General features: G+C 36.9%; 1 protein-coding gene across 2 annotated transcripts; it reads right to left on the reverse strand.

The window, feature by feature from the left end:
* Nucleotides 1–32,334: 32,334 nt before the first annotated feature.
* LOC131062330 (uncharacterized) lies at nucleotides 32,335–108,490 on the reverse strand. 2 transcript variants are annotated; one of them, XM_057995969.2, is made up of 3 exons: nucleotides 107,862–108,481; nucleotides 32,964–33,089; nucleotides 32,335–32,774 (listed from the first exon to the last, which is right to left on the reverse strand). In XM_057995969.2, exons 1-2 carry the CDS (start codon nucleotides 108,350–108,352, stop codon nucleotides 32,987–32,989), a joined length of 594 nt encoding a protein of 197 aa, XP_057851952.1. In that variant the 5' UTR covers nucleotides 108,353–108,481; the 3' UTR covers nucleotides 32,335–32,774; nucleotides 32,964–32,986. The 2 variants fall into 2 exon arrangements, with proteins under 2 accessions (XP_057851952.1, XP_057851951.1); XM_057995968.2 differs by lacking the exons at nucleotides 32,335–32,774; nucleotides 32,964–33,089 and adding an exon at nucleotides 84,361–85,013 and having other exon boundaries at nucleotides 107,862–108,490.
* Nucleotides 108,491–144,179: the final 35,689 nt, after the last annotated feature.

Below are 144,179 nucleotides of genomic sequence, written 5' to 3' on the forward strand. Positions count from 1 at the left end.
AGACTCCCGAAAAGAAGAAAATATCTAACAATTAGGTAGAGAAGTTATCTGGTGCAACTTTTGACAACCAGTCAATGAGGATAAGCACTATCAAAGACAAAGTTATTCAATTTGCAAGTATGATCATCGGTTACAAGGTAACCCAATCAAATTGATTGAACTATGTTTCAAGTTCATGCATTTACTATGCCCATAAGATGGTCAAAGAAAATAATAGGTATAATCTATGTCAATGGATGTGTGAAGAGCTAATTTTAAACCTAGGGAATATTAAGGGTAAGAAGAAAGGTGTTTTTCGGTATGGCAACCTTGTTGTTTGCTTGATGCTTTTCTTTCTGAATGAGTTATGGGGATCCGATAAAACACAATGGGCATTTGATATGCTGGTAGGGAAACAAATAAAAAATGCTATAAGAGGCTTGGGACAGGACAAAGAGAGGGACTCCATTTTATGGGGTTATTTCAATTCATTTCAGAAGACAATGAAGAAAAGAGAAAGAGTGCCTAAGCATATTGTTGATAAATACTCTATAGAAATCTGCTTTATGGTGAAGAAGGATGAAACATTGATGGAAGTAGTGCAACCATGAAAGGTCTGGATCATTGAGATGGGCTATGAGGTTGATGTTGAGATCTTGGACTTATATGCCAAGACTCTTATTGATGCCCCGATTGATGAAGCTGAGAAAACCTTTGGGATAGCAAAACCCACAAAGAAGATCAAACCGGTTAAAGAGTCTACTGCTACTTCCGACAAGAAGAAGAAATCAGATATAGATATGGCTCTCGAATCCGGTAAGAGTATTGAAGTCATTCCTCCTCTCTCAGTTGCTGAATTGATTGATCAAATAACTAAAGATGGAATTTTGAGTAATATCCAGCATTACTATGTACATATGGATGATAAGGAACAAATGGAGATTGAGGAAGCAGTTTTGTTATACTTAGATATATATAAGAAGGCATTGCTTGATATTGAAAAACAAATACCAGGAGATTTGTACAATAAGCTAGATGCTAGGAGATTGTCTGCAGTTGAAGAGAATAAATATATAAAGATGCAGGAGTTATTGATTGTTTGTGGTGCAATAACTGATGAGGAGTTGCAGTAGTGTTTGGAATATGCAAATAAAATAATTTTCCGGAGCAGACACCGACATGTGAGTCTAATGGTAGGTAGAGTAAATGAAATAGTTAAGGAGACCCACGAGGCATGGGTAAAATTCTTTGTAGATAAACCTGATTTCTTTACTCCACCGATATTCCCTCCTAAGTCTGGTATTCAAGACATCTCAGTTGATGGTAAGGGGAAAGATATATTAGGTTTGGATTCACCGGTTTTGGAACAAAAACTAACAGAGGATGTTCCTCTGGCAGTGTCACCTGTACATAATATAGAGAAACCGATAGATAACATTGAAGTTGTGCATGATAAGAAGAATACACCGGAACAAAACATTCCAGATGTAGAAGTTATTGATGTGGATACAGACAATAAACAGGTTGAGGATATTGAAACTCCGACAACAAATGTGCATACATAAGAGGTTAAGGTTGATCAGGTTACTGCACCAAGTGGCGAAGCCATCAGTGCTAGTCAACATTGCTATCACAACCTCCCTTGAGGTGATTTACATTACAGTCTTTCATTTACATCTACTTACTTGGTTAAGTCCAAAACTGGGGTTTGACCTAAAGGTAAACCCCCAATCCCAACCCATTTTCCTCTCTTTTTTGTGTGTAGGTTGCAAGTGCGCAACTGTACTTTCAAATTCGGGTTCCATTTGCAAAGGCGGAAAAACCCTTTTCGTTTCATGGATTTTTCGGAGGACCATGTACGTTCCCACCACGATCCGGGCAACTTTTCCTCAAATGCACAAGGCAACTTTGTCTCGACATATTACTGCCAAATCCAGGTGCACAACTTCATCTCATACTCCGATCTCAAGTTATAATTAGTTCTTTGTCACTTTTGCACTACATAGTTCAATCAATTCCTTTTCATTTGAAATAGGAAGGGATTAACTTATCATTTCCATTTCACTCAGAATTCTATCTTCTTCTTTGAAGGTTAAATCTAGTGAATTCTCCTCTCCTCTTCCAATGTAATTGGGTGAAAAGTGTTTGAAGGGAAATTCGTAGTGAAACTCTCGTCTCTCCTTGGAGGGAAAGGGTAGTTTCCCTCTTGATCTCTCATTCACACATGTTTCACCCACCAATACACATCGGCCCCATTACATTTTGGTGAACCTGACGTCTTGCATGCTTTGCTTTGAACAAAATTGCATATTTTTCATTTACAAGTTTAAATTTTCTGCAAACTTAGTGGTTAAATCATTAAAAACCCTAGTTTTTAAAATTAAAATTGAACTTGTAATTTGTAAAAATTGCTTGTGGTTATCTTAGATCTTAAAAATTGTTTTGTTTGTCAAATTCAATTTCCTTGTTGTCTTGTTCAATTTGCAAATCACATTTACAAAATTAAGAGGTTACTTTTTAAAACCCTAATTTTCAAAAGTCATCTTGAACTTGTGCAAAAATTGGATTTCCATTTAATTTTCAGATTTCTGATTGTTCTCGGACTTGTTTTCATTCCTGCAATACAAATTTTCAATTTCCCTCATTTTTCCCAAAATTTAAATTTCAAAACGAAGTGGTTAGGTCATAAAACCCTAATTTTCAAATTTAATTGGATTTTGTAAAAATTTCAAATCAATTTCATTCACATTTAGATTTCTAAACATTTTTCAAGGTGTCCCTATCCATTAGGTTTGACCTTTTTCAAATTTGCAATTCAATTCCTCTTTTTTTTCAAAACCCTGAAAGGGTCCTATTTCTACATTTGAACCTTAATTTCTTCCATCTAGAAATCTTAAAATTCATCAATTTTGGGGGGTTAGCTTTGAAATCATCGTAATATTCATCCCTGAAAATTTCGCAAAAAGTTGGTCGGACCATGTGCGTTCCCGCCACAATCCTTGAATTTTTTTTCTGAAATTTCGGGAGACTGTTATGATTGTATTTAATAACCTAAATCCAGAAGATTGGCTGATTTTGTCGATTTTTTATCCCTCTAGAATCAGAAATACCTCCAAAATTCAACATTTCAAATTTCAAGAAATTTTTCAAAATTAAGAGGTTAATTATAGTCTACCCCGATTTTAAAAATTTTGATTTTAAAATTAAGTGCTATCCCCTTGGCCCAAATTTTAAAATTCCAATTTCCTTTCATTTTTGGAAATTATCTCATCCTCTTCCTCCAACAAAGTTCAAATGGTGTAATCATTATTTTCTTAAATTTTGCATTACTCAATTTTGTAAGCTTTGTTCCAAAATTCAAAATTCAAAATTTCCCTCTAGTGCATGAGTTTTACCACTATCAGCCCTACCTACACTATCCCTTGTATATGAAGCATTAGAATTAAGGCCTCCAAAGGTTTAATTATCGAGGAGATGGAGCCTAATTTGGGTGACTTCTTTCATGAGGATCATGTTGATTCTTCCCATCCTAGTCATGTGCCTATTCACCCCATTGATGAATCCCATGATGAAGACGATGCTTTACATAGGGTTTCTATAGATCAAATTTCCACATTCGATAATCAATTTGATAACTTTCAACAATGGATGTCCCAAGAATACCCTAATAGTGAAGCTCTTCCATTAATTGAAGGCCTTAAGCGCATGATTCAAAGTGATAAGAATGGAATTGATATATTGTGTGGCATTGCACATATTATTAATTCCAATGTCATACTTGTCAAGAGTTGTGTTGAAACCCTAGGTTATTCACAACAATCAACACAAGTCAATCCTTCAATTCCTTTGACTACTCTTATGACTAGTATTCCTACTTTTACTTCAAACATCATGGCTACATCAACTCAAAGTGTCCTTCCTACAACCATTGGTCATGGGGGCAATCCCTTTTCTTCATTTAATCCTTCATCTTTACCTATGTCTTCCATAAGTATTCCTATTATTCCTCAACCAATCAATGTGACACAAGGGGACAATTCCTTCAACAACTTTGTTCCTCCTTTAAGTGTCCCTTTTCCTACCCAATCATCACCTATGCCTACTTATCATAATGTCCCACCACCTTATTCTCAGTCTATGTCTTCTTTTAATAACATCACACCACCTTCTCAATCAACTATGTATAACATCCATTCTTATACCGAAGCAACAATTAACAATCTTGCTCAAACTGTGTCTTCCTTACAACAACAAATTGCTTCTATGAGTCAATCCAAGTTTAGTTTGCCCACCTTTAATGTTGCAAGCCCATTTTCTCTTGATATTGTCAAAGTTGTGCCACCAAAACATATTGAAGTCCCGTAATTAGAACTCTATAATGGAAAAGGTGATCCTCTTATGCATGTCAAAATATTTCAAACCTTGTGTACTGATTTTGCTTATGATCAAAGATTGCTTGCAAAATTGTTTACAAGAACACTAAGAGATAAGGCTTTACAATGATATTGATCTTTGCCTTCTTATTCTATCACTTCCTTTCAACAATTGGCAAATGCTTTCATCCAACAATTTCAAAACAACATTGGTCCTAAAATCACTTTGACTGATTTGATGCATTGTAAACAAGGTGTTAAAGAAAAAGTGTCTGATTTCATTGGTAGATATAAGCATTTGTGTGCTCAAATTTATTTTCATGTACCTGATAATGATATTCAAAGAATTTTCATTTCTAATTTACAAAAAGATATTAGGGAAAAACTTCTTTTGTCTGAGTTTACTTCCTTTCCGCAGTTGTGCGTAGCACTCTACAATTATCAACTGGTTGTGAGTCAAATGGAGCAATCCACTCCTATGGCTCCGAGTGATAAGGGGGAGAGTGTTCAACAACCATTTGTGAAGTTCAAACCAACAAAAAACTTCATCAAGTTCAATGATACAATCAACAACAACAATGTGAATGCTACAACAGGTGTGCCTTCTATTTCTAAATTTTTCCAAAGAGAAAGACAGTTTACTCCTTTGAATGAATCTTTACATAGTATTATGTCCCAATTGTTGCACAAAAATGTTATCAAAATTCCTCCTATAAAACAAATTGATCCTTCTAAACTTGCATCCCCTTATTTTGATAACAATTCCTTTTGTCAATTTCATCGTTAGCTTGGTCATGATACTGAGAAATGTTTTGCATTGAAGAATAAGATTCAAGATTTGATTGATAATAATACAATATCTATGGTGGGTGTGAATGATAAAGGGAAAAAATCAGTAGCTCCTCCTAATCAAAATCTTAATATTTTCATTGATCTCTTGCCTTCTCATACCTCTAACATTATTGAGATTGTGCCTAATTCTCTCTTTTGAGGAATTCACCTCTATGGCTCCAAACTTGGTTAATATGGTAGAGACACAAGATACGCCTAAGGATCCTTGTATTACATTTAACCCTAGCAAGACCATTAGAGCACCCGATGGCCCTTTATACACAGTTGCAAAGGTTAAGGATATCCCTTGTCGTGGTGCCCTTATTGATCCCTCTTGCATGGTTAATATCATAATTGAAGAGTATCTTTTCACTTTATGATTGCATAAAAAAATATATGATGCTTCTAATGTGATTGTGAAGTTATTTGATGGATTCTCTTGTCCTACCATTTTCTCTATCACCCTTTCTGTTGAAGTTCATACTAAATCCATGGATGTTGACTTTGTTATCATACCCTCTTTTGAGCAATTCCGTGTGAAGTTGGGCTATCCTTGGCTATCTTCCATGAAGGATACTGCTTCTCCAATCCACAAGTGTCTGAAATTTCCTCACAATAGAGAAATAATAATCGTGAACCATAGCTTGTTTCGTCCATCCGAAAGAAGCCCCAGTGTTCCTATTGATTTTTTTTAACCTAAAAAATTCAATCTCTTCCATCAAGGAGCGATGCTCTTTTTCAATCTTATCAAAAATGGAAGAAAAATATGATCTTATCCTTAAGTCAACCTAGATCCCCAACACTTGACATTCCTATTATTCTTCAAGATGAGATTCTTCCCCTCACGGATAGAACTAATCTCCCTCATAAGGAAGATCATCAACCTATTCCTATGGATGTGAGTATACCTTCTCTTAAGGAGAACAACACTATTCCTCCTAAGGTTAGACCTATACCTCCTCCTCATGATGGACCTGGTCTTCTTCCTACACCTATCATTCCTCCTTTCTATGGAGCAATTCCACCTCCTTCCTCTTATCAAGAGAAGAGGCCTGCTTCTCCTCTTGTTCAACCTAAAAGACCTCAACCTAAATCTTCACTATCAAGGAGAGAAACATTCCTACTTTTTCAAGTGTTCCTTCTCCCTCTTAGCCTTCCACTGAGACTTGATGATATTGTTGTGCGAGAGAACGCCAATGAAGACGTTGTGTTCGAGCTCGTGAAGCTATCCCTCAAAATATTCAATCTCCTTAGACTCCAACTATTGACATGATTCCCTTTTCTCCCAAGCAAGATGTTCACCCCACATCTCCAAATCATAAGTTGCACAAAACATGTGATGGTTTTACTCCTATTCGTGTTCTTTCTCCTCTTTATCTAAACTTTGATGAAGAAATGGGTGAAAAGGTTATTCATGATGGCAATACAACTCCTAATGCTTCCGATGGTGAGTATGAATATGTTGATGTAGACAAGTATTTATCAAGTGAATTTTCACAAACCCTAATCCTAGAATCGAACAAAGTGACTTACAACATGAGCATAGTCCTTGTTTGGGTCTTGTGATAGATCCATCTGTTGTGCTCGATGTTGCTCCTCTGGCGTGTTTCTCGCCTTCCCGAAATAGTGATCAGCAATATTGGGAAGCGGATGTCATGCTAGATTAGCAATATTAGCATTGTAGATCTTCTATCTCTCTCCTTTCTTGCTCTTTTGTGACCATTCTTCTATGTGTCTCCCTTTTCTTCTATTGTTCCCTTAATGTCTACTTGGGGATGATGCAAAGCATTGAGACCTTTTCTTGGTCTCTTTCATGTTGACTCAAAAGATATCCTCTCTTCCCTTTCTTCTAAGGTAGTGTCCTTTGAGGAATGAAGATTATTATATGCACATATACATACATGATATACATGAGTTATCATAAAGCATACTGACCTCGAGGAAAGTGAAACTACCTCGTACCTTGTGTTTTGTGTTCATTATCCTTGGGTTTATTCCTTGATTGGGGGCTAAATCCTTGTGATAACATGCTTCCTCTCTTCTCTCTGTCTTGGGTGTATCCTACCTTTAAGAAATCGCTCTTGATAAGGCACGCGCGATCACTTTAACATGGGGGCATACACTCCGCTCATATTTTCCTTCTTGATACTTATAATTACTTAGTGAACTTTGTTTTGCTTTGTAATCTTTAGTATCCTTGCTTTCATGACTCGTAGTGAGGTGAACTTTGCTACTTGCAGTCATGGTTCTCCCCTTCTCGATCTTCCCTTTTACTTTGTCAATCGAAGTCGTAAGATCCTAAGTCCACTAGGGGCTTAGCGCATCTTGCCTCCTTGACGTGGTAAAAGTCTTTCAATCTTGTTTCCTTGTACTTTACCGACAGTATTGGTGTACGCTTCTACTCCCGCCAAAGTGGGGGCTAAATGTAGTGTCATAAAATTGCAACCCTAGCAATTTTCGACTGCATTAGGGTCCTCACGCACATGAGATTGAATCCTCTAGCCTGATTGGAGACCTGAGACTGCTCAACCCTCGGAATTTGCTTCTTCCTTGGCCTTCGCATCACCCTGTCTGCATTTTGTCCTAGAGAAAGGGGTAGGACAGGGGCATGGCGCCCCTGTCCCCCATAGGATAGGGCATGGCGCCCCTGTCCCTGCCCTATTTTAGGGAAAGACCCTTCCTAGGGTTGCATAGAAGGTTGTGCAGTGAACGGGAAAAATCCTTAGATGTCAGCCTGTGATGAAAATCAAATTCCTTGACATGTATTTAAGGGGCATTTTTCCTCTCATTTGCATAAGGTGAAGTTGGATAAGGTTCAATAAGGTGAAATTTGCCATCAAGCGTCCAAGAGCATTCAAGCATTCAAGCATTCCTTTCCAGCATTGAGCATTCTCAAGTGTCCCTTCAAGGCTAGGTGTTTCATTCAAGTCAAGGATTCAACCATTGAAGAGGAGATTGATTCCAACATTCAATTCCACACAAGCATTGCTATCACAACCTCCCATGAGGTGATTTACATTACAGTCTTTCATTTACATCTACTTGCAAGTACTTTCTTTCATTACTTGGTTAATTCCAAAACCGGGTTTTGACCTAAAGGCAAACCTTCAATCCCAACCCATTTTCCTCTCTTTTCTGTGTGTAGGTTGCAGGTACGCAACTGTACTTTCGGATTCGAGCTCCATTTGCAAAGACAGAAAAACCCTTTTCATTTCATGGATTTTTCGGAGGATCGTGTACATTCCCACCACGGTTTGGGCAACTTTTCCTCAAATCCGCAGGGCGACTTCGTCTCGATATATTACTGCCAGATCCAAGTGCACAGCTTCATCTCATACTCCGATCTCAAGTCATAATCAGTTCTTTGTCACTTTTTCACTACATAGTTCAATCAATTCCTTTTCATTTGAAATAGGAAGAAGGGATTAGCTTATCATTTCCATTTCACTCAGAATTCTATCTTCTTCTTTGAAGGTTGAATCTAGTGAATTATTCTCTCCTCTTCCAATGTAATTGGGTGAAAAGTGTTTGAAGGAAAATACATAGTGAAACTCTCATCTTTCCTTGGAGGGAAAGGGTAGTTTTCCTCTTGATCTCTCATTCACACATGTTTCACCCACCAATACACATTGGCCCCATTACAGTATGTTGCAGCTCAGAAGTTAAGGAAGGAAGGAACAAAAGACAAGTAAGTCATTGAGCAGCCCATTCCAGTTCTACAACAGCTAGTTCCAGGATACACTAGTCCAGTAGATAGCCCCTCTGGTAAGCTTAATAGTTTGATTGAACACATTGCAAAAGAGTTTCAAACTCTTCAATAGATATCAAACCAACAGTTAATAGATAGGTACAATGCAGCTAGAAAGGTCACTTGTGACAATATGATCACATCAGACAAGGTCAAGATGACAAAGCAACTAACAAACATTGATGAGGCTCTTAATCAGTGCAGTTGTATATATAGGTCTTGTACTAACACTGCCAAACTTACAGCTGACCTGGAGGTAAAAATAAAAGCAGCAAAGGCCCGGTTGGAACATCTAGCTAACAATTTTGATGGTACTCAATCATTGACCAATGCTATTGATGGTCAAATTTTGGTTACAGAATCTGAGATATCAGCCTTGGAGAAAGATATGGATAGATTAATCCAGTGTGCAAGGGAATTGAGAGGATTGGTTAGTCCCCAGTTGAACACTTTATTACTTCATAAGCGGGAAAGTATAGAATTGATGAATAAACCCACACCGAAAGACCTAATTGAAGAAGAACTTCATGCATACATTCTTAATGGGTTTGTATCTATTTTGGGAACATTGAAAACCGATTGGGATACTTAGGATTTTTGAAGGGTGTTTACCCGGATATATTCAAATACATCTAGATCTAGTACACACATTTTGATTTCATTCTTTGATTCATTTGCCCTAGCCTTTGTCATTGATATCAAAGGGGGAGTGGTTTCTGTGAAAAATGTTAAGGAACATAAGAAGTAATCTATAGCTTAGGGGGAGCAGGGTCAGTTTTGGGAGGAATCGGGACAACACTTCAGCGATCCATTTTTTTTCACATGAGTGTTGCCATCAATGCCAAAGGGGGATATTGTTGGCAATTGACACTCATCTGGTTTAGTTGTGTTGTCATTGATGGCAACACACATCATTTGGGTTGGGCACTTAACCGATACTCACCGGTATTCATAATTCAACAACCAACATTCAAGTCATCTGGCAAACAAGGGAAACCGACAAATTAGGAACCGGTATATGAGGCCGACATAGGAGATTGATCTGGAAGGTTTACACGACAACAATCAGTGGCATCGGTCATGAAGTTTAATGTATTTATTTTGTCTAGGCCGACATCTAAATAAATTGTAATATCTTTGTAAGACGACATTCATATTTATGATTGGGAAGGGTATTTAAGTCAGTCCATTTAGGTTATTTTGGATATACATACAGAGAGAAGGAATATATAGTGGTGTGATATTGTGTGAGGAATGTTGATCGACTAAATGCAAATATAATATTTTGTAGTTGGTCTTGGTTATTGGTTTAGAGGTTTGGGATGCAAAGTAAGTTACCAGTAAAGGAGGACACAGTGAAAACCGGTACAAACAATGCTTGAACCAAAACTCATCCAGCATGGTAGATGCATTCTTTGAGTTCAAAATTTTGTTTGTAAACTAGTATTTGGTGTTTGTAGTCAGTGAGGCTCCTTTTGTGTTGAGTAGTGTGGTCTAGGTTGTTGGTCTTCCTGCATGTGCATGACCCTATTGTAATATTTATTCATTTGGCCAGTGGATAGATATTGTGGGTCACCAATCCCACTGTGGTTTTTCCTCTTTGAGGTTTTCCATGTATTATATCTATGTGTTATGATCTCACCAGTAGAACACTAATTCACCTCCCCCCCCCCCGCTCTCAGTGTTCTTGGATTCCAACACCTTTTAATGCTTAAACCTCATCTTGAACTGAGTATGAACCTGATTTCAAATTGATGCAAGAATTAAAACTTGTCCTTTGCCTTTGTGACTAAGCCTTCAACTGATCATTATCATTTATGATATTCTTTTAATATTTCACTGTGCTCACAATGGCTTAGGGTTGCTTTCATGTGTCTTCCTTTCAAAGAACCTTGCTACTGTCATCAAAATCTGACTCCGTGGACTGTTATTTTTTTGATACCTCTGATGGCTTTATATAAAGTCAAATATCAATAATCCTTACTTCTTTTTTAGGAACTCTGTGATTGTATCTGTTGCTCACCCATCAAGGCTTCTCTAAAAACTTAGGGATTGCACTTTGATAGACTCTTTGATCCTTTTGACACCTATCTCTGTGTACTCATGACTATCCTAAGGCAACGAGAGCCCCTTTTGAATGTAAAGAATATGACTAAATGATTCCATATGGCTGCTCAAGGATGTTGATCTAGGCTCTGTTTAGTGGTTACATGTCACTCATTATGTGTCACAATCTCCAAATGTTTTCATTAATTGTATCTCTGATCTAAATCTAACTACCATGGAACAATCTCCTTATGTCATGATACTCTTCATTTATTATTCTTGTCAACATATATTTGTATCAGTTTTAGGCCTTTTGGTTGATGCTCTGTCTTTTTTATACCCTGATCATAACTGTGTTTTCCATATTGATACCATGGTGATTGTTTTGAGACTGTTTGGACAATGGTAACTTCTATGTGTTGCCCTTGAGGCCTTGGAGCTGTATTTGCACCTACTAGTACACCCACTGTCATCCGATGATTTGATCCCATTATATGTCAGTGTGTGTGCTAATGGATGTAGGTACTTGTTCTTTGATGGCTCATATAATAATTGATATTCTATATTTGACTATTCTGGTATTATTGGTCAGTATGTTGAGCTCTACCCTTGTGGGAGCCCATTTTTTCCCACATACTTGATATTCATGAAATGGAAAACCTATATCTACACATGAAACAAACATGTTAAATAAAACGTGATATTTACTGATATCTCATGACATTTTTCTTTGCATTGCCTCCTTGTTCTGATTCTACCATTCTGATAGCTGTAGACATATATTTTAATATTCTTGTGCAGATAGGCTATGTATTCTGATGAGTTTGAGTGTGACAGTATAGTTATGCTCATTGCTCTAACATGTTTTTTTTTTCTCTTGCAGGTACTGATGGAATGAGAGCGGAAGCAGTTGAAGATGGACGAGTAGATGAAGACTCAGCCACTTCTTCAAGCTCAGGCTCGTCATTCTAGACAATGATGGGTCACCCTACTACTACATTCATTCTTTCATTTGCTTATATAGTTTTTCTTCATGATTGTATTAGAATGTATGTTTATAGCTATGTGAGTTATTCCCACGACTTGCATGGGACACCTTACACTTTTTTTGTAATACAAAATTTGTTTCTACACAATCTTTTACTATTATTTGTCTGAAACACTTGCATATATGAAATGAACTTAAGCTTTTAAACCATAATGTGCAAAATTGAAGAACTTGTAAAAAAAAAATTGTGTAGCTTTCTTCAATTGCAATGTGTAAGGCCTATTTAGGCCACCAAAATTTAGCTAGTGCAAAATTTTAGTAACATTATCAAAGTAGTCTATTAATTCACCAAGTTTCTTTGAAGGAAAAAGGGGGTATTAAATTACCCGCTGTAATATCAAAAATATTATCCCTTGTAATTAATGTGTCAAACGACACTTTTCCTCCATGTCATTAGAGGTCAAGATCTGCCATCATGTCCTTTTGTCCACTTAGACCATCCATATCAGCTCTGGCCGAAGCATTACCAACTCTGCCAACCTGTAACCTTTGGGGACGAATGCACGACACAGAGATGTCTGTGCGGCGCGCTAGCATCCCACGCATTTGACATTCTGCAGGTGGTCATTTGAGCATTACGCCTGCGACCGAAAGGAATAATAATGCCTCTATGTGCACCAACCGACGTCTGGTTTCCTTCCAGAGCCTTTATCTATCAATTTCAAAGGCATTTGGGGGGATTCTTTGGCAAGTTTGGCAATTTTATTGCAGGTTAAGCTCTTGGAGACCACTTTAGATAGTATCCATCAACACCAACATTGTTGCAGCATCTCAAGCACACTACACCAACATTTCCAAAAATTGTTCGTAAAAGGGGAGTTTCCTTAATCTCTTTCTTCCATTTTCTAATACTTTTTTATCAATCTTTTGTTGCATCCTTTCAATTATATTTATCATATTATTATTCTCATGGCTTCTTGGGTTGTCCATGGAGGTGGAAACACCAAAACAGGGGTCTGACTTAGGTAGGCTCCAAAACACAACCCCAGCATTTTCCCTTCTTGCTTGTATGTAGGTTCATGAAAGTGAGAGAATCATCATTCAGCGAGAGGCTTCAATCATGGACCGATTGTGAGTGTTTTCATCATTCTCCCTTCCTTCTGTTTTATTTAAGTCATTTCGCATCTCACAACTTTTAGCTTAGTTCATTTGTTTTATGTGTTTCATTATATTATCCACGTATTCAAAACTTTCCATACACGCTTTGTACTTCATCCGTACAGGACGACAGCACGTCGTGCTGGTGTCCTGGCTCTGCGCGCTCGTCCTCAAGATAGAGGCTCAACAAAGTTGTTTGTGAGTCCCGGATCGTGGGCAATTGCCCTGGTTTGTTATTTTATCCCCTGGGTCATCTCAACGCCAGTTCACAGAGGTAATCAGAAGGACAATTTCTCCTTAAGGATGCATCATCTTTTAGGTGTCAAATTCCCTCCATTACATTTTGGTGAACCTAACGTGGAACAGGATTATCTTTGCATTACTTGCTTTCTGCTTCATTTAGGTGCATTTATTTTTATTTTTTTTCGAAAGTTTAAAAATCTGAAAACAAAATAAAATAATAAAAACTTTCATTGTCATTTAGTTTAAATTTATGCATTTTTTGTTTATCATTTAAAACCAACTTTATCATTCGGTGTCCTTGTAGTGTGGTCATGAACGTCGAGTAGCTTGTCTATGACTTTACGACTCAAACTACAACATGATTCGTAGTCAGGAGGTCGTCCAGGTGAAGTTTTCCCCCTGATCGCTACAGTCGTCCTCTACCCGACACCATGTAGGGTGAGCAGTCGTTCGATCCCAATGAGTTCTTGACTTCATAGCTTGAAATCTATTCTGACTAGGGAGCCTTCTCCTTTAATTCACAACCTAAATCTCTTGGGAGTTCTACTCTGTTTTCCCCTCCTGTGTTCAATCATGATTCTGCGGTCACTGTGCACTTTGAGAAGATTAATATGTTGGAGCAAAATCTGAGAGACTTTGAGGGTTTCTTGAATGGAGAGGATTCCTAAGGAGGTAGTGGAAAAATATGAGCAAACCATTTGCTTCATGGTAGACAAGGATCAGTGTCTGATGGAAGCAGTGGAGCCCTGGATAGTATGGATCATGCCCATGGGGTATGAAGTTAACTTTGTTCCACTTGAGGCGTATGCCCAACACCTTTTGAGTCAACCAGTGGATCCCAAAGAAGGGAGATTTGGTACATTCAAGGAGAAAAACCTCAGTCTGCATATGCAATTTACTGCTCCTACTCGGAAGAGAAAAGTCACTAAGATGGTAGAGGAAGTAGCTACTCAGATGGGTTTCACCAAGGACGAAGTGAATAAAGCAAGGGAGAAATATGTGCAAAAGGAGACTAAGTCTGCTCCTGTTCCGGTGGCACAACCTGCAAAACCTAGCCCATCCACAAAAAGTGTGTTGAAGCAAAAAGAAAAGCCAAAAACAACCTATGTTGCAGTATCTCTGATGGCCTCAGAAACTGAGTTTGAGGAGGAGGCAGGAAGAGAAAAGAAGAAGGGAGAGTTTGTTAGAGTGGTAAGGAAGCCGCAATCCAATAGAGCCCAACAAAGAAAAAAGGCAAAATCAGATCCTGCTCCTATCGCAAGGCCCAAAAGAGGAAGGCAAGTCAAGACTCAACCTGAGTCTGGTGCACAAAAAGGTAAATCTAAATTTGTTCTCTCATTGACATCAGATCAGTTGATAGACAAAATAATAGTTGATGGCAATTTGAAGAATATTGGAGTTTGTTATGAAAATTTAGATGAAGGAGATAAGAGGAAAGTTGAGGAAGCAGTTGTATTATATTTACATAATTTTAGTAAAACAATGATTGAATTAAAAAACACCATTCCAAAGGATTTGTATAGCTTGATAGCTTGATAGATGCTAGAAGGATGACTGCAAGCAAGATTGATAGGGAGATGAAGGAGAGAGAATTGATAAAGTTTGCACCTGTGTTTCACAAAGTGAAGCTAAAAGATTGATTGAAGAGGCAAATAAAAGGGAATTTAGAAAAAAAAACAGAATCAACAGATTAATGATTGGAAATGTGAAGGAGGTGAGGAAAGAGACAGAGGAGATATGGAGGAAGATAATTGCAAATGACCCTCTATACAGAGATGCATTTAAACCATCTCCGTCAAAAGATAAGCAAGGTGTTTCCGAAAGTCAGAAGATTGAGACTCAGTCTGAAGATCAACTGAAAGACCAAGGTAATACCACACTTAATGCTGAGACTAGTGACGCCCCTTCGATAGTAGATAGCTTTGCAGCCCTTGCGATTCAACAGGTTGATATTGCACCAAGTGGCGACACCAGTGCAATAGATAAAGGGGATAAGGGAGAGAAGAAGGATGCTGAGACAACAGAGGCTAAGGTTGTTGAGGTTGATAAAGGAAAAGGCATAGTTGATTCGACAATTGCCACTCCTCCAATATAGGGACCCCACCTTAGATTTCGATTAATCTTGATGGTTATGTTGATCTTGGGAAGATGTCTCCTGCTGAGAAGCTTATGCTCGTAGATGTTGTGCAAGCCCAAGCCAGTCAAGATCTGGTGAAATCAAAGACTAGAGATAAATAGCTAATTTTGATGTCTATGGATGTTTTGCAGAAGGTGGCCCCTAGTGTACAGTTAGATTCAATTAGCAGCCCTCCGGTAAATTGTTGCAATTAATCAACAGTGTAAATACCAGTTTTGATTCCTTGGAGAAGAGGACTACATAGAAAATTTTGGATAAGTTTAAGGAGGTTAGAAAACAAACATTCTTGAAGATGATTGAAGATGATAGGGTGACACTGAATAAGAGATTGCAGATTATTTCTGACACATTATCAGAAGCCATTAAATTATATAAATCTCATCTCATTTTGCCTGAGTTCATTGTTGATATTGATAAGCAGATAGGTGTTTGCCAGGACAAGCTTGCTGGCATCTTTCAGTCCTTTGATCTCGATGCAACACTAACCAGAAGTATTGAAGGATAAATTATAGCCTTAAATGATGAGATCTCAAGCCTTCAAGCGGACAAGGAGAAAATTTTGAGGAAAGTAGGTGAATTCCAGAACCTTATTGCCACCTGATTAGACACTATGCTAAGTAATAAGGTGGATTGTATGAAGGAGATGGCTTGACCCGTATCATCAAATTTAAGAGAGCTAGAAATTCATGCTACTGTATTTAATGCATTTATCATAGTTTTGGACAACTTGAAGAGTGGGTGGGATACTCACCTATGATTTTTGAAGACTGTTTATGCTAACCTCTTCAAGTATTTGTAAAGTGTTTGTCATCTGTATATAAATTTTGGACAGCACCCCATCTTTGGCATTTTTGTCAAAGGGGGAGAGGAACGGTGAAAATGTACAGTATTGGAGAATGGAATTCTTTGTCTAAGGGGGAGCCTTAGAGATTCTTATGATTCTTTTGAACCGGTATTCAATGCTCAACTGTCATTTTTCACGAGTGTTGTCATCAATGCCAAAGGGGGAGATTGTTGGCAATTGACACTCATCCGATGATTTCTGGTGGTTTTCGGTGACTGGTTTTTGGTTTAGGGTTTTCATTGATGGCAACTCTTCATGAAGATTCATTCTGGTGGTGGTGATTCTTCCTATCCGGAAGTAGGTGTTAAATGGTAGCGTGCTAACCAGTATTCCAAGAAGAACAAAGCATTTTTGGGTCTCGATGCTTTCCTGTAATTACAGTGCATTGAATCGTGTTCCTATTGATTGGGTTAACTTAGATATATCATTTTATCATCATTTTGGTGATCCACATTTATATTTTTGGATCCGGTCAAGCCGACATGTATCTACACATTACACCTTCAGGCCGACATGATGTATGATCTATTTTTGGTGTTGATATATAAGTTTGATGTGGGTGATCCTTATTGGGTAATGATGTGAATTAATGCGAGCGAGAGGTAATCGAGAATCGGTTTTGGCGCAATTTCACGTGTGCATTCTTGATTCGGTAGCTAACTGAGACAGTGTACAGGGCAAAATAGAGCAGAACATAGAAGGTGATCCAAACAGTGTTTTTGCACTTAACCGAAACTCATCCAAGCATAATAGTTGCTATTTCTAAGTTCATACATTGTAATTCATCACTGTAACAGTTGTGTAAGTCAGTGAGACTTCCCTGAGGGTTGTAGCCTTCCGAGTTATTGTAATTGAGCAGTGAGCTCTAGGCAGTGTCCCTGAATGCTTATGCATTCCCCATTTGTTATATTGTTTTGCTACTAGCCATAGTGGAATAATATTGTGGGTTCAAATCCCGCGGTGGTTTTTCCCATTTGGGTTTCCATGTAAAAATACCGGTGTTATGATCTTGTGGTTGTTTGTTATTTGCTTCTGCATTTCAGTTTTAAGTGTATGCTTCTGGTGGTTGAAAGTTAAGTTTGAAAATCTTATAACTGGTAGATCATTGATTCACCCCCCCCTCTTAGTGATCCTTGATTCCAACAATCAGCTCTGTGCGCTCGTCCTCGGGACAAAGGCTTGACAGAGTTGTCTGTGAGTCCCGAATCGTGGGCAATTGCCCTACTTTGTTATTTTATCCCCTGGCTCATCTCAGCGCAAATTCACAGAGGTAATCGGAAGGACAATTTGTCCTCAAGGGTGCATCATCGTTGAGGTGGCAAATTCCCTCCATTACACCTGCCACCATCCAAAAAAGTCCCATATTGGCCAAAATATGGGGAGCCACCATCTCACACCTCTCTTCTTGCATTCCTCACATTAGGTGCATAGATATTAATAAGGTTCCAAGTTCTAGTAGGGGAACAAAATCTCATTTCTAGGCTGCTTTTAGAATGTGAGATATAAGCTTGAAAAAACTTACTTGGGTTCGACATTGTGACAATACCTGTAGATGCCCCAAGGGCCTCACTAATGTAAAACTCAACAATGGGTCATATATATTTAGCAACAATTATTAGATGTCATTTTAACTTCCCGAAAGAGAAGAATGTATATTTTAATCTCAAGAATGCACTTCTTAAGAGAAAAATATTTTTGAGGAGCGTTGAATCCTCTAATGTTCAAGGAAAGGATCTTCATTTACGAAGCTTTCAGGACCAATCCTCCACAAAATTTTGTCTTCCATTAGTTGTTTCTCTGTTTTGTTTGTCACTACAAAGGTCAACTAGTCTTAGTGTCAATCCCATCATCAACAGTTTTTTTTCCCTTTCTTTTTAGTGATAGCCCATCCATCCTAGTTAGGGGAGTTTTGATTACTTGTTTCTTCCATAGGTGAAAGGATAAGTGGTCTTGCAATGGGGAGGGAAACTCCACTACCTTAGGGGGTTCACTAGCTCTCCTCACTACCTTGTTGGGTTGCAAAGGACTAGTATTTGAGGCAGATGAGGTTGGGGGCTCAGTTTTGATCTCCTCCACTTTTCTTCCACATTTATGGGAGGTGAGGGCACCCCCTTTATAGTGCATTGTCTATTTGTTTGACTGCTTTTCAACCATAAAAGTTTAGTTTTGTCATTCATGTCAAGAGTCCTTGTAAGAACTATAGGAGTCACCATTTTTGGGTTACAATTCATATCCTCAATGGAGTTATCAAATCTAAGGGTTGAACTTATGATGTTGAGAATATATTCTTAGAAGGGATAACCCTCCAACTCATTAGCCTTTAGTTTAACGGGTACCATAATTTTTTGGGTTTTCTTCTTGGGAGCTTTACATTGGGTGATCAAATTACCCGCTTTTAAGCAACTTTGACAAAAGATAGTAGCATTTTCATACATGATTAGTAGAGTCCATTTTAGAAATTTTGAATAAAGAATGATGGAATTTAGAAGGATTTTGTGAATGTCAATATTAACACAAAAACGAGCAAAGACTAACTTGGATTTGGCCTTAGTGATATTGCCCACAGAGATAAAGTATCCAAAAGAACTGGCAATCCATGTGAAGACTTCTTCATCCCAAAACTCGAGTGGGAGGCTTGGTAGCCTAACACAAATAGGCACTATTTTATATAGGTCCACTATAGGGTCAAAACTTAGCTTCGTTAGTGTAATGGTTGGTGGTTTTTTCCTTTTCAAATTTACTTTCAAGGAAGTTCTTCTTTTAGTTCTTACTACCGATCCATGGATCTATGGTAGGCACATTCTTTCTATAGGGTCAAAACTTAGCTTCCATCTACAAAGAGAAAGAATGTGCCTACCATAGATCCATGGATCGGTAGTAAGAACCAAAAGAAGAACTTCCTTCAAAGTAAATTTGAAAAGGAAAAAACCACGAACCATTACACTAACAGTCACACTCACTTTCAATCGCCATTTGGCCTCTGTCTAATGCCTAACCATATCAATAGTGTTGGGATTAAGATATCTCAACCTTTGCAAATCCTAACATTGATTTTGCATTTATTTATTTATTTATTTATTATTTGCCTATGAATGTCTAGTCATCTAGTGTGGCCCATGGGCTTGGTGGCATCCTACTTGGCAATGACTGTATGACACATATGTTGCAATGTGGAGGTAAGCATCCCACTTTGAGGATTTTGACAAGTGTTAGCCTATGACATATATGACATATTGAACAAGTGCCAAGAGATACCTTTTGCATTGAAAAGGTGGGTGCCCAAGTTGGGTTATGACAAGTTGTAAGAGATTCAACTAATATTAGTCATTTATGATGGATTCTCTTATAGATGTAAATGTTGTAAGTTATGATGATTGTAAGATGCGTAAGTGCATCTGTCATACCTCGAAATAGTAAATTTTGGGTGCCCAACTTAGGAGGTTTGAATGGGGAGTCATTTGGAGGTGTATATGTGTCATTAGCAAGCTTTTTGGTCACCGAAAAATAGGGCCAAATGCTTTGCATGACCCTATCTTCTTGCTTCATCTAGAAGCTTCCTTTGTTGTTGTATTTCTCTATAAAAGGTAGCCTTGGAGAGTAGTACTCATGTTAAGTTTGCAGGTGAAGCGTTATGCGGCCAGAATTAATCCAAATTGTGGGTTGTGGGTTGTTAGTTGTAGAATCTTGTTGAAGAAGCTAAGTGGTGATATTGTATTGTAAGAGTTCATTTACTAGAATACAAAATACCATGCTTTTCGAGTGTGGGGATTTTCACCCGAAAAGGTTTTCCCCATGATATATCTTGTATATTGTGTTATCTTTATGCATGTTTATTATCCACTTGTGAATGGGTTTTTTATTTTGTAATAGAAAACTTGTAAATAAAATTTGCACTATCTCCCCCACTAGATTAGTGTTAGAAAGCGTATTTTGCACCTTTTCTTCCTTTCAAATAGTGGGATGGAAAGAGATTTTTATTCCAAGGAATATGTCATTGAAGAGACTCTCCTTTTCATAGTCAACTCGGGTAGGTTAACAACAGTTCCTTCATCAGACTCGAGAAGATCTGGGATAACAATTTTGCTCACATGTTTACCTCAAGCCTCATGCAAAAGAATATTTTTCCAAGCATTGAGATTTGGAACTACAACATGATTTATGGTATCATGAGGCTATGCAAGGTGGAATTAGCAACAACTCATATCAGGGAATCATGAGGGGAGGGGGGGTGCCCTAAATTGTATGATTCCATGCATGATTACGATTCAAACCATAGATTGAGCAAGGAGCAAAGCATGTAAATATTCCTTTAGAAGCCAATACATTTACATTGAATGCATAATATTAGATGTTGTTTTGATATTGACGTTGCTTAAGATATTAAATTTGCATTAGTAGAATAATATTCTTTGTTCCAAGTTGAAGTAAAAAAAAGTTTTTGCTTAAAAAAAAAGAATTTCAATTGAAAATAATTGCTTTGGATTAGATTATTAATTAAATATTACTTTATTTTCAATAAATATTTTGTATTCTAATTAAAAAAATTATTGTATTTTAAATTAATCACTTAGAATAATATAACTAAAAAATTCTAAAGAAAATTCTTGAGAAACAAAATTACATTTACATGAAAAAACTCTAAAGTGTTTTAGGAAGATTGAATAAGGAATTTAAAAGATTCATGAAAAATTCAACTACTTTTTAGATGAATGTTCAAAGCACCTTTGAGGCATATTAATCACAAGATTTATTGTGTATTAAAGAGATAAAGATTATTGGAATGGAATGTGTTAGATCAAACTTCATTTTGGATTGAAAATATATTTAAAATGGTATTTTTTATTTTATTTAGAATTGTTTTTGATTAAAAAAGTAGCGTTAACTATGGCGTTGACCCTTAACAAAAAGAAACATCAAGAGAGATGATGTTGGAAGAGAACCACAGCCCAAAGGCAAAAAGGAACAAACACAGGAACCTAACCAACCAGGGAGCAAACCCCACTCAAGGGGGGGATGGGCCACCCAAACCCCCACGAGGGGGGGTATGGGGCAAGGGGACGATTTCCCCTTACGCCTGCGAGCAACCATAGACCAGGCAATGCTAAGATCCACCGGAAGGGCCCTCGCAAGGTCAACAACACCGGTGATAGCAAAAGGTTGGAAGATATAGATTAAGCATAATATTATTGATTGAAAATTTAGAAAACAAAAGAATTCTATCTACTTGTATATATGGATTTATGTCTATTAAATTAGATGAAATTAAAGCTTATGATAATTTTATTTTAATTGACTAAATTTAGTTTGGAATTTAAAAAAGGGTTGAAATCTCAAGATTCTTGGTTTAAGTCTAAGAAATTAGCAAGAGCAATTAGATTTAATATGGAAAGTATATGGTTATGTTTTTTAATGTATTTGAATGTTAAATATTCTAAATTCTAGATATGAAAATAAATATCAACTCTTAAGAGAATTTATGAGGAGAGAAAAAAAAAAAAAGGAAAACATGGGAATTGATATAAATCTAAGAATTTATAGAAAAAAAACTTTATTTAAATCAAAATTTATCTTCTGAGAATTTGGAATTTATATTAGTCTAATTTTTATGTGTAAATTTAAAACTGAAAAATTAGAAATCAATTCCTAAGATTAAACTAGTTAAAATAAAATAATTTTGAAATTGTAAACACAAAAATAATTATTGGAAACCTAAGAGAAAGGGTTTTGGGTAAATATAAATGAGAATGATTGTTGAATTAGTGAATATATTTTTGTATTGATTGATGACCAGCTGCAATATGCTTGATTGAATTGTGAAAGATATCTCAAGATTTGGGAGTTAATAGAAACTACAAACCACTTGTTCTTAAAACCAATGATCTACATTATTTTGGCTCTCTTAAATGATGATCTAGACGTTGTTGACTTTTGGGTATGTGGTTTAGGATTAGGGTAGAAAATTTTCCTCTAGTTTTGAAGCCTCCATCTTTCATAAATTGTCCAAAATAATTCAAACAAGTTGACTATTTTTCTGAAAAGTAGTAAAAACTTTTTATAGGATAGCATATGCTTCCCTTAGTGGAATTTGATATATGAATACATAGTTTGTAAGTATAGATAAAATCTAATTGAATATAAAATTAAATTTTAGTATTATCTTTCATCTCTTATTCATTAATAGTTTTGTATATAGTAGGTGGTTAGTGATTAAACTTAATGTCAACTTCACTTGAGGTTCTTGCGAGTTCAAGGTTGGATATTCTACATATATTAAGTGTTACTAAACATGATCCTAGTTGGGAACTCAATCCTCATGCTATTAACTTCACTTGAGTATGAGTTGATAGTTTTGTATGTACTAGTTACAAGTGTATGTGTATGAGTTAGAACTTATTCCCTATGCTACACTTATACCTAAGTATGTTGGTTGTATGTTGGTTGTCTAGTAACTTGATAACACAGGTTATTGCCCACTTAAATTTTATGGAGCCTTGTCACTTGGCACACCCATCTCATAGTGCTCCACTTGGTGTAAAGAGTTGCGGGCAATATATTAAAAATGCATGTTTACATGTCTTCTAACATTTTAAGTCCTAACATATGTTTAGGAATGGATTTTTATACTACTAAGAGTGGTAGAATATTCACATATAGGTAAACACTCCAAACATACAAATACAAAAATTTGTTGTGCACCAAATGGTACAATACCACTAGAAATGTCTTGTTTTTGCGAACATTGTTACACAAACAACTAAGCATTACACCAATTTTGCATGTAATTTACATATCAATCATGTGTAAAAAGGTGGCAGGAATAATATTAATGTAGGTGGCAAGTAATTTCAAATGACACACCCTATGTGATGAAAGTCTCCTAAAAGGGGTAGATGTGTTAATGAAACCATTGCCAAAGGGAGCAACCTCTACATCTCATCCCTCCTTTAAGAGCTCTATATGAAGAAACAATAAAATACCTCATAGATAATATTCCTATTCTAATCACATCCAATTATATGGGTAGCCTCGTTAATTTTCTATTTTATCATACATCATTAATCACTTAATTAATTTGCATGCATCCCTAAATTTCCATTAGTCATATCTTATAAAATCAAGAATTAAGAAGAAATGTCAATTAATTATGTGTGAAAAGAAAAATAATACATTTTCAACATTTAAATTGGTCAATTGCTCATTTGACTTGATTTCAAATTGCATTAGAGAGCCACAAAATCAATTTGAAAGGAAAAAGAGTATGTGTTCATTAGACTTATTTCATATTGTAAGCAGTGTTTGTTAACAACATCAATTATGGGCCATTAAAACTAATCTTCAAGAAAATATAATTATAATTTAATTTTTTCATGACCTCATTTTCCATTACAAAATTAAAAAAACAATATTTTGTAATAAACAAATTTTAATTTTATCGTTTTCCAAGATACGCAACACCTAACCACTAATGAACAAGTCCACTAATTGAGTAGACAAGGGTAGACCCTTTCCTGTATAGACAACCATGAGGCCCACTCCATGTGAAATTAGGAAGCAAATAACATTGATTTTAGTTTGATTTGTATAATACTTGATGTTTCTTACACATTAATAGCTCTCTATTTGACCAGGTATTTGAGGTGAAAGAAAGTTCACTATTGAACACATTATTGTTTCTTAGAAGAAGTAAGCTATACAAGATTCAAGACAAAATGATGAAAGCAAGAATTAGTAAAAAGTATTAAGGAAACATCTTATGGATGAAAAAGTACCATAGGAGAATGGGATCAACAAATATAACTCTATAAATGGCTCTCGTTGCTCCCACCTGCTCGAATTTGAATTTTTCTCCTGCTTCGCAAGCCCTATCTATCGTTTCTCTTATGGCAATGCTCATGTGCACTGGGTGGATCGGGTCCCCCTCACCCTCACACAGGTGCCACTGTGGTCGTTGATGATGATTATGCTCCACTTGTGGGTGGTTTGTGCCCTCCCCCCCTCGTGGATGCCCTTCTTGGGGATGTTGTTGTTGTGGAAGCTCTGACTAATGGTGTTGCTCATATGTCTAGTGATGCTGCTATTGATGGCGACCTTGTTGTGTGTGCTAAGGTCTCACCTCAACCTTCTTTCACTGGTAAGCGCAGCTTTGCTTGTGTAGCTAGATTTGTTGCCCAGCCCTCCAAGGGGGTTCGTCCTCTTCCTTGTGCCAAGTCCTCCCTTGTGGTGGTTTGTGGACAAGATGTTGTAGATAACATTGTATTCTACCAACGTTGTGCTCTAGTGTGCAAATTCTCTGGGCTTTGGCTTTCATTACCGGACCTTCATTGTTGGGTGAGTGACTCCTAAAAGCCTTTGGTTGCTCATAGTATTGAGCTTTTCCCTTGTGCTAAAGGTTTTTTCATTGCTTCCTTTGCTTCTTCATCAAAACATGACTTGATATTGGGCAAGTTGTGGGCTTGGAGAGTTCACTCTCTCTGTTAAACCTTGGACAACCTCTGTTAACCCTCTTACTGAACCACTTAATGTGCGTCCAATTTGGGTTCGCCTTTCAAATCTTCCCTTTCATTTCTAGGAGCATTCTCGCTACAAGGCCATCGGTAACTCTGTAGGCCATTTCTTGAAGGTTGATGATGCTATGTCTTATATGGGCCACTCCACCTTTGCCCACATCTTAATCGATATCGACATCTCTTCGCCTCTCACTAGGGATGTGGTTCTTATGGTTGGGGATAGGCCTTGGACTCAACCATTGGATTTTGAGGGCCTCCCCTTTCATTGTCGGAAATGCTTCTCTACGAGTCATTTAGCCTCGGATTGCTCTCTTCCACGTCACTAAGGTGCTGCCACTTGGTGGAAGGATGCTATAGCTAATCACTTGATTGTCAATGCTTCTGATGTTGATTATGTTGACTCCTCTCAGGAGGATGAGACCACCTCTTGGGATGAAGTTGTGCCTCTTTCTATTGCTGAAACTTTTGTCGATGTTGTTGTTGTGGCTTCTTCCGTCCCTGAGGATTCAACTCCAATTGCTCCTGTTTTGCAGCTTCGTCCTACTCCTACCGAATCTGCTCCTGATGTTGTTCCTCTACAGCAATCTATTGTTGTTCTACAACAACACTTTGTTGGTGTTACTGATTGTAACCTTGAGGGTCTTCTGCACTTGGTCTCTCTTTTGATGGTCCTAATGATAGTATCGCTTGGACTATAGTTTGTTGTAGGTGGAAGGGGAAATCTTCTCCCCTCCCCCAAACCCCTCCTTGTCAAGCCCCAGGTGTCTCTCCCCTTCCTTGAGTTGGGTTATGGGTTGTTGCTGGTTTGACAGGTTTTTTCTTTTGGCCTGCCCGACCTTGTTTTTGTGGGGCTTGCTCCCCTGTTTTGTTGTCTCTCTTACTGCCTACGAGCTATTGTATTAAGGGCCAACACCCTTGTTTTTTGCTGCTTTCTTAATAAAAAACAAATATAACTCTACCTTCCTTATTTACATACAAAAATTATGCCAACACTATGCCCTTATTCCAAAATGTAACATTCTATATGATAAATATTTTTTTATTAATATAAGCAAATTTTTGAAAAGGCCAGAAACCTTGAAGGTAGAGAAAGTTACAGCATGACGTGTAGCAAAACACCAAGAAAACAGTAGCGACACAGCAAAAGACAGAGCAGTAAATAAAAACTACAAACAAACAAACAACCCATATCAGAGCGGTTTAAAAAAGTGTTCCAAAACAGTTTGCTTTTCAAAATACACGGATCCTTTTCTTAGACAGTTTTTTTAGACAAGGAGAGAACGTGGTAACACTGGCATTAAATGTTGTACTAGAGCCTAGAAAATAATCGCATAAGATACCTCTATTCCATGATCAAAAGAGATTATTAAGTGTTGAATATGGACATTTGTCAAATAGATGCTATTGATAATTCCAGATTTAATCAATAAACAACCATTTTACCAAATGCAATATCACATCTACAATAATTTTCTAATTTCCCTTAAACAACCAAGCACGGTATGAAACTAAGCGAACGAGACCACATCAAAATAATACTAATCCCTCACCAACCATCATGCACTTGAAGTAGATATAAAACGAATAACAACATGATTTCAATGTTATTTGCTGTTGCATTTTATATGTTGTTAAGAAAACAAAAAATTCTATGAATTTTGGATGATTGATGAATGATATTCAACTTGAGCAAAGATGAAGAGAAGTTGGGAGGAAGCGGAGAAGAAGATTTCAGATCGAAGAAGAAAAAGGGAAAGAAACAATAAAATAGTGCTTAAACACCATGAAATTAACATTTTTATAGTGAGACATTTCTTAACAAAGAAAAGCAAAACTGAAAACGAGTTATTAAATAATTATGAACTTCACTAACAATATGTTTATTATTGCTTTAATTTCGTCTCGATGATCTTCATAGACTTTTGTGAGTCATATGACTTAGCTATTTTGTAAGTCATATGACTTAGCTGTAGTATAATGGTGAATCTTTCTTTCAAAATTTGTCACAGGTCACTTTATTTAGTTCAAAACTGTACCTCTTGTAACTATTTTGATACTATAATGGTGTATGAAATTTACTGACAAACCATGTGTGCATCTTATGCTGTAAAAACTATAGTTTTCGCTTCATTTATTAATGGGATACAAGATCAATTTAGCATATGATTTAGTTTGATTAATTTAATTGAATTAATTATAATTAAATTTAAAATTGAAATCTATTGTAATGCATTTATTCACCTCTCGTCCATTTTTGTGTGGATATTGATCCTCTTGCAGTTCTATATTGTCATCTCTTTCTATTAAAGAAATGTATTTTGTCATCTTGATGTCTTTTCTATATATCGAAATACCTGTAAAAGTTAATTACTTAAAAATAAAATTAGTTTTGGCTTATTAGTATGTATATCATTTTTTAATGATTACCGACTGTCAAAATCTCAAGTTTCTAAATACAGGTCAATATCAAAACAAAAAGATATTTGTACAAAAAAATTGAACGTGACTTACAAACTGGTTTCAATTTTGTGGCATGTGGGTATGGCAATTTCAATATTAGTATCCCATCATAGAAATTTCTAAGTCAATGCTACATATCCCACCCTAAAAATTTCAATATTCTGAATAAATTTTGAACAATCAAAATGCATTTGAGTGGAAACCTCCACTGAGATTTTCAACTTCTCCCACATTTTTCCACACCAACTTGGCCATTTAGGATGTCCAAGTCGAAAAACATGTTGAAAAACTGCTTCAATGTTGCTGCAGTCATAAGTAATTAATGAATCCTTCATAATGTGAGCTTAGGTTCCTATGTGTTGTGACGTTTTCACACATCGCCCCATTGCAAATAGGGACCCCTGCTTTTTGCTTTTAGGGTTTGTTTTCTAGGTTTTTTAGGGTTTTGTCCGTTAGCCTTTGCATTTTGAGTGTCGCCAAGGGGATCACATGGATAGCAAGTCCGGCTTAGGTGATGTCCTGATCCTGAAATTTTGGCTAAGTCTGGAATGCCCTGATCCTGAAATTTGACTAAGTCTGGAAACTGAAAAACCTCCAAAAACTAGATTTTGCAATATAACTCCTGGAGGTCTGAAACCACTCTCAAACATCCTGAAAGTATATATGGAATATAACTTAATCTTTCTTCTTTCTTATACTTAAATGTTATATTCCATAAAAATTATCCTGATAGAGAGTTCAAAAAGTCAAATTTCGCTCCTGTCCTTCACTGAGGATCCAGAGCGAATTTCGCTCCTGTCCCTCTCCAAGGGTCCAAGGCAAAGCGCTCCTGTCCTTCACCAAGGGACCAGGGCGAAAAGGCTTATTGGAGTCATTCTTGACCTTGTTTGGTCAAGTTGAGACATCAAAGGCATGGTGGAGGACGAAATGAACGTGATAGAGCATCCGGACTTGATTAAAGACAATGAAATGATGGAGTTTTTGTCTAGAAGGTTAAAAGCGCTCCTGTCCCTCACTGAAGGACCAGAGCGATTTTCTTTAGATACACATTTTTAGACCTTTCTTGGACTTGAACTCTTATTCATGGCATGTAACAAGATGATATCTTCCTTAGCCAAGGCATTTCATGATGAAAGATGAAGCATTTTGGCCTAGAGGGCAAAAAGCGCCCCTGTCCCTCACTGAAGGACCGGAGCTTGAATTTCAAATTTGCACTATTTTTGCAAGATTAAAGTAATTTTACGATTTGAAGAGGTCAAGGAAAACATGATTTATCCATTGAATATAATTTAAGTGGTCCACAAAGGAGGAAATCAACCCAAATGACAAAAGCGCTCCTGTCCCTCTCTAAGGGACCAGGGCGAAATTTCCAAATATGCCCATTTACCTTGCATTTTGAAATGATATTTTTGTTCCCAAGACTCAAGAGGTAGTGAAATGTGATACTCTACGCCTGGAGAGTAATTTGAAGATTAATGTGATTATGAAATTGTGCAATGGACTCAAAGCGCTCCTATCCCTCACTGGAGGACCAGGGCGATTTTTATGAAATCAACAATTTCCCTCCGAGATTATGCTAAGGCAAGGTTGTGCGAGATAGGAAAGGATCTTCTAAAGCATTGTGAACAAAGATTTGACGTCAAAATTTGAGAATCCTAGCCTAAAATAGAAAAAGCGCTCCTGTCCCTCTCCAAGGGACCAGGGCGAAGATCTTGGGAGAATCAATTTTGCCTTACAGTAACAAGTTAAGTATGCATGGAACAAGTGAAAGAGATCATTGCTTACTCCACAACGAGAATTGACAAATGAAAGATGAAGGATTGAGGACAAAAGTGAAAAAGTGCTCCTATCCCTCACCCAGGGTCCAGGGTGAAAAGGTCTTAAAGTCACGTTCCTTCTAAAGATCAAGTGAATTAAACTCAAGACTCCAATTAAAAATGCCATTTTAGATGCCTAGATGAAGTTTTGGCGATTAAAAATGAAGAATGCAAGGTTTAAAGTGAAAAATCGCTCCTGTCCCTCTCCAAGGGACCAAGGCGAGGTTATTGGCATTCTTTATTTTTACCTTATTTCAACGTTGATATCCTCTAAAATCGCATTAAATGTCAAATTTGCCAACTTTGAAATATTTGAAAAACTTAAATCACATTGGCATTTAATAAATTAATTTTGAGCCTAAAAAAAATCGAATTTTAATTATAAAGGCATTTAAAATTAATTTTTGTGAAATTAAAATTAAAAGTTGAGCGCACAAGGCATTATTTTGCCTTTATTTGACAAGTCGGCCTACTCCTTTTGAGGTTTTATTTATTATTTCACCTTTTATTTGCTAGGTCGGCCTCATGGGTAAGTGGAAGGTGAGCACTCTATATATTGGAGGTGTTTTCTCACAATTCAAATCATTCAATCATCCTTTCAAGTGCGAATTTGGAGAGCTAATTGAAGGTGCGAAATCTAGCTGGAGTGGAGCGAATTTCTACCAAGTGTGGAGACTAAGGAGGGCGAAATTCATATTGAAGGCTATTGGAGAGGTGAATTTCTTGCTAGATTGGAGGATAATTTCCAAATTTTTGAAGACATTTGAAGGCGAATTTCCAGATTTTGAAGAAGCTAGTGGAAGGTGGAGCTCTTTTGAGGGCTAAAGGAGGCGTAATTCATCCAAGGGAGGACTATAAACTAAGCTTGTCCATCAAAATCCGGTTTTCTTTCATCTTTTGCCAAGGTTTTGTAGTTAAGCGCTCAAAGGAGGAGGTATGAAGAATCATTTTTGAAGATCTCATTCAAGACTTATTGTGATCCCATTGCAATTCTGTAAAATCTAAGTCTTGAGAATCCAATTCCCATTCATGATTAATTTGAAAATGTATAGTTCTTGATTTATCATGACTTTTTTCAAATTAGTATCTTAAGTTTTACCTTTGAAAGGTCTTAAATTTCATGCTTTGAGGTTTGATGCTCAAAAGACTAACTTTAATATTTTGTGTAGGCATCAAATGGAGATCCCGGAGTTGGAAGATCAAGCAAGGATAAGGGCGACCTCCTCCAGCCTAGCATCGACAAGGACGACCTTCTTTCGACTAACATCATCAGGATAAGGGCGACCTCTTCCAATCCAGCATTACAAGGCGAGGTACATCATCATCCTGCAAATCAAGGACACAAGAAGTCAGAGCAAGGGGTTCGTTGAAGAAGCAGATAGTTCCAGATGAATTAATTAAAGCTAGCTTCTCAACAACATCAAATCGAATATCTACCAAGTTGCAAGTGTCAGACGAGGTGGCATCCTAGTCATCACTCCTCCAGTCGGATTGGTCCACCTCAGCATGTCCAGATTCAATGTACCTAACTCATGGAAGATGGCACAAACTTCAATGTACCTACCCCGGCTATCCATTGGTTGAATTTTTCAGAGAAGACATGTGTCCAATTAATACAATTATTTCATTGGTCGAGCATTAAATGTTATGTAATGGTTGTAACAAACCCTAATTAGGATTTTCATTATTGAATCTTGGCCATCGATTTGAATTGATCTAAGCCATCGAATTGTATTGAGGGCACTATATAAGCCCTGGCATTTCATTTGTAAAGGCATTAGATAATTAGTTAGAAGCAGTTAGAGGAGAGTAGTTAGAAAGTGAATAATTAGTGGATAGAATAGCAATTAGAGTAGAGTAGAGAGAGAAGGCAAAGATTGTTGCCAAGATGTTGTAAAAGACTTGTAAAACTTCATTGAAGAAATGGTGAAATATATGGGTCGATTCGACAATTTGCATGGTCTTTATACTTCTCATATTTGATTTCATGTTATTAGATGAGTGGAAGAAATGTGTTTGATTGATGGTGGAATTCGTATATCCATACTGCTAGCAGTTTGTTGATTGCAGACTTGCCTTGTGTAGTCAACTGGAATCATTCAGCTTAAGCTTAACTTCAATTGTCACTTCTTCATTGATATGCATCAACCAAATGGTGTCTATGCCTGCAGTGATGATTTGAACATCATAAAGTTTCCTTCGAAGATCGCACTAACCTTGTGGAGATGTTCCTGTGATGTCAAAACAAGACTTAGTTAGAATTTCATCAAAGATCATTCATTGCTCTTACATTCTTAGTGTTAGGATTAGATTCTTTCCTCGCCCTCATCTTTTTTCCTTTTTTAAAATCAAAGCTAGTAAAATCCTGTGTTCCAGCAATATTCAAAGCAAATCAGACGTTCAATCATCAAGTGTAAGTCCCCTTGTGATTCCAGCAAAATCACATCATACCACAGAGAGCTTATCCACACGTAGAGATCCTACATTGAAGAACCTTGAAGTCATCCCGATTGATCCTTTTCGCGATATCTTCAGCATTTGGAGACTTTTACTCAAGTGAGGATAAGGTACCCTTGGGTATTTTATTTTGTGTTTGATAGTGTACAAAATACACGTCAACACTATGTTATTTCCTAAATTTTGAGAACTCGTATTCTTACCAACTAGGTTATCTTCCCTCTAGTTAGCGTTGTGTTTGTTAATGATTTTCTTGAACTATACAGCTCCATGATTTATCTATATCAGCACAGTTTTTAGTGTTGTTTGAATATTCTACTAAATCTTTCCTTTTCATGCGAATTTCTGGCAAAATTTGTGTCTTCTGCTTCAGCCATGAAGTCCAAAATAAAATAAAAAATTACTAACCTAAAAAAGTGTTGTCTGAATCCACTTTTCAGCATTTGGGTCTAAGATTTTAGAACTGGATTAGTTCACAACAAGAACCATAAAATTAGCAAGCCTGCTGCAAAACTATGTGCATTTTGGAGTTGGTTCTCTTCTTTAAGCCTCATTGCTGAATGAACAGAAATCATCAATAATATGTCTTCTAGCAGATCTTAACAAGAAATGTAATAATCAAAACTTCTAGTGGATTGTACTTCTTGTTGGCTTATTGTATCAGCTGGGGCATTATATGTGAAGCAAAATCGAATGGAAATTATCAGAATTCAATGATAAATCTGGAGAGGAGGTTACTACCAATCTGCTCTGGAAAAGATCATCCTAGGTTGCATGTAAAACTTTATTTGTTTGATGTCTTTTTTAAAAGAGCTCTATTTCATTTCTTCAGTTTTGAGTTCATTTATTATTCTCTGTTTGCACGACAATAGTCTAAAATTATGTGCTTAAAAATCAGAACAATCTATCTAATCAAGTGGGATACTGAAGGATCCACCTATTCAAAAGAATTTACAGGTAGGATACTAAAGGATCCACGTGTAAATTGCATTTAATAAAGAATAAGAAAAGAGAATACTCCATTCATGTTTGATTAATTGAAGAAAAACCGTGCAAGGGAACAGCTCATTTATCTCCTCAATTGTATCCTGAAAAGGTTTTCAATTGCTGGATGGTAGAGCTAGATACCATATTGCTAAGCTCTACAGCACCATAGACATTACCAACGAGATACTCTTCTCATTCACTGGACAAGACAGTTAAACGTCAGTAGCACATTTGTCATGTCCTGCTTTGAATAAAAGACACCTTAATTCATTTCTCTCACATCAGTCATGGAATTATCAAAGTTATTTCACTTTAGTTAAAAAAAAGACAAAATGTCAACCATATAAAGTTAAATAATAAAATTTTCAGTTTACATGGGAAAACTCACCAGTATTCTAATATAATCCATACTTATGGTCCGCCTAGGATAGCATTTTCAAGATCTTCTCTGCTCAGTGCATAGCTGAATTTTCTCTCAACCCTATCAATGTTTCCAGGCCCATTATTTTGGTACCTGTAACATGTGACAACAAATGTGACAATATGTATTACCATCCTGGTGAGGCATCATGAATCTAACCCTCTTTCTTGACCCCTCCAGAAAAGCAGAACTACTGGAAACGCTGCTTTAGCGAAATCATTTGAATTCAATAGATCCAATTCCAATTTGACAAATTTTGACCATCCCAAGACACATTGTAAACTGAAGATGACGAAATTTTAAGGAGAAAAAAAAATCTGTTTCAACTTTAACTGATCAATACTACTCTTTCGGTTATTTAGCTATCAAATTTCATGAAAAAAATTAAATACATGAAAATATGATATAAACAAAAAATATCCCACAAAAATCAATACAAGATAAGTGTCGGAATTACTATTACATCAATAGTTACAGTTAAATAAATAAATTATGCTAGTTGGTGGGAAGTTACTTCCTATAAATGAATTTAGGAAGTTTTGTACGGGAAACAAAGGCTTTATAAGCCATTGCAATTCGTGATTGGGAGGCCTGGTCTGAACTCGGGCGGACCCAAGTCAAACCGGGACATCCAGTGGCCCAAAAAATCATGTTTATTTTGCAAATTTTTTTTATTTTTTCAAATCCGCCACTACAAAAATTAAAATGAAACCCTAAAGGTGATTTTTAAGACATAAACTTGGCTCATTTCTCCTCATTTGTGTTGCAAACAATAGTTTTTTGCTAGCAGGTTGAAGAAAGGGTGAAGAAAGTTTGGCTTCCAAAATCAAATAGGAGTTGAAGACTGATTTTTGAAGCTTCAACAAGTGTTGCAGCATCATTTCCACACATTTGCAAGCTCCCATTGGCTGAAAGAGGTAGGTTTTTGAACCTTTTTTTCAACTATTTTTGTTTCACAAATTGTCAAACATGAAATATTATTTGTTTTTCATTATTTTGTTTTTGTTTTTGAATGTGTTCATATTATTTCTTGCAATAGGAACTATAATGGCATCTACCTCTTCCTCCATAGGCACAAATGAACAATCAAAACAAATAAATGATCCAAATTATCCCCTATGGAAGTATGTTGACATTATAAGACCGCTTCCACGAGGTGGAGGATTCCGTTGGAGATGCCAAGGATGTGGTAAAGAACATAATAGCTCATATTATCAGGTGGTAGGCCATTTGTGTGGAATACTAGGAAGAGGCATCAAAAAATGCCCTGGAAAAGATGGTGCACCTATACCAGATCATATATATGCCCTAGAAAAGATGGTGCACCTATACCAAGATGTAGCAAGGTGCATATATGCAAATGGGTTGGCTTTCAATGTTGTTCACTCCCCCTATTGGAAGCAAATGTTGTAAAGTGTTAATGAAGCTCCAAGAGGGTATAAGGGTCCAGGTTCTGAGAAGGTATGTGGAACCTTATTGGAAAGAGAGGTGAAGGGGGTTGAAGATGCATTGAAACTCATAAGGGATTCATGGGCTGAGACAGGTGCATCAATTCTTTCAGATGGGTGGAAAGATTCTAAAAATCATCCCTTGATCAATGTCATAGCGGTGTCCCCTAAAGGGGCAATGTTTTTGAAAGTTGCGGATTGTGAGGGCCAAGTAAAAGATGGCCAATTTATTGCAGATATTCTAATCTCCGCCAATGAGACAATGGGACCCCGCAATGTTGTCCAAGTCATAACAGACAACGCCAAAAATTGTAGCGCTGTTGGTTTGTTGGTTGACGAGCGCTATCATCACACATCTTTTAGACACCTTGTGCGGTCCATTCATTCAATCTTATGCTACAAAAGATTGGAAATAAAATTGATTAGATCAAAAAAGTGTACGCAGAGGTTGAGGACATCTAGATGTTCATCACCAACCACCACATGTCTCAAAAGATTTTTAGATCATTTTCGAATTTGGAGCTATTGAAGGTAAGTGAAATAGTAATTTAATTTTATAATTTCTGATTTTTTAAATTTTCAATGTTCATAATTTCATTGTGTAAGCTATATTGTGTATTCTTCTTTAAAGTTTGGCTTTATTTTTTAATCATTTTGGCATTTATTTGTGTTATAGGTTGCTGAGACCCGTTTTGCATCAAACACAATCGCCTTGAGACGACTTGTGAAAGTTAAAGTGGCACTTTGCAATATGGTGATCAACCCAAATTGGACTATATGGAAGCAGAGCAACAATGAGAGGGCAGCAAGAATTAGGGAACGGATATTGAGTGGGTCATGGCGAGATCTTGTGACATATCTCCTTAGTTTCACTGAGCCCATTATGAGCATGATTCGCTATACCGACATGGATAGGCCTTGCATTGGTGAGACTTATGATGGCATTGACTCAATGCTTGAAAAAATGAAGTGCATTATAAATGCAAGAGAGAAAGACCCCAAGGAGAAATTCTTCAAACAAGTGGAAGCAATTGTTGTAGAAAGGTGGAATAAGATGACCACTCCTTTGCATCTTCTTGCCTGTGCCTTGACACCAAAGTACTATAGCAATCAATTTCTTGATCAACCAGGAAGGCTTCCACCATGGAGAGATCTAAAAGTGTCTGATGGGTACAAGGTAGCATTCCTTAGACTCTATCTTGATGATGATTTGCGAGATATTATCACAAATGAGTTCATAGAATTTGCAAATGGAAATGGTCTAAGTGCTGATGCTCTTAGTCATAGATTCAAGAAGGATGCTCATAGTTGGTGGTACTTCCATGGCACATGCTTCCAAAACCTACAACCCCTCGCTATCGAAGTTTTACCACAAGTTTAACTTTAATTAATTATAATTTATCACAAGTTCTATTTATATTTTACTTTGTCTTCATAGGTTGCTAGTAATTTTTAATTTTATAAATTTATAACTTTAATTGTTTATTTTGTCTTCATAGGTTGCTAGTTCATCTGCATCAAAAAGAAATTGGAGCACATACTCTTTCATCTACTCAGTAAAGTGCAATAGATTGCAATCAAAAAGAGCAGAGAATTTAGTATATGTGCATTCCAACCTATGTCTTCTTTCACAAAAGCAACATGACTACAATCAAGGGGAAACGAAGATGTGGGATAGAGAGCCAGAGCTTACTGATTTGGATGCTTCCGCTTCTCAACTTGTTGCATTTGATGGCTTGGATAGTGAGCAAACTTATAGTGCAAGTGGCATTGACATTGGCATTGGTTTATCTAATGTCAATGTCAATGATGAGGAGGATGAGGATGATGATGATGAATTAGAAAACCCATTTGATGATTAAACTTTAAATTGTTGAAAGTTGAAACAATGATACTTGAATATTTTGTCATTTTGATATTAAACTTGATGTATATGATGCTACGATGGTATGATCATGATGCTATGATTACATGTTTATGTTGGTTTTGTTGTTTATATGATGCTATGTGACATGCTAATTTTAATTCATGCTTATAGGCTACATATATATATATATATATATATAAATTACATGTTTTTGTACTAACGAACCCAAACAAACCCAAACTCCTTTTCAAAATTTTGCTGTACCGGCGTACCGGTTCTTTGAACCCAAACCGGTGCCCAAACCCGAACCAGCAACTTAAAATTTAAGCAATCAATATATCTATTTTTTTTTTGTGCAATCATGGTTTAATTTTTCCAGAATATTATTTGCTCTACCATTTTTACTATGGTATTAGAGCGTTCCTGATGTTAGGCTTGTGAGGAAGCAATGAAGAGACTGCTAGAAAAGAAATGTGGTTTGTTGGTGTATCATTTTATTCTTGAATAATGTTTCTTTGCAGTCATTTCATTACTCAACAAAATTTCAAAATTCAAAATGTTTGGAAAGAAGATGAATAGAAGAATGAAACCCAAAAAAGTTTTGAAGAAATTGTTAGTATTTTGTGAGCAGTTTAAATCAGAAAATGGCATGATTATTCTTGCTGGGTATGAATTTTGACGTTGGGTGATGAATTTTTTCTTTGCTAGCCGCTACCATTTGAAGCATGGTGCTTTGAACATTTGATTAGCATTGATTTATTTGCTGACCGCTATTATATGCTCTTTGAATTTGTTGTTAATGTCCAAGGCATTGGAAAAAATAAGAGGTTATACCATGGCAGTGGCATTTCTTTTGTAGATTTTGGGAGAAATAAATCATGTGGTGAAATAGATTACTACAAGTAATTGATCTGTTATGTTTTATATAGTTCTCTTATTGATGGCTGAGTGATACAATAATAAACATTGTTTTGGATTTTTTTAATTAATTCTGGTTATGAGTATATTCTATTATTTGTCATGCCCCGCCTAAGGTTAGGACTTAAAAAATAACAAATCCAAGCATTAAATAATGAAAGGAGAGCCGACTTAGAAACAAGAAAATTATATATATATATATATTAAAGAAGCCTCTGAAGGGTTAGAGCCAACTCAGCAATAGGAAAAAATAAGCAGCAACGGAATTAATGAAAGTAGGGTCAACCCCAAGTTGAAACAATTAAATGTTTCCTACAAGCAGGGACACCACCAGAAACGTGGGGGAACGTCAATTCGTCCTAGGGATGGTTGGGGACGTCTCAAATGTCCCTCAACCGTCTCGGGGACGGACGTGTTGCGACCTTTTCACACATCGCCCCATTGCAAACAGGGACCCCCTCTTCCAGCTCTCCGCTTTTGTCAGTTTAGGGTTTTTGGCAATCCGGTGGCAATTTTGAGTTTCAATGCCTGAGTCTCATTTTTTATTTGATCATGCCAAAGGTCTTCAATGTGCAAGCAATGTTAAATTTTGAATTTTGAAGTCAATAGGATCCAAGTGTTAGAAAATATTTTAAAATGTCAAAGTGATCCTAAGTTTTTCCAAGTTTTGAGGTTGCAACTTGCTTTAAAATGTGAGCGAAATGTGTTTAAAGTGTTGCAAATTGGTGTGATTTTTGTGCTAGAGCGTCAAAAGTCCCTATTGAAGTCATTTTTCCACTCCTAGGAGGTAGAATAAGTTGAAAATGCACAAAGTCCCGATGGAGTCTTGTTTTCCACCCCTCAAATCTTGATGAGATGTTAAAAGTCCCAATGGGAATAGAATTTCAACTGTGAGAAATGATAAAATTTGACAAGTCTGGGCTTTTGTAGTGTGAAAATAATCATAGTCCCGATGGAAAAATGTTTTTCCCCCATGAAATTAAGGCATAACAGTGAAAAGTCCCGATGGGCGTTTTTCCACTCAGTTTTGGAAGTGAAAATGGACTTTGTCCCAATGGAGCATGAATTTCCACTCCATCTTGAGCGAAAAGAGTTGTTTTAATGATGAAAATGGACTCAGTCCCAATGAGGTGCGTCTTTACCCTCTTGGACTGAATTTACAAATGATTTTGTGGAATGTCCCGATGAATTAGGAATCTCCACTCAAGGCAATGGAAGTGTCCCGATGGAGGTCGTTTTTCCACCAAGCCTACAAGAGCGATATGCATGAAGAGCGTGTCTCGATGACACGTTTTTTCACTCAAGGGTAAATGACTAAGTTTAAGTACAAATTTGAGTGTCTTGATGAGGTTTGATTTTCCACCAGAGGAAAAATGATTGAAATAAAGTGAAATGAAGATGAATTTGTGTGTCCCGATGAAGGTCGATTCTCCACTAGGGACAAAATGTGAAGAAATGACAAGGTTTATGTGTCCTGCTGGGGTTCGATTTTCCCCTGGAGAGCATTGTGATGGAATTTGATAGGATTTTGATGAGAAATTGAGTCCCGATGAATGAAGGGCGAATCTCCACCTAGAGGTATTTTACATGGAATTGATCAAATTTTAATGTCCAGATGGAAGTCGACTTTCCCCTGGAGAGGATTTTTGAAGAAAGTGAGTTAAGTGATGGAATTTCAATATCCAGATGGGGGTTGATTTTCCCCTCGAGCAGCAATTTTCAAGATGGGACCAAATTTAATCGGAAATCATGTGTCCCTATGACCCACGATTTTCCAAAGGGGCTGGAGATTGAATTTAAGTGAAACTTTTTGAGATAAATGTGTCCCAATGGAAATCAATTTTCCACCATATGCTTTTGGTGATTAAACAAGGTGAAATTAATGCTAAGTGTTCACATCCTAGTGCATGTTGATTTCCCTGTGTGCTGGTAAGAGCAAATTTTTAAAACACATTGGCTGTGTGGTGACTTTTCAAGATAAAAATGTGAATAAAAGACACAGTCCGACACCTAATATATTATTCTTTTGGGACTGATGTGATGCTTGAAGAGCTGGTTTGGAGTCGCCATTATTAGAGGGGTGCGTTTTTGTGTCCAAGGCATCAAGGGTGCTATCATTGGAGCAGCTTGCAACATCAAGGAAGTCGCCATTGTTGGCTAAGGGCACCATTATCAGATCTGAAACTACTTATTTCCAGCCACCTCCTAGAGACAAAACGTTGTTTCCAGCCATTGTATATGCCCAAGGTGTGATGATCTTTCAGCTGATTGGGTGAAATCGCTTTATGTATTGGTGTAGCGCCATGAATATGAGAGTTTCCAGCCATTAATGTTCAGTTTGCAGAGGTGTTTCAGACCTTATACTCAGAAAATCAGACCTGAGATAACATTTTTGACATCAAATTGCTTCATTTTCTGAGTTTGCAAAGGTGTCTTCAGACTTATACATTGCAATCAGACTTGTTCTAAGTTTGAAATTCAGGTTTTTGGAAGGCGATATGCCTTATTTTGATTGGAATTCAGTCATTTTTTCAGAATGTGTATTACATGTTGTTTAAATTCTGATTTTAATGGGCTTACGAGTTTGAAAATTGTAAAAAATCAGAACTTAAGGTAATTCTGAAAACGAATTATTAGAATTATTTGATCATGTTATTGACTTCTAGCTTCATACAAGTGCTATGTCTAAGGCAGGGATAGCTGTGAGGAAGACTCAATTGATGAATGTACAAGAAGGTTACTACCCGGAGTCGCAGGTATCTTCCCGATGGAAGAGAATTGGAGACACCAACATAGAGTACCTGGACCGAAAGAGGATGAAGCAGAGAATGTTTAGAACGAAACATCATCTACCATCTCCTTTGGTGGTCAATATCATGAAGAGTGGAATTTACCATGCAGCTGGTTTTCCACCATCTATACAATGTAATGAGCTCATGGTTGAGTGTGCAAGGCACTATGATCCACAAACCTGAACGATCAAAAGACCTAAGGGGTTGGTGCTTGCATACCTAGCCGAAGAGTCAATTGGGGAGGCATTTGGAATCCCAAGATATACAAACATGCAAGAGAGAACCAAACAAGACGCCCAGGCAAAATTTGAAAAGAGATCGGAGTCATATTTGACAGTTATCAATAATGAGTGGGTCCTTGAGACAAGGCATCACCACTCTAAGTTACTGTTGTGACGTTTTCACACATCGCCCCATTGCAAATGGGGACCCTTGCTTTTTTGCTTTTTAGGGTTTGTTTTTTGGTCTTTCAGGGTTTTGTTAGTTAGCCTTTGCATTTTGAGTGTTGTCGGGGAGATCAATAGGATAGCAGGTCCTGCTGGAGTAAAGTCCTGATCCTGAAATTTGGCTAAGTTTGGAATGTCCTGATCTTGAAATTTGGCTAAGTCTGGAAACTGAAAAACCTCCAAAAACTAGATTTTGCTATATAACTCCTGGAGGTCTGAAACCACTCTCAAACATCCTGAAAGTATATATGGAATATAACTTAAAGTATAAGTGAGACTTAAATGTTATATTCCATTAAAATTATCATGATAGAGAGTTCAAAAAGTCAAATTTCGCTCCTGTCCTTCACTGAGGATCCAGAGCGAATTTCGCTCCTGTCCCTCTCCAAGGGACCAAGGCAAAGCGCTCCTGTCCCTCACCAAGGGTCCAGGGCGAAAAGGCTTATTTGAGTCATTCCTGACCTTGTTTGGTCAAATTGAAACATCAAAGACACAATGAAGGACGAAATGAGCATGATAGAGCATCCAGACTTGACAATGAAATGATGAAGTTTTTTGCCTAGAAGGTCAAATTCGCTCTCATCCCTCACTGAAGGACCAGAGTGATTTTCTTTATATGCACAATTTTAAACCTTTTTTTGGACATTAACTTTTATTCATAGCATGAAGTAAGGTGAAATCTTCCCTAGCAAAGGAAATTTGAGATGAAAATCGTAGTGATTTGGCCTTGAGGACAAAAATCGCTCTTGTCCCTCACTGAAGGACCGGAGCTTGATTTTCAAATTTGCACTGTTCTTGCAGGATCAGGACAATTTTATGATTGGAAGAGATCAAGGAGGGCATGTTTTGTCCATTGAATATAATTTAAGCAGTCTACAAAGGAGTAAATCAACCCAAATGACAAAAAGTGCTCCCGTCCCTCACTGAAGGACCGTGCCACTTTTTCAAGTTTCTCCTATTTGTTTGATATTTTATGGCAAAACTTGACTTGGATGGGAAGGACGAAGGATGTTTTATGCCTTGGACGCAATTGAGAGATTTAAAGAACAAAAGGGTACGCCAAGATGTCAAAAGTGCTCCCGTCCCTCACTGAAGGACCGTCCCACTTTTCCAAAAGTGCTCCCGTCCCTCACTGAAGGATCGTCCCTCTTTTCTAAAAATACAAATTTCTTGCAAAGGCAAGGCAAGTTGCGTGATTGAAATGAATGAAAGAGGGCAAGATTCATCCATTGAAGATAATTTGGAAGACTAGCAAAGGACGAATTGGCTTAAAAATGAAAAAGTGCTCCCGTCCCTCACTGAAGGACCGGAGCTTGAATTCCAAATTTGCATTATCCTTGCAAGATTTAAGTGATTTCGCGATTTGAAGAGGTCAAGGGAAGTGTGTTTTATTCGTTGAATATAACTTGAGTGGCCTACAAAGGAGAGAATCAACCCAAGTTGCAATAGGCGCTCCTGTCCCTCTCCAAGGGACCAGAGCGATTTTCTCACAGGACAAATTTCTGGCAAAGGTAAAGCAAATTTCAAGTTTGAGGTGAATGAAGAAAGGCATAATCAGTCCATTGGAGATAATTTCGAAGGCTAGCAAAGCACAAGTGAGCTTATAATTGCAAAATCGCTCCTGTCCCTCACCAAGGGACCGGGGCGAAAAACACATTAACAAGCCTTCCTCCTCAAATTGGGACGAATCCAGGTCAAGGCACAAGATTGGAATGATATTCAAAAATGCTTCAAAGAGGAATGAAGTTACAAAGACCACAAAATTCGATGAAAATTGGCCAAGGCGCTCCTGTCCCTCACCAAAGGACCAGGGCGAAAATGTTCTAAGGCACGCTCCTTCTAAAGATCAAGTGAATTAAACTCAAAGTTCCCAATAAAATGCCATTTTGAACGTCAAGGATGAGGTTTTGAACGTAAAAAATGAAGGATGGAGGACAAAAATGCAGGAGCGCTCCTGTCCCTCTCCAAGGGACCAGAGCGAAGTTATCAAAATTCATTATTTTTTGCCTTATTTTAGCAAATCGCACTAGATGCCAAGTTCGCCAAAAAACTTCGAAATATTTTTAAAAAATTCTAATTAAATTGGCATTTAATGAAAGGCGCATAACATTTAATAATTAATTTTTGAGCCTTGGAAAATCGTTTTTTTTTATCAATTGAGGCATTTCGAAATTAATTATTATTAAATTAAAGTTAAAAGAAGAGCGCTTGAGTTATCTTTTTTATTGCTTAATTAAGTCGGCCTTATTCTTTTATTAATTTTTGTTTATTTTGGCCTAATTTCACCAAGTCGGCCTATGGGAGATGTAGAAGGTGAGCGCTCTATATATTGGAGGTGTTGTTTCACAATTCAAATCATTCAATCATCCTTTCAAGTGCGAAATTGGAGAAGCAAGGAAGGAGGTGCGAAATCTAGCTTGTGTGGAGCGAATTTCTACCAAGTGTGGAGACTAAGGAGGGCGAAATTCATCTTGAAGGCTATTGGAGAGGTGTATTTCTTGCTAGTTTGGAGGATAATTTCCAGATTTTTGAAGAGGAAGGTGGAGTTCTTTTCCAAGCTAAAGGAGGTGCATTTTATCCAAGGGAGAGCTTTGATCTACACTTTGCCTAGCAAAATTCATCTATTTTTACATCATTTCTTAGAGTTAATTCTCAAGAGGAGGTATGGCAAAATCATCTTGACACCCTTATTCAAGGTTTGATTTTTTAGACATTTTTTGGAAAAATCTAAGTATTTCATGGTTAATTAGGAAATGATAACTCAAGATTTATCATGAAGTTTCCTAATTAAAATCTTGAATCTTCCTTTTAAAGTTTAATTTTTAGATTTCAAGATATATTATTAATTGTGAAATGTTGTGTAGGTATCAAGATGGCGACTCCAAGCTCGAAAGATCTACAAGTCGGAAGACTCTCCTCAAGGAAAATCAAGCCAGATCAAGGACGATCAAGCATCGACAAGGACGGCATTCTTTGGACTAACGTCATCAAGGGCAACCTTCTTCGATCCAGCCTAGCATCGACAAGGACGACCTTCTTTGGACTAACGTCATCAAGGGCGACTTCTCCAATCCAGTATTCCAAGGCGAGGTACATCAATCATCCTGCACATCAAGGACACAAGAAGTTAGAGCAAAGGGTTCGTTGAAGAAGCAGATAGTTCCAAATGAATTAATTAAAGCTAGCTTCTCAACAACATCAAGTTGAATATTTACCAAGTTACAAGTGTCAGACGAGGTGGCATCCTAGTCATCACTTCTCCAGTCAGTGTGGTCCACCTTAGCATTTCCAGATTCAATGTACCTAACTCATGGAAGGTGGCACAAACTCCGATGTACCTACCCCAGCTATCCATTGGTGGAATTTTCTAGAGAGGACATGTGTCCAAGCAATACAATTTTATCATTTGTCAAGCATTAAATGTTATGTAATGGTTGTAACAAACCCTAATTAGGGTTTTTATTGTTGAATCTTGGCCATTGATCTCAAATCAATCTAAGCCATCGAATTGTATTGAGGGCACTATATAAGCCCTGGCATTTCATTTTGTAAAGGGAATAATGAGATATAGTTAGAATATAGTTGGAAGCAGTTAGAAGATAGATAGAGAGTAGTTAGAAGGTGATTAGCTAGTTGATAGAATAGCAATTAGAGTAGAGTAGAGAGAGAAGGCAAAGATTTTTGCCAAGATGTTGTTGTAAAAGACTTGTAACTTCATTGAAGAAATGGTGAAATTTATGGGTCGATTCGACAATTTGCATGGTCTTTATACTTCTCGTATTTGATTTCATGTTATTAGATGAGTGGAAGAAATGTGCTTGATTGATGGTGAAATTCGTATATCCATACTACTAGCAGTTTGTTGATTGCAGACTTGCCTTGTGTAGTCAACTGGAATCATTCAGCTTAAGCTTAACTTCAATTGTCGCTTCTTCATTGATATGCATCAACCTGATGGTGTCTATGCCTGCAGTGATGATTTGAACATCATAAAGCTTTCCTTCAAAGATCGCACTAGCCTTGTAGAGATGGTCCTGTGATGTCAAAACAAGACTTAGTTAGAATTTCATCAAAGATCAATCATTGCTCTTACATTCTTAGTGTTAGGATTAGATTCTTTCCTCGCCCTCATTCTTAGTTAGAATTTCAAATCTAAGCTAGTAAGAGCCTGTGTTCCAGCAATATTCAAAGTAGATCAGATATTCAATCATCAAATGTAAGTCCCCTTGTGATTCCAGCAAATCACATCATACCACAGAGAGCTTATCCACACGTAGAGACCCTACATACAAGAACCTTGAAGTCATCCCGATTGATCCTTTTCGCGACATCTTCAGCATTCGGAGGCTTTATTCAAAAGAGGATAAGGTACCCTTGGGTATTTTATTCTGTGTTAGGCAGTGTACAAAATACACGTCAACAGTTACCCAAGAGACTCCTATGTTTAGACTTCGAGGAGTACAACGATTTGATATTTCTACTCAACCGAGTCATGGGAGCACCTCAAGGAGCACTATTTGAGACATGGATGTATTATTTTATTGAAGAGATAGCGGAAGGAACAGTGATCAACTGAGCAAAGATTATAAGTGACAATTTAGACATCCAGTTGAGGAGTTTGTAGAGGATGAGGATGTTCTACATGACTTCCTACCTAGTCTACATGCTTGCAAGGCAGATAGTTTACAAAGGATTGATATGCAAGGGCGAAGTTGGAAACAGGCTAGGACAATACAATGTGTATGAATGCTATCCACAACTCCACCTGCATGAGATTGATCAGTATCGAAGGGTGAATGATGCTTTCACCATGTCCATCACACGGTTGTTGGAAGGCGGAATACATAAATGATTGTCCAAGGAGGCAATGACACTCATTGAGAAGTACGGATCATGGTATATTTAGTTTCCTACCTTCACATACCTAAGGATTCGGGGATTCACTTCAGAACCATACAAGCTTCCTAGGTATCCGACAGACAATATGGTGTTACTTGAGGTAGTGAGGCAGCTCTCAGAGTTTGATTGCATCCAGAAGGCAAAGCATACGCAAAGTGTTACTTTTCCTATCACACTTGGGAAGATGATGGAGGTATGCCCCACCGTAGCAGCAACAGAGACAGTTAATGAAGAATTGGAGTTCTTTCATCTTGGAATTTATAGAACCAAGGATCGATTTGATCCATTTCAAAGAACTGTAACAATGAAGGGAGCGAAGTTTATACACAGGATTGACATCGAGGATTTCGAGCTAATCTTATGGATGATTTCGAGCTAATCTTATGGATGAGCTCGCAATTAGAAGGAAGATGTGATCTCGGATGTCAATGGACTTCATGAGGAAGTGTAACTTCTTCTCTATTGCAGACTAGGTGAAAGATGATGGGGATCATATTCATCCGCAATATGCAAAGGAGAAAGACAAGCCTATCACGTTGCCTAGTTGGTCGCAACCCAAGTTGGTAGATTTGAATATTTTGATGAGAGATGTATGTGATTGCTCCATGGAATGGGTGGACAAGCAAATTAATGAGTTGAGAAAACAAAAGGTCACCCTAACCTATGAGAAGATGAGAAATGAGGATTCCTCTCTCAATGATGATGAAAGGACAATAAGCAATGTCAGGACGCACAATGATGAGGAGAGCTGGGCTCCTAAAAGAAAGAAAGGTATGCCTGGAGGATCGCAAACGAAAGACAAGGAGATTGTTAGCCAGGAGTCAAGGCACAAGAAACATAAGTCTAACACTCCTCAATCTACCATGAGTTCCTCATCCGTGAAGGAGAATGATATGACACAGAAGGACAATGTGTCCGAACAGGGTTCTAACACGGAAATCCTACCAGAGAATGATCAAGCTGTACATGCATCAGCACAATCGGCACTACATGAAGATGATGAAGAGCAGCCAAGATCTCCCACAATTCAGCTTGAGGTCCATTTAGGCAATGATGTAGTGGATTTGACTAAGGAGAAAACGAATGATGAAGTTATTTCAGCCTTGAGAGGACTTATTGAAGATCATCAACTCGAAGATGGGATGGAATTCTCTACTATTCCCAATTGGTTGTTGAGCAGCATGGAGAAGAATAAAGTGATAGAGGCGCAGCCCGCTAAAGATATTGATGACTTCCTAGCCCGGATTGGCAAGGAAAAAGAGAAGGCGAAGATGTACTCTAAGATTACTAGAGATGATATAGGAGCACGCATTACACAAGTGGTTGTCCCAACAGGTGATAAGACTAGAGATGTAGTCACTCCTATGGATTATTAGGTTATCACAATTGACCTTGGACCGACTACAAAGAAGCAAGAGTTTCAGGAGTTAGATGATACCGTCAAGGCAATTGAGGCACGGTTAGACAAGGCTATAGAAAAGAAAGAGATGCTTGAGATTGAGAACAAGAGACTCAAAGGAGTATATTGAAGGGATGAATTCCGTAAGGCGTGAGGATCCTACCTCTGCCTCACCCATTGCTATTGCTCATGGATCACCCTTTGATCATGAGGCAATGAGGAATACATATCAAGAGGTTGGTAAATGGATATAAGATGTTTCAAGGCTAGCAAATGATTTCCTAACTCAGTTCATCCAAGCATATGATAAGACTACGATGCTCATATTCAAGATGCAATACTTGGAGGGAGTATGGGAAGATTTCCAACCGGTGCAAGAAAAGACTATTCCTCGCCTCAAGGTGTTGAAGCGGATGGTATTGTTCTTTGGCCATGAAGAAATCAGTGTTTGATCATGCAAAGCAAGAGTGCATGGAGATGGAGGGATCAATTCAAGAGATACAATCTAAGATCCTCGCATCTATTGAAGAGTTATTGAGAGAAGAAGTCCACGCTTTCAATAGTTTGAATTTGGAAGAGTTGAAGGAGAAGATGAAGTTTATTTACTTCAAACAATTGGAAACTATAAGGAAGAATCGACTAGATGACTTGGTTTCTCTCATGATTTGCATCAACAACTTGCAAAAGCTTATGCCAGATTGGGAAACCATTTTCGATGCTTGCTCAGATGCCTTGGATGTGATCGATTTGGAGCAGGAAGGTCTACCAAATGTTCCGTTGGAGGAACTCAACTCAGTCTTGGCTAGATTCATTGAGTATGCAGCTAGAGAGAGGGATGCAGGTCAGAATCTTCTGGAAGATTCCCTACTTGATGACTAGGCGTCATCCCATTAGACCTTTTTTATTCCACTTTTTGATGTAAACCCTAATTAGGGAAATGTGGCATGATATCAGCCCTTGATTCTAAATGAATCTTGGCCATTCATTTCAATTGGAGACTCTATATAAACCCCATTCCTCTCATTTGTAAGAGAGAGATTTTTGAGAATTGTCGCCTATATGTTGTTAGATTGAATTTAATCATTGAAGTTGGGTGATTTTATTGAGATTTCGAAACATTGTGTGGTTCTCATACCTCCAAATTTAGATTAGAATTTGTTTCAAGTATTTTTAGTTGAATGAAAGAAATTGTTAAGTGCATTCATATGAAATTCGTTTTATCCATACCACTAGCTTCTTGCTAATTGTGAGTTTGCCTTGTGTGGTCAACTGGAATCAAATTTGAACTTAACTTCAATTTGTGCTTGCTCATTAATATGCATCCAATTGATGGTGTTGGTGTTGTTAGTATGAATTTGAACATCTATTAATCACCTTAGATGATTGCACTGAGCTTGTATAGAGTTGTTCTTTGATGACAATACCTAGCCTAGTTGAATTTCATTGAATCATTCACTATCTCTTGCATTCTAGGTTTAAGATAGGATTAGAATAGAACTTCTAAACCCTTCCTCTTTTGCATTTTATTTAAAAATCTTTGTTAGAATAGATCAAGAGCTCATATTGCAAAATCCTAAGTCATTTGAAATCATTGGCAAACCTACTCTTCATGATAAGTTTGAATCTTCAAGAACAATTGTGTAAGTCCCTTTGTGTAAACAGCAAATTCACATCATACATACACTGAGTCTATTCACATTATAAAGTCATGACCTGGCTAAAGGAACCTTGGAGTCATCTCATTTGATTACGTAGTTTAGCATCTGAGAGGTCTTTGTTCAAGAGAGAATAGAATACTCAGTATTTTATTCTGTGTTAGAGGTGCCTAAAAAACACATTAACAGGACGAACGTCCCCCACGATTAAACACGATACAATAATAAACATTGTTTTGTTTTAAAAGAAATTTCTGGTTACGAGTATTCTATTATTTGTCATGCCCCACCTGAAATTAGAACTTAATAAATAACAAATCCAAGCATTAAATAATGAAAGAAGGGCCGACTTAGAAACAAGAAAATTAAATATATATATATAATAATAATAATAATAATGAAAGAAGCCTCTGAAGGGTTAGGGCTGACTCAGAAATAGGAAAGAATAAGCAACCACTGAATTAATGAAAGTAGGGTCAATCCCAGGTTGAAACAATTAGATGTATCTTGCAAGCAGGGACACCTCCAGAAACGTGGAGGGGCATTGGTTCGTCCCAAGGATGGCCGAGGATGTCTCAGACGTCCCTCGACCATCCCAAGGATAGACGGACGACCCCCACGATTAAACACGAAATTAAAAAAAAAAACCCTGTCCTGAAAAACAAAAAAGATTATTATATGTTTTTATTGGCCCCCACACCTTCCAGCTCGCCCTACACGAGTAAAAAAACCTCACTTGGTCTTTGCAATATCATTTTGTCATTGACTTGAGTTTGTGATGTTCTCATTGCCGCTATTGTAAAAGAACCTCATTGCTACCATTTTGTTGGACGTATGTGCGCCGACCGAGTGGCTCTTTTGCAAGATTTGAAGCTTCAAAATTTGAAGCTATTTTTGTAAGCAACTGAGTTGGAATGCTGGGACGTGGGTGCATGTCAAAACTAAGATCTTCATCTAATTTTTCTGCTGTAAGCTGAAGATAGTGTCTGTTACAACTCAGAAAACATTTACTTTTACCTCTATCATTTCAAAAAAGAGAAACAAACAGCAGCAGCTGGTAGGAACAGCAAGGTTTGAAACAACAGGTGAGTTCCTTGTTTCTTTTTTAATTTTTATTTTCAATTTTTTCTAAGTTTTCAAAAAGAAATGGCTATAAATGTCTGATTTTCAGACTTGCATTACACACAAAAATGAGCCGCACTGAGTATGATAGTAGTGACCAAGAAGGGGAAGAAATTGGAAATGAAATAAATGTAACTCAAGGTGAGAGTGAGGATGTTGGGGGTGAAGCAGAGCATTCACAAAACCGATTTGAGTGCCCTTCGAGTACCTTAAAACCCTATGCATAAGGCCCTTTTAACCCCAAAAAACCTCTTCTTTGCCTTGTTCATCACATAGATGTCAAAAAGAAAAACTCAGGAGGGAGTAGGGTGTGGTTATGTCACACATGCAATATTGATTTTAGAGGGAGCTACACAAGGGTGTGATCTCATTTCTTGGGTGTTTCGAGCAACAGAGTTAAATTTTGTAAAGACATTAAGGAGCATGAGAAGATAGAGTGTTATGGATTACATATGGAGGCAGAAAACAAGTGTAAAACTAAGTGCCCATGCCAATGCAATTTCCTTCGCAGCCATCTACGTTTGAGCCTATGTCATCCAGTTGTAGTGCTATTCATAGTGTGGATGCCAAAAAAGGAAAGAGGAAGGCTAGTGATAGTGGCAGCCAGGGTCAGTTTCAAATATGTTCAAAGTGCAAGCACAAGAAATGACGGAGACTTCTGTTGGTGAAATTTTTTTATGCCCATGCCATCCCATTTCATGTGAGCCGTTCTGTTTTCAAAAAAAAGGTCAAAGATATAGCTCATGCTGGTCTCTCTTTTGTACCCCCTGGAGATCATTTTGTACCATCCTTGATAAAGCATATTCTAAGGTGAGTTTAATGATGGAGGACATGAGGCATACTTGGATGAGGACAAGTTTTTCTATTGTGATGGATGGGAGAACCGATATTAGACATTGGCCACTCATAAACATCATAGTTACATGCACAACTGGCTCTTATTTATTACAGCCATTGATTGTTCAAGGAAATGCAAGGATGTGGACTTTCAATTTGGCATTTTGAGAAAGGCTATAAAGGAGGTTGGGGCCTCAAATGTTGTCCAGGTGATCACTAATTCAGAATGTGTACAAGTTGGTTGGCTTGATGGTGCAAAGTGCTTGCAAGCACATCTTTTGGACTCCTTGTTGTGTTCATGCATTGAAGGACATAGGGAAATTAGATTGGGTAAAGGAAGTAGTGGCACAAGCTAGAAATATTCAAATGTTCATTTGCAACCATCACACCTCACTTTACTCTCTTTAGGACTTTTTCAAAGAAGGAATTTCTCAAACCTGTGGAGACAAGATATGTCGGTTACTTCATTATGTTAGAGAGGATGATTGAGGTGCATGATGCTCTACAGTCAATGGTGGTGAATACAAAGTGGAATAGATGGCCTAATGCAAGCACTATTGAAGGAAAAGCCATCAAACAAAGGATCCTTGATGATGATTGGTGGTCCGCTATGAGGTAAGATATTGCTGATTTTCAGATTTTATTAAAAAAAATCTGATTTTAACATTTTAATTTTAATTTTATTGTTGAATCTTTGAAAGTTTCTAAGTTTCCTAGTTGTCAATTAACTTACTCTTATTCTTTAATCTTATTCTTATTTGAAATCATTTTTTACACTTTGCAGTTTTGCTCCATCATCTCGCCTATTGTAGATGTCATTAGATATGCTGATATATGAGACTTTTGACAACATGATTCAAAAGATGAAGCAAGTGATTTTGGCTAAGGATCAGAATTTGGACTCACATGAGTATATTAAGCCCATTGTCATGCGGAGGTGGAAAACTATGAACACAAGATTTCACATGGCAGCCTTTGCACTAAATCCAAAATGGTATGAGCCCAAGCTTGGAAAGTGAGCTCCTTTTGATGATACTGATATGAGGTGGGTTCATGCAGGCACTTCAAAAGATGTATTCACCTAAGCAGGCCGATATTCTTCATGAACAATGGGTCGCCTTCTCAAATCTTGATGGTCCAAACTTCAACACACCAAAGGTGAGGATGGATAGAGCAATAAAGGCACAAAAAATCCCTATGGGATGGTGGCAATGGCATGGAGCAAATGCACCAGAGTTGAAATGTTTACCATTTGTCTACTTTCATAGTGTTGTGACGTTTTCACACATCGCCCCATTGCAAATGGGGACCCTTGCTTTTTTTTTGCTTTTTAGGGTTAGTTTTTTTAGGGTTTTGTTAGTTAGCCTTTGCATTTTGAATGTCGCTCGGGGATCACATGGATAAGTAAGTTCGGCTTGAGTGAGGTCTTGATCCTGAAAATTTGGCTAAGTCTGGAATGTCCTGACCCTGAAATTTGACTAAGTCTGGAAACTAAAAAAACCTCCAAAAACTAGATTTTGCAATATAACTCCTGGAGGTCTGAAACCACTCTCAAACATCCTGAAAGTATATATGGAATATAACTTAAAGTATAAGAACTTATACTTAAATGTTATATTCCATTAAAATTGTCCTGATTGAGAGTGCGAAAAGTCAAATTTCGCTCGTGTCCTTCTCCAAGGGTCCAGAGCGAAAAGCGCTCCTGTCCCTCTCCAAGGGACCAAGGCGAATCGCTCGTGTCCCTCACCAAGGGACCAGAGCGAAAATGCTTAGTTGAGCCATTCTTGACCTTGTTTGGACGAATCGAGACATCAAAGGCATGGTGAAGGACGAAATGAGCATGATAGAGCATCCAGACTTGATCAAAAACAATAAAATGCTTAAGTTCGCTCCTGTCCCTCAGGAAGGGACCAGAGCGATTTTTGTTATAGATGATTTTCTCGCCAAGTTACGACCGATTCCAAGGCATGGATGAATGGAAGGACGCATTATGAACCCGTTGAATATAAATTTGGAAGCTAGCAAAGTGAAGTGAAGCATACAAAGCCAAGATCGCTCCTGTCCCTCTCCAAGGGACCAGGGCGATATGATGATTATATTGTCGTCCCTCCAAATTCAAGACACTCCAAGGCGAAGAACAAGGTGGCAAGGACGTCTTAAGGCATCTTCGTCAAGCACAAAGCATCAAAGGTCATCAACATTGAAAGATTTGCACTAAAATATCTCAGTTCGCTCCTGTCCCTCAGGAAGGGACCAGAGCGAAATTTGCATAAAGGCATAAAATTTGAAAGTTTATCAAGCATCAAGTGATCACGAAGGATCAAGGAACTTTATTTTGCACGATGATAGCGATGACAAGTTGAACGAGGCAATGACAAGCTCAAAATCATGAAGTTCGCTCCTGTCCCTCAGGAAGGGACCAGAGCGATGTTGAATCTATTGGCCAACTCATGCAAGGTTTACGTAAGGTCAAAGTTTTGCAAGGTCTTAGAGGGTCTATGGTGTCTTTTGAAGACGATACACAAAGATTTTGAACGTAAAATGATCATCAAATTGAACATGGAGACCATATCGCTCCTGTCCCTCTCCAAGGGACCAGGGCGATTTGTATGGGATCCTTCATTTTCCTTCAAGTGCATGTCAAGGCAAGTTCACGCGAGATCAAGGACGTCCTTTAAAAAGCAATGAACGAGGAACCAAGGTTGAAAGATAACGCATTTTGGCTAGAGCTTCAAGATCGCTCCTGTCCCTCTCCAAGGGACAAGGGCGATGATCCTTACAAATTCCTAAATGCCATATAGAATTCAAGAAAAACAAGCGTGGGGTAAAGAAACAATATTGTTTTTCGCCTTACAATGAAGATTTGAGATCAAAGATGCAAGGCCAAGGAGAAAATACAAGGATCGCTCCTGTCCCTCTCCAAGGGACCAGGGCGATAATGGTTATAAGAGACATTCATTCACACATGCAAGTCAATCTAACTCAAAGGACCCAGCTAAAATGGCGATTTGGACGTAAGGATGAAGACCTTGGACGTAAAAATTGCAAGAATCATGACCAAATTGATGGATCGCTCCTGTCCCTCAGTCAGGGACCAGGGCGATGAGGTACGTATCTTTCATCTTCAAAATTTGGCGCTCAAACACATTTTTTGAATTTATTTAAATGCTAGAAAAAAATCGATATTTAATTAAAAGCATTTAAATAGCGCATGGTATGTATTTATTAATTATTTTTGCCTTTGTAAAAAATCGAAATTTATTAATTAAAAATAAAGGTATTTAATAATTAATTATTAATTTAATAAAAATCAAAAGGGAGCGCTTGGTATTTTAGAGGTCGGCCTTTGTTATTTGTTTTAAAAATCATTTAAATTGCCTTATTTTTACACAAGTCGGCCTATATGGTGGTAAGAGGTATGAGCGCTATAAAGGGAGGGTGAAAATCTTCATTTTCACATCATCATTTTCATCTCTTACATGCGATTTGAGGAAGACAAAGGAGAAATGCGATTTGGAGTATACAAAGGAAGTGCGAAAGTATCATTCAAGAGGAGGAGCGAATTTCAAAGGGAAGGTACAAGCATTATCAAAGGAGTTTGAGTTTCAAGTTAGGCGAACTTGCCAAGGACATTGAAGAACACATCAAAGATTCCAAGGGTGGCGAATTAATAAAGAGGACGTTCCTTATCCTTGAAGATCACGTCAAAAACTTGAAAGGTGGCGAAATTGCTATTTTGAAGGGAGATCACGTTGAAGACCATCTAATTTTGATTTTGCCTAGGCAAATTCCTTGTTTTGCATTTTAGAGTTAGCTCTCAAGTGAGGTATGACGATATGGATTTATTGTTTTGATTTTGAATTTTGATCGTCATAGCCTTAAATTTTGAAATTTTGAAATTTTGAATCCTTAGCTCAATCTTTTTTAGGAAATGATTAATAAAGGGCTTATCATGAAGTTTCCTAAAATTAATTTAATCTATGCTATGTATTGCAAAATCATGTTACTAATTTTGAAATGTTGTGTAGGCATCAAATGGAGATCTCATCAAAGAAAAAATCAAGCCGGATCAAGGACGATCAAGTAAGGACATGGGCAACCTCTTTCAATCTAGCGTTCCAAGGCGAGGTACATCATCGTCTTGCACATCACGAACAAAAGGAGTTAGAACAAGAGTTAATTAAAGATAGCCTCTCAACGACATCAAATTGAATATCTAGCAAGCTACAAGTGTCAGATGAGGTGGCATCCTAGTCATCGCTCCTCCAGTCAGTGTGGTCCACCTCAGCATGACCAGATTCAATGTACTTAACTCATGGAAGGTGGCACAAACTCCGATGTACCTACCCCGGCTATCCATTGGTCGATTTTTCTAGAGAGGACATGTGTCCAAGCAATACAATTTTATCATTGGTCAAGCATTAAATGTTATGTAATGGTTGTAACAAACCCTAATTAGGGTTTTCATTGTAAAATCTTGGCCATTGATCTTGAATTGATCTAAGCCATCAAATTGTATTGTGGGCACTATATAAGCCCAGGCATTTCATTTGTAAAGGCTAATTAGCAATAAGTTAGAGATAGTATGTAAATAGTTGGAAGAGTTAGAATATAGTTGATAGAATAGCAATTAGAGTAGAATAGGAGGACAAGGCAAGAAATTGTTGCCATTGATTGTAAACAAATTCCATTTTCATTGAAGTAATGGTGAAATATGTCGTTTTCTTGCAATTTGCATGGTTTCTTGTGGAGTCTTCAATCTTAGATGGTAGATGATTAGATGAATGGAGGAAATGTGATTGATTGATGGTGGAATTCGTACATCCATACTACTAGCAGTTTATTGCAGACTTGCCTTGTGTAGTCAACTGGATCATTCAGCCTAAGCTCAATTTCAATTTGTTGCCTCTTCATTGATATGCATCAACTTGGATGGTATCTATGTCTGCGGTGATGATTTGAACATCATAAAGCTTCCCTAGAAGATCGCACTAGCCTTGTGTAGATGTTCCATTGATGTCAAAACAAGACCTAGTTGGAGTTTCATCAAAAATCAAATCATTGCTCCTACATTCTTAGTGTTAGGATTAGATCCTCTCTTCACCCCCTTCCTTTTTTCCCTTTTTTAATCTAAGTTAGTGAGAGCTTGTGTTCTAGCAAAGTAGATCGGAAATTCAATCACCAAATGTAAGTCCCCTTGTGATCCCAGCAAATCACATCATACCACTGGAGCTTGTCCACACGTAGAGACCCTACATCAAAGAACCTTGGAGTCTTCCTAACTGATCCTTTATGCGAATCTTCAGCAGTTAGAGACTATTTTCTCAAGAGAGGATAAGATGCCTATTGGTATTTTATTCTGTGTATGATGGTGTACAAAATACACGTCAACACATAGGTTGTTAGTTCCTTTGTTGTAGAGAGGAATTGGTCTACATATAGCTTTATCCACTCCATCAAGAGGAATAAATAGGCTTACCTCTAGACAAGCGTTTAAGTTAGTGGTTGTGCATAGTGCTTTGCAACTTAGGGATCGTCAAACTCTAGAATATCGACAGAGTCTTACTTTATGGTGGGATATTAATCCCCAAGATGCCACCCAAGTTGATTAAGACAAGGCACAGGTAGGATTGGTTGGGGTTCTGTTAGATGATGCAACCTTTGAGGTTGAGGCTAATAGTGGCAGTGACATTGATTTTGATGAAGATTAGAGGCAGCAGCATACTTTCTTTGTTTTACTTTTGAGTCTTGAGTCTCTTGACTCTTTTGAGACTTTTTAGTATTTTGATATATGATATTGTGATACATTGGTATATGATATTTTTCATTTTGTTGAAATTTGCAGCCTATGGGCATTTTGATATTCATATATGATATAATTACATGCATATTGATTCCAGATTCAATGAATTATATCTATGAATATATAAAATTGAAAATTTGAAAGCAATTTGAATTTAGTTACATAGTATTAAGTTACATCATGTATATGAATTTATGAATTTCAACTTTCATTTATCAAAGTTATTGTTATCATAAATATATTTGAAATTTGAAATTTCCCTATATATTTCAAATTTTCCCTATTTTTTATATAGCCATCCCCTCTGACGTCCCCTCCATCCCCTAAAATGGCTAAAAAAAAAATTGTCTCGTTTCCCCATCCCCTCATCCTGAAAACTCAAGGTAACATAGGTTATTTCATTTGATTAATTCAAAACTTACTCCTAAAACAAACTATCACCCTCAAACAAATGGACAAACAAAAATAACAGATAAATGGGTTGAGGGGTATTTAAGAAACTATACTTTAGAGCAGCAATCAGTTTGTGTCGAGTGATTGCACTTGGGAGAATACAGCTACAACATTTCTTACCATATGTTCGTTGGTATTTCTCCATTCATGGCATTATATGCTTATGATGCATGAACTTTTCTTGATTTATGTTCACAAATAGCAAAGCACCAGCAGCTACTGACTTGGTTAAGCATAACCAAGATATGTTAAGATCACCCTATTGTGACTTAACCACACATCACCACATTCCAAATGGGGTCCCCCTACATTCTTGGTCCTCTTGGTCTTTTTTTTGTGGTCTTTTGGGTCTTTTTGCAGCAATCCCTTCGGTCTCCCCAGGTCTGCAAGTGTTTAGGTAAATTCTGATCAAATCTGCAAGTGTTTTGAATGAATTTGGCTAAGTCTGGAGCTTGTTTTGTCTATTTTAAGGTCTATCTCAGGCAATTGACAGAGCACTAACGTAGAGCATTCCTAAAAATCCAAGTTCCTAATCCGGAAAGTTAAAAAAGCAGGCAGTTGATCAAGTCTGGAATTCTTTCCTAAAGTGGAAAAGGCATGAAAAATTACTCTACATGGAAAGTTTTCCCTCCCATGAGAAATCCACCTCAGTCCAAAAATGACATCCAAGTCCACATGATGAACTCAAAGCATAAGGCAAGGAGGAATTTTTTCCTTCATCAAAAAATTCCTTCACCCTAGTAAAAATGCGCTCTAGAAGGTATATGGGCGCCAAAATGCTATCAAGGAGGAATTTCCTCATAAATCAAAATTTCCTTCACACCCCTCAAGGACCGCTCTTGGAGAAGGATGGGCGCTAAAATGGATACAAGGAGGAATTTCCTCCCAAACAAGAAATTCCTCCTCCATTTTGAAATGGCACTCAAGGAAGGGATAGGGTGCTAAAATGAGGTTGGGGAGGAATTTCCTCCCAACACTAAAATTCCTTCCTTCTTGATGAAATGCACTCTGGATAAGGCATGGGCGCCAAAGTGAGGTGGAGGAGGATTTTCTTCCTCCAGACAAATTCTTGTTCCCTAGTCAAAATGCACTCTAGGTTGGAGATGGGTGCCAAATGCATGTAGAGGAGGAATTTCCTCCTAGCAACAAAATTCATTCCTTCTTGATGAAATGCGCTCAAGGTAGTGGTTGGGTGCCAAAACGTGGTTGGGGAGGAATTTCTCCCCCAAGCAAAAATCCTCCACCTAATGTTGAATGCACTCCTAATAAGAGGTGGAGTGCTAGAACATGGTCAAGGAGGAATTTCTATCTCAAGCCAAAATTCCTCCATCACAATAGAAATGTGCCTAAGGCGTGAAGAGGTAAGGAGGAATTTTCCTCCACATCAACAATTCCCTCTCTAGTAGAAACTAGGCCCAAGGATAGAGGAAAACGTGAAAATCAAGGTTCAAGAGGAAAATTCAAAATTCAAGAAAATTCCTTCCTCAAGATGAAAATGTGCCCAAGATGAAGAATTTCAAGACGAGGAAAATTAGCTGAGTGAGGATTTTCTCTCTCCAAAATTCCGGAAAAGAAAAATTCCTCTGATATGAAAAAATGATTGATTGATTGAAAAATCACCCTTCAGAACGAGATGTGAGCAAGAACACGAAAAAAATTCCTTCAAGACAAAAATCTCTCTACAAAGGATTTTCTCTCTTAGAATTCTAGGCGTACAGGATTCCTTCAAAGGTGGACAAAATCGTTAAAGTTCTTCCAAGGAAGGAAAAAATTTCAAAGTATCTTTGTGCGACCAAAATAGAAAGATTTTCGTAATTAATGAGTTGGCGACATGCAAGAAGAATATTCCGTATTTATGACACAACTCGAGATTTTATAGAAGTTTCCATTTTTTGAACTCAAGATGACGGCGGGGTCCACTTGCCTACCAAGTTGTCGAAGGAAACATGACACATTTTAATGCAACTGCCAATTTTAACATCTCGCCAACTTAGCAGCTTAGTGGGAGACTTCTATTTAAACGGTGAATTGGAATTCATTTCTCACAACGGTTTTTGGAGAAGTTTGAAGTTAGAGAGAAGTGGAGAAAAATCAAAAGCAGAGTTTATTATTTTCTAGAAATTCTCGTTCTTGGAGGTTTTATTTTATTCCAAGTCCAGAATTTATAGCCCGGAATTCCTTCCTCAACGGATTTATGAAATTTCTATATGACGAATTTAATGTTATTTATTTTATTTTGCAGGAATGATGGAATCCAGCAAGGCAACAAACACCTCCCAACAAGAGAAAATAAAAAATGAGCAAAGAGGATTCCTTCCGGAGTCGTAGATCATTTCAAAGTGGAAGGAGGTTAACAATACTGACTTGGGAACATTCAAGCTGGGAGAATTCAAGAAGAGAGTTTATGGAACAGCTGGACGTGCTCTGTCAGCCATTGCCACAAGGATTGTCAAGAGTGGGATCGTTGCAGCTGTCAGCTTCCCTCCAGCCATCCAATGCCTAGAGCTGATTATGGAGTGCGTGAAACATTACAATGCTAAAAGAAAGGCAATTTTGGCATCGGATGGCAAACTCTTGGCCAACCTTTCAGCTGAAGCAGTTGGACAAACATTCGGAATTCCAGCATACCAGTCCATGACCTACGGGAGCAAGGAAAGAGCAACAATGATATAAGATGTTGGCCTCGAGAGATGTGCTGGAATACTTAACAAAGTCTGGATGCAGAGGCCAAAGCCACATATTTCCAAGATGCCCAAGCAAATCACCAGCACAAGAATATGTCAACCTTGTGTTGATGTTGAGCAAAATCATGGGATGTCCACAAGCCTTCATGTTTGAATCTTGGATGTTTTTCTTCATTAGTGAAGCAATGGAAGGCGAAGGAATGATGGATTGGACAAAGATGATTAGCCACAACTTGGACCAGTAGCTGAAGAATTTAAAGCAATCCCAATCTTTCTATATGAGTTCATATGTCATCTATTTGCTAGACAGAATGGGCAAATTCAATGGTTTGCCAGGAAAGGGACCCATGGGATGTGGACCGAGACAACTAAAGGTTCATGTATGCTATCCGCAATTGCACTTGTATGAAACTACTTCTTTCAAGATGGTAAGCGACACCTTCACAATGTACATCACCAGATTATTGCAAGGTGGGGGCTTCATACGAGGTTGTCGCAAGAGGCTAGAAAGATGATAAAGAAGTACAGAGCCTGGTATATCCAATTTCCTAAATTCACTTACATCCAGGTCCAAGGGTTCGCTGATCAGCCGTATAAGTTGCCAAGATATCCAACAAACAACATGGTGTTGTTGGAGGTTACCAAGTAGTTGACCGCCTATGACAAAATCCAAAAGAAGAAGAATTTGTCAATTGAATTTCCAATTGTCGTAGGAGATTACATGGAAATGTGTCCAACATTGGCAGCTGCAAAAAAGTCAATAGATGAATTGTTATTCTATCACTTGACATTTCATACTGCAAGGACATTCTTTGATCCATACAACAAATCAAGATGGTTGCTAGAGTGAAGCACAAGCACAAGATTCGGCTGGAAGATTACTGGGCCAATGCGAGAGACGACATTGATGTCAGGAAGTGGATGTTTTCCAGATTGTCTCTCAATTTGATAAGACTTTGCGAAGTTATATAGGTGCCAGATCAGGTTGAAGAAGATGCAAATTTGGTTCAAACAAAATATGAAAATCTGAAGGGTAGGCCTATTCAGGCTCCAGATTGGTCAAAGTCGGAGATTGATGATTTAAATGTGCTAAGTAGGCCAGTCCTAAAATTCACCAAGCATTGGATTGATCGGCACATCGCAAAGTTAAAGGCAAAAAATGCTCGCCAGACTTGCCAGTTGATGGGAGACCTAGATTCCCATAGCGAAGCAACGAAAGGGTCATCAGGAGCCCAAGCCAAGGAAGAAGAAATTCAATAGGAAGGATCAGAGCGTAGGAAAGAGAAAAGCATTCCTGGGAATTCACAAGCAAGGAAGAGAAAGGAAATTCAATTGGAAGAGCCGCAACAGAAAAGGCCAAGGATAGAGGAAGCACAGTCACTAGCTCTTTTAGTGTGCATGAAATTGAGATGTTCCCGGAAGGAGTTGCAAGAAACCAGCCATAGGAAGATGATCTTAACATGGCACAGACACAGGATATTCTTAGCATTAGTGCTTCCCATAGACCTGTCCCACAGGAGAGTCAAAGACAGGAAATTCCTCCTAATCCAAAACAGCAAAATCAAGTTGTTTCCTGGAAACAAATCTTAGAAACTTAGGAACTTTTGAGGAGGTTTCATTGGAATAGGCACAACTAGAAGTTCAGGATCAACCAGCAGCCGCTCCAGATTGGCTTAAGGAAAGAATGCGGAAGGAGACAGAAGAAGAAATAGATCCTACGCAAGAATTGGAAGAACTTCTAAGTAGGATAGATAAGCCAACGAAGAAGAAAGCAGCTAGGAAGTTTTCAAAGATCACAAGGGATGAGTCAGGATCTAGAACATTGCACCTCGCTGTGCCTAGAATTGACCAAGATAGGAACAAGATCACACCCGATGAATATGAGATCAGAAAGGTCAACTTAGGGCATGCTTCCAAGGCACAGGTGGTGGAAGACTCTGATGAATCTTCCTTAGCACTAAAGGAACAGATGAAAAGAATGTAAGAAAAGAATAAGAAGTTAAAGAGCCTATACAAAGCTTTGTGCGAGTATATGTGGTGCTTAAAGTGTCCACTCAGAGAAGAAGATCCATTCTTTGTTCTTCCCTCTTCTCTTCCCAAGGAATCTATTGATGGCATTGAAGAAATAAGGAGAAGAGCGCAGTGCTCTAAGGAGTGGGTAGAAGATGTCTTTTCTTGAGTTGGTAAATTCATAGAAGATTTGGTTCACTTCCACTGGAGAATGTTGGCTATCCTAAACAGGCTTGACACTACGGACAGCTCATGGGAGGATGTGCATATCTATCAAGACTTAACAATACCACACTTGAGAGCATTAATGGGAATTCCCAGGCAAATTTTGATTGATGGAAAAGTCGTCTAGGAAAATGAAGTATATGACTTCCCTCGGTGGTTTTATGCAGTTTGCACTGTGAAGGAATTGTTTGAAAGGTTCGGCAAAGAGTCAGTGTCATTGAAAGAATCAGTCAGGAATGTTTAGGAAGAAATCCATAATGCAGTTGGAGCAATGTTTGCAAGGATGATTGATGAAGAGTTGACAGTTGACTATCTGAAGGATAGTTTGCACGAATTATTCTTTGTAGAATCCTTCTGCAAGGAACATCTGGAAAATGTTTCCTTGTTCTCCAGCACGATGCGAAGGACTCAAGAAGCGGCATCGGGATGGGAGAAGTTTTTCTCCTAATGTGAAGAGGAAATTTCATTGCTGGAATTCAAACTGGAGACTATCCCAAGTGTCTCTGTAGGAGAATTGGAAGCCGTAATGGCTAGATTTGTCATTTACCATAGATGAACGGGATAATGGGCATCCAATTTTGGACGAAAATCTATTGATTGCTTAAGGGCATGATGGCACATTTATTACTGGCAGACATTTGACCAAGTAGTGGCCGATTAATTGCATGGCGGCTGGCGTATTCAAGGAGGGAGATTTGTATGAGATTGTTGCAATAAGTTTATGAGATAATAATAGTGAAACAATGGCCTTTGGTGTTCACTTGTGTTGTTTCAACACTTGCATGGTTTCATCTTCCTCACTTAGTTTAGATGTATTTCAAGCATTTTTAGATGAATGAAGTTGATTGCAGTGTTTTATGGTGAGATCACTTGCTCATACCTTTTGTTGATAGATAATTTCAATCCACAGTGCAAGGTTGGACTAAGCTCTTATATGTGTGTTCTTAATTTATAATGTTGGATGAACATTGTTCTTTGATGGTGTTGATGGATGGTTTAAAATCTTACAGATACAACCTCTGAAGATTGCACCCTCTTTATGTAGTTGTCTGCTAGTGGCGAAATAAAGTGTGGTTGATCTCGCCTAGATCATTGTTATCTGTTGAGTTCTTAGATTAGAATAGCTTTCCTAAACCCTTTCCCATTTTATTTTCTGTATTATCTTCTTGAAAATCCTAAAAAAGAGAGCTATATACTGCTAAATCATTCACGAGAATCTCCTTGAAGTCACAAAATTGTCTAAGATCATAAGAAAATTGTTGAAGTTGCTTATGATTTGGAATTGTTAGAGAATAGCATGATCCATAATATTTTCATGCATCTTGTCTCATAAGGACAATTGAATAGCATGTCACACCTTCATTCTATTTGTCATCATGTATGATAAGGGGAAACTCATTTTAGTACCTAATGTTGTTATTGATACCAGAGTTAAGAAACTGAAAATATTAGCATTACAGAGTATAAAATTCACTAGAAAAATTTACATATAGAAGATGCTATATGGGAATAACTAGTGATCTCAGAGCATCCAAATTTGCATTGCTTGAGGGCAAGCGATTTTGAAAAGGATGGACTTGTAATCTCCCATTTTCTAATAATTGAATTCGGGGACCCAAAAGTCAATTCCATATTTCTTGTGGGCTCAAGCAAAGTGATAGGACAATAATTTCAATTTAATTATTAGTTTTTTAATATTAACAACATTTTCATAGATTTTTTTCCTACAAATCTTCGGAGCATTCTTGGTGTCTAGACTATAAGAAAAATCTTGTATTTTTTGTTTTTCAATATAGGTTTTAAGGAGATCTTTCCTATTACATCCCTCTTTTAGACAATGGTTTTAATTTAAATGATGCAAATGTGCGAAAGGCCGAACATTGATATTTTATTGCTTTCTTATGTGAATGTGTAATCTTAAGTCTAAATTTATAGATAGACAAGAATGATTATGATAGGCTATGTTCATCTTCTCTTTTATGTATATATATTCATGTAATAGATGAGAAGATGAGATTGGTCTAACTAATTTTCATATGACCAAGTGGATGTAGGATAAGCTACACCCTCACGAGGGAGGGAGAGTATCATCAAGCAGAGGATTGTAGACTTCGAAAGAGACCAACTTGCCATCGAGCCCTGAGCCATAACTTAAGTTGTTTATAAGTTGGTCGTCACCTTGGCCATCTAGGTGGTTGTCTTGCCTTGTTAGTCAATAGACCATCGGTCTTATCCCATTTTCGTACGTGTTAGTTGCCAGTGTGTTGTTTTCCATGTGTTTAAAAATTTTAACAATCATTATCGAATTGAATGGTTGATAATCATCTTTTGGTTAGACTTATTAACTAATGTTATTTATATGCATATATAAATGTATATCCATATAACATATATAAGAGTATAAAACATACACACATACTTATACGTATATGCATAAATGTATACGTACATTCAATCATTATTAAGTAATATACGTATAAATACACGTATATAAATATGGATGTAGGTATGCATATAACTTGCACATGAATATATATTTCTTTATGATTTCTTAAGCATTATTTGAATTATGATATCAGCTTTGTGTCAAAGCTTGTTTATTGTTTGGGGAGGTGGGATGGAGACTTCATAGTAAGCCACCATCAATCAAGATGGGGGGAGGCATTATTAATTTGCATGAGGGGTCCTTGGTGGTGGGGCTTTCTTATTTGAAGGCTTTATGTTCAAGCAGGGACTCCTCCTTGATCTTCATCTCTTTTTTGATCATGATTGCTGACTAAAGTTGTGACTTTCTCTTTCAAAAAGATATTTGTTTCTCTTCTGCATTGTTATTTTCCTGCATCGAGATTCTTTTGGCCATTACTTCCTCAGCACAACTGGAGGAGGTCCATCAGAGCTTGTGGATATCTTACTAGAGTGGCGAACATTGGTTACTAGAGGAATCATTCTTGTCGAACTTGTCGTAACTCAGGCATGTCATATTCTTTAGTCTGATTTAGAAAGGAAGCATTGTTTGCTGTTGTAATTTGCTAAAAGATATAAAGTCTGAATGTCTTTGATTGCCAATTGGTGCATTGCTGAGAATTATATTTTTACTGTTAAATAAGAACAATTACTAAGGGGAGTATAGTTTGCTTGCCCTATTAATGGCATGACAGAGAGGCGATTCATGAAATCCACTCTGGATAGCTTATTATGTTTTCTTTGTCCTACCCTGCGGATCATGCATGTATCTAGTTCATAACTGTTTGAAATGCAGAGATGAATCGTGTATTACTATTTGATAGTGAAAATATTACTCATTAAAAGGAAAAGAAAAAAGAAATCGAAAGAATCTTGCTCTGTTTTAGCCGTGTACATTCTATCTTGAGTAGCCAATGTATAGCTGATGCATAATGCCTAAGAATAAGGGTTGCTTGTGTACCTGTGCCATGGTATGTCGAGCAGCATTCTATGAATCTAATCAGCAGATTAAGTTCGTTCATTAATTTATTAAATTTAACAAATAGATACTCATGCAATAAGAAACCAATATTCAGTACAATTGAATCAGTCCTGAACTTATAATTCAGCAAATGAAAAATAGAATCACAATGAAACACATGTATGATCATCTGAATCTAACAAGATTGTTACTTTAAGTCGTGTTAATTTGATCAATTGATCTTGAGGTTAATGATGAATTGTTAGGACCCACATTGGGTCAAATTTAAATGGGTTATAGTTAATGTGTGGTTGGTTAATGTCATAATATCAAAAAGGGTCGTTATGGCCATTAATGTCAGTAGACATAGGACTGTTGTATAAGAGTCCATTGGGTTAGTTGAGCTTGTATGATTTGTAAGTTAGTTGTACTCTAGTATGAACAAGTCGAGTTAGGGTGGTGAAATCTAACAACACCCGTGTGCACTTATTTTGAAACCTTGGCCAAGGTGGCGCTACATGTAGCATGCGACCATCAGTTCACATGAACCGGATACACCACCTAGTCAAATGGTCATACTAGTTAGGAGGTACCTATAGTGTGTGATTGACTAATTACGTGTAGGTTATAAACACTAGGCTCATATGACAAAGTGGCATTTAGGTCTAATCCTTAGTCTGCTACCCTCGCAAAGGATCGGGTCTTCCAGAAGGAAGAGGCACGAGAGACTATCAGGTCTATGGTTGGGTGGAAAAGCTCTTGATGATGCTCTGCCTCTCCTAGACTATGTCGAGGCTTGTACACGTTATCAAAAGGAACCTTAATGAGTTGTATTCTCTGAACTCTCTATTTCTTTGATAAAGAAAAATTATTTATTGAATCTTTTCTCATTCAAGCATATGAAGATTATTTCTTAAATGCTCTTATAGTTTAGCTACTTTCAGTTGAATTAGTTAGTTTTCATTTTTTGATGAAAAGCAGTTAGTTAGTTATTGTTTATTTTGAGCTGAAGTTGAAGATAGTTGTTAATTCATTCATTTAAATATTTAGATAGTTCACTATTTTTCTTTATATAAGTTTAGTGGTTGTTACATATGGTATCAGAGCTACCAGGTTCGACCTTGAACCTCGAGCTTACCACCTGAAAAAACATAGAAAACTAAAACTTTTCTGTTGGTGTTTCACAAGATGTGGATCCAAGAACCCCATGTAAAAAGGCTCGTCACCCAACGTATTTCCGTTTATGGAAACTTAGACTTAAACATGACTACTTATGTTGTACCTTACCATGTGATACTAAAACTCTAGCTGAAGCCATTAAGCAACTTCGGATAGAGAAACAAGAACGGATAGCCTCTAGTAAGGAGGCAGTTAGAGCTTCCATTCTTAAAGAAATTGAATTGGAAAACAAAACAATGGCCGGTAATCCTCCATTGATAGGAGTTGAGCTAGAAAAACTCAAAGACTTTTGTATACCCACTTCAGGATACAAACTTGTTCCCTATTCTGAATTTAGTGATCAGGAAGAACCTATCACGAGAAGTGATAGTGACTCTCAGTAAAGAACCATTTAATTTTGTAATCCTAAGAATGTAAAACATTTTTGGCTTGAGCAATATAAGCTGAAATTTTGGTTGTGTATACATTCTGAGATGTGTGCTTTTTCCTTTACTTGTGTTGATATGGATACATGTTCTAAATTTAAGAAAGGAATCTCTCTAATAAAGTAACCTCAATTAACTTAGGTAGATTAAAAACTAGAATATGGACAATTCTAGGAATGATCTGTTAAATTTGGTGATCAGATTTATAATTTCAAAAATTATCTGATGGTTGTCTAGAATCACCTCTAAAAGAAGAATCAACTTGGTTTAACACCTAGGTTCAACATGCTTTATTAATGGTAATCTGCTGAATAGCTAGATCATGTCACAGTGATAGAATTTTTTCTAACTGTAACTGATGAAATGCAGATTGAAAGGGAATATATAATTTGCAGAACAGCGAAATCGGTCTGCTGTTGTTTTGTATGAATCCGATATGATGAATGAGGGACAGTAGATAATATGTCTAACTGCTGTGTTAATCGATCTTCCAAGTGCAGGGAAAGATTGAATAGATATACGTAGCATCATATCTATTCAACCAGCACCACTCTCCCTTACAATCACGACTCTCTTAAAGTCGTTTAACCGAAACACGTATTAACAGCAAGTTAACAAACAAGTTAAAAGTCGTTCATTAGTTAATACGTCAAAGGCAAATTAATTAATATGGATTAATACGTAATCAATTCATATTTTGATATAACATAGAATTGATTAATATATGAATCGATCCATGTGTAATATGCATTGCATAGAATCGATTAATATATTAATCAATACATGTTAATTATCCAAAAGACTGAATCCTATAATAGACGATAATGCATATTAATTATTAAACTGAGTTATTTGGATGACTCAGTCAGATCAGATTAATGACTGATGCTAAACTTCAACACTCCCTCTTAGCTAGGGAGGTAATCTGCTCAAGATCTGAGTCGCAAAGGTATCACCTCACTGTGATAACAAACAGTATGGCATGACATAGACATCTCCTCAAGTGATGTCCACCATTATGGCTTATCCACGGATATCACCTCACATGATATCCACCATAGAAATCTCCTCAAGTAATATCCACCATTATGGCTTATCCATAGATATCACTTCACATGATATCCACCATTATGGCATATCCATAGACATCACTTCATGAGATATCAATCATTATACCATATCCATAGATATCACTTCACATTGTTAATGCATTAGTAGCTTCTACAAGATAAGATTTTCCTAACTCGTTAATCTCCTCCATTCTGTTTTGGTTTACTCATCTATGCTATTAGATTATCTGATTTATGCTTTCCGAACTGAATATGTTTATCAGACTGTAACTTTGATCTTGATTATGATATTGATATTGGATAAAGATGGATTAGATCGACGACCTTCTTAACATAGTTAAGCGTCGATCTAAATGCTATTAGTTATCGGGCTTGTTTGCTTTGACACCGATTTATTATCGGGTGTGTTTATATCGATCTGTTATCATTTGCTTTGACACCGATTCATTATCGGGTGTGGTTATATCAATCTGTTATCATTTACAAATGGCACCGATTAAGTTATCATAAACACCGAGTGAATCGGTAGACAGTCACAACCAAGTGACATCTTGGTCGGACATGTCTTTTAGACATGTCCGATCAAGGTGCCACTTGATCGTGATTGCTTTACTATATATATATCATTCAAAAGAAAAGGAATGGCATTGAAATCGATACATGTTCATCCTTCATACCTGCAGAAAAGAAAGAGGATAATATTATTGTCATAATAATAATACCAAAATCTTAAATATACCATCTAGAATATAACTTGTTCATTAAATTGGAAATTGCAATAACTTTTACATGGTATCAGAGCCACGTTCATCGAACTTGAGGCTATTCAATTTTGTGAATAATTTAAGAACAAGGTTATATACTACATCACATTTCTCCAATGGCCAGCGCTATCAGATTCGAAGACAGACTCGGAGGTGGCAATGATTTTTCAGCCTGGAAGTTCAGAATCCAGATGATCTTAAAAGCGAACAAAGTAGATTCATTTGTTCGAACTAAAAATCACCAACCTGAAAATGAACCTGAGAAAACTGCATGGATTGAGGGAAATGAAAAGGCCATAAAAATAATAGTTGATGGGGTGAGAAACAACATAATGCCCATCATAACAAAACATCAGACAGCCTATAAAATGTTCAAAGCACTTGAAAGCACATTTGAGATATCAAATGCAAGTCGAACTCTGGCATTAAAACGAGAAATAAATCATATCACCATGAACAAGGGGGAGACAATCAACGCCTACTTTATGTGGATATCAATTCTAAGAGACGAACTAGCAACTCTGGATTACAAGATCCAAAGCAAAGAGTTAGCACTCATTGCTCTAGATGGGTTGCCTAGTGGATGGAGTACATTCGTCCAAGGCATTAGTGCAAGGTCCAAGTATCCTAAGTTTGAAAGATTAACGGACGATTGTCTCCAAGAAGGATCAAGATTGAACAAGATGGGAATAAAACAAAAGAACATAGACGAAGACCTTCAAGTTCTAAATACTAACACAAATAAGACAACCAAGAAGAAGCAATTTAGGAAGAGGAAGGGTCATCAAGGCAAGAACACTTCAAAGAGAGACCTATCACATATTCAATGCTATAGGTGCGATAAGTTCGGACACTTTGTTGCAAAATGTCCAGAGAGAGCCAAACAAGCCACATTTGCCAGAGTAGGAAAATCTAAAAGAGAAGATGACTCCCAGAACTATGTCCTCTACTCAGCACTTACAGGCCATGCATCAAATAAATCTAACTCCTGGGTGATCGACAATGGCTCATCCAGACATATTACAAGATTTAGAGAAGTGCTAGACTCCATGACAGAGGATAATGATGAGGAAGTAACCATCGGAGATGATTCCTCACATCCAGTTAGAGGAATTGGTTCCTGCACCATCAAACTGAAGACAGGCATATCATTGCAACTCGAAGGAGTACTATATGTCCTCGGCATCAAGAGAAATCTAGTCTCCATATCAGCCCTAGAAGATAACGGATGCAGAGTAACCTTCATGGAGAACAAGGTGTTGGCTTGGCCAAGAAATTATTCCATCAAGAAAGCTAAAGTCATTGGTCAAAGACGAGGCTATTTGTATGAGTTGTGCACAGAGCCCAACCTAGCCCTAATTCATGAAGCAACAAATGCAAATGAGGTCTGGCATAGAAGACTAGGCCACCTGAATTATAGATCTTTATCATCTATGGCAAACCTTGTCACAGGTTTACCTAAGTTGCAGCAATATCATTCAGAGGCATGCAAGGGATGTGCCCTAGGTAAAAATATCAAGGGTGCCTTCCATAATAGTAATAGGAAGACAAGCAAAGTTTTAGAGTTAGTTCATTCTGTTGTATGTGGACCAATGTCCGTTCCCTCTCTAGGAGGATGTTTGTATTATGTAATATTTGTTGATGACTACTCTAGGAAAACTTGGATCTACTTTTTGAAGTGTAAAGAATCAAAAGAGATCCTTAGTAGGTTTAAAGAGTTTAAATCACTGACGAAGAACCACTCAGGAAATAAAATTAAAATCCTAAGGACTGATAATGGGGGGGAATACACATCAGAATTATTTAGAGATTTTTGTAAAAACTCGGGGATTAAGAGGGAGCTAACAATACCTTATAATCCTCAACAAAATGGGGTAGCTGAGAGGAAAAATAGGACAATTGTAGAAGCTGCCAAAGCCATGATTCTTGAACAGAATCTAAATATCAATCTTTGGGCAGAAGCAACTAACACTGCTGTGTATATACAAAACAAATGTCCTCACTCACATCTTGAAGATAAAACTCCTGAAGAAGTATTTACCAAACTAAAGCCAGATATCAGTTAGGATATTTGGGTGTCCTGTCTATATACATGTACCTAAAGAGAAAAGACTAAAACTAGAACCTTCTGGAAAAAGAGGAATACTTGTAGGATATAGTGAAACATCCAAGGCCTATAGAATATATATACATGGTCAGAGAAATATTGAGCTTAGTAGGGATGTAATCTTTGAAAAAGATTTAGCTTTCAAAAGAGCCCTAAATACAATAGAGCCTGAAAACTATATCCCCACTCCTAACATAGAAGAAGATCCTACTCCTGAGCTTCAGAGGGAGAATCTTGAAGAAACTATAGGTGAAACTCCAATCCTACCTAGAGAAAACCTCAGGAAAAGACCTCTATGGGCCACCAAGACTATAGCAAAAGCTCAAAAGTTTGTTGCTCCTTCAAGAACCTTCAGGGAAAGCAAAAGACCTAATAAATTCACTAGCTATGTTGCTCTTATGAATGATCTCTCTAAAGCTGAACCAAACAATGTATCAGATGCACTTAAACATCAAGTATGGAAGGATGCCATGTCTGAAGAGTATCAGTACATTATAAAGAATGATGTTTGGGAGATCGTTCCTAGGCCTACTAAGAAATCAGTTGTTTCATCAAAATGGTTGTTTAAAATCAAACATGTTGCAGATGGCAGTATTGAAAAACACGAGGCCAGATTTGTAGCTAGAGGGTTCTCTCAAAGGGAAGGAATAGACTATGAAGAAACCTTTGCACCTGTGGCCAGATATACCTCAGTAAGAACAGTACTAGCCATTGCAGCAGCAAAGGGGTAGAAGGTGCACCAGATGGATGTTAAACAGCATTTCTTAATGGTGAGATCTCAGAAGAAGTCTACCTAGAGCAACCTGAAGGATTTGAAATTCAAGGTGCAGAGTCTCATGTGTGCAGACTCAAGAAAGCTCTCTATGGGCTTAAACAGGCTCCCAGGGCCTGGTATGAAAGAATTGACACCTATCTCTCTAAACTAGGCTTCTCTAAAAATGATGCAGATCCAAATCTCTACTACAAACAAAATAAAGGTGATATGTTAGTATTGATTTTATATGTTGATGACTTACTAATCACAGGAGAAGATCACCTCATAAATCAATGTAAGAAAGATTTTTCTAAAGAATTTGATATGAAGGACTTGGGACTCCTTCATTACTTCCTAGGTTTGGAAATATGGCAAAATTCTGAAAATATTATACTAAACCAGGGAAAGTATACCTTGGACATTTTGAAGAGATTCGGAATGCATAACTGCAAACCTATGACCTCTCCCATGGAAACAAATTTACATAAACTTAAGGAAGCATCAGCAGAGTCACAATCCACTGACCCTACTCTCTACAGACAGATGATTGGGTCTCTCATGTATCTGGTGAATACAAGGCCAGATATATGTTATGCAATCAATGCCTTAAGTCAGTTTATGTGTGAGCCTAAGGAAATCCACTTGATTGCAGTGAAACATATTATGAGATACTTACAAGGTACTCTAAACCTTGGTCTCAAATATGAGAAAGTCGATCTAGACCTACACGGATTTACAGACTCAGATTGGGTTGGGAGTGTGACTGACAGGAAAAGCACTTCAGGGTGTTGCTTCAATTTAGGATCAGCTATGATTTCTTGGATCAGCAGAAAACAGTCTTCTGTGGCACAGAGTTCCACCGAGGCCGAGTACATTGCAGCTTCCATGGCTGCTCGAGAGGCAGTATGGCTTAGGAAGTTGCTTGTGGGACTATTTGGTGAACCCATACCCACTGTCATTCACTGTGACTACCAGAGCTGCATAAAGCTTTCTATAAATCCAGTATTTCATGACAGATCTAAGCATATTGAGATTCCATACCATTATGTACAAGACATGGTAGACAAAAATGTGATCAAATTGGAATATGTGACTACAGGAGATCAGACTGCAGATATTCTGACCAAACCACTTTCCAGAGTGAAGGTTGATCCCTTCAGAAAAGGTTTAGGTATGATAGAAAGGTAATCTGCTTTGTAAATAAGATGTTTAATGTGTAAACTTCTTTTGTCATGTTGAGACATTCTGGGTTTCACCCCCTGTGTTCATATCTAAGAGGTGACGATCTCTCAGATTATGAACACTTGTATGTAGACATCATAAGGTGACGATCTTATGATTCTAAACCAGTTATCATGTTGGATCTCTGGTATGTCATGGATGTGCCATGATGGTGTTGTGATAAAACATTTGTATAAAATGTTTGTGCACATATCACAACCTGGATAAAATGAGAATCTAACCATCCTCATATGTTTATCCTTAGTATTGCGTGTTTAGGCAATACTGATATCACATGTTTAGGTGATATCTTGTCATAATGAAATGATGAATCTTTTATATCACATGGTTAGGTGATACTCTATGTCACATGCTTAGAGTGATGTTTTATATTTGTATATTATGTCCTAATGATACTTCATATCATATGTATAGATGATATATATTCTTGGAGACTGACATTATGGAAAAAGAAATGTGATGCAGGTTACTTTATCTATCTTCCAAAGCTAAGAGGGAGTGTTAATGCATTAGTAGCTTCTGCAAGATAAGATTTTCCTAACTCGTTAATCTCCTCCATTCTGTTTTGGTTTACTCATCTATGCTATTAGATTATCTGATTTATGCTTTCCGAACTGAATATGTTTATCAGACTGTAACTTTGATCTTGATTATGATATTGATATTGGATAAAGATGGATTAGATCAACGAGCTGCTTAACATAGTTAAGCATCGATCTAAATGCTATTAGTTATCGGGCTTGTTTGCTTTGACACCGATTCATTATCGGGTGTGTTTATATCGATCTATTATCTTTTGCTTTGACACCGATTCATTATCGGGTGTGGTTATATCGATCTATTATCATTTACAAATGGCACCGATTAAGTTATCATAAACACCGAGTGAATCGGTAGACAGTCACGACCAAGTGACATCTTGGCCGGACATGTCTAAAAGACATGTCTGATCAAGGTGCCACTTGATCGTGATTGCTTTACTATATATATATCATTCAAAAGAAAAGGAATGACATTGAAATCGATACATGTTCATCCTTCATACCTGCAGAAAAGAAAGACGATAATATTATTGTCATAATAATAATACCAAAATCTTAAATATACCATCTAGAATATAACTTGTTCATTAAATTGGAAATTGCAATAACTTTTACACACATGATATCCACCATAATGATATATGCAACCATTATTGTGAGATCGTCACCTTACAATAATGGTGGATAATTGATACATGTTAATTATCAAAAAGACTAAATCCTATAATAGACGATAATGCATATTAATTATTAAACTGAGTTATTTGGATGACTCAGTCAGATCAGATTACTGACTGATGCTGAATTTCAACATGATCATGGAGGATTTGAGGGTATCAATGACCCTATGGCTATCATGAGACAGCTTCTAGATGCCATGAATAAAACTCAAACAAGGCTTGACAACCTGGAAAGAAGGTTTGAAGGGCAACAAGAAACCAAAGATGAGAAATATGATACACAGTTAAGGGGAAACTTCAATGGACAAGAACATAATAGGCTGAGTGAACAACGAGAAGAACACTTGGAAGCCTTAGACATGAATAACAAGAAAAACCAATTAGCAGATGAACTCTCTAATGACCTGAAGAAGATTAAACCACCAGATTTTGAAGGTCTTGAATCTGGAGACGCTGCTGAAGCATGGCTCATAGAGATGGAGAAATACTTTGAAATCCGAAATTACTCCAATAACTCTAAGGCAGCCTAGGGGGCCTATCAATTGTCAGGAGAGGTAGCGTCATGGTGAGAGAATAAGAAGGCGGAACTAGGATTAGAGGTAGCTAAGATCACTTGGGAGCAGTTTGTAGGTGTCTTTAGACAAAGATGGCTTCCATAGTTGTTTTATGACCCAAAGTTGTTAGATTTCCAAAACCTTATACAAGGAGAGTAATAAGTTAATGAATACTAGGAAAAGTTTACCAGACTAGTTAAGTACATACCTCAGTTTCAACAAGATGAGAACTTCCACATTGGGAATGTTTGTCATGGGGCTTAATCATCGGATGGGAGGAGCAATAGATGTGTTTACACCACGAACTATGGATGAGGCTTATGAAAAGGTTGTGAGATAGGAATAGAGGTTGAAGAGAGATGACTCCTACCGAGATAGAAATCACAAGAAGGTTAATTAAAACCAATCATCTCGGAATTTCAAGAAGAATGGATTCAAAGGAAACAAACCAGATTTCAAGAAGGACAAAAAAGGATTCAATAATCATTGGAAGGATGGAGATTTTACAAACAAAGGGACAAAAAAGAGAGGACCACCTGGAGGGTGTTTCACTTGTGGAGATCATTATGCAAATCAATGCCCAACAAAAAGCCAAGGCAGTTGGCAACACCGAAATCCCTTACCCTCTTAACAAACAACATTCCAATAGAGGATACATGCAGCAGTGGATAACAAGCAAACTGAATACCAGATTACACCTATAGAGATGATAGGTATGCTTTACGGGAATTCCATATCTTGTCTTATAGACACTGGTGCCACTAAATGTTTTATATCTCCTAAATTTTTAAGTAGGTTTCCTAAGAAAACTGGTTTTATGGCTAAATCCTAGACCGTAGAATATGCAAATCAAACGAGAGCTCAAGTAGAGCAGTGTCTGCTCAAAGCTAGGGTTGAACGACCAAGATTTACTACGGAAATCAATCTATATGTGGCACCCTTAGGCTCCTACGATGCGATCCTTGTTATGAATTGGTTATGGGAGCATAGGGCTAAGGTAGACTGTTTCTCCAAAACGGTGGAATCTTTAGATGACTTGGGAAACAAAGTGCTTATTAAAGGAATTCAGCATGGGATCAAGGTGCAGCGAATCTCCGCTATGCAGTAAAAAATAAGGAAAAAGAAAGGGTGTCAGATGTTTGTGGTCAAAATGGAAGAAATTAGGGAATATAAAGAGGCCATGTATCATGATGACATGATGATGTATGAAATGGACATGCATTTGGAAGAAGAGAGTGTCAGAACGGAAGGGAAAGGGGAAACATTTGCTGAGAAATACCCTTACCTTTGAGATTATCAAGATGTGTTTCCAGAGGAGTTGTCGGGTTTGCCACCTAAGAGAGTTTGATTTTTCTAGAGACTTAGAACCAAGGGCAGAACCTGTGTCTAAAGTACCTAAGTACCTTATCGAATGACAACTGTGGAGTTGATGAAGTTAAAAGCACGATTGCAGAGACTTATCAGTAAGGGATTAATCCGACCAAGTGTATCACCTTAGAGAGCTCCTATGGTTTTTGTAAAGAAGAAAGATGGGACTTTATGTCTATGCATTGATTATCGTATGTTGAATAAGGTCGCCATTAGAAACAATGATTATCATCAATTAAGATTGAAGGAGAAGAAAATTCATAAGACAGCATTTAGAACAAGGTATTGGCACTATGAATTTACTGTTTTACCATTTGAGCTCACCAATGCCCCAACAACATTCATGAATTTAAAGAACAGTGTGTTTAGGGATTGCCTAGACAAATATGTGTTAGTATTTCTAGATGATATCCTAATTTATTCAAGGACCGAGGAAGAACATCTACAGCACCTGCAAATAGTTCTACAGTGGCTACAAGAAAATAAACTTTATGGGAAGTTATCCAAATGCACCTTCTTCTAGAAGGAAGTACAATATTTAGGACATATCATTGCAGCCGAGGGAATAGCAGTAGATCGAATGGCCAATTCTGAGAAATGTACAAGAGGTAAGAAACTTTATGGGATTGGCTGGCTACTACATAAATTTTATGATGATTTTTTCTAGAATTCCACATCCTATCACTACCCTTCAAAGGAAGGGAAAAAGATTTGAATGGACGGAAAAATGTCAGAATGCTTTTGAATATCTGAAAGAAAAGCTAACTATTGCACCAATTTTAAAAGTGTCTGATCCTGAAGGTCAGTTTGTGGTTATTACAAATGCATTCAGAGAAGGGCTCAATGGAATCCTTATGCAGGATGAGAAGGTGATAGCTTATGAATCCAGAAAATTAAAAAACTATGAGCAAAACCACGCACCCCACAATCTAGAGTTAGCAGCCATTGTACATGGTCTTTAGATATGGCAGCATTACTTCGTGGGGAAAACATTTGAGCTTAGGTTAGATCACCAAGGATTAAAATACATCTTCACTCAACCTAATTAAATGCTCACCAGAGAAGATGGTTAGAGCTAATCTCTGATTATGATTTTGAGATCAGTTATATCAAAGGTTGTAAAGTTATTTCAATTTCAATTAAAGAACAAGTTATGAACTATGTATGCTATAAATGTATATGAGGAATTATGTTGATGTCTAATAATTCTGATTTTATCTGCAGGTCTGAAAGAGAGAGATCATTTTATGTTTTCTATGTCTCCTCCAAATGAATTCAATTGGTATATATATCATTTAGGCAACCGGTCAATTGGTGTATTGACCGGTCATGCCTTTTAGGCATGACCGATCAATGCACCCATTGATCGGTGCCTTTGTAATTATACCATTAACACAAGGCTGTTTATCGGTTCAAAACCTCGATAGCATATTGTAATATAATATAATGATTGATCAAGATAATGAATCGGTTCATGTAAACACCGATGATTCAAAATGCACGATGTATGTAATCCAACCGGTGCAGTTGTTAACCACTGTTAATTCCAAATGAAGCGGTGTATGTATTAAGCCCGATAACAAATATGCCCGATGATTAAGCCCGATAACAGATGTGGATCGGTGCCAATAGTTATGCACCCGATAGCAAGTATGTATCGGCTAATAACCCGATAACTTATGTATTGGCTAATAACCCGATAACTTATAGCATTTAATATGCTAAGCAATGTTTGTAAAATCCGATAATCATATGCAATATAAGTTTAGACATGAAGCATGTAAATAACAGAACAAGGAAGGTTAGAAATATCTTATCTTGCATAAGCTACCATGCATTAACAAAGGTAAGAAAAACAAAGTAGTAGATGCTCTAAGTCGTCGAAGATATTTATCGTCAATAATAACTATGAACACGGATTTTGGAGCTCAAGTTCTGCAAAATCTTGAAGGAGATGAATATTACAACCAAGTTCGAGAGGCTTTATAAATCAACTCTCAGGAATCCCAAATATGAAGGATTCAGCATCAAGTCGAATGAACTTTTGAGATACCAAGGGAGAATGTATGTTTCGAACTATCCTAAATTAAGGAAATTGGTTTGGAAGGAGGCTCATTTGGCACCGTACTCCGGACGTCTGGGTGTGATGAAAATATTAAACCTTTATATTATTGGAAAAGAATGAAGAATGATGTTGCGAGATTTGTGACAGGATGTTTCGAATGTCAGAAGATGAAAGCAGAACACCAGCACCTAGCGGGATAATTGCAGCCACATGCCATTTCAAATTGGAAATGGCTGATCATTAGCATGGATTTTGTTCAAGGCTTTCCCATGACAAGGAACATACATAATGCCATCTTAGTGAGGGTGGATAAACTCACCAAGGTAGAAAATTTTATGCCTAGAAATTTCACTAATGGAGCACCTGTATTGCTCGGAAATTTGTTCAAGAGATTTTTCGTCTACATGGGGTTCTTGAAAGGATTATATCTGATAGGGATGCTATAATGACATCCAAGTTTTGGCAAACCTTGTTTTCAGCCTTGGGAACTAATTAAACATAAGCTCAGCCTACCATCCCAAGACAGATGGACAAACAAAAAGAGTAATCCAAGCCTTAGAGGATCTTTTAAGAATGTACTGTTTGGACTAGCAATATAAATGGGAAGATTATCTTCCTCTGGTAGAATTTGCTTACAACAATTCATATCAATCCGCCATAAAGATGGCACCTTTTGAAGCATTGTACGAAAGGAGGTGTAGAACTCCTATCTAATAGAATATTAAAATAATGTTAATTTTAGTATTAATGCTCAATAGTGTATATTCTATTTTAGTTAGATCGTCTACGATCTTCTCAGCAGTTTCTTATTAGAAACTTGCTATTCTTGTAAATATTCTTGTATTATTTATGAGCGCCTTGCTCATTCTATAAATGAATCAATTCTTTGAAATCCATATGCTTCTGCATTTGTTTTATGGTATCACAGCTATAGGAGAAATTTTTTCGAAAATTTTTTAATTCTAATTTCCAATTAGTGGAAATTTTCGAAATTATTTCTGGTTTTTAAAAATCCATCTAGGGTTTTTCAGTTTCCTAGCTCCTGTGACTACCTCGCGGGTTTGTACAGTCGCGTTTTTTTTTTTTTCGCAACCTGTGTTCGGTGGTGGTGTTCATGTTGGTGCGCGACCTGCGGAGCCGTCGCGACCTGTGTTCGGCGGTGTTCGTGGTGGTGCGCAACCTGCAGAGTCGTCGTGACCGGTGCTCCGTCTGTCCGCGACCTCTGTGCGTCTACGACCTCTGTGTGTCCGCGACCTGCACCTTCGGCGTCGCAACCTGCAACCCTCGGCGTCGCAACCTGCACCCTCAGCGACGCGACGTGACCTGCAAATGCGTCGCGACCTGCACCCTCGGCGACTCGACGCAACCTGCAAACGCGTTGCGACCTGCACCTTCGGCGACGCCATTTTTTTTCTGAGCAAATCATGGCTTCCACGACCCTCTGAAATTTTCGATTAAGGTGTTTACCTTCCAGTTTCCATCGAAAATAAATTATACTTGCAGATTCTTGGTGGGTTTTTCGAACCCCAATCTGGGTAGTTGTCCGTTTTTTCTGGGTGCCTCGATTTCGTGCCTCGATTTTTGAGCCCGCGGATTCAAATTCTGACAGCAGATTCCTTTTGGGTTTTTTGCACGAATTTCTGGGTTGTCTTTGGATTTTTTTGGGTTAGCCGGGAATTTTTTTTGGGAAACGTGCAAATGGCTTCTCTAACCAACCTAATGTTAGAAGGCAGTCAACGCTTTAATGGCAACAATTACAACATCTGGAAACAGCATATGTTGACCATTTTTGAATATAGGCGTCTTGACCAGCTTGTTTTGGGAAAAGAGCTCAGTCTTGGTACACCTGGTGCAGATCAAGATAAGTTTGATGAACGCAATCGAGAGGCAGTTATGCTTCTCAAACTCTCAGTGACTGATGATCAGTTACTGCAGATTCCTTCAGGCAAGACAGCTTCTGACATCTGGAAGCATCTGAAGGAATTGCATGAGACATCCGACAAGAGCCGAGCATTCTTTCTAAAGAATCAGCTGTTCTCCATTATGATGGACGAACGTATGTCCTTACAGGAACACCTCACGAGGATTAAGGACATTCGAGATCAGCTCGAAGCTATTGGTATGAACACTTTATTGAGACCCTCAATATTACTTCCACTAATGTTGATCTGAAGTTTTCAGAATTGTGCACCAAACTTCTACAGCAGGATCGCTGGAAACAACAGTTTGGTAGTGGTACTACATCAGCCTCCTCGGAAAATGCCTTCACAGCCCAATCCTTTCACAAGGATAAAGGCAAATTTCAGTCCTCTCAGTCTTCTCAGCAGAAAGGATCTTCTCAGACACAGGATGGAGCTAAGAAGAAGAATGTGCAGTGCAATTACTGTCACAACTACGGCCATATGAAGAAAGATTGCCGTCAGAGGCTCGCTTCTGAACAAAAGAAGCAGGGAGGGTCACACCAGAAGGCACATGTTGTTGAACATTCCGAGCAAAAGGAGTCTGCCTTTTATGCCTTTATGGCTAAGAGGTCTTCAGATCATGCCAGGTCTTCTGCTTGGTACATCGACTCTGGTGCATCACGTCACTTTTCTCATCGGCGTGACTGGTTTACAGACTTCTCACCTTTCAGTGATTCCGTTGTTTTTGGCGGAGGTGAGGAGTATACATTTGTTGGCAGAGGCACTGTTCAGATACAGTCTGGTGGCAGGACTCTCTTTTTTCTGAATGTGTACTATGTTCCTGGAATGGAACTTAATCTGCTCTCTGTCAGCCAGATTATGAGGAATTCTCCTCAGCTAGATGTGGTGTTCAGTGCTCACAAGTGTTCCATCATTGATCGGGAGACTCGTCTTACTGTTGCTGTTGGTCTAGAGGATCATGGCCTATATAGGCTTCTTGACACTGGTGATTCTCCTGAAGTGGCTCTGGCAGCTCATGTTTCTCCTCTCAGCACTTTGTGGCATCAGAGATATGGACATCTCAACATTCAGTATCTCTCTCAGCTATCTCGGGAGGGACTTGTTTCAGGGTTACCTGATATTCAGACTCAGCATCTTGGAGTATGTGGCGCCTGTCAAGCTGGCAAACAGCATAGGACTTCATTTACCCATGGAAAGTCTTGGCGCGCATCTAAGGTACTTCAATTACTTCATGCTGATATTTGTGGTCCTATGAATACATCTTCTGTTACTGGTTGCAAATACTTTTTGCTTATTGTAGATGATTTTAGTAGAAAGATGTGGGTGTACTTTCTTAAACATAAATCAGATGTATTTAGTATCTTTCAGAAGTTTAAGTCCTTTGTTGAAAAAGAGTCTGGACATAGTATCATTACTCTTAGGACAGATAACAGGGGGGAATTTTGTTCTTCTGCATTCTCCAACTTCTGTGATACCCATGGCATCAAACGCCAATTGACTACACCCTACACTCCTCAGCAAAATAGTGTTGTCGAGCGTCGCAATCGTACGGTTGTTGAGATGGCTCGCTCTATGTTACAACACAGGAGTGTTCCGAATAAGTATTGGGCTGAAGCAGTGTTTACTGCTGTCTACCTACTTAACCGTTCTCCTACTCAGGCTGTTAAGGGGAAGACTCCAGAAGAGGTTTGGTCTGGTCGGAAGCCTAAGATCAGCCACCTGAAGGTTTTTGGCTCCGTTGCCTATGTTTGGATTCCAGATGCTAAGCGCTCCAAGTTGGATTCCAAAAGTCAGAAACTCATGATGACAGGATACAGTGATCACCATAAGGCCTACAGACTGATAGATATAGACACTGAATGTCTTATCTTCAGTCGTGATGTTGTATTTGATGAAGACAGAGGATTCTTTCAATCCCCTTCTTCTGAGCAGAGTTTTGAGGATCAGCCTCACAGTGTTCTTATTCCATTAGGTTCGCCTGATGGGAGGGATGATGCAGAATCTATTTTCGATGATGCACTACCTGAGTTCCCTCCGGAGAATAATCCTCCTCCTGCTGCTCCTGTTCCTGATCCTGAGCCTCTTCCAGCTCCTCCAGATGTTAGCACGTCTACTCTCCGGCCTAAATGGTGGGCCAAGACCATTGGTGATCTCAGGGATACTGAGCTCATTGAGGGTAGAACCTCCCGTAATAAGAGCAAACAGCAGCATACAGTCAATTTTGCTCTCATGGCTAACATACACAGTGTTTTTGAGCCTCAAACATACTCAGAGGCTAAAGGTATACCTGAGTGGGAACAGGCTATGGAAGCCGAGTTCCAGGGTCTTCAGAAGAATCACACTTGGGCCCTTTCTGATCTTCCTTCAGGAAAGAAGCCCATTAGCTGCAAATGGGTGTACAAAGTAAAATACAAAGCTGATGGAACCTGTTGGAACCCTAAAATTTGCAATTTTTAGAATTCCAAATTCCAAGACAAGGAGAAAGAAAAATTCTAAATATATATATATACATATATATATATTGAATAGGTACAAGTAATATATTTTATATTTGTTGCACAATACGAAACCATAAGATAAACACAATAATGGGCATAAAAAATGGAGTGTGAAGCACCAAAGGGGGTATTTACATCATTTAAAGACCATTTATCCATTATATACCCATAAAATAGCCTTAAAATACCTCTAATATGCCTAAACAACTTGTAAAGTGACAATTAATTACATAAACTAAGGCAATTTCGGGATTTGGAATTATTTTTATTTAAAAGGGGGGTGTCTTTTCACCCAAAGGGGTATGAAAACCATTCAAACACATATATATGTGTGATGTAAAATGTAAAGAGAGAATAGAGAGATACAAGAGGTGGAGGCAATTTTGTACTTTTAAACTTTTTATCAAAAATAACCAGTTGCATTTTCTTTCTCATATGTGTTGAGAGTTAACATATTTTTAGAAGGCAGTTGCTTATGATATTATCTAAAAGTGGATAAGGTTATTCGTGTTCTTCCAGTAAAATTTTGTGTTTTATATTGTAGATTTGGATCAAAAAGATTTACTCGCGAATTGTAATTATTCCTTGTATTTCTTCCTTGGATGGTCTCTTAAAAGTTAGGGTTAAATTCATTCAAGCAGTTTACAATATAGACATTGAAGTAGAGCTCATAAGAAACAGTAACTGACAGACTCATCGAGAGGTGGTGGGATTAAAAACTGTCTCATAAGTTTACACAATAAGTCTTGAAGAAATATAAGACTTTGTAGCCCAAATAGGAGGAAAGGCACTGATCATTTGTAAACAAACCCTTTAACCATACCAGTTACCCTTTACCTTTAAGCATTAGGATTAGTAGAGTAGGTATAGTAGGTAATTTAGCCAAAGTGTAACATATATACTTTTGTAAGATACATAGATCAATACACACATCTGAAATCAGTCTGTTTAAGAAACTTATGCCATTCTGAGACTAGGAGATATCAGATTAAGACACTAAATCTGCTATAAAAAGCATTAGTTGAAGGAACAACTAGTGAGTAGGTATACCCGCCTAGGTCCTGTAGAGCCTAAAGTGAGAGAGTTAGTAACCAAATAGGTTCACTCTATAAGTTGGCCAAGTCAATTGGAGGGTTTGATCATAGGAGTTGGCATTTCCTTAGAACCTATCCAATCTGTTGATTTGAGACCCAACAGAACCCTAGACAAGTATAAGGCTCGTCTTGTTGCTCGTGGGTTCTCACAGAAAGAAGGCATTGACTACGAGGAGACTTTTGCTCCTACAGCCAAAATGAGTACGATACGGCTCGTTCTTGCCTTGGCAGCCCAGTTCATTTGGAAAGTCCATCAGATGGACGTCAAGAGTGCTTTTTTGAATGGTGACTTACAGGAAGAAGTCTACATGACGCAACCCCCAGGATTCAAGGTTGCTGGTCAAGAACAGAAGGTCTGTAGACTAGTCAAAGCACTCTATGGTCTTGTTGACATGTATTTTGTACACAGCCTAACACAGAATAAAATACCTAAGGGTATCTTATCCTCTCTTGAGAAAAAGTCTCTAACTGCTGAAGATTCGCATAAAGGATCAGTTAGGATGACTCCAAGGTTCCTTTTAGTAGGGTCTCTACATGTGGACAAGCTTGCCGTGGTATGATGTGATTTGCTGGAATCACAAGGGGACTTACATGTGATGATTGAACTTCCGATCTGCTTTGCTGGACACAGGCTCTTACTAACTTAGATTTTAAAAAAATGGGAAAAGGATGGGGGTGAAGAGAGGATCTAATCCTAATACTAAGAATGTAGGAGCAATGATTTGATTTTTGATGAAACTCTAACTAGGTCTTGTTTTGACATCAATGGAACATCTACACAAGGCTAGTGCGATCTTCTAAGGGAAGCTTTATGATGTTCAAATCATCACCGCGGGCATAGATACCATCCAAGTTGATGCATATCAATGAAGAGGCGACAAATTGAAATTGAGCTTAAGCTGAACGATTCCAGTTGACTACACAAGGCAAGTCTGCAATCAACAAACTGCTAGTAGTATGGATATACGAATTCCATCATTAATCAATCACATTTCCTCCATTCATCTAATCATCTACCATCTAAGATTGAAGACTCAACAAGAAACCATGCAAATTGCAAGAAAACGACATATTTCACCATTACTTCAATGAAAATGGAGTTTGTTTACAATCAATGGCAACAATTTCTTGCCTTGTCCTCCTATTCTACTCTAATTACTATTCTATCAACTATATTCTAACTCTTCCAACTATTTACATGCTATCTCTAACTTATTGCTAATTAGCCTTTACAAATGAAATGCCTCGGCTTATATAGTGCCCACAATACAATTTGATGGCCTAGATCAATTCAAGATCAATGGCCAAGATTTTACAATGAAAACCCTAATTAGGGTTTGTTACAACCATTACATAACATTTAATGCTTGACCAATGATAAAATTGTATTGCTTGGACACATGTCCCTTCTAGAAAAATCGACCAATGGATAGCTGGGGTAGGTACATCGGAGTTTGTGCCACCTTCCATGAGTTAAGTACATTGAATCTGGACATGCTGAGGTGGACCACACTGACTGGAGGAGTGATGACTGGGATGCCACCTCATCTGACACTTGTAGCTTGCTAGATATTCAATTTGATGTCGTTGAGAGGCTATCTTTAATTAACTTCTTGTTCTAACTCCTTCTGTCCTTGATGTGCAAGATGATGATGTACCTCGCCTTGGAATACTGGATTGGAAGAGGTTGCCCATGTCCTTGCTTGATCGTCCCGGCGAAGACCGTCCTTGATCCGGCTTGATTTTCCTTGATGAGATCTCCATTTGATGCCTACACAACATTTCAAAATTAGTAACATGATTTTGCAATACATAACATAAATTAGAGAGCAAATTTTAGGAAACTTAATGATAAGTCCTTGAATTATCATTTCCTAAAAAACGATTGAGCTACTGGAATTCAAAATTCAAAATTCAAAATTTAAGCTATGACGATCAACGTTCAAAATCAAAACAATAAATCCATATCGCCATACCTCTCTTGAGAGCTAACACTAGAATGCAAAATAAAGGAATTTGCCCAAGCAAAAATCAAAATTTGAAGCCTTTGACTTGATCTCGAAGGATAATGAACGTCCTCTTTATTAATTCGCCATCCCTGGAATCTTTGATGTGTTCTGCAATGTCTTTCACCTTAATTCAAACTTCAAGTTCGCACTCCTTTGATGATATTAGCGCCTTCCTTTGCTTGAAATGAAATTCGCACCTCTAACACACAATTCGCACTACTCCTTTGTCTTCCTCAAATCGCACTTGAATGATAAAATGGTAATGTGAAAATAACAATCTTCACCACCCTTTATAAGCGCTTACACCACCAATTCACTCAGGCCGACTTTTGTAAAAATAAAGCAATTTAAAACGATTTTTAATAAAGAACAAGGGCCGACCTTCATAAAACAATAAAATACCAAGCGCTCCCTTTGATTTTTTTATTAAATTAATTAATTTAGTGCCTATAATTTTAAATAAATTCGATTTTTAAAAGGCAAAAATTAATTAATAAAGGGCTATGCGCTATTTTTAAATGCCACTTAATTAAATTTTCAAGACCTATCGGACTTAGCATTTAAAATAAATTCAAAACTTGCTTGAATGCCAAAATTGGAGAATTGGGAAGAGTACAAACCTCATCACCCTGGTCCCTGACTGAGGGACAGGAGCGATCCATCAACTTAGTCTTGATCCTTGCGTTTTTGACGTTCAAAGTTTTCATCCTTACGTTGGTATTGCCATTTTCGCTAGGTCCTTCAAGCTTGATTGACTTGTTCTTGCAAATGAATGTCCTTTAGATATGATATCGCCCTGGTCCCTTGGGGAGGGACAGGAGCGATCTAGATCTTTTCACTTGAAATTCTCCGTCCTTGATATCAACTTCTCCTTTATTACCTTTCAAACAACGCTTTGAACCCTTTGCAAGTTTGTTTTGTCATGATCTCCGAAGGAAAATGAGTGCTTTGGCAAATATCGCCCTGGTCCCTTCCTGAGGGACAGGAGCGATCCTAGTGTCCTGGCTCAAATTTGCAAACTTTTGATCTTTGTTCTTCGTTCATTGTCTTCCAAAGGACATCCTTGACCATGCCTATCTTTGCCTTGTCTTGGTTTTGACGGAACATGAGTGTTTTGATGAAAATCGCCTTGGTCCTTGTCCAAAGGACAGGAGCGATATGAGTTCCTTGCACAAATTGGTAACACTTTGACGTTCAAAACTCTTGCATATCATCTTCAAAAGACACCTTATACCTTGTGTGACCCCGAAAAACCCTGACTTGGCATGAACTTGAAGGAAAATGAAGGATCCCATACAAATCGCCCTGGTCCCTTGGAGAGGGACAGGAGCGATATAGCTTCTGTGTTCAATTTAAGGATCTTTTAACGTTTGAAGTCTTTGTATATCACCTTCTAATCATGCGTTGGACCTCATACGACCTTGCAAAACCTTGACCTTACGTGATTTTTGAGGGATTTGGCTAATATAATAAATATCGCTCTGGTCCCTTCCTGAGGGACAAGAGCGAACTTCAAGTCTTTGGGTTCATGCTTGCGTTCTCCAACTTGCAATTGTCCTCATCGTGTAAAATGTAGTCTTTTTGATCCCCTTGGTCGCTTGACACTTGCTTAACTTTTGAAATCTATGCCTTTATGGAAATATCGCTCTGGTCCCTTCCTGAGGGACAGGAGCGAATTAGATGTCTTGGTGAGGTTCCTTCAATATTGGCAACTTTGGATACTTCGTTCTTCATTGGGACACTTCGAAACGCCTTTACCACCCTTCATCTTGACTTGGAACGGTTTTGAACTTGAGGAAAAGGCAACATACTCACTGTATCGCCCTGGTCCCTTGGAGGGGGATAGGAGCGAATTTGTACTTGTAGTCTCCATCACACTTCGCCAGCTTCCAAATTTATCTTCAACGATCTCGTAATGTCCCCTTTCATTCATCCATGCCTTGAGATCGGTTGTAATTTGGCAAGAAAATCATCTACAACAAAAATCGCTCTGGTCCCTTCCTGAGGGACAGGAGCGAACTTAAGCATTTTGGTCTTTTGTTGGCATTTGGCGATCTTCAATTTATCTTCAATGAGTTCATTTTACCTCCTTTCTTACCTTCAAACATAAAACTTACTTGATCTTTGCCCAGATCGTACCTTATGAAGAATTTCGCTCTGGTCCTTCAGTGAGGGACAGGAGCGAATTTGACCCTCTAGGCAAAAACTTCATCATTTCATTGTTTTTGATCAAGTCTGGATGCTCTATCATGCTCATTTCGTCCTTCACCGTGCCTTTGATGTCTCAATTCGTCCAAACACGGTCAGGAATAGCTCAAATAAGTATTTTCGCTCTGGTCCCTTGGAGAGGGACAGGAGCGAAATTCGCTCTGGATCCTCAGTGAAGGACATGAGCGAAATTTGACTTTTCGCACTCTCTATCAGGATAATTTTTATGGAATATAAGATTTAAGTATAAGTGTACTTTAAGTTATATTCCATATATACTTTCAGGATGTTTGAGAGTGGTTTCAGACCTCCAGGAGTTATATTGCAAAATCTAGTTTTTTGAGGTTTTTCAGTTTCCAGACTTAGTCAAATTTCAGGATCAGGACATTCCAGACTTAGCCAAATTTCAGGGTCAAGACATCACTCAAGCCGGACTTGCTATCCTATTGATCTCCCCGACAGCACTCAAAATGCAAAGGCTAGCTAACAAAACCCTAAAAACCTAAAAAAACAAACCCTAAAAAGCAAAAGAACATGGGTCCCCATTTGCAATGGGGCGATGTGTGAAAATGTCACAACAGGTCTGAAACAAGCTCCTCGGGCTTGGTACATGAAAATTGATAAGTACTTAACAAATCATGGTTTTCAGCGAAGTCCATTTGATGCAAACCTGTATATCAAGCATACTAGTAATTGTATTCTGTTTGTGGTTGTCTATGTGGATGACTTAATCATTGCTGGCAGTTCAGCACATTTGATCACTGGGATCAAACAGGATTTGTGCCGCACCTTTGATATGACAGATTTGGGACTTCTACATTACTGCTTAGGAGTTGAAGTCTGGCAGACTGAGAACAGTATCTTTCTCTCTCAGTCCAAGTATGCCAGAAGTCTTGTGGACAGGTTCAGAATGCAGGATTGCAAACCTGCCTCTACTCCTATGGAACCCGGGCTCAAACTTTCAGCTTAGTCATCTTCACCAGTTGTGGATGAATCTCTGTTCAGGCAACTAGTGGGCAGCCTCATCTATCTTACTGCCACTAGACCTGACATCAGTTTTGCAGTGAGCTACATTTCACGCTTCATGACAGCTCCCAAGGCTGATCATTGGATAGCAGCAAAGCGTGTGCTGCGTTATGTGAGTGGCACTCTTGATTATGGACTTCTGTACACTCGGAGTTCTGATCCTATACTCAGTGGCTACATAGATTCTGACTAGGCAAGTTCGGTTGATGACCGTAAGTCTACAGCAGGGTATGTGTTTAGTTTGGGATCTGGTGCTGTCACATGGACTAGTAAGAAGCAGCAGGCAGTGGCTCTCTCCTTGACAGAAGCAGAGTATCGGGGAGCAGTTAAGGCATCTTGTGAGGCGGTTTGGCTTCGACAAATGCTTGCGGATATGCATGTCTCCCAGGCAGGTCCTACTCCCTTGTTCTGTGATAATCAGGGAGTGCTCAAACTCGCCAAGAATCCAGTCTTCCATGAAAGAACCAAGCATGTAGAAACTCATTGTCACTATATTCGACAGCTGGTTGAAGACGGATCCATCCAGTTGCTGTATGTTCCTACCTCGGAGCAGCCAGCAGACATCTTCACCAAGCCCCTTGGTCCTGATAAATTTGTAAAATTCAGGGGGTCTATAGGTGTGGTTAATAGATTGAGCATTAAGGGAGGGTAATAGAATATTAAAATAATGTTAATTTTAGTATTAATGCTCAATAGTGTATATTCTATTTTAGTTAGATCGTCTACGATCTTCTCAGCAGATTCTTATTAGAAACTTGCTATTCTTGTAAATATTCTTGTATTATTTATGAGCGCCTTGCTCATTCTGTAAATGAATCAATTCTTTGAAATCCATATGCTTCTGCATTTGTTTTACTATCAGCTAGGACAAGCTAGAAGATAGAATAACCCTTGGACCAAAGATGCTCCTTGAAATGGAAGAACAAGTAAACCTGATCAGACAAAGGTTAGCAAAAGCTCACGATTGGCAAAAAAGCTATGCAGATGCAAAGCGTATTCCCAGGCGATTTGAGGTGGGAGAGAAAGTTCTCTTAAGAATTAAACCACAAAAGAGTTCTATTATATTTTGAAAAGCTTCGAAGCTAGCCCCAAGATATGTGGAACCCTTTGAAATCCTATAGGTTATCAACCTAGTAGCCTACAAGATTGCTCTACCTCCAACTCTCCACCCTTTGAAATCCTATAGGTTATCAACCTAGTAGCCTACAAGATTGCTCTACCTCCAACTCTCGCCTGATTGCACAATGTTTTTCATGTTTCCTATCATAAAAAGTATGTTGCAGGTTTTGATCATATGATTGACTGGAATTCCTTGTAGGTTCAAGATCCAGGGCTAGCTATGATTGAAACACTCAAGAGTGCTTGAGGTACATAAGCTACGCTTGCGTAACCATGAGGTTACACAATGCAAGGTCCAGTGGGACCAATATGCAGAGGATAGTGCCACTTGGGAGGATTATGAAGAAATCATTAAAAAAATTCCTTATTTTCTAAAAATAATTGAGCTATTTGAAATTTTGGAATGAACAATTAGAATTTTGTTTGAATAATAAGAATGATCAATCATCGAGGACGATGATTCACAAGGGGAAGGATATGTTACATCCCTCTTTCAAACAATGGTTTTAATTTAAATGATGTAAATGTGTGAAAGGCCAAACATTGATATTTTATTGCTTTCTTATGTAAATGTGTAATTTTATGTCTAAATTTATAGATAGACATGAATGATTCTAATTGGCTAATGGTTTTAATTTAAATGATGCAAATGTGTGAAAGGCCAAACATTGATATTTTATTGCTTTCTTATGTGAATGTGTAATCTTAAGTCTAAATTTATAGATAGACATGAATGATTATGATTGGCTAATGGTTTTTGTTAGTTTTAGTGATCAAATTTAAGTAAACTCGGAAATTAACTTAAATGTAAACACACAAGAGACACAAAACACAATATACCCTAGGAAAAACCCAACATCAAAGATCCAGATCAAAACCCTTTAGTATGAGCAAATTACAATTACAATAAGAATCAGATCACTTATCTGATAAGACTCCCAATCTAGGGCAGTGCTTTGTCAATATGAATTCCTTTATGTGCAGACCCTAATCTGAAGATGCACAGGCAGGGTTTCGACTGTAAGGTAGATGATTGTCACAGCTTGATATCACCCAACAAATCTGCCAATAAGTTTGCTACCTGAAGATGCACAGATCCGAACTGGAATGGAGCTTGACATACACAATATTTAGCACATATGTGAAAGAGATCTACAACCTGGTCTGGCATACAAATTCGCCCAACTGTTATGAAGCCATTCATTGATTTTGTGAAGACCAATTTGCTGAAGAAGAGCAGAGAGGATATTCGCTAGGGCAGAATATTTGATTGCTAGGAATGATTGATTGAATGTATATATCTGATTGCCATATCCTCTTACATAGGTCGGCCTAGCCTCATTAGGCCGACTTCTTCATATTATTTTCCTTTTGACAACTTTGGCGCCCAGATCAAGTTACATTTTCCAATGGGGCCCAACCCAATAATTTGATTGCATATCACACGTTTCATTTGGGGCTGGACTCAATTACAAGTTACATTATGAGTCTCCCTTACATTTAACTTAATCACAAGTTACATGGTGTGATTTTGGGCCCAGCCCAATAGTAATTTAATCGCACAAGTTATACACCAAATTTGAATTGCATTTATGCAACATTTAAATTTGAAACATAATCCGAGCTAGCTATAATTTCAACAGTTTTAATTTAAATGATGCAAATGTGTGAAAGGCCAAACATTGAAATTTTATTGCTTTCTTATGTGAATGTGTTATCTTAAGTCTAAATTTATAGATAGACATGAATGATTATGATTGGCTATGTTCATCTTTTCTTATATATATATATATAATGGATGAGAAGATAAGATTGATCTAACTATTTTTCATATGACCAAGTGGATGCATGATAAGCTACGCCCTCAGGAGGGAGGGAGAGTATTATCACGGAGAGGACAGCAAACTTCGGAAGAGACCAACTTGCCATCAAGCCCTAAGCCATAAGTTAAGTTGTTTTTAAGTTGGTCATCACCTTGGCCATCTAGGTAATTGTCTTGCCTTGTCATTCGATAAACGGTTGATCTTATCCCATTTGCGTCTAGGTGAGTTGTTAGTGTGTTGTTTTCCATGTGTTTAATAATATTAATAATCATTATCGAATTGAATGCTTAATAATCATCTTTTGGTTAGGCTTATTAACTTATGTAATTTATATGCATATATAAATGTATATCCAAATATAAGAGTATAGAGCATACATACATACTTATATGTATATGTATGCATACATTCAATCATTATTGAGTAATGTACGTATAAATACATGTATATAAATATGGATGTATGTATGCATATAACTTACACGTGAATATATATTTCTTTATGATTTCTTAAGCATTATTTGAATTATGATATCAACTTTGTCTTGAAGCTTGCTTATTGTTTGGGGAGGTGGGGTGGAGACATTACACCACCTCTCTAGACTTTGTGGTAAGCCACCATCATGGGGGAGGCGTTATTAATTTGCATGTGCGGTCCTTGGTGGTGGAGCGTTCTTATTTGAAGGTTTTCTTTTCGAGCGGGGACTTCTTGATCTTCATCTCTTTTTCAATCATGATTGCTGAGTAAATTATGTGACTTTTTCCTGCGGAAAGATATTCGTTTTTCTACTACATTGTAGTTTTCCTGAATCAAGATTCTTTTGGAAGTTCACCCCATTACTTGCTCGACACATCTAGAGGAGGTTCGACGGAGCTTGTGGATATCTTACTAGAGTGGCAGACATTGCTTACCAGAGGAATCATTCTTGTCGAACTTGTCATAACTAAGGCACGTCATATTCTTTAGTCTGATTAGAAAAGGAAGCATCATTTGTTGTTGTGATTTGCTAAAAGATATAAAGTCTAAGTGTGTTTAATTGTTGATTGGAGCATTGCTGAGAATTATATTTTTACTATTAAATAAGAATGATTACTGAGAGGAATGTTGTCTGCTTGCCCTATTAATGGCACAACAGAGCAGCGATTCATGAAATCCATTCTGGATAGTGTCTTATTATGTTTTCTTTGTACTAAACTCCGGATCATGCATGTATCTAGTTCATAACTATTTGAAATGCAGAGATTAATCGTGTATTACTATTTGATAGTGAAAATGTTACTCATTAAAAGGAAAAGAGAAAAGAAATCAAAAGAATCTTCCTCTGTTTAAGCCATGTACAATTTGTCTTGAGTAGCCGATGTATAGCTGATGCATAATGCCTAAGAATAAGGGTTGCTTGCGTACTGTTGACATGTTTTTTATGACTACGTCGAACACAGGAAAAAAGTTACCAACGGTCACCTTACTCTCTCGTGATCAAAATTAGTCCGTATGCTAAGATTGCACAAAAAGTTCAAATGGCTAACTCTAAGGTTCCTTCAGTGCGTGGACGTGACTCAATTGATTGATGGGTTTGTTGCTAACCCAAGGGGCCTTACGTATTCACTTGAAGAGGATGACAAACTTATGCAATTTCAAGGATTTCTATGTGAATGATTTGCAATGAAAGCCCTCTTTTTTGGATTTTTGGATTTAAGAGATGAGGAAAAGTAAATGAGGAAAGGTTTAGAGGACTAAGCTAAGGTTAATCTAATCCTATGAACACGGAGACGGGATTACTTATGCAAAATCCAACCACGCTTCGCTTTGCCAGCAATGCACAACTACACGAAGGCGGTGCAATCTTCAAAGGGTGTGTTAAAGATTTTCAAATCATCAATAGAAACCATCAAATTGAACAATCTCTACTAATAATCAAAGTGAAACATACACGAATAATGGGGGGGCTCAGGCTAACTTTGCACAGTATGCAACAATCAGCTGCACACCAAAAGTATGAGCACGAATCTTGCAACAAGCAACCCTATCAAATCCAGTTCGTCTAATAACATAAAGCAAGATCTATTCTAATTGAAGGGAGCAAGACCATGCGGATTGCTAATATAGAACAAGAATACACCATCAAAATCGAACAATGTATTAAGTGGCTACTTCAACAATCTTGATGCAACAATCTCAGACAATAATCTCTCCTCCCTTACAAATGAGGGGGGGCACACCTTTATATAGGCTTCAAGCCCTGGCTACATGCAAAACCCTAATTAGGGTTTCACCCTAGATGATTCCCCACTCAAGATGCAACAAGGTAGGAATCAGCTATTAATGCCCACTAAGCCCATATACAATTAATTCCATCCCATTACAATTAATTACATTCAAAAAGTGCCCACTATGCAATGAATGTACCCTCATGCAAAAATCACCCATGATGGCATAAATGCACCATCATCTTCTGAATGTGACGGCTGCATGCAGAAGGAATCTGCCATAATGCCATAATGCCATAAATGTGACGACTGCATGCAAAGAGATGCTTCATTAATTCAGCGTCCGTTGACTCAGCTGCCACTTGGCGAGAAAACCTTGGAGAGAGAAAACTTCAGGAGAGAAGAATCTAATCCATGAAGAATTTTCTTGAAGTTTCTCGAACTTTCCTTGCTCTGGAGGAGATTTTCCACCATCTACTATTTTTTAGGAATTTCCACAATTTTAGGGTTTTGGTCCAGGATAGAGAATTCTCTCACGAATCCATATCTTCAAAAATTTCTAAATTTGGACGTCAATTGAGCCCTGAAAAATGGATTTTTTCAAATTTGAACCGAGGGGAATTTTTTTGCTTTTTCATTCCATTTCTGACCTCCAAAATCCCCTTTGCCTTGGAAAATCTTCATCCTAAACTTGGGCATGGAATTCACTTTGCATGGTGGAATTTCATTATTTTGCATTTCTTCCATGCCTTAGTCGTTTTGAAGCTCATCTCTGTGGATTTCATTATATCATGGTCTTCTTTGATTCTCCATGACAATGGAGTTTTAGAATTTGAATCTTCCCTAGGGCGCAATTCCTCATAAGGCAAGGAATTCATCCTTTTTTCGTATTTTCCATTCCTACCTCCATTTGGCACCTTGACTCACTCATGGGCAGATTTTTACATAGGTGGAGGAATTCATGATTCTTTCAATTCTTCCTTGACCACTCCACTTTGGCGCCCTCCATAATTCCTAGGCGGCATTTCTCCCTTGTGATGGAATTCCTTCCATCTTGGACTTTCCTTGATGCTCCTTCGCCTTAATCCTTCCTTGAGCGTTATTTATCCATGAAGGAGGAATTTTGCAATTTTTCATCTTTTCCTTCACCACCTCCCTTTGGCGCCCTACCTGAGTGTTGGACGGAATTTCCCTTAGGTGGAGGAATTGACTATTTTTCCTTCCTACCAAGCATACTACATTTTGGGGCCCTTCCATGTCCTAGGGCAGAAATTTCACCTGGAGAAGGAATTCCACTATGTTGTGCATCCTTCCTTGACCCCTCAAATTTGGCGCCCTCTTGAGTGGTGGGGCGGATTTTCACCATGGCCAAGGAATTCACAATTCTTCCCTCCTTCCATGACAATTGAGTTTTGGCGCCATTTGACCTCCTAGGGCGGAATTTTGTACTGAAGGAGGAATTCACTTGTTTTGCAATCTTTTCCTTGTCTCCCTTGTTTTGGCGCCCTTTCCTGTGCATGGGCGGATTTTTCACTAAGGCATGGAATTCATACTTTTTCCACCTCTCCCTGGAGGGTCCATTTTGGCGCCCTTCTTTGGCTTGGGGCGGATTTTTTATGGTGAGGAGGAATTTAGCAAATTTGGATTTTTTCCTTGCTTCCCTTGGTTTTGTGCCCTCCATCATCCTTAGGCGCCATTTTGACTTGGCCATGGAATTTCATCATTTCCATGGATTCCTTGCACCCCTCAATTTGGCACCCTCCACAGTGCTTGGGCGCAATTTTGACTAAGGAAGGAATTCATTGATTTCTCATCTTTCCATCTCCACCTGAGTTTGGAGCCTTGGATTGCAATTTGGCATGGGTGAAGGAATTTCACTTGTCTTGGATTCTTCATGAACTTAGATGAATTTCTAGGCTTCTTCCGAAAGAGGACTTGATGTGATTTCTCGGAATTAGATAAAAAATTTGGCTTTCCCTTTCAAGAATGGGCTTTCAACACTTAGCCATTTTTTACTCTCTCTGTCTGCTTTCTGACTTTCTGGAATTAGAAGTAGTCGTGAATGCTTGGCCTTCACCACTTCGCTTGAATGGTCCTGCCAAAAATGAACTTCCAAAAATAGAAACCTTTAGAACATCAGTGTTAGATCCCTAGAATAGGACACAGGAATGACTTACTATAAATAGAAACTACTACATATAGTAAGTTTGATTTTTAGCAAAATGACGAGACATTCCAAGACTCAGTAAAATCCCTAAAAAATAGAAAGTTGCTCTGTTTTGGCTCAAATTTTACTGGGAGGTTCCTTGAAGGGTCTTGATTCCAGTTGTATGTTTAGTTTTCCAAAACCCTCACAGAAACCCCTTAAATCTAGGACTAAAGGCAGAAACCCTAAATTTGACGAAACAGGCCCTAGACTTCACCAAAATCACTCAAACGAAAAGCAGACTAAACCAACGCGACCCCCGAACACTCGCAAAGCCGAGAGACTGACGAGATCGCCACCAAAACCCACAAAAAACCAAAACCAAACGACCAAAAGGGCCTAAAAGGTAGGGGGTCCCTATCTGGGATGGGGCGATGTGTGAAAAGGTCACAACACATACCTGTGCCATGGTATGTCGAGCAGCATTCTATGAATCTAATCAGAAAATGAAATAAGTTCATTGACTTAGTAAATTTAATAAACAGATACTCATGCTATAAGAAACCTATATTCAATACAATTGAATCAATCCTGAACTTATAATTCAGCAAATGAAAAATAGAATCACAATGAAACACATATATGATCATCTGAATCTATTAAAATTTAAGACTGTTACTTTAAGTCATGTGTTAATTTGATCAGTTGATCTTGAGGTTAATAATGTTAGGACCCACCTCAATTCAAATTTATATGGGTTACAGTTAATGTGTGGTTAATGTCATAATATCAAAAAGGGTTGTTATGACCGTTAATGTCAATAGACATAAGATTGGTGTATAAGAGTCTAGTGGGTTAGTTGAACTTGTATGATTTGTGAGTTAGTTGTACTCTAGTATGAACAAGTCGAGTAAGGGTGGTGAAGTCTGACAGCACTTGTGTGCACTCATTTTGAAACCTTGGCCAAGGTGGCATTGGATTTAGCATGCGACTGTCAGTTCACATGAACCAGATACACCTTCTAGTCAGATGGTCATACTAGTTGGGTGTAATGTCCCCACTTCGAAATATAATTTAATAATAAATAATGATAATAATATTAAAATACAAAAGAATAAAAATAAAATTTAAATTAAAATATAAAATAATATAGTTAAATATAATTAAAATTTAATTTGGTTAATGAATGGTCAAAAGACATGGAAGGAAAAGTTGTGACTTCCTCAAACATAATTTATAAAAGGGAGAAGAGAACCTCATTTGAGAAGGGGAAGAATTTGGGAATCAGAAGTGCAGATCTGGTTTAAATAAGAAGTGCAGAATTGATTGTGAAAGGTTGTGTCCCTTTCAAAGGACAGAAATAATAAAGAGTCACACTCTTTTAAAGGGTGCTAAGGGTGAAGGGTGTGTCTCTTGCCAAAGGGCATACATGATGAAGAGGTGTGACTCTCCCTCACATTGGAGGATATAAAGTGGAGAAGTTTTCATTTGAGAAGTAGGGATCCATGGAATAGAAAAAAATATATGAAGCATTAGAAGCAGATTTAGGAGCAGACCTAAGTCATAATTATAAGAAAATCTGGAAGAATGATATGAACATTTATCAAAGAAATCAGAACACAAATACAAATCTGCGAACAGTAATAAAGCAGGGATCGAAGGAAAAGATGAGGAAATATTAAATAAAATAACCAGAGAATCATCAGACTTGATGGAATAGAAAGGATTCTCTCTCTCTCTCTCTCTCTCTCTCTCACACACACACACACATATATATATATCTGAGTATAGGCAGCACATCAGATTGATATAAACAGCAGACCTGTGCATTTAAAGAGGGAAACAACATCAAACTAAATCTGTCCAAATTAGCACAACAAACTGAAAATAGGCAACCTGCAATAATTTTACAAATATATTGGGCAAAATTTAGTGTCCTCCCAAAAGGGGACATTACAAGTAGTATTAGAGCATGTTCCTGCTCACCTGGGGAAAAGGGCTGCCAGCTTGGATTAAAGAAGAAGAGTCTGTTTCAAATGTAAAGAACCATGGAGCTATAACCATCAATGCGAAAGAGGACAAATACATATGATAGAAGAAGGTTGTGATGGAGAAACATCCAGTAAGAAATCAAGGCATTCTTCGTGGATGTCAGGGGCATTCTTCGTGGATGTCAGGGGCATTCTGAGTGAGTACTAGGGACATTCTCAGTGAATGTTTGGGGGCACTCTTAGTGAGTGCTAAGGAGCATTCTTAGTGAGTGCTAGGAACATTCTCAGTGAATGTTTGGGGGCACTCTTAGCAAGTGCCAGGAGCATTCTTAGTGAGTGCTAAGGACATTCTTAGTGAATGTAGAGGATACTCTTAGTGAGTGTCAAGAACCTAACAATATGTGTTTCCGTGTGTATGCTCCGTGTTTGCATATATTTGCTCTGTGTTTTGTGTGTATTCTCTGTGTCTGTTTCATATCTGATGTATTTTCAGCATGTTTATTCCATGTGTATTTCCAGAGCCATTTCATATTAAGCATCATTTTGAGCACTCCATGAGCATTGCTTGAGGACAAGCAATCTTGAGTGGGGGAGACTGTAATGTCCCCACTATGAAATATAATTTGATAATAAATAACGATAATAATATTAAAATACAAAAGAATAATTTATAAAAACAAAATTAAAATTAAAATATAAAATAATATAGTTAAATATAATTAAAATTTAATTAAGTTAATGAATCGTCAAAAGACATGGAAGGAAAAGTTGTGAATTCCTCAAACATAATTTATAGAAGGGAGAAGAGAACCTCATTTGAGAAGGGGGAGAGTTTGGGAATCAGAAGTGTAGATCTGGTTTAAATAAGAAGTGCAGAACTGATTGTGAGAGGTTGTGTCCCTTTCAAAGGACAGAAATAATAAAGAGTCGCACTCTTTTGAAGGGTGCTAAGGGTGAAGGGTGTGTCTCTTGCCAAAGGGCATACATGATGAAGAGGTGTGACTCTCCCTCACATTGGAGGATATAAAGTGGAGAAGTTTTCATTTGAGAAGTAGGGATCCATGGAATAGAAAAAAATATATGAAGCATTAGAAGCAGATTTAGGAGCAGACCTAAGTCAGAATTATAAGAAAATCTGGAAGAATGATATGAAAATTTATCAAAGAGATCAGAACACAAATACAAATCTGTGAACAGTAATAAAGAAGGCATTGAAGGAAAAGAATAGGAAATATTAAATCAATAACCAGAGAATCAGAGTTGATGGAATAGAAAGGATTCTCATACACACACACACATATATATATCTGAGTATAGGCAGCAGATCAGATTGATATAAACAGCAGACCTGTGCATTTAAAGAGGGAAACAACATCAAACTAAATCTGTCCAAATTAGCACAACAGACTGAAAATAGGCAACCTGCAATAATTCTACAAGTATATTGGGCAAAATTTAGTGTCCTCCCAAAGGGGGACATTACATTAGGAGGTACCTATAGTGTGTGACCAACTAATTACGTGTAGGTTCTAAACACCAAGCTCAAATGGCAAAGTCGCATTCAGGTCTAATCCTTAGTCTGCTACCCTCGCAAAGGGTCGGGCCATTATAGAAGGAAAAGGCACGAGAGACTATCAGGTCTATGGTTGGGTGGAAAATCCTTTGATGATGCTCTCCCTCTCCTAGACTATGCCGAAGATTGTACAAGTTATCAAAATGAAGCTTAATGAGTTGTATTCTCTGAACTCTTATCTATTTCTTTGATAGAGAAATTATTTATTGAATCTTTTCTCGTTCAAGCATATGAAAATTATTTCTTAACTACTCTTATTGTTTAACTACTTTCAAATGAATTAGTTAGAATTCATTTTCTGATGAAAAGCAGTTGGTTGGTTATTGTTCATTTTCAGCTGAAGTTGAGGATAGTTCTTAATTCATTCATTTAAATGTTAAGATGGTTCACTATTTTTCTTTATATAAGTTTAGTGGTTGTTACATTTCCAACTCATCAAAGAAGTTTGATTTTTGCCCATCAAACTAAGAGTTAAGACCTTGCCAAGTTGGGGCACCTAAAATAAATATCTTATTCTCTTCATGTATCCTTTTTGGTGCTTAGCCAATTCGTGCACATTTAGCCAATTTCCAAGTCTTCTGAGCTAACTGGTTAGTTAGGGAGAACTTCAAAGTTCTTGGAGATGCTTTTCACCCATCTTGCAGAGCAATTCTTCTTGCGGTTGAGTTTAGGTTGTTAGATGGAGCCCTTTGATGCTTTAGAATTGATTTTCGACCTTTTGGGTGCTCTCCAAACTTCTTGGAAGGAGCAAGCTATTTTAAGAAATTCATCTAGTTGCCTTCAATCATCATCCCTAGTCTTCAATATCACTTTGGTATGATCAAAATTGCAAAATTATATCATTTGGGTGCCTTCCGCAACTTGGAGATATTATTGAGTTATTTAATTAATATTTCACTTAAGTTGTCTAATGTTGAAATAATAAAAGGGACATAAGTGGAATAGCTCATTTTAAAGGTGTTGAAAAGTATTTCTAATGGAGCCCTCGGAAAAGGGACTTTATTCATGATAACACATTAGTTCTCAATAAAGGCGAAAAGAGGTGCATAAGAATAATTATTTTATTTTATAGAGGGAGTTTTGGAGCAAATAAGAATAAAGTACTATTTTATTGCTTCAAAAAGTTATAAAAGGAGGTTGAAGGTTTATTGTTATGGTTGTCAATGAATTTGATTTTTATTATGCACTTTAGAAAGAACTTGTTTTCTTCTCAAAAACCTCTCAAGGACAAAACCCTATTGAGGTTGTTAGTTTCGGTGGTGAAAGATACTCCCTAACTAGCTTATGGTGGTTTAACTTCAGAAATCAAATTGGAGCTTCAATGGAGTTTGTTGTTTTCTGCCAAGATTTCAGGGTTGTAGAATTTAATAGGAATTGGTAAAGGTTTGTTGAAGATTTTGTAGGATTAAAGTGGTTTTGAGGGCAACTGAAAAGCCTTATTAGAGGCTGTACCATTCATTTCCAGGAGGCCGTACACCCTACGAAGGTATAAGGGTTTGATTATCATTATTTTCTTTTGCTTTAGCCCCAATCATATTTGTTCTTGTAGGCTGTGCAATCATATTGAGCAAGTTGATAGTTGTCGGGTCGTACAATTTTGCCCTTGTTAGCCATACTATTCATGGGTTCGTGTGAGAGTATTAGTCTTTTGCCCTTGCTGGCCATACTATTCATGGGTTGGTGTGAGTCGCTCCCCCTTTGAGGGCTCAGTTACTATTTGGTGGCATCTAAGCATTGGAAAGCTGGTCAAAATCAATGGAGGTGAACTTCATCGTATTAGAATGATTATTGGATGGTTTTGTGGGCTGGCTGGAAAGTATCAGCGCTGGTCTTATGTCTGATTTGACTGATATATAGCAGCAAACGTGTTAATCAGACTTACTACATTCATTTATCTCTTATCCAAGGTGTCTATCCAGTTTGTGGCCATTTTGGTGAGTTTGGTGAGCTTCTTGGGCTATTGTTTGGTTGTCCCAGACCTGTAAGCGGCATTCAGTTAAGTTGTTTCAGATCTGTTCACTCATATAGCAGCTCGCAATGCATTCCCAACCCTGTTATGGTTAACCCAGCTAATGATATCAAGTCCTACACTTCTGGTTATCAAATATCAGTGGGGGTTTTGAAGACATTTCAGTCCTTTTGTGTGCAGATTGTGCAGCACTATTGAGTAATTTCAGTCATTGGCAGTTTGGGGTGTGAATGCATTCATTCCTATGTGATTCTGAGCACTTACAGCGAGCACCATAGACTGATATGTCCCTGTTCTAGCATCTATTTCAGTAGTGTTTATGACTGAAATCAATATCAGACCTATTATATATCAGTCAGCAGCTTATGCCATGATTCCTTGACATGCTATGATCGTGCCAACTCATAAAATCAAGGTACTTCTCTGATGTTTTCCAGTTGGACGTGGGAATATGTATTTGGGGCTTTGGACAGGTGACTTACCAAAGCTATATTGTATCACCTGTTTATTTTGTAATAGCATTTTATGACAACAGTGAAATCATTGTGTGATCGCTTATGTTGATGCCCACTTATTGTTGAAAGATAAAAAAAAAAAAACATCTAGTGTGGTTTTTACAATCATTTTTGAGAATCTTGTGAAATTTATTTGGCTTTTTCATTGATAATTTGTCTTGGCTTATTAACTTTCTACAAAATTGTCTAGAATTGAATTAATTTGATATCTCTTTCACTGGGTCAAACCTTTTCTCAAAATTTTGCCAGTTTGTGTCAAATATCATCTCCAAACATCTCCCAAAAGCATTTTTGTACAGCTCCACTATGTTTTCAGAATTAATTATTTTATTGTAGAATTATATCTTCTCTAGATAGTGGCCCAGAAATGTAATTCTAGATTAGTATTTCACATATCAAAGCTAATAGATCGGTTAAGTGACACTTCTCTCAACACACCATTACTACCCAGATTACTCAAACTCCCCAACCTGCTTTCCCTTGGCAGCATAGCTCTACTCATTCCTGACAGCATAACTCAACCCCATTCCAACAACATGCATCTACTACTTACTGCCCACCACCTAGACCATGGGAGCAAACTCCTATTACGAGCTTCTTTTCTGCTATGGGAGCTACACCAACCTTGAATGTTAAGGGACTTTCTTGAGGAACTGCTTTGATTCCTCTTAGACTATCCCATCATGACCTTCCAACCAACAAGCATTATCTTTCCCTGTAACCAATGATGGTTGAACAACTCCTCCATTTCAGAGACACAGGGAAATTTGATGAGACTTACTTCTAGTCTTTGCCAGCATGTGCTTTAGGGGCTCTTCTTCACGATTCATTGCTATTTGTATTGCTATTATTAGCACCACGGTGTTTTATTTTGTGTTGTGTACTTTATTATTTCGATTCTAGGGTTCTCTGTTCCAAGAACCTTCTTAGTTCTATTGTTACTTGCTGTAACCTCTAGTTCCATTGACCTACTTTAGTCTTTTGGTCATCTGCAGAAATTAATATAATTTATTTCTTTTTTTCTACATCTTTTCATTAATATAATTTATTTCTACATCTTTTCATCTAGTAGATGGATTCTACCAAAAACTTGCCACTTTATAAAAAACTGTATTTTAAACCTTGTAGCAAAATCATTTTACTTTAACCCTAGTATCTTTTCAGACACTGAAATAGTTGAAAATCATCCTTGAAAACCCTTAAGTTGAAGTTTTTTGAATATCCGTGTAATTTCAGTGGTACCTTTTCAAATTTTTTGATTGAGGGGAAATCCAATTCACTTGGAGGTGACAAGTACTGTGAAAAATGTGCCAGAACTGTTGGAGAGCTTCTTGCAGCCATCTGTTGTCCACAGGACCATCATGATCAACCTGGCTGAGCGAGCCTAGTTCAAGTGGAGGTTGGAGGACCACAGAAGTATTTAGGATAAATCCGAGTCTTGAGTTTGTTACAGCTTGAAGACTCATTCAGTGTTTTAGTGGCAAACCAGAAAGAAAAAATTATAAAGCTGACAGTGGTGATGATGATGATGATCATATTTCTGCTATAGAAGAGAGAAGAAGATTTTCATTAATACCCAAACCAACTGAAGACCAAGATATATATGTCAAGTGGAGGCCTATGTCACAATTGTTATGAATGCTCAAGTTTGTTCCTAATCATGAAATACAGTAATGTTTGTTAATCAATTATTATTTAAACGTATACCAGTTAGGTTGTTGTAAGGTTGTAACAGCACCCATGTAGACTAGAATTAGGTCAGAGAATGGTGGGGTTGTTTCCTAGAAAATAGAGTAATGAAATTTGTAAATACTAAACTAGCTTACTGGGTCCGCCTCCACACCCCCCTGGTTCGGGTCCGGTATGGTTCGGGTCCAGTCCGGCCTTGGTTCAACCAGGGTTCGAATTTCCTAGAGGGGGTTTGACCTGGTTCGAATCCGGGTGGACCAAGATCGAACCAGGTCGAACCCGGACAGCTGGGCGGCCCAAAACGGGTTTTTTAATGCAAAATTTAAATTTTTTTTTAAATCTGCCATGTAAAAAGTCAATTTTATACCCTAAAAGTGACTTCTAAAACATAATCTTGGCTCATTTCTCCTCATTTGTGTTGCAAACAAAAGTTTTTTGACAGCAGGTTGAAGAAAGGGTGAACAAAGTTTGGCTTCCAAGATCAAATAGGAGGAGTTGAAGACTGATTTTTGAAGCTTCAACAAGTGTTGCAGCATCATTTCCATACATTTGCAAGCTCCCATTGGCTACAAGAGGTAGGTTTTTTAACATTTTTTTCCAACTATTTTTGTTTCACAAATTGTCAAACATGAAACATTAAATGTTTTTCATTATTTTTTTTATTTTTTTTAATATGTTTATGTTATTTCTTGCCATAGGAACTAGAATGGCATCTACCTCTTCCTCCATTGCCAATTAACAAACAATTACAAAACAAAGAAATGATCCGAATTCTCCCTTATGGAAGTATGTTGACATTTTAAACCCACTTCCAAGAGGTGGGGGATTTTGTTGGAGATGCCAAGGATGTGGTATTGAACGAAATAGTTCATATTATCGGGTGGTAGGCCATTTGTGTGGAATAAAAGGAAGAGGCATCAAAAAATGCCCTAGAAAAGATGCTAAACCTATACCAAATGAGACAGTAATGAAATATTTTAAAGAGCATGAGGAGGCAAAAGAGAGAGAAGCCCGTAGATTGAATCAAACCGCAGCAAAGAAAACAAGGGGAATGCAAGCCCCATCTAATCCCGATGTTGTAGTACAAGACCACCCCTTCTTTTCCACAAATGAAGCACCCTTGACACGCAAAAGAACAAAGGGGCCTTTAGAAACCGCATTTCCAAATGAGAGTAGAGACATTGCTGACCAAGATATAGAAAGGTGCAATTGTGCAAATGGGTTGGCTTTCAATGTTGTCCGCTCCCCATATTGGAAGCAAATGATAAAAAGTGTTAATGAAGCTCCAAGAGGGTATAAGGGCCCAGGTTATGAGAAGGTACGTGGAACATTATTGGACAAAGAGGTGAAGAGGGTTGAAGATGCATTGAAACCCATAAGGGATTCATGGGCTGAGACAGGTGTAACAATTGTTTCGGATGGGTGGAAAGATGCTAAAAATCGTCCATTGATCAATGTCATAGCGGTGTCCCCTAAAGGGGCAATGTTTTTGAAAGTTGTGGATTGTGAGGGCCAAGTAAAAAATGGCCAATTTATTGCAGAAATTCTCATCTCTACCATTGAGCCAATGGGACCTCGCAATGTTGTCCAAGTCATAACGGACAATGCAAGAAATTGTAGAGCTGCTGGTTTGTTGATTGAGGAATGCTATGATCGCATATTTTGGACACCTTGTGCGGTCCATTCACTCAATCTTATGCTACAAAGGATTGGGACTAAAATAAAATGGATCAGAGATGTGTACGCAGAGGCTGAGGACATCCAGATGTTCATCACAAACCACCACATGTCTCAAGGGATTTTTAGATCCTTTTCGAATTTGGAGCTATTGAAGGTAAGTGAAATAGTAATTTAATTTTACATTTTCTGATTTTTTTAATTTCAAGGTTCATAATATCATTGTGTAAGCTATATTGTATATTCTTCTTTAAAGTTTGGCTTTATTTTTTAATCATTTTGGCATTAATTTGTGTTATAGATTGCTGAGACCCATTTTGCATCAAACACAATCGTCTTAAGACGACTTGTGAAAGTTAGAGTGGCACTATGCAATATGGTGATCAGCAACAATTGGACTGTATGGAAGCGGAGTAGTAGTGAAAGGGCAGAAAAAATTAGGGAGAGAATATTGAATGAGAAATGGTGGGATCTTGTTACATATCTCCTAAGTATCACTAAGCCCATTATGAGTATGATTCGCTATACCGACATGGATAGGCCTTGCATTGGTGAGATTTATGATGCCATTGACTCAATGCTTGAAAAAATGAAGTTCACTATAAATGCAAAAGAGAATGACCCCGAGGAGAAATTCTTCAAAGAAGTGAAAGCAATTATTGTAGAAAGGTGGAATAAGGTGACCACTCCTTTGCATCTTCTTGCCTATGCCTTGACACCAAAGTACTATAGCAATCAATTTCTTGATAAACCGGGAAGGATTCCACCATGGAGAGATCTAGAAGTATCTGATGGGTACAAGGCAGCATTTCTTAGACTATATCCTGATGATGATTTGCGAGATATTGTTACAAATGAGTTCATAGAATTCGCAAATGGGAATGGTCTAAGTGTTGAGGCACTTCGTCATAGATCCAAGAAGGATACTCATAGCTGGTGGTACTTCCATATTGCATGCTTCCAACACCTACAACCCCTCGCTGTAAAAGTTTTATCACAAATAAGTTTAATTAATTAAAATTTATCACAAGTTTATTTGTAGTTTACTTTGTCTTCATAGGTTGCTAGTAATTTTTAATTTTAATTTTATTAATGTATAACTTTAATTGTTTACTTTGTCTTCATAGGTTGCTAGTTCATCTGCTTCAGAAAGAAATTGGAGCACATACTATTTCATCCACTCAGTAAAGCGCAACAGGTTGCTATCAAAAAGAGCGGAGAATTTAGTATATGTGCATTCCAACCTACATTTTCTTTCACACAAACAACGTGACTACACACAAAGGGAAACGAAGATGTGGGATATAGAGCCAGAGCATACTGATTTGGATGCTCCCGCTTCTCAACTTCTTGCATTGACACTTGATGACTTGGAGGGCGAGCAAACTTATACTACAAGTGCAAGTGGCGTTGGCTCATCTAATGTCAATGTCTATGATGAGGAGGAGGAGGATGAATTAGCTGATCCATTTGATGATTAAACTTTATATTATTGAAAGTTGAAACAATGATACTTGAATATTTTATCATTTTGATATTAAACTTGATGTATATGATGCTATTATGGTATAATCATGATGCTATGATTACAAGTTTATGTTTGTTTTGTTGTTTATATGATGCTATGTGACATGCTAATCTTAATTCATGCTTACAGGCTGCACAAATATAAATATATATATATATAAAATTTACATGTTTTTGTACTAACGAACCCAAACCCAATTCAAAATTTTGCCGTACCAGCAAACCGGTTCTTCGAACCCAAACCGGTGCCCGAACCCGAACCGGTAAGCTAGATACTAAATAGTAAATACCCATGAATATTGAATAGAAATAAATCCTGATGTATTGATTCCACTGTATTGTGTTGTCTATGCTCTGACCAATTTCAACAATCTAAGTGTGTGCTTTTAATTTCAGTTTTGGCTTATATCCTCTGTTTGGAGCTTCCTTTCGATCCCCATGCAATTTATGCTGATTGTGTATTTGAGTCCCGTTGACTTATTTCAGTTTTCAATCGACATTAATATTTTTCTTTCTTTATTTGAATTTATTTTACTTAAAAGCAAAGGCTAATATTATATGCCTTTTGGGGGAATTTTTAAGCAAAGGCTAATATTATATGCCTTTTGGGGGAATTTTTAAAACACAAAATTGTTTTACTATTCATAACTGTTTACATCAGGCTTTCTTGTAAGGTTGGAAACCATTATCCTAAAACATTGGTTATAAGGATAATGAATTTAAACAAATCCTTAAAAGCAAAACCAAGCGAATGGTTTTCGTTTATTCTGTTTTTCTTTTCTGTGAAAGACCTAACCATTTGGGCGAAATCGACGTTTTTGATTAATATATCTCCAGAAAAGCATATTGTCGAACCCAGAACAGAAGCTATTGAAGCATTTTATCAGACGTTTCAATGGAGCTACCTCAGTGGTACTCATAACGAACTTTAATGGTCACTCAAAAAATCCGACAAAGAATCAACAGTCTCTACTCAGTACGGCCAGAAAAACTTCTGCAATAAATTGATTTTATCATCCAGTTTTGTTGGCAGTCCATAAATTCTTTTGAGAAAATTGATAATGGACTAACCAATAAAGAGGCACTGAAACTTTTGCAGCCAACGCAATTGAATAGCCAAAAAATTGAAAATTTTGGTACCTGATATAAAGGTCTGTAATGTCGAGAGAAAGCTGAGCACGCCAATCAGGTTTCTCAATGCGCCAAACAGCGCGGTCCTCTTTGCTTTGGACGAATCCCAAACTTGTTAACCATGCCTCAATGCAAGGCAAGCTGTGAGAATACAGTGGCTCCTTCTTGTCTGGAAGCATCTTGATCCATTTATCCAAAGTAGCACCTCCACCACTCTCAGAGGAAGCTGCAACTTTGCCTTTGCCTTTGGCACACCTGGCTCTTTTTCTAAACTCCCCAAATGAGAATGTATCCTTGCAGCTCATGAAACCCACTTTCAAAGAATTTATACATTGTCTATTGTGACTATAACCCTTTTGCAGAAGAGATATACATTGTTTATTGTATCTGCAACCCACTTTTGGAGCAGGTCTTACAGGAGACACACATTGTGTTTTGTGCGTTGAGGATATGGAAGTGGGTCCAAATGTATGAGCATTGGTTAAAACCAGAGTTGGCATCTTCAGAGACCTCTCAATATCATGCTACTAACAACAGTATTCAATTGCAAATGTGTGAATATGCAATTGCAATTTCATTACATGCGGCAATTCCGCAGTGAAACACAAATTATGTTATAATTTATCAGGATTGTAGTAGTTTTGGAAAAGCGACTCACATAAATAATGTAAGCTAATTAAAGCAATAGTATAAATAATAAATTAGATCTAAGAGTTGGGATCATATTAGGTAATTAAGTCGATAGGTTTTTAGTTGGGGCTTTTGCCCGCCGAAGTGTAAGACTTTCCGGCCAATCAGTTTCCAAAAGTCGGTTTTTTTTTTCTCGGTGTTGGTGACGTGTTGGCAGCGACCGCCTGTGGGCTTGTTTTCGTCGGTCTGCATGAATCCCGAACTCTTTGTTGTCCCGGCGTTGGTGCGACGACCATACTTGGACTTGGCTCCGTCGATCGGCACGAATCCCGAACTATTTGTTGTCCCGGCGTTGGTGATGTGTTCTTTGTGAGCGTAGCTGGCTTGGGTGGGCACGAATCTCGAACTCAATGTCATCTCCAAAACAAAGGTATACTCACCACCTAAACCTAATTACTTTTTGGTTGTCTTCATTCTGTCAATTGTTTTGCTCTGCAAGTTATCGCGTTGTTAGGGTTAACCATGAACTGTCATCTCCTTGAATTTTGTTGTCGACTTCTTAGGGTTTTGCCGTGAAGTCTGTTACTCTGCAAGGTAAGTTTTTTGCATTTTATTAGTGTTTGATTTTTGTTTATGTTGTACAGAATGTGTGGAATTTATTTTTGACCTCTTTTGGGTTTGTTGTTTTCCTATCATTGGATTTTGTTTGCAGGTTGCGAGTGCTTTGCCATCTCCACAACAAACGTATACTCACCGCCTAACCCTAATTGTTTTTCATTGTCGTCAACTCTATTACTCTGCAAGGTATGTTTCCTTGGCCTTTATTAGTGTTTGCTTCTTGTTTGTCTGCAAAGTAAAGTTCTTCCTGTTTTAGTGGGTTTAGTTTTGACATCTTTTAGGTTTATTGTTTTCCTGTCATTGGATTTTCTTTGCAGGTTGTGAGTGCTTATAGCTTTTAGGGTCCAGTTTGGGTTGAGCTCCATTAGTTTAATGCCATTCATCTGCGGGATTGTGACGTTGTGTTAGGCTTTTCTGTTATCTGTTATTCTCTGCAAGGTATCCTTGTTTTGAATGCTTCAAAGTTAAGCAAGTTTTGGGTATGAAATTTTATAGGGTTTATAAATTTGTTACGAATTAGGGCCATGAGTAAATTTATGCTTGATGTTTATGCTTAACAGAGGAATTTTGTAATTAGAATCCTTTCTGAAATTTTATAGGCTTTATAGTTTTTTTCGAATTAGGGCCATGAGTAAATTTGAAATTAATTTTATACGGTTTATAGTTTTTTCCGAATTAGGGCCATGAGTAAAATTGAAGGAAGAGGTTTTTTTCGACTTCTTGTGCAGTGCAATTAATGGATTGGTTTTTTGTTAATGTAAATTCAAAACTGACTGTTGTTTAATGTCGTTAATCTGCAAGGTTGTGGCGTAGTGCTAGGCTTTGTGTGTGATTTGTCACTTTCTTGTCATGAAGTCTTTTACTCTGCAAGGTAAATTTCTTTGGGTTTTATTAGTGTTTGATTTTTGTTTTTCTGCAAAGTAAGGTTTTTTCTGTTTAATTCACCTTAGTTTTGAGCTCTTTTTGGTTTGTTTTTTCCTGTCATTGGCTTTTGTTTGCAAGTTAGCAGTGCTTTTAGGTTTTAGGGTTCGGGTTGGGTTGATCTCCAACAGTTTAATGCCATTAATCTGCATGGTTCTGACGTTGTGCTAGGCTTATCTGTTATCCATTATACTCTGCAAGGTAAGCTTCTTTTGAATGCTTCAAAGGTAAGCAAGTTTTTGGTTTTTAATTTATGCTTTTAGAATCCTTTTTGAAATTTTATACGGTTTATGTTGTACAAAATGTGTTGAATTTATTTGAACTTAGTGTTTCCAGTATTTTCCCAGAATGATTGATGTTGCTTAGCAGATGAATTTAGGGTTTATCATGTATGCTTGCTATTGAATTTGTAATTAGAAACATAGTTATAGAGGGCCATACAAGGTTCGTGACCAATAACAAATTTAGTCAAATAATATACTAATAATCATGCAGAGTTTTATATTGTTGTAATGGCCTTACAGTATGGCACAACCCTGCAGATAAATGGCATTAGAGTGTTGGATGTCAACCACCACCGAACCCTAAAATGTAAAAGCACTGGCAACCTGCAAATATTAATGAGGGTCATTAGCGTACATGTTGTTCTCTTCAGTCAGGTTTAGCCTATCAAAAATTGTCAACTAATTATAAACAAATTTATAGAGAAGTGTATGAGGTTCATGGTCATTAAAAAAGTTACGCAAATAATATATATTCCAAACATTAGATAATTTACTGATAATTATGCATAACTTTATATTGTTGTAATGGTGATACACTACATCACAATCTTGCAAGTTAAAGGCATTAAACTGTTTGACATCTTTTGCATTTGTTGTTTTCCTGTCATTGGATTTTCTTTGTAGGTTGGGAGTGCTTATAGCTTTTAGGGTTTGGTTTCGGTTGAGTTCCAACAGTTTAATGCCATTCATTTGTAGGGTTGTGACGTTGTGCTAGGCTTTTCGGTTATCTGTTATTCTCTCCTAGGTATCCTTGTTTTGAATGCTTCAAGGGTAAGCGAGTTTTGGGTATGAAATTTTATAGGGTTTATAAATTTGTTACGAATTAAGACCATGAGTAAATTTATGCTTAGCAGAGGAATTTTGTAATTAGAATCCTTTCTGAAATTTTATAGGGTTTATAGTTTTTCTCGAATTAGGACCATGAGTAGAAACATAGTTATAGAGGGTCATACAAGGTTCATGACCAATAACAAATTTAGTCAGATAATATACTGATAATCTAGCAGAGTTTTATACTGTTGTAATGGCCTTACAGTACGACACAACCCTGCAAATAAATGGCATTACAATGTAAGACACAACCCTGCAAATAAATGGCATTACAATACTAAGTATAAACAAATTTATAGAGAAGGATATGAAGTTCATGGTCATTAACAAACTTACGCAGATAATATATATTCCAAACATTAATAGTTAGTTATGGTCAATAACAAAGTTAGGTAGATAATTTACTGATAATTATACAGAACTTTATACTGATGTAATGGTGATGCACTACGTCACAATCCTGCAAGGTAAAGGCATTAAACTGTTGGGCGTCAACCACCAGAGAACCCTATAACCTAAAAGCACTACAACCTACAAAAGAAAAACAATGACAGGGTGATTAGTTTTATATTGTTGTAATGGCCCTACAATAGGGCACAACCCCGCAGATTAACGGTATTAGAGTGTTGGATGTCAACCTCCACATAACCCTAAAATGTAAAAGCACTGGCAACCTACAAATATTAATGAGGGCCATCAATGTACATGTTATTCTCTTCAGTATGGTTTTGCCTTTCAAAATTTGTCAACTAATTAGAAACATAATTATAGAGGACCATATGAGGTTCATGGATAATAACAAAGTTAGGCAGATAATACACATTCCAAACATTAATAGTCAGTTATGGTGAATAACAAAGTTAGGCAGATAATATGTTGATAATTATACAAAGTTTTATAGTGTTGTAATGGCCCTACACTACGTCACAACCCTGCAAGTTAAAGTCTTAAACTATTGGGCATCAACCACACAGAAACCTACAAGCTAAAAGCACTGCAACCTGCAAAAGAAAAACAATGATAGGGAGATTAGCAAACCAAAAAACAACACAAAACCAATTGCAATAAAACCAAAATAAGCTTACTTTGCAAAGAATAATAGATAACACAAAACCCTAGCACTATGTCGCAACAGTTGAAAAGTACAATGTTGTAGTGCCCTGTCAATCTGCTTTCGATAGGCAACAATAACTTCAAGCAAACAAAAGCCAATGACAGGAAAAAAAACCCAAAAAGAGCTCAAAACTAAGGCGAATTAAACAGAAAAAACCTTACTTTGTAGAAAAACAAAAATCAAGCACTAATAAAACCCAAAGAAATTTACCTTACAGAGTAAAAGACTTCACAGGAAGAAAGTGCCAAATCACACAAATGCCTAGAACTACGCCACAACCCTGCAGATTAACGGCATTAAGCAACAGTCAGTTTTGAATTTACATTAACAAAAAACCAGCCCATTAATTGCACTGCACAAGAAGTCGAAAAAAACCTCTTCCTTCAATTTTACTCATGGCCCTAATTCGAAAAAAACTATAAACCCTATTATTTATATAATACATTTATCTGCCTAACTTTGTTGTAGATCATGAACCTCATATGGTCATTCCAGATACAAGGTTCATGACGAATAACAAAGTTAGTCAAAATTCAAGGAGATGATAGTTCATGTTTAACCTTAACAAGGCGATAACTTGCATATCAAAACAATTGAGAGAATGGAGTCAACGAAAAAGCAATTAGGGTTAAGCGGTGAGTATACCTTTGAAAGCACTCCCAACCTACAAACAAAATCCAATGACAAGAAAATAACAAACCCAAAAGAGGTAAACAATAAACCGAATAAAACAAAAAGAACCTTACTTTGTAGAGAAACAAAAATCAAACACTAATAAAAGCCAAGGAAACTTACCTTGCAGAGTAACACAATTGAATAATAGATGGTGCGAAAACCCTAAGAGGTCCATGACAAAAGACAAAGCTAGCTATGTTGCCAAGAAGATGTCACCAACACCGGGACAACAAAGAGTTCAGGATTCGTGTTGACCGATTGAGGCAAAGCCAAGTACGGTCACGACAAAGTTAGCCACAACCCTGCAGATTTATACAATACATTTATCTGAGTAACTTTGTTATTGATCAAGAACCTCATATGACCCTCTATAAAGATTTATACAATAAATTTATTTGCCTAAGTTTGTTATTGATCATCAACCTCATATGGCCCTCTATAATTATATTCTGGGAATATTAATTAAGCCAGTATGCTTTCACTGGGGGTGTTTTCCTGTCGAAGACTAATGCATACAAGGTTCATGACCAATAACAAAGTTAGTCAGATAATATACTGATAATCATGCAGAGTTTTATACTATTGTAATGGCCCTACAACCCTGCAGATTTATACAGTACATTTATCTGAGTAACCTTGTTATTCATGGACAATAACAAAGTTAGGCAGATAATATATATTCCAAACATTAATAGTCGATTATGGTAAATAACAAAGTTCGGCAGATAGTATACTAATAATTATACATAGTTTTATACTGTTGTAATAGACCTGCATTGCATCACACCCCTACAGGTTCAAGGCATTAAATTGTTGGATGTCAACCACCATAGAACCGTACAAGCTAAAAGCACTACAACCTGCAAAACAAAAACAACAAGAGGGAGATTAGCAAACAGAAAAACAACACAAAACCAACCGTAATAAAATCAAAATAAGCTTCCTTTTCAAAGAATAACAGATAACACAAAAACCTAGCATTATGTCACAACATTTCAAAATTACAATGGTGTAGTGTCGTGTCAACTTGCTTTCGATAGGCAACACTGACTTCAATCTATGCATACATACAAAGAAACACAATTATACAGGGCCATAGTTGTTGCATGATCAATAACAAAGTTAGCCACAACTCTGCAGATTTATACAATACATTTATCTGAGTAACTTTGTTATTGATCATGAACCTCGTATGACCCTCTATAAAGATTGATACAGTACATTTATGTGCCTAACTTTGTTAGTGATCATGAACCTCATATGGCCCTCTATAATTATGTTTTGGGCATATTAATTAAGGTTATAGGCTTTTAGTGGGGGCTTTTACCTGCCGAAGTGTAAGACTTGTCGACCAGCTTATTTTCCAACGGTCAGTTTTTTTTTGTCGCGACGCTGGTGACGTGTTACTGGCGACCGTACTTGGGCTTGCCTCCATCGGTCGGCACAAATCCCAAACTATTTGTTGTCCCGGTGCTGGTGGCGTGTTAACAGAGTGCAAGACACTCCACCGTGCTTGTTTTCTATCAGTTGGCAGTTATTCCCGTACAATTTGACTTTTTCTGAAATGTAAAGGAAATGTATAATTTATTAAATGAAATTCATAAGTATTATTTTCTTCTCTTTTCGTTTCAATTCTTATTTTCATCTGAGTTCTTCCTACCCTACAAGTTTTCAATTTTTTACATTTTCAGTTAATGTTTTTTGTAACCAGTCAATAAATTATTTTTTTGCATTTTCCAACAATGTTTTAATTTTCTTTCACATTGGTTGGGTTTTTGTCCTGTATTAACTTTTTTAATGATTTGTTTTGATTTGTTGGTTCTCACATAATAGAGCCACATTAGCACAATCAAATTTGTACAATGCATAGAGCAATCAAAGAAACAGAGGACATTAACAGTGTCATTGCATAGTTGTTGCAAGAGAGCAACAAGATAAAGGACAACCTGAGAAAGTTGATTCATCAGCATGAACGTAAAATGGCCAAGCAATCAACAAACCCCCCTCCTATTCCTGCCACTCTTGTTTCTTCCATACATAGTATGGTATTATGCCCTCTTCCAATACCAATTGTTGAACAGTTAACAGATCCACTAGCCATTTTTATGCTAGGAGACAAAATCCTTAAGTGAAATGATAACCAACTTGGATGGGTTGCATGGGTAGATACTGTCTATGTTTAATTACTGAGACTTTCATCACTTGAACTCATCTTTCGATTATATTTTGAGATTCAAAGTAAACTTCGTGATCCTTGTACTTGATTGTTATATGTGTCAATCGTAACTGCAACTTTGATTTTTTGTACTCGTATGCCTATTACAAGTAATTTAATAGAAACATCCATGCACCAAAATGTTGATACAATTTTGCTTTTGTTATGTTACTTTTTCAGTTGGTTTTCTTATTCCAACCTGATGGATACCTAAATACCTACATATGTGGATACGTAATAGACATTTTAAAATTAGATTGAGATAATAAAACAACAAAAAATAACAGACTACAAATTATGATTATTTTTGGTCTACAACTTTCGTATTTACTAGGATTTTTTTAGGTACTTATCCTCGGTAGTGAATTTCTCAATCCATTATGTCATTCAATCTCTTCTAATAGAATATTTTAAATGTCATAATAGGATCACAATCAAATTTATTATGCAAGGCAATATACCAATCCAGACGATAGGACTTCTTTTGTCAAACTGAATCTGAAACCATTTCTACTCTAACAAACAGGTAATTTAAACTTCTCTTGAAAAGTACATCTCTATTCTCTGCAAATATGATTCCCTCCTTTTCTGTAATTTTTTCCAAAGATGCAAAATACTTTCCAACTCATTAAGTTTTTCATTTATGAACATATCTTTACGTGTCGATAGCTTTATTTGAGGATAATCTGTACAATATTACATTCTTCCAATAAATTAAACTTATACGTACGAAAAAAATTAATTACTTGGTAATAACCTGTACTATCATGTACGTTTAGCCCTGAGATTCCTCTCAAATTTAAAGATCTCCATCCAAAATGTCATCTGCATTAGCCACCTTTGAATCTGTACAATAATCCACAATGGATACTTTGGTAAGCTAATACATCGTACCTTTTAAAAAACACAACTTTGTTGTCATTACTTTCATAATATATCTTTCTTTTTTATTCCATCCCTTCCATTTTGACATGCACCCTTTTTTTTAACATACACAAATATAGTTAAGGATTCTGTAATTTAGATACATGAATTGCATACACTCCAAAACAATAAACTATACATTAAGGAATGACTAGATATATGTCTTTGTAGACCTTCACATTAAGTCCTCAATATTGATATTATATTTTTGTAGGAAAATACCCAAGAGTATGCCCCTACCCCATTTGCAATTCAATCTATCAATGTTGGGGATGAGCTTTCTTCAGCATTACTCCAAGTTTTATCATTCCAAAAAATGCAGGGTAGCAAAGATGATACAAATAGATATAAACTAGTGTTGTTTGATGGCACATACATGCAGTTAGCAATTTTCCCTTCTAAGTATGTCACTCTGATAGATTCAGATGCTCTAAAAATAGGCTCAATGGTCTTGTTGTCCAGTTATACTTATACTTGCAGATATGCATGGAACACAAGGTAGGAAATATACTATGTTTATTAAATACAATATCCTTCTTTGCTATTTTATTGTTTCCAGCTACAATCCATAGAACTTAAAGAAAAGTATTTTCATTTTACAGGACTATTATAATACTTAGTTTACAAGTCAAACAAAGCGATTGTCAATTCTTTGGCAAACTGGCATACCTGTTCAAAGAACAACAACCAGAAATGATGAGTGAAGATACACCATCATCCTCTAAACGTTCCCTTCAGTTTGCTACTGAATTACTATCCCCACAAAGTGCAACCTCGGAAAATATAAGCCCAATCAAAAGTTTAAATTCATACCAAAAAAAATGAATGATCAAAGGCAGAGTTACTCATAAACGACCTATATGGTCATACAGTACAGCTACTAAGAATGGCCACGTCTTTAGTTTTGACATTGTCAACACTGAGGGCTGTGAAGTTAGAGTTATATGTTTTGATGAAATAGCTCAGCTACATTCTGGCCATGTGGAGGTAGGTGCCCATTATGTCATTTCTAAGGGGTCCATTAAGGAGGCAAACACAAGGTACAACAAATTGAACAGCCATTTAGAGATCATCCTATTCGATGCCTCCATATTAAAACATTGCAGCCATGATGAAGTACCAAATCAAGACCAGTCCCCTTTCATCCCTATTAGTGAAGTGTTTCAGCTAACTAATAATACATTAGTTGACATCATTGGTAGTGTTGTACATGTTGGAGATATTATTCCAATCCATAGGAAAGATGGCAGTCAAACACATAAGCGAGTTGTTAGAATTAATGATCTCTTTGGGTCAACAATTGATATCAACCTATGGGGCCAACATCAAAACAAAGAGGACTAGATTTAAAAAAATATGTTAACCGGTGATGGCGTTCTTATACTTGTTGTACAGAATGGTCGTGTGGGGTATTTTAATGGTAAGGTTGTTAACATGACAACTGCAACAACATTACATATTAATCCTACTTTCCCAGAGGCAGAAGCCCTAATGTTAAGAGGAAATCTTCCCTTGCATACTCAGGATTTCTCTGCAGCAATTACTCACATTGATGGTAAATACACTAGAATGACTATTTCATCAATCCGTGAATGTATGAGTGTCAAACCAAAAACTATTCAAACCACTTTACTTGTTGTTTTGAGATTTGTAAATGTAATAGATAAAACTTTCTATTACACAACTTGTCCATTGAAAGTAAATGGAAAACCTTGTAAAAAAATGTACTCAACAGGTTGATGATTCATGGTTTTGCCCTAGATGTGAAATGACCATGGCAGAATGCAATTATAGTTACCTTTTACCAATGAAACTACAAGATGCAACAAGTACTGTTTGGGCTACTGCTTTCGATGAGGTTGGAACTCAATTGGTAAAGAAAACTACAAAAGAGCTTTGTGCGCTGCAAAATGATGCCACAACAGCACAAACACCTTGCTCTATGATTAATAAACTTATCTCACATCGCTACTCATTCACTCTGTTGGTTTCTACTGACACATACAACTCTGAATCAAAGATGAAGGTTACAATCAACAAAATCTGCTCTGTTGATTATAAAATTGAGTGTGATGGGTTACTTGCAGAGATTGCTCGTCTCTCTACACAGGCTTAGCTATACTAGGCATCTTGCCTAATTACAATGCTTTTTGTTCATGAAACACTTATTACATTCCAAATTTTACATATTTTATATTACTACAATCCTACACATAACTCTACATAGGGATGGCTTGATAGCCTTATCGCTTTTCCTTTCAATCCTGCATTATGTATAACTTTTTTGTATATTGAGATAATTCTACTTACAAATACACACGATTGATTTCTATGAATACACAAGTACCTCTATATATATGTATATGTATATTTCTTACATAAATAACAGATCGTATTAAAATTTCACAGTCTCTTTGCAATTCTTTCCTTATCACACAAACTTTCCTACTGTCATGCTTATTACTTTTGCATGTCATATTATAATTAAAATTAGTCCATTTATGTATACATAAATATTATAATAGATAATTCCTATCTCAATAACTATCTATATTTAATTGAGGCATCATTTTTCCTAACACGTGTTCTCTTTGTTGTAAGGAAGAAGAGACAGCTTGCCATATTCTCAATCAATGCTCTTTTAGCCAGGACATCTGGAAAATCATCCTGACCAGGTGGAGCATGAGCTGGGTCTTCCCGAATTCTCTTGGTGACACTTGGCTTCAATGGCATTGTCCTAACTCTAATCCTAAAATTGTGGAGATCTAGAGACTTACACTGCCAATTGTTATCTGGAATTTATGGAAAGAGCACAACAACAGGATTTTCAGAGATAAAAGGGCTATTCCTGAAGTGGTTGCAGACAAAATCTTTAGGAGTATTTTTGAATGCCTCTATGGCACTGATCAGGGACTTGCTGCTAAAGAGGATTTCAAAGACAGATGGAACCTTTCTACCACCACTACTAGCAAGGAGAAAGGCAGAGAAGGTCTTGTCTGGTGTTTCCCCCCGCAGGGATGGATTAAGGCTAACTTCGATGGGGCTTCCAAAGGAAATCTGGGTAAAGCTGGATATGGGGGCATTATCAGGAATTTTGCTGGAAGTTGCCTTAAGGCGGTGGTTGGTCCTCTGGGGAATCAAACTAGCCATTTTGTTGAAGCCTTCGCTGCCTTATATACTTTAATTATAGCGAAAAATCTCAATTATGATAAAATATGGCTTGAGGGGGATTCACTTAATATTATTAAGTGCTTAAAGGGGGAATCAGAGCCATCTTGGTCCATTGAGAATATCATCATGAAAGCTAGAGAGATTATCGCCAGTTTCAAAGAAATTATTATACAACATGTCTTCAAAGAGCAAAACAGTGTTGTTGACTGTTTAGCGAATACTGGAGTTAATTCTGACGTTCAAATGATTTGGCACGAGGATGATCTCAATTTAAACATTAAAGAGATACTCAGAAAGGACCGTTATACGGGGAGAGAAGGACATTTAAATCATGACAAGTAAAAAGCACCACTTGCGCCTCACTGGAAAGGCCATCATTACCTGGCACTGCAGCAGATCTCCTACTATCTCCAAAAAATTGCTGCACGCTTTGTGGGTTACTCAGAGCAATAATTTGAGTTGCATAGGGAAAAAAGTTCTCAATTTGCAGAGAAACGGAGTCGATATCCTACACTCGAAAATGGGAGGAGATCTAAGACACGAAGAACCTGACAACACATCGACCTGGAAAACAATGCCTAAAGTCTGGGCAAAGCTGGAGAAGGGCTCTCTCACTAGCTTCATGGAAAATCTTGAGGACTATGACAAAGGTAGGGTCAACTTAGCTGTTTCTAAGATTTTTGAAAATTGGTCTAATGGCTCTTTTAAACTTTATGGAGTTAAATTTAAGTTGGATGTTGGGCTTATTTCTATTGTGACTGGTATGCCCCACTCCGGGCTCAACTTCTTTTGAGACCTCAAGGTCTCCAACAATGCAGTTACCCTGTTCCCGCGAAAAGAGAAAGAGCGGGTCAAAATCGGCAAGGCTACCGTGGGCTACTACGATGCTGCAAACATCAAGAAGTTGTGGGGCTGGGTCCTGAACGCAATCATGGAGTATATTACGGTTGAAGGTTGTTTCTCCAGGGCCCACACTTACCACTTCATGCTCTTGAACCATTTCAGACATGACAAAAAAGTGTCTTTGCCCTACTACCTTTTTCGATCCCTCTCCAGGTCCCTGAACAAGTACAAGACCAACCCTTCCAGCCCATTTCTCCACTGCGGGCTCCTGTTGCTCATCTATGAGCATTGCAAAACCCTTGCTTTGCAGGAAAATAAGCGGATTTCCGCTTGCCCAGGTAAAAGAAGGATGGAAGAGGGAGTTACTAGCAAGGAGAAGGCGTCATCCAGCAAGAAAAGGAAAAGCACCCCCGAGTTGGAAACTAAGGACATTGTCAAGGAAAGCAGTGGTATGGAGACGGACGACTCTAACGGTGAAGACAGCTGGAAGGAAGAGGAGCTGGGCAACAAGGAAGAAAGTGGAGATTTCGAGCCTGGTCAAGATAGCCCTATTCCAAGTGATCACCCTGGTAAGAACAATAGCCATCTGATGGAGGAGACGACTCCCAAGGATAATGAAGAAACTGAAGTTAATTCTGAGAAGGAAACAAACAAAGGCTCTGAGAAGAACCTGACTAAGGAAAGGGATAGCAAGGCCAAGGATAGTGCTGGTGAGTGGCTTATCCTGGATAATCTCAAGAAGCTCTCAGAGGCCAAAATGAATTTCGACAGACAGATTTAGGAAACCCTGAAAAACCTGGAGAAGCAAGGGATAAATTTGGATAAAAAGAGGGAGGATGAAAACAAAGAGCATATTAATTGGAAGCAGGAAATGGAGAATAAGGTAAAATCGCTAGAAGAGGGAAAAGAAGCGATGAAAAATCTGATGGGAATTATCCCAAGTATCCTCTCTGCTGTCACAAAAAACCTAGAAGACATTGCCAAGGTCTTTGACCATACTCCTAAACCGGTTGTGGATCTTGACCTAGAGGAGGAGACCATCCAGACTGGAAGTGTTGGTGATGTTACCCCGGCGGGCGGAACTGCGAAGAGAACCAGGGCCAGTATCAAGAAAGTTGTGGCTGCTGCCGCCAAGGACCCTCCCAACCTCAAAGACAACATCAAAGAGCTGCAAGAAATTAGCAGCACCCTGGCTAAAGCCCTGGATAAAATCTGATTCCTGGATGGCCTGCTGGCTTTTAGGGGCTTTTGTGGGTTTTCCTCGGTTTTTGGCTGGTTTTTTCCTTTTGTTCTGTTTCTCGTAGCTTTGTTGTTTTAGTCTTGTTTGTATAGGGTTTCGGGGCCCCTTCAAAACCTGCTTTTTCATTAATCAAAAACCATCTATATTTAATTTAAAAATGCATACACACATGTCAATAATTACATCTGCAATTGCATATTGAACAGTAAGAATGTGCATCTCTGCATATAGATATATTTATATGTTTATAGACAACTAACTATACAAGGTTTCAAACTCTTCTGGAAGTACTCGCCGCTACATTGCACAATATGTTTAACTGCATATTCATCTATGCTGGTCAATTGCCTTGCAGAATAAATTTGGTTTCCTTGATATTTCTCCCGTATATAAGTACTTACTGTTCATCTTTTGCTGTACAATTACATATTTAAATTTATCTGAAAATTGTAGTTTTCTATTCCTTTCACACATTAATGATTTTCTAGCAATTAATTTCTTCAACTATGATGCTTCTACAAAGTCAACACACTTTTCAATATCTTTTTTCCCTTGCATTCTTAGCTTTAATTGCTCTCTTCGTCTATGATGTAAACCTGCTTATCTATGTTCCTATATAGAGACTGCATACTCATGTATGCTGGTTACTTACCTTCCAGAAAAAAAATGGTTTCCTTCATATTTCTTTCATATATAAGTACTTACAGTTCAATGCACTTTCCTATTCATTTCATTGCTTGCATTTTTATCTTTGTTTCCACTCTTTTTGTATCATATAAACATACTTATGTATATTTATATATACAAAATATAGTTTAAAGATATGTACATATATATAAGTATCTGTAAATAAATAAATAAATATAGAAAATTTATACCTATATACACATATATATGTATTTCTATTTGTGTATATATATTTCTACAGATATACACATACTTATATATACTTTTTTTTATACATATATATTTGTACATGTACATATTTGTATATATATCTATATATATGTATAAATATATGCATATGGAGCAATATATATCCATAATCACATTCTCGAAATGTTATTGTACCCAAAATTATAAACAAAATACCAAATATACAAATCAAATTCTATACAAAAAAATATTTATACACAGTTATATATATATATATATATATATATATATATATATATATATATATATATATATATATATATATATATATATATATATATATATATATATATATATATATATATATATATATATATATATATATTGTGTGTGTGTGTGTGTGTGTGTGTGTGTGCATATCTATGTATATAGATATACACATATTTCATTGATATGTATATATACATGTGTATATATATACATACATCTGTGTGTGTATATAATTTTATATATCTATGCATATGTATATTTCAATAATGGCTTTGGGAAGAAAACTCATAGGTAAACACTAAACTCAACAAACTACACATTAATAAATTGAACAATTGCACAACAAATACATTTCACAACAAAATGACCACCACAAAACTAAACAAAAGAACATTACAGATTAAATTAACCAGTTTTCAATTCCCATACATTTCTGAATACTACTCAACCAAGCATGTGTATACTAACAAGCCAAGACGATTTGTATGTACCCAAAAAACTGCACAAAAAAACATATATTACTTCTTACATAAGTTCATATAGGTTTACACATATTTATATATATGTATATGCCTCATTGAAATTGAAAATGTATTTACATACATACGTATATCTAAGTACATATGTATGTAAGCATGTATATATTTTCTCAAGTACATATATATACACACGTGTTAATCTATATACAAATATACAACGTCAGAATTATATATTATATGCCTATGTAGATGCATTGAATTTCTTACAGATCCATTAAAACAAGAGAAAGTAATTGTATGGTTGTTGTCATACATACTTCAATGCTTTCTCTCTTCAATTGTTAGAATTCTAACACACCTCTATTCTCTTACAACTATTAGATATCTATTGAACCTTCCACTCAACAAGGTGATGCTATCAAATGGAGGAGGAACCAAACAAATATAACTTACTATGCAAATAATAGAGGCAATATCTCCAACAAACGCCAAATGAAGCGTCATGCACAACAAACATCTAATAGTAACTCAGACATTCTATTACAAATAGAAGGCAATAACCTTGAGCCAATTAATGTGCCTCAAACACATTCAACTGCTCTTGAACTCACCTTGCAGACTCCTTCATTCCTACCTGCTTTATCTAACTTCCGAAAAAAATTGATATGTTGGAGCTCACGGAGGCATGTTCTGTTTGTAGAGAAAGCTATGTGGGAATGAGTATTAAAAATGTCAACCATACAATTATATGCATGAGATGTTCTGTTGAGAGAGGAGTCCACCATTTCTCTTCATCAAACAATATGGACCCAGGTGAGTAGCCATCTATTTTAAAGTGTCTTTCTCAAGTAGAAGAAATGCTCATAGCAAGGATTGCTCATGTTTTGCAAGTTACTCATGCAAGGGGAGGACAATATAAGTATTTTGGTCACACAATTAACTTCCCATAGGATATTTTAGAAATTGTGTTATCCTTGCCACACAAAATTCAACATTTAGAAATCCTTATTGTTCATAGAACTAATCTACAAGGGTTAACTTATGACTGTTATGTTAATAGGTTTTACGTCATGAATGCATTGACTTACACAATTAAGCACGACCAATACTATAAAGATCTTGTCATTGATTTAGATGCAGTACAACTATTACCTGAGTCCATCATTGAGATTTCAGATCTTTTACATTCACTAACTTCACCTCGAGAAGAACCTATATAAGAAATTCTTGATGTAGCCAATATCAACAATGAGGAAGAAGTAATAGAAAACTCTTCTTCATTCATTCCATGACTTCCATCCTCAATACCTGAACTCGATGCAATCAAGACAATCCTACATCTGGATAATATCGAGAACAATTTTGTCCCATGGCCACAAATCAATACATCACCTATCAATGAATACAATATGGAAGGCCTACTTACAATGGCATTCCCAACACTATTCCCTAATGGATTGGCTTTACCACTTCAAGACAGAACAAGGCATGTACATTTACATGAATATGCTTTGCACTTGATAAAATATTATGATCAAAGATTTGGCCAGCATGTTCGTTTTAGATATTATATCTATAATCTTATGATGAGGCATCGATCTCAGCAATCAACTGTTGTTTTGATAAAGACAAATTTAGAAGATTCTCTTCCAGTGAACCTTCATGGCCTAAGAGAGTACTTACAGAACACACCATCAAATGAATTACCAAATCACATCATGTGATATGCTTCCTCCTTGCGCGACACACGTGCATTTTGGAGCAAATCCTGTAGAGACCTTACCACAATGATAGAATAGTTAGGTCCACCAACGCTTTTCTTTACACTAAGCTCATCTGATACAAAATGGCCTGACCTGCATAAAATATTCCCAAAAACACACTCAAATAAATTACAACACAATGAAAGGCAATCTATTGAGAATTTGGTCAATAACCTACATATAACAGCTTTATACTTGCACTTAAGATTTCAGATCTTTCGTGATGAAGTCATTGTCAAACAGTTGCATGCCACTAACCACTAGTACAAATATGAATGGCAACACTGAGGGTCTGCCCATATTCATGGCTTTCTGTGGCTACCACAAGCACCTAATATTGATAACCTTGATTTGACAGACCATGAAAGCATTCAATCAGTTAAAAACTTCTTTGACTAGTACATCACAACATGGAATCCACGCACAGAAGTGAACCGCTTAAACATGTAGTATATACCTGCAATTTCATATCCATGTCTTTCAAATACAGATGTCATTTTCAGATCTAATCCTTGCACTGACTACATTGAATTGATGAATGTTGTTCAATGGCATACAAAGTGTTCAGAGTTTACATGCTTGAAAAAAAAAACTCAACACTTGAATGTCAATACAAAGCACGTTGTCCTGAACAACATGACTCATAATTGACTTTAGACCATAATAATAGCCCATCATACAAGGCAACAAGGAATGATAGTCGCCTCAATGTTCACAACCCAACGATGCTAGCCATATGGAGGGATAATGTTGATTGTCAGGCAGTGTGCTCAAAAAAGGCAGTTCTCCGATATATCTCTAAATATGCATCGAAAATTGAATGTAAATCAAAGAGCTATATTGACATGTTAAAAAGAATTGTTGGATCAACAAATTCAGAAGATACAATTCTCTTAGCATATCAGAGATTCATGATGGGAATTGTTGTTGATGGGGACATTAGCGCTCAGGAAACTTGCCACATGCTTCTTAAACTCCCCTTGATCTCTTGCACACGTCAGTTTGTCACCCTCAATGTTGGGAAAAAAATCTTCCAACGTATAATAAACCATGATGAAGTGTCACAAACATGCATTTCTTTCATTTCTAATTACATGAAAATACCATCAGAGTTAGCAAACCTAACATTTCTTCATTCAGCTCAACAATATACATATAGTCAACAACGCAAATCATGTAAATGGGTAAAAAGAAAGCTACCAGCAATTGTAAATGTCTACCCCCAATTTAAATCCTTAACTTCAGAAGTTGACACTACTTTTGAAACTTTTTGTTGGAGTGAATTGCTTTTGTACAAGCCCTTCCGCAACATCCCTCTACATATAGGTACCTCAATTGATGAAATTATACTGAATTGGAAACAACTTCAAAGTACTCATTACATCCGGTGGCATGTAAATGGCATTGAAGAACACTTGACTACAAAAAATAGTGAAGACCTGCAGTTGCAAGATATTCCACAATCTACTGATCACGACCTCTACGAATGGGACTTCTTGTCACAAATGGGAGCCTCAAACAACTTTGATGTTGCTACTCTTCAAATGCTTGGGAAACGTGATTTTGATCTTCAATTTAATTGGAGTGATTCCATACCTAATGAAATGCTCCATACAAAAGCATCTCAATTAATTTCAATGGAGAAAAGCCAATCAACTCACACCCTTGGCAACATACACTCAAATGCACCTAATACCTTTGAGCTGCACTTGATATTATAACCTCGCACACTGCACAAAATTTGAATTCCTCACCATTACGGTTAGTTATTCAAGGCACAACAGGTATTGGAAAGTCCTTTCTTATTGATTGTATACACAAACAATTAAATTTCTATTTAGATCCAACACAATACCCATTGCGTGTACTAGCACCAACAGGTGTATCCACATATAATATTCAGGCTACCACAATCCATGCTGCCCTCCATATACCTATTCAAGAATACAAACCTCTAACAGGACATTCATTATTAATATTTCAAGAGAAATGCAAACATTTGCGCTACAATTTGATTGATGAAATGAGCTTTGTTGGTCCTCAATTACTGATCAAGATTGATAATAGATTGCGACAAGCATTTCCCACCAGACAACATGAATCATTTGCAGCACTCTCAATCATCTTGGTAGGTGATCTTGCACAACTTCCCCCAATTATGGATAAACCATTATATGCATCTCACTCAACAACGCTCGCTTTATGGTACTCCTTCAATGATATTGTCACCTTGAATGTTTGTTTTCAACAAAAAGGTACATGCCCCTTCCAGATGCACTTTCGTGAGATTTTGCTTAATATACGCAACACAACACCATTGCAAACAGACTGGGAAAGTCTATAGATGCGGTCAACCCATGCTTTGAAACTTGATCAAAACAACCACTTCAACCAGTAAAAACATTTGTTTGCAACCAACGCAGCTTCAAATGCACACAACGTTAAGATGTTGAAGCAATTGCACTCACCCATTGTGCATGCAACAACAATCATTGCACACCACAAAGATAAGCAAACACACCAAGAAGAACAACTCTCATTTGAAATTCTTCTTTCTATAGACCAAGAAGTAATACTTATTGCAAATTTATGGATAGAAGTTGGGCTTGTCAATGGTGCTTTGGGTCAAACCAAAATGATTATCTACGATGTAGGTTCTAAGCCACCGAATTTGCCAAAATATGTGGTGGTCCTCTTCCAACATTACACTGGCCCATCATGGGATCCAATGAATCCAAAACATGTTCCCATACCACCAATTACTAGGGGAAACCGCACATAAATTCCATTAACAATGGCACGAGGTATTACTATTCACAAATCACAGGGTCTGACACTAGACTTTGCAACAGTTGACATTGGCAAAACAGAGAAACAAGGCCTTACATTTACAACGGTTTCTTGAGTGAAATCAATTAACCACCTACGGATTCACCTGACTTTCACCTACCAAAGGTACTCAAGATTGCAAGGTGCCACATCAACCATTTTAAGAAAAAAAGAAGAAGCTCGTTTGTTGAAGCTTTCTCAGATCACAAAAGAAAACTACTTGCAAAACAAAGAAAAACAGATACTGCAAACACAACGTCCATGTGATTTTACATTCCATATATTTTATGTCATTCATTTCAATGCATTACAATAGTCATGGCTTGTAGGATCAACAACAAATGTAACCAGTTACATCTCAACAAGCATTTTTAACTACTATTCATATTCAATTAACAACAGGTACACAACTCCCATCCACTGTCTTCTTAACTATTTACCTTCCTTAAAATTATGCTTCTTCTAATGGTTACTAAACTTCTCTTGTCTTCTTCTACTTGCAGGGAATCAAAGAAGACATCATTTCAAACAACACAACCTACAAGGGTATCCAAATATCTCTAACCTTTACACTCAATGATGCTAACTTCTGTTTCTACTGTCCGTGTTCTTTGCAGATTGCAGAACCACCACCAAAGATAATCCTACTATTAATAGATGCAACTACCATCCTTTACAATTCTTTTCAATCTACAAACTTTGCAATTTAAAACACTTCAAGTTTTCTAATACAATGTTATTTCTCATAGGTATGAAATGGCAGGCAATGAAGCAACCTACAAAACAAAACAAACACATAAACAAAATACAACATCAGCAACTACTGTAAGTACCTTCCTTTCATATTATTTACAATCTACAAGTGTTTGATACATTTACAATTTCCTAATACAATCTTATTTCTCACAGGTTTAACATGATATACATCAAATGGCTATACATCAAATGGTTGTATAATATGCTACCGTTACCAACATGGGGGATGGAGGGTGGATAACAAAAGTTTTTTTGGTCCAACAAATACTATTGGCTAGGATTAATACAGTCGACAATACAAACCATTTGTAATAAGTACTCTTAATGACACTTTCATTCTCTACAACATGCTACATTCAACAGCATGGGGGATGGTGGGTGGTCAACTTCATGTTTTGGGAACAACTATAAACATTGGTTGGGTTATGTACAGTGCCAATGCTATATATCAATAAATATTATTCATTTTTGCCTTCAATTGACTTCTCTCCTTATGATGCATCTACAAAGCACTTTTCTATAAATCTAATTCCTAGCAAAAAAAATAAAACATGCTTGTAATGTTATAATGCCTTTACAATCAGACCTATCGGCCTCCTGTTGCAGACACCCCCCCTGCAACTGCTAGTTAAAATATATGGTGTAATTAATGTATAAACAAAATAAGATAAATATAAGATATTTAATAATTATTATATTGTTTTTATGTGAATTTTTTTTTTTTAAGATATCTAAAATATAAGGGTTTGTCAAATTATTATTGATTTAGAAATCAAATAGAAAATTCTTTAATCTACTTTTATGATATGGTGATGATCTTTGTGAGTAAGGCTTAATCTAAAATTCAATGATGTAATTCTGGTGAATTATGTTATCTAAAACTTGTTTGTTTCAATGTATATACTCTACATCAAATTGACAACGAGTAAGTGTTTAAAAATTATAAAGCACACAACCCATAATTATATCATGAAATTAAATAATAACTCAATTTCACATAAATATGAAAATGAAAAGAAGTCGTCAATATATATTCATACACACACACATATGTATATATACATATACATATATATATGTGTGTGTGTGTGTATGTATGTATATATACATATATATAATACATATATACATACAAACACACACATATACATAATATATATATACCCAAAGAATATTCTGCCTCTTTTTTAGAAAAGGAAAATATTTATTTGCAAAAAGAATTTTTTTATTGCATGATGAATATTCCTTGAGGCAGTAGAATGTCTTGGTCAATCTCCACATTAGTAGGTCAAATGTCACAATATCAACCAACTTAGCACCTTGTTGATTTCATCATGAGGTCATGTTGATGTCATCCATACAACTTGTTGCATCATTATTCAAGTTCATTGAGCCCTATTTTTTTATTTTGACCTAATCTTGGTTTTTTGGCCATAACTTTGTCATTTAGACTCTAAATTGTGCAAACCATATATCGTTGAAAGCTGGTTCCACTATCAATCCAAATCTATAGATCTTTTTGCTAGATCTTGCACCAATTTTTTGTACCAAGCCTTTAAGTTTAGCCTTTAATTTTGTGCTTCCAGTACCATATCTTGCACATTCAAACTCCATTTTTTGAAAACTAGATATCATTAGAAAGCTCTCAAATTTCTCTATCTAGATCTGTAGTCAAATTTTCTAGAATATTCACCAGGTAATTAGTGATCTTAGTTTTTGTCATTTCTTGATTTTGTGATTTCTCAGCTTATACAAGTGCAAAAGGGTTCATTTTTCTTGTTGTGGGGCGGGGGTAGAATCATCATCTTTCAAATTCCTATAGTTCTCAAACCCTAACCTAATTTAAAAAACAAAATCCAATGTGGAACCTTCTATTGAGATACTCACACCCCATAACTATCATAACTGTAAGACTAAAATGACCATATAGATTACATTTAGGGGTTTATGGTCTTGTTTAGATGAGACCAAACCTAATTTAACTCATCAATTTAAGATTATTCGATGCGGGGATAACATGGATGAGGCTATAAGTTTGATTGGCCTACATGTTTCAGACACTCTCTAGTTCTATATTGGTTCCCACACCACTTATAGGGCTATGCAGCTCAAATTTGAGCAAATTTTTGGGGGTATTTATGAGTTTCATGAACTTCAACTTGAGATAGATTTGACATCATTGGTGCTTGATTCATTTCCATCTATTGAGGAGTTTTTAGATAAGTTCAAATCTATTAAATCATAGTTATAGGGTTGTGGCAAGGAGAAGACTAATAAGGAGTGCATCTTCCTAATTCTCTCCAAGCTTCTAGGACAATTTTAGTTCTTTTATTCCTCTTTTTATTCCACCATGGATGCTTTGGATACCACATTTACTATGCCTTTATTTCAAGTGTTTTGTGAGTACCTGACATGGGAGTAGCCCAAGTTGTCACAACTTTATTTAGTTTCTGGTTCCAAATCTCAAGCCTTGGTTGCTCAAACTCCTACATCTACAAGGAAACAAAAGAAGAAGCAAAAGAACAGAGCTACATAGGCTACACCTCCAGCTTCGAAGTCTCATGATTCAAATTCCTCCATCTTTTCTAAGAGGTCTTCATCCAGGAAGGACAAGCCTAAAATTGTGCTTATTGCACCAAATCAAGATGGTATTACGCAAAGAAAATTGAGGAGCTGATACATCTTCTACAGAAGCACTATATTCAACCGCCTTCATCTAGTAAATATTTTTCTACCACTTCAGGACCTAGACATTTTGGGTCTTCTTCTGTGGCATGTAGTGAAGACAAGATGAAAGTACATGCTCTCCTTGCATTAACATATTCTCAGTCCTCCGGGTGAATTCTTGATTCAAGAACCTCATTACATGACATCATCAAAGGTATGTTCTCTTCTTTTAAACATCATGCATTTCCACATATTTTGATGGGTAATAACACTTACATGAGTGTTAATAGAAGTGGTTATATTGAGGTTGATAGTGGCACATTTAATAATGTTCTTTGTGTTCCTTCATTATCTTCCAACCTCCTTTCCATCTACTAGATTACTCATAGTGGAATAGGAAAAATAATTGAGTTCACCCTTGATTCAGTGTTCATCAGAGGTCTGCATAGTAGAGAGCTTGTTGCAGTTGATAATGTTGATCACACACCTTGATTGTGTGAGTTCTCTCATTTTAATCTCATTGAGCATGTTGATTCACTGACTGGTCCTACCTCTCATCCATTGAGAGTGGATCATAAATCTTATGAGGGGTTTGGTCACTTAAACCTATGTGTGCTTCAATCTTCCACAAAGGTTCCTGAGACTTGTTTTGATCATCCTCCACCTCTCGCTTCTTCAGAGATCAATTCAATTTAGCAAGTTGATTATTCCCTTCTTGTTTCAGCGGAGTGGTGTTAGTGTAGGTTTTTATTTTCCTTGTGTTAGTAGGCAATAATTATTTTCCCTATACATTATTAATCTTTCTTAGATTATATTATAATGGTTAGCATGAGGACACGTAGCATAATCCTAGAATGACATGTGTCATTCACACCCACATTTGGGTAGTTGGATGTCACACCCTCTTTTGGATTTATTTCCACCTCCTATAACCATTTGTTTGCCTTTACTTGAGTTGGAATTACCATGTATTTAGCATTTACCAAATAGGTAAAACTCCCTCTTATTTTGGGCAGATAGGAGTTATTATTGCTCTTGGATTTATTTGCCCATATTTTATTATATAAATAGCCCACACCTCTCTCCATGTTGTAGATCACTAGCTCAATTGATTATGAGTCTAATTTTGTACTAAGGGAGTGTTGCGGTTTATTCATATCTAGATTATAGTCTTGCTTTCCTTCAATCACATTGATCTTGGGTGTCTTCACAAATAAATCCAACATGGTATCAAAGCTACTTGTGAGTTGTGATTTAGCATATTTTTAGGATTCTAGAGTCATTTTTTTCTTGATAGTAGATTATGTTCTTCTCTTGCATCTAATGATGTCTTGAAGAATAAAAAATGCTTGAAAAAAGTTCAATTTTTTGATGGGGTTCATGTCTCTTTCTTATCAATGCAAGTATATTGGGAGCTTCTTGGAGGAAATTTGTGCTCACCAGTGAGTTCAAAGCAGTCAAGAAATTTATAGTTGCCTTTTGTATTGTCCAGATCGAACACCGAATGAAAATTTGGTGAAGGTTTGAAGTAGAGCTTTCATCAATAGATCCGAAGGGTAACTAATATTTTGGTGAATTTTGAGGTCAAACAAACAATGCCATCACATCCAAGGTCCAAAAATGCTAAAATTGACTATCAATTTGTCATTTTTTGACAAAGGCAAATTTAAGGCAAAAAAAAATTAACAAGCAAGCCTATGGCCCACTTGCCTGATATGGTATTGATTTGAAGTTTTTTTGAAAAAATATTTATTTCTTGCATTAAAAATATATATATTAGTATTCATAAAGAGAAAGTTTTAAATATTGGGAAAAAAAACTTATTATAAAAAGTTTTTTATTTTTAAATTAAAACTAAAAAATCAATATATATATATATATATATATATATAAACAAAAAAAAAGGTTTTTGAAAAAAAACCATAAAAAAACTCTCAAAAATTTAAAGGGGTACATAGCACCAGACATTGTGTGTAGCCCCTACCAAGTCCCCCCATACCCGCAAGCTCAGGCCCTGCGGGTGTGGCCATAGGCCTTTATGCTAACTCCTTGTTGGGACCCTGCACTCCTTGTTGTGCGTGTAGGGATCGAAGCCAAGCACCACCTTCACACAAGCATTCATGGCATTTTTATTTTATTTAAAAAATTTCAATAAACATTCAAACACCTGCCCATACATTGGATCTTGCCAACTCGTCCTTTGAGCCATACTATTGTGAAGCCTTTGTTGGATATTGTTGCTTCTAGGATATGTTGTTATCATTGATGTCAACATATTCCTATGTTCTAATGTCGTAAAGAGTTGTTTTGGTGACCTGGTGTTTGCAGTGAGTTGATCTGGTTGGTTTATATGTTGAATCAACTAGAGATACTTCATTCTTTATTGATTTCATGATGCCATGTGATGATTTGATCGAGTTGATTATTTTGGTATGGAGATTGGTTTTCAGTATTCAGTGTTGCAGTGTTCTGGTGTTTGATCCGTTGTGCTCCAGTATGATTATCTTGTATTGCGGATTTGGTAAAGTGTTTGGGATGTTTGTGTGTATCTTCATTTCAGATGGTTCGTGAATTAATGCTCTGAAAGTTATCTTTCTTGTCCGAGTTGCTGCTGATAAGTGTTCTTGAGTGTTAGTGTGTTGATCAATGAAGATTTGATTAAGTGGTGTTGGTTTAGCTATTGTGGATGATTCTAATGTGCTTGTTGGTGTTTCCTAATCATGTCCTATTTGTTTTGGTGGTCCGCATTGATCATTGTGCCTGTTGTTGAAGATCTTATGGGTCTGGTGATATTCTTCATGTTACGTAGTATTTTTGGTGGTGTAACATGTTGCAGTTGAACTTGGTGAGATTCCTGGTGGTTTTGCACATTCAAGGAGTTGATTTGGGTCCATGCTATGTTTTTTATGACATTTTATTGGTCTGGTGGTTGATTTATGTATCGTGTGATGTAATTTTGTAATTAGGTGTTGAGGGTTTGGTTGACCTTATAGTCAAGGTTGATTATTTGTATAAATAGGTGTTATATTCATGTAATTTGTGTATGGGTGTTGAGTCTGCATTATTAGAGAGTGGTGTATGTGTGAATAGGTTAATTTATCTTTCGGTGTAGTGTATTGAGCAGAGAGTAATGCAGGGCAAACAATTGTGCTTAATCGAAATTGTCATCAAGCATAAGCGGATGTTATTCTTTCAGTTCATCTTGACCAGATTGTAGTCTGGATATCTATGTAAGGTAGTGAACCTTCCCTAAGGGTTGTAGCCTTCTAGGTCATTATATTTTGAGCAGTGAGCTCTAGGCAGTGTGCCTGAATGCATGTACATTCCCCATTGTAATATTTACACATACTACTGCAGAGTATCATTTCATTGTGGGTAGGTTCCCACCATGGTTTTTCCCTTGACCGGGTTTTCCACATCAAAAATCTTGGTGTTGTGTGTGTTTTTGTTATTGTATTTATCTTTATTATTATTGTAGTTGATCAGATATGAGATTATGCTTTAATTGTTTAATTTGATGAAAATTGATATACCCCCCCTCTTATTTTTCCTTCATTGTTGTTGCCAATAATTGGTATCAAAGATAGATCCTTCGAAAGAAGCTTGACCGCTTGAGGAGATCCGGGATGGCAACCTATGTGTTCAAGAAAGAGAGTCCTATATTTGATGGAAATATTTATATTGTATGGAAGGACTGGATGAAAGTTCACTTGAAGTGTGTTGGAGAAGATTATTGGAGGATTACAAAGAATGTCTACAATGTTCCTTAGAATGGTCCGGTTACTACTGCTGAAATCAAGGATGTTGAACATAACATAAGAGCTAAGGAGTCATTGCTAAGTGCCTTGACCAGTTCAAAGATGACTAATGTGATGGGTTTGCAGACTACACATGAGATTTGGAAAAAGTTAGAGACCTTGTATGAAGGAGATGCACAAGTTAAAGTTGCTAAGTTGCATAGTTTGAAAGGAAAGTATGAGACATTGAACATGGGAGAAGATGAGAACACAACATCCTTTATGGCTCAAGTGAATGAACTTGTTATGAACATCAGATGTGTCGGTGGAACTCTTGAAGAAGATGAGATTATCGCTAAGGTGTTGAGATCCTTGCCTTCTTCTTACAAAGCTAAAGTTGATGTTATTGACGAGATCTGAAGTGTGACTACTGTGATAAGAGACATGTTGGTTGGTAAGCTTGCTACTTTTGAGCTAAGTGAATTTGGAGAATCACATGGTAAGTTTGAGACTACATTGAAAGCCTCTGTATTCGGAAAGCTGAATTATGATCTGGGAGAGTGTTCATCTAGGGTTTCAAAATATGAAAGAGAAATGAGAGAGATGGAATAACATGAAAAAGAGTTGGATGAGATAGAAGAACTTATTGCTTGGAGATTGCCTAAGGGATCTAGTAAGTATGATGGAAAGTTACCTTTGAAATGTTTTTCTTGTAATAAGATAGGACATTTTGCTTCTAGGTGTCCTAAAAGAATGTCTAAGTATGATAAGCATGAAAGGCATGATAGATTTGATAAGCATGATAGATATGAGAAGCATAAGTATGATAAGCCATATAAGCCTAATCAGAAGTACATATATCAGAAAAGATGCTATTATGCCACTGACAAAGGTGTGATGAATGAGGAATCTGAGAATGGGAATTCAAAAGATGAATTTGTGTTTATTGCTATCAAGGAAGATGATCGGGTTCCAGTAAATTCTACAAGCTGCATTGTTGAGGAGAAAGATTTGGTTGCTAAGATTGAAGAGAAAGATGAATGGGTAATTGATAGTGGTTGTTCACATCATATGATAGGTGATAAAAGAAAATTTGTGAATATGGAGAGGTATGATGGTGGTATAGTGAGATTTGGAGATGATAAAGCTTGTGTGATTCATGGTAGAGGTTCTATTTCCTTTGATGGTAAGCATAATATTGATGATGTCTTTTATGTTGAAGGTTTGAAGCATAATCTTTTGAGTGTTGGATAGATGGTTGATAAGGGATATGATTTTCAATTGAAGAATGATAAGTGCAAGATTTTGAATGCCTCTGGTATAGAGATTGCGTTAGGGACAAAGACTAAAGGTAATATCTTTCACTTGAATGCCAGTGAGAAAAGTTGTTTGATTGCTCAGATTAATGAAAGTTAAATGTGGCATAGAAGGATGTGTCATATTAATTGACTACATGATAAGGATAAGTTCTACTCAATCTATTAGAGATTTGCCTAAGATTGTGAAGCCTTCTAATCTGGTATGTAAAGAATGTCAGTTGGGAAAGCAAACAAGAACTTCATTTAAGAGTAAATTGTATACGTCTAATATATTATTAGATATTGTACATACAGATCTATGTGGTCCTACAAGAGTGAGAAGGATGAAGGATGACATGTATTTCATGTTGTTGATTGATGAATACTCTAGAATGATGTGGGTTACTTTTCTAAGGGAGAAATCAGAAGCACTGGAGAAATTCAAGATATTCAAAGCTAAGGTGGAGACTAAGATAGGGTTGAAGCTAAAGTGTCTAAGATTTGACAGAGGAGGAGACTTCACATTTGGTGAGTTTGATTCATTTTGTGAGAGGAATGGAATTAGAAGACAATTATCTTCTCCTAGAACCCCTCAGTAGAATGGAGTTGTTGAAAGAAAGAACAAAACCATTTTGGATGCTGCTAGGACTATGTTGATTGAAGGAAATGTTGCACAAACCTTTTAGAGAGAAGTTGTTAGCACTGTTGTTTACACATTCAACCGGGTGCATATAAAAGGTGATTTTGGTAAGACTCCTTATGAGCTATGGTTTGGTCATGTTCCTACAGTTAGATATTTCAAAGTTTTTGGAAGCAAATGTTATATCAAAAGAGATGAGTATATAGAACTAGTAGAAATATGACAAATAAATGACTAGGTGACTAAAAATTTTAGTCACGACAAGTAAAAATGACCAAATTCTAGTCATTTATTGCAACACAACTATAAATGACTTAATAAATGACTAATTTGGTCATCAAGTAAGAAAACACGACTAAATAATTAGTCACACAAATAAAAATGACTAAATAAATGACTAATTTGATCATCGGATAAAAGACACAACTAAACATCACATTTACGCTTGAACAAAAGATATATGTATGTATGTATGTATGTATATTAATAATACATTAAAAATTAAAAATATTTATTAATTTATATATATTTATAAATTTAAATTTTAAAAATTTTCAAGTGCAAAAGGAGATTAGGGCAAAGAAGGTTGGTGTGTTAATACTTGGTAACCCTCAAAATCTACTTGTGTTTCAAAATTCATATCAATCTTTATTGCTTGATCATTGTTGTTACCAATTTTTACACATTTTAGCTAAAAATAGCCTCACATGGGGTAATGAGAAATTTAGAGGAGTTAATTGTATAGTGGCAGCACTGTCAATACTAGAGAATAACATGATAAAGACAGAGCCATAATGAACAACCTCAAGCACCAAAAGTGCAACATTGTCAATTATAGAGGAGAGGACCCAGTAGTTGTCAATTTATGTCACTTGTCAATTTATAGGGGAGAGGACTCAGTAGTTGTGCACCCTCACTTTGCGCTTCTCAAAATGCTAAATGGAAATTTTAAATCACTCCCAATTTTTAACAATAGCTTACTTGGCAAGTCCCCTGCTTATAACTAAGGTTTTAGGGCTACATCATCAAGTATGGTGCTACATCAACATGTTTTTTTCCAAAGTGTCCAAAATAACCCCCCAAAAAAGTGAGATCAATAGGTGTACAAAAGAGGCCCCTATACTTGTGCAACTGATGTGGCATCACATGATTGGTTGCTTTTTACAACTAATGGTATATTTCATAGCAATAACAACTTTAAAGTCACAACTATTGATGCAATATATTTTAATTATTAATCTATAAATACACAAAAATTGTCATTTTATGTTTCAAACAATAATTTTAATTTGTACTATTATTGAAGCAAAAAGTATCAACAACCCTCACAACAATTCATACATGCTCTCAACTATCAGTGCTCTTCCCCTAATTTGTTTCCCACCAAAAAATAATTAATGAATCTCACCAAGAAAAAATTTAGAGGGAAATCAGAATTTCAATTGAGAAAAGGATTAAGAGGAGCCGTGGATATGGTTATGAAACCCTACCAATGGATGGAATGTTATAATCAACACTTTGATGTGGAAAAACTAGAAAAGCAGAAAGTGACCTTTACTATAGGGATGTGTGAAGAAGATGGTTTATCTAAACTCTGCAGACAACGCATGGTAGAAGAATACCAAAATAAGACATCGACAAACACAAGTACCATACATTTCTGTAGTTTTTTATTATAAAACTTTGAATAAAATTTTGTATCTTTATCTATAACTATTTGCATATAAATTTTTGTATCTTTATCTGTAACTATTTTCATACAATGCCCCATAACGAACATTTTTCCTCACGGTTATTGTATGTTTCGAATGGTTTACAAGATACTCAATAAAGTTTCCTCCTAGAGAAAACCCTCTAGAATAGGAATGGAAAAAATCTTTTATTTTCCTTCATTCTTATTTGGGCTTATGGACTTTCAAACAGATTTATAATGAATGCATGCACATCCACTGCTTCAACACTTAATTGAAGGTTATGTATGAACAACCACTCTCATTTAACAATTCAATAATTTTAATTGAAGGATATGAATGCACATCTACTACTTTTAACACTTAAGTAATGAATTGAAGAATATGAATGCACAACTATTCCTTCAATGGTTGAAGAATAATGAATTCAAGCAATGAATCACCCCCCAAAATTTTCAAATCACCTTTTGCTCAAAATTTTGTCCATGGCTTTTTATGGATATATGGATCTAATGTTAGAAAATGAATTATGTGTAAGGTAACTGGCAATTCTACCTTCGGTACAAGAATAAAATATCCTTATTTTATTTTGGTAGATACAAGGTTACTGTCTATTAGAGAATTTTTAGTTTTCATTTTATATTCAGAATCATTGCTTGTAGAAGTGTATATGTTTTTGAATAACACACATTACTTGAGAGCTACAATCCCACCAAGAAAATAGTTATTTTCCTAACAATGCCTTTTCTAAAACTTCCGTTAATATTTTCTTAGATGAGTAAATTATGATGGTTATTGTGATATAAGATAAGAAACACTTTGTGAAGAACTTGTGAAAAGGAACCTCGAAAAGAGATCTTCTCTCACAGTACTTGTCCAAATATCCTTGTGTAGTCACAATTATTTATAATGAAGAGTCTTAAGGTTGTTATTATGATTAGTTCAAGTAATTGGAAAGAACTTTGATTCTCAAATACTTTCATGACATAATCTTTTGGAGACATGTTTAGTGATATACCATTTCACCCTTTTAAACCCACATGATTACAAAAATTGAATTGTAGTTTTGGAACTTTTCTTACCTAAATTCTTCTTGACACTAAGACTTGAATAAAATATTATAATCGATAGGCATCACTTTAAACTAGGAAGAATTACTAGGACCAGCCAATCAAATGACCTCAATTGCTTCAACTCGAATGTATACTGCTCATACTTTATCATTTAGCACTCAAGATCCACAAGCTCTAATGGTATGGTTTTCTATAACTCTCTACTTGCTCTAGTTAATGTTAATTTTTTTCTATAACTCTCTACTTTCTAAATTGTTCTCTGCTCCCTTTGTAACGGTAATCTTGTGTAGAGGACTGTCTCATACATGTAAGACTTTTCAATAGTGATTTTTGTTTTGCTTGTCCATTTAATGTACCATTAATCTTGCTAATGCCATGTCTTATTGTATTTGGTGGGCTGCCTTGAAGATATGAAACTATAAATTATTGTCCTCACTATGCCAAGCATGTTGGCTTGATCTTCTTGAATGTACTGCCCTAGACTACTTTGAGATGCATCTCTATTCTAGACAAGACTACAAATTCTGTTTGATTGTCATAGCCTTTGGCATTGTGCTAGTTGCTTCTTTGTGTGACTTTGATGGCTACCACCCAATATGTAGAGGATTTGATAGGTAATTGACTATTTTCTTTATGATCTACAAATAGAACCTTTATCAACTGTTCTTGATTTAGGGCAGCCATTGTATATTGACTATTAAGAGTTGCTATGTTCCTTTCATTTGGATCTTGGAAGACTTGATTCTCAGATTTATTCTTTGAAGGACTACTACAAAAATGCTTTAATATTTACTGTCAAAGCCCCCTATAAGACTGCTATTTTCTATATTTTAGGCAGTGATCTTAGTTTGCATACTATGCTGAGTACTGACATTCATGCCTTCATTCTCTACTAACCTCTTTGTCTTTCTTTGTCACCAAAGTCTCATATTGCTCTGTATTCCTTTTGTTGTTCATAACTCCATAGATTGTTGCACTCTTATTGATGCCTTTACGTGCCTTATGATGCTTCTATTCTAACTGTTATTGGCTATTTGGATGGTTGGTTACCCTCCATCCTACTATTATATGCCTTCATTTGTAGCTACATGGACTCATATTTAGAACTACCACACTGTATCTTCTTCAAAGTGAAAACCTAGGCTACTTTGGAGACTTTACTTTGACTTCTCATCATGTCTTTCTAGCCTTGTGGTGCTGCTATTAGTTGAACTTATGACTATAATTTTCTTGATGCTCTGAACTGTAATAAGACTGCATTCTGCCCTTAAAGAAGGGTTGATGACTGCCTTGTATAGGGCTTATTCTATTATGATGTTGTTGTATGATGCCTATGATAGTGGCTTCCAACCCCTACAACCTTGCTACTGATTATGACCTTTGTGCCTAGATTTGCAATAAAGCAATCTTGATTGTTGCTTTGCATGACTTACTATCACATTGTAACTTCTATATCAGACCTTTTGCAATGACTTTATGGCTTTTGATCTTCTCTCGCATATGATATTGACTTGTCCTTGAAGGGAATGTCCTTCATGCTTCCTAGCTCTTATGGTCATATTGTCATTGCACCTTCTATAGTGACCTTGAATAAGGTCTATCTTCTTGTATGTAGTTGTTATGATGGCTGCAAATCCTCATTATTATGACAAAGATCGTTGCTATATGACCTTTTAACATACCTAGTTGACCAACAATATCTGTCTTCTCAAAGAGGATTATATATTCATGCCCATACTACTGCATAATCATAGCTTGAATCTGCTAAAATCATCTTTTGTTCCTTGCTTTTAAGGCATGCAATTGTGAATGGATTGCTATTCACACTAAGGCTTCTCTTTATGACTGATTTTCTGTAAGAGTTCTTCATAATGAGGTTGTCCTTATCTGTATCACTGTCTTATATTACCGTGCATTAAAGGTTGCTACCTGTGTCTTAACAGTCATGATGACTATCATATTTTGTACCTTGATTGTGTGTATTTTCTTCATGGGTTATACTGGTCCTTTAGGTTGCAAATATACCCCTCTTGGTGAGGACTTTGAATGTCTCTGAACCACTAAGAACTCATGGCTGCTTCTTTCAGGCTTTGACAATCTTATCATATAATTTGATCATTACTTAGGCTGCCAATATGCCACTCTTACTTATGCTATGAGGACTGAATTTTTTTGAATGATTTCATCACTATGACTTTTGCCTTCATTTGTTGTCTATATCTTTGTGTGTCTTTGTGTTAAGTTCTTAAAGAGGTTTATCTCAACGAGAGATTGATCTTGAGATTTTGCACCATGTCTCCTGTCTAAAATCTGCAATCAAATTCTATTATATGACTGCACTATATTCTTTTGTGGAATCAATAATGAAGGGTCATGCATTGTGCAGGGCTTTATCTGTGTCATTCACTTTGACATCAAAACCCTATCACTATTTTATACCATTGATTGTCCCAACTTGATTGGGCTGCCTTAGGACTACTAATATATGAAACTTTGATCATTATTAAATCCATGTTATCATGCCCTTATGCGTGTTATTTTCATTTGCCAAATCTATGGTTTTAATCTCTGCAACATTTGATGTAGCACTATCCTTTTATCTCTGCAACACCTATGCACTGTAAATATACTCTTTGGTCTTCTAGATGGCCTGAGATTTTCATGACTTCTCTATCTTTATTGATAATGACTTTGAGGTTTTCTTGAGAGCTTATACTACTTCTTATTATCCTCAAATCACACAGTGAATACATAGAGATTTTCTAGCAACGTGGAGCACATGAAATCTAAATAGATAAGACATTCTTAAAGCTTTAAAGCATAGAAGTTAGCCCATAATAACACCAATAATGGCTAGGGTTTGTCTTTATGATCTTTCTATGCATGGCCTATCTATCCTCTTTTGAAATCTCATTGAAACAAAATATATAAAGCTTTTGGCATGTATGTGAGGTTAAAAAATTCTCCATCAATAATAAGGCGAGGGTTTTTATGAAAAGAAGTGAACCTTTTTAAGATTAAATCTTATGCATGATCTTTGCATTTTGAATCTCCTTAATCTCCATTGTTTCAACTTCTCATTGAAGACTCCTTTCTGCATTTTTTCATGCTTGAACCTTAGTATGGAGTAGATGACTACGTGTTAATGGCTCCTTAAGGGTGTAGCAACTATGTAGTTTTCCTTGCATGTAGTCCTTACTCAAGAAGAACTCTTTTTCTACGGTGAAAGCATAAAATCACAAGAAAACTCAATGTGAAGCTGGAACAAAACCTAAATACATGTGAGGACTATAGATTTAAACCTCTAATTCCCTCTAAATCAATAAATGTACTCAACTTTGACTTTAAGCACATGGAATAAGGTTTCTTGGGAGATTTTATTGAAAAAAATTAAAGCTTTTTTGGGGAAATTATTAAACTTTAACTCAAAAATCAAAACTCAAGCTTGCTCAAACCAAATAAACATAAAGTTTAAAAGGTATTTGATGCAATTTACCTTTTTTTTAAAAAATCATTCCCTTGAACTTAATCCCCAATAGGACCTAGAGCCTTGCATAAGGCCTAATTTTAGCTTTGGGGCAAAAAATGGGTAACAAGTCCTTTGGTTTGTATCTTTGTTTGGACTTAATCTTTGACATCCTTACTGCTATGGCTTTGATTAAATTTTTCTCAATGAATATCAACAAAAATGACTGCACAATCTTTTGTGGCTATGCCCTTGAACTTTTGGTGTGCTATGGTGATTGTATTCTTGAAGAATCTTCAAAAACTCTTCATTCATCTTTTTGACAATGACATTGATTTGTGGCTGCTATATGACTATAACTTATATATGTCTATTTTTTTGGCAATGAATGCCATTCACTAATATGATAATGCTTTATCTTGACTGAGAATATCTTATTGTTTTTGTGCATCTTTCTTTATCTTGAGGGTTGCTCATTATGAAATATATTTCATTGCCTTGTAGCACTGTTTGATGGATTTGCATCTTTAATATGTGCACTGCATAATAGTTTTGTGGGTGTAGGGCTGATTTGTCTTGGCTGCTCCATTTGGTTTGATACTATTTATGCCTTCACAACTATTTTGAGTACAAACCCTTATCTTCCTTGATACCGGATCTAAGCTTTGGGCTTCCCTTATCACTAAATTTTCCCTACTATTAGCCATGAATATGGCTCTGTGAGAACTTGACTATGATTGTGTGTTGAAGTTTTATCATTTCTATTCTTTTCATCACCCATAACATTGTTCATTGTTGTGTATACATTCTTCCCTGCTCCTATGACAACCTTGATTGCTATGTTTGAACTCTTAAAACCCTATTGTTATCATTATTGTCCACATGACCAATCCTTTCATCTAATTGGCCTACCATGCTTTGTGAGTTGTGTAGTAATAAAAATGATTCCCATAAGACTCCCTTCTATCTTGGTTATCAAACTTCCATTAAGTGGCTTGATTCATGTGATTGAGGTACACCATTTCTTGGACCGAGACAGTCTTGGGATTGCATTTTGATAGTCATTTGTGACTACTCCAAGGGCTCCTATATCACTGTCTTTGTCTCTGATATGATCTTATCCTTCTATGATTTAATCACATATTCTTCCACCCTTTTGGGGTATTATATCTACTCGTGAGAAACTCCCAATATTCCCTAGGCCTATATCGATCCTTTCTTTGACTCTTTAAGGCTTTTTTCAGAGTGATCTCTTTGCCTTTATTTTCCATATGATTGTCTTTACACAAAATTCATCAATACATAGTCTTCTTATT

This window comes from Cryptomeria japonica, chromosome 5, assembly GCF_030272615.1.
Source record: "Cryptomeria japonica chromosome 5, Sugi_1.0, whole genome shotgun sequence".
In the NCBI taxonomy this organism is placed as follows: domain Eukaryota; kingdom Viridiplantae; phylum Streptophyta; class Pinopsida; order Cupressales; family Cupressaceae; genus Cryptomeria; species Cryptomeria japonica.

Bases quoted from the DNA above. Each gene is read 5' to 3' on its own strand.
- LOC131062330 (XM_057995968.2), bottom strand. From the start codon at position 108,352: ATGCCAACTCTGGTTTTAACCAATGCTCATACATTTGGACCCACTTCC. The intron at 85,014-107,861 runs GTACCAAAATTT...AATGTTGTGTAG, and splicing joins ATTACAGACCTTTATATCAG to GCATCAAATGGAGATCTCAT.